Below are 112,103 nucleotides of genomic sequence, written 5' to 3' on the forward strand. Positions count from 1 at the left end.
GCCCCTGCACCCATGTGGGAGACCTGGAAGAAGCTCCTGGCTCCTGGCTTTGAATTGGCTCAGCTCCAGCCGTTTCAGCCAACTGGGGAGTGAACCAGCTGATAAAAGATCTCTCTCTCTCTCTCTCTCTCTCTCTCTGTCTGCCTCTCCTTCTCTCTCTGTGTAACCCTGACTTTCAAGTAAAATAAGAAATAAATCTTAAAAAAAAAAAAAAAGCGAAGTTTGTAGGGAAGGGAGGCAGCCCTGGTGTGGTGACATGGACGATGTGTCCACCAGGCGACCTCCTGGGCTCCATTCCCAAATGCCCGAACCTGTGCCTCTGCGGCCGCAGCAGTAACATGGAGACATAACCAAGTGTTTGTGCAACTCTAAAGTGAAATTTGGGGTACAATGAGAGAACCTCAGCTGCACCCGATAACGCAGGTGACCTCACAGCTCTCCCGGGAGCAAAGACAGCAAGGCACGAGAAATGCAGTCCTCTGCGGTAAGGTCAGAGAGCAAGCAAGGTCAAGGTCAGCACAGAACCGGGGGGGGGGGGGGCGGCCTTAGGTGGAGGGCCAGGGGCTGTGACTGTGGGGCCTTCGGGGTGCTGGAGTCTTTGCTTCCTGTCCTGAGTGGTGGCCACACAGATTTTCACTGCACGGGAATTCTTGTTTAACACATACATTCCTCACGCCCCAGTAAGCGTTATGTCCAATGATTTCAAAACAAATACCCCTGTACTTCGTTTGGCAACACGCAGCACACACTGCCCCCTTCTTGGGGCTGGGGGCACAGGAGTGTGGCTGCCCCTCAACTTGGGCTGTCCTCACTGGGACCAGCGGTAGAGGGCCCGTGCCTGCTGCCTGGTGACTCAGTGCCCTGCTGGGTAGGGGGTGGGCCCCAGAGACCCGATCGCCAGCCTTGGCCTCTGAGTCTGCAGCTATAAGCAAATGTGACTAACCCTGGAGGCCCCTGAGTCAGCCCTGCAGAGCCCGGCCTGGGATGGGGGAAGGGTGGCCCCAGGGGACAAGGGCTGGCTGCCCAGGAGGGCTCAAAGCCCAGGCCGTTTAAAGACCCTCGTGTGGGGGGGTGGGCAGTGGGCAGGGGTTGGGCAATGCTTGGTGCCACTGGCCAGTGGTGAAATACTGTGTACCCCCCAATCCCACCCCCACCCAGAGTGCTGGCCAGGTCCCTGCCTTCCCTGCCTGTAGTGGGGCGATGACCTTGGGGTCAGCTGCATCTGCCCGGCTCCAGCTGGTTCAGATTTCAAGGCCACCAGTAGGCATTTCCTTCCCAGCACCTCACACCACAGTCACAAACCACCAGGCCACCTCAAGATCTCTCCAAGTCACAGACCTCGCGAGCATCAGGGAACGCACAGACAAGTTCTCTTCGGTTCCGGAGTGCGTGTCTGTCCCCTTTTTGGATCAACGTCTCCCTGGGAGCCTGGGAATTCAGACACCCGGGGACAGCACCTCTCCCTATAAAGGCTGGGGAAGCAGCCGTCCGCAGAGCTCAGCCCAGCCCTCCCTGCCTTCCCCCACCTGAGCCCCAGGCCAGCTGGAGTGGAGGGGCTTTGACCACTCATGGGTGAAAGGAGCAGAGGGAGTGGGGTGGGGCAGGAGGAGCCCAAGGACTTGGCACAGAGCACAGCCCTGGGGACAGCCCACGGACTCCACCCAGCAGGGCAACGGGACGTGTCACCTGCAAGGTAGTGAGCTGCCTGTCTCGGGGAGGCTCCAAGGCCTTTGCCCAACTGCCCTGCAGAGCAGCCCCGGGAGGGAGGAGGGGGCATGGGACGACATCCGGGGCCCAGGGCTGTGCCTGGTGCTGTGGTGGGCTCCCCCACCTCCCCAGGGTGGGAAGAGATAAAGCGCTGGGGCTGAAGGGCCTGCAGGAAACCCCAAGTTTCTTTCAACAAGGAGCTTGACTGGGAGGTCCGGATGGCGGTGACGCAATGCTGGAAGGCTCGGGGAAGGCCAGGGCTGGTGAAGCGGGGGCTGCTGGCATCCCCTTGGGGCTCCCCTGGCCCGGCGGAGGACATGGCAGCCTCAGCTCAGCAAGTGCTGGCCTCCCAAGCTCAGAAAGAGGGATCCAGAAGAGGGGCTGAGCTGGGCCCGTCCCACAAAACAGACCAAGGCGGGGCCATGCGACAAGCCGCTGTGCTTTATTGAACAGCTGTGGGATTAGGAAAGGGAAGAAGGGTAGGAGACGCGATTATGTTCCTAAGAGAAGGTTTCAAGTCTGGCTTTGCAGAGGGTATAATTAGCAGGGTCACTGGGTCTTGTAGGATTTGGGGCTACATGGTGGTGGCACTCGCCCAAATGGTGTCCTTTGGTAGGGAGGGCCGTGGGTGGGGAGTCGAAGACGCAGCCTGGGCCAGGCTTGGGGTCTGTGAGCATTTCCACTCATCGGCAGGTGTGTGCTAACCTGGGGTCTTTCACCATGCTGGCCCTCACAGCCCCTGCCACAGCCCTGACCACCTCCCTGTCCACCAGGGCTCAGCGCCCTGTCTTAGGCTACACGGTCTCCTGCACAGGTTCCCAGGGAGGGAGCCAGAGGCTCAGCCGAGGACCCAGCAGTGCAGGCAATGGGGCTCCTGGCCGGCTGGCGCCCGAGGCCGACGGGACCTCCTTGGCCCCCACTGTGCACAGAACACAGGGCTAAGGCGCGTCGAGGGCGTCCTTGATGGCGTTGGTCAGAGGGAAGCGTAGGTTCTGGCCGCAGAATGAGCCCTGGAAGTCATCCAAGTCCAGCGCCCACACCATGGCGCCGGCCAGCTGCCTGTTTTTCAGGTACCGCACCTGGCAAAGGAGGCCCACAGAGGGCAGGGCTGGGTCCCCTGGGCCAGGGGCGTATAGGGGGAAATGTCCTCTGCGGGCCCCTCCCCCAGGGAGGGAACAGTAGGTACCCGAGACCCACACACCAGCCCCCAGCCCTGTCCTCTGTGCAGGAGACTGGATTCCGGCTGTTCCGGGCAGGGCCCCCTCCCTTGAGGAAGCTTACCTTGGCTTTGACGCTCTCCAGGTCATCGTACCCCACCCACTGGTTGCCCTTGGTGGCATAAGGGACCTGCTGGCCCAGGAGTCTATGGACTGTGGCACCGTGGAGAAAGTCACAGATCTGAGAAGAGAGCAGAGCAGGGCTCATGTCAGGAGTGGCACTGACTCAGCAGGGGACAGGGAGAAGTCACCCCACCCCCCACCCGATCTCTCCCAGCCCCTTGTCCCATCCTGCAGCCTCAGCTTCTGCCGCTTTGTATAAAACAGATGCAAACCTCCCAGCGTTCCTCTGTCATGTGGGTTCAGGACTGGTCCAAGGCCACACAGAGCAGCAGAGGCTGAACTGAAACAGAATCTGCCTCCCGGCCATGTGTGTTTCCTGGGCTGGGAGGAAGACCCTGCTTGCTGGCCAGGAAGGTGTCCTGGGAGCTCGGGGTGGGGAGGGGCAGGCCCGCGTGTCCACACCTGCTGGCCAGTGAGTGGCAGAGGTCTCGGCTCTCCATCTCTCCCTCTGGGGCGTGAGGTCAGCTGAACATCTTTTTATTCCCAGACAAGAAAAAGCCTCGTCCCCAGGGCTGCTGGTGGTGTTGGGGGCTCTCACCATCTCTTCTGACTCCCTTACCTCGTAGTAGGCGAGGGTCCCTTCCTCCTTGGTGAATCGGCCTGGAAGTCCTGGCCCCGAGATGGGGGCGCCGACACCCGTCTCGGAAGAGGCCAGAGTGAAGCTCTTCCCGAAGGCAGGGATGCCCAGGACCAGCTTATTGGCAGGGGCCCCCAGCTTCAAGATGTAGCCCACAGCGTAGTCCTGGATGGGGACAGAGCCGGGAGGGATGCAGGGGTCAGGGAGGGTGGGCAACGAGCCCTCTGCCACGACACGGGGCTGCAGGTGTCTGGTGCATCTGGGATTTCCCTGTCCATCCGGGAAGCAGTGGCGTCAGTTTCAAGTGCATTTCCTCCTTCCATTCTCAGGAGAAACCCTTTTAAACTTAGGCAGGCATAATCGCTACTGGACAGATGCAGAACTCAGGTGATTGGCTCAGGTTTCCCAGCAAGGGAACGGCAGGCGGAGGCTCCTGCTCTCTCCCAGCCAGGCCCTGCCTTCACACAGCCCACCCTGCAAGCCACACCTCCAGAACCATGGAGAATGCAGACTTGGGAGCTCCGCTGGCGCATCTGTGAAATGGGCCTGTTAACCTCTCTCTTGCAGGACTGCACTGAGGAGAGGGTTGGTCTGTGGGCCCTGGCAGGTGGCAGGGCCTTGGGTACTCACAGTGTTGCTGAATCTGTCAGGACTGGCATCTTCCTGGCCCCGGAACAGGGGGCTGTGGTGTCCGGTGGTCCTGCGCCAGGCTCCGTGGAAATCGTAGGTCATGATGCTGATAAAATCCAGGTATCTGGAAATGAGAAAAGCCCTTGGCTTCACATCCAAGGCCTCAGCAGGATGTGAGCAGAGGCAGGAGGCAGCTGATGGGCTGGCTGCTAAGTCAAGTCCCAGGCGGTCCCCGGAGCGCTGTCCTGGCTGCCGGCCCACCTGCCCTGGCACCGGCCCTGGCCCACAAGGGCACTTGAGGCAAGTGTGGGTCCCTGGGTCATGGCCCCGCACATGTCTAGGGGCCGGCCTCCATCTCACCTGCCGCTCCAGGGCAAGCAGACTAAAAGCAGCGTGGGAAGCAGCTTAGGAGGACAGCGCAGGACCAAAGTGGTCTGAGCCGAAGACGCGAGATGGTGGGAGGAGGCGTCCATGGCTCCGGGGGGAGGAGGTGTCCATGGCTCCGGGAGCACTGGAGCCAGACTGTGCCCCGTGATCTCCTGCCACCGGGCACAGGTGCATAGCCACCTCCTCCCTCCTGCCAAGGTTCGTGCCAGCGGCAAGTCTGCACCCCTCCAGGATCCTAAAGAAGGTCCCAAGGCCACTGCTCCGTTCCTGGGTCTCCTGGGTCCCTCTGGAGCCACAAGGCCGCTGGGCTGCCGGTTGCCACTCTCAGACACAGCAGGGGCCAGGGGATGAGAGGGACTAGGCCCCAGGAGAGGGGGCGGCTGAGGGGGTGAGGCCGCCTTGAGCACACCTCACACTCTGGAAACCAAAGGTCTCCTTGCTGCTGTGTGGGCACTGCAGGGTCCAGCGCTCGGCCCAGCCTGGCGTGGGGGAAGCAGCCTGTGACGGCCAGCAGGAGTGTAGCTGCACCTGCTCCCTTCCAGAGTGCACCCATAGCAACTCTCAACAGGCCAGCGACACCCCATGCAGAAAGGGAACAGCGGGCTTGATTATGCCCCATTCAGCAGACGGGGAAACTGAGGCACACGGCGGGGAAGCGACTTGTTCCAGCTCACAGGACGAGGTTCTGGAAGAACCGGGACTAGAAGCCCCGTCTCCTGCAGGGGGAGGGGGTCGGCAGAGGCGTGCAGGGCGCTGTCTGCCCACCGGGAAATCTGGGCGATGTCATAGCCACTGTCGAGGGCGACCTTCCCAGCAGACACGGCGGCACTCAGCAGGAGCTGCTCTGCTCCTCCCCGAGCCTCCTTCGCGAATTCGGCCTTCATTTCCTGGGGGGGGGGGAGGCAGGTGAGCGCAGACGGCCTGGGAGGCACAAGGGAGACTTCCGAGAGAGGCCCTGAGCTCCTCACCGCCCTCCCCCGACGGCTGTGATCAGCAACTCTGATGGCTCGGTGGAGGTGACAAGGTAACCCATCGGGGGCCTCATCGTCAGGGCCACCTCCTTGTCCTAAAACACGTCTGGACCGCACAGCCCCAGTCCCATGCACACCACCAGCTCCTGGACGCTCCCTATCCGGAGGGACCCGCGGGACAGCGCGGCATCCCGGCGGGCTCCAGACGCTGCTGGAGCCCGTTCGGCTTTCAGTCCGAGCTTTGCTCTAGCCAGCTTGTGAGATCTCAAAATCCCGGGATGATGTAGATGATTGCTCTGCCCCCAGGGGCACCAGCGACCCTTGGGCTTCCCCCGGTGAGCTGGGGGAGGACCCTGCATGCGGTGCAGGCTGGGTAGCAGGTGGCATCAGTTTGGGACAGAACAGTGGATACCCCACTTGGGGGCAGTGATGAGCCCCTTTGGTCAGTGCCGACCCTCTGCCTCTCCCACCGGGACCCCCCAACCTCCCAACGTGGTCACCGTGTGTACGATCTGCAGGGCAGGGCACCCCAGGGCTCTGCAGCCAGGATGCTGTGGCCCCTCTTTGCCTGTCCTCAGGAGACCATTGCAGGAGGCAGCATCTAGCCCACCCCCATCCCTGATGCCTGCCCGCCTCCCCCTGCCCCTCTGACCGGCACCTTGACGAGCTTGGTGAAATGCCACCGGTCTCTCCGCGTCGGGTAGAGCCAGGCCAGGTCCAGCCCGTCGAAGCCATGGGCGCGCAGAAACGGCGGCACCGACTTGATGAACTGCCTGCGGCTCTGGGTGTTGGAGGCTATTTTGGAAAATCTAGGGCCAAAAGCACCACGTAATGTGACCAGCACAGGGGTTCTAGGTGCCTGGCCCTCTGGCGGGCTTTCCAGGGCCTGGGGAGCAGCGAGCCTGAGCCCATGCAGCTGAGGAGGGACTGGGACAGGCTCTGCCCGAGGAGGTCTGAGAGACAGCGGGAACAAAATAGGCAGGGGAGCAGGAGACGCTGCGTGACCCCTGGCAAGGCCCTCTCCCTCTCTGGGCTCTGGTTTCTTGGCTGTACGTGGGGCAGGCCCCTGACGGCCATTTAGGCCTCTGTGCCTAACCTTCCTGGAGCCCCTGGGACCTCTCTACAGCGAGTGGGGAGACCCAGGCCTCACCCCTGTTGCAGCCCCCTCTGTGCCCTCTTACCTCTGAGAGCCAAAGTTCCACCCTCCCACAGACAGGAGGGTCTTCAGGTTGGGGTTCCTGTGGGACAGGGAGGGGGGAAGGCAGGGGTGAAGTGAGGTGACACCAAGTGGCCCCATGGTGGAAGGCCACAGTAGGTAGAGATCTAGCTTTGGGCCAGGGGCTGGCTTAGGCCTCTGTGGTCCTCGCAGCCCTGGGATTCAGGGTCCTAAGTGGTCCCACACTTGGTGGCAGTCGCTGTCCAGTTTTGTTCTTCACAGTGGGGAAGCCAGGGCAGGGCTCCCTGGAGAGGCTCCCGTAGTGGGAAGGAGAGGCCCTGCCATTCCCAGGGGCCTCTGCCTCCAAGCGCACCCCAAATGCTGCCCTACACCCACCGTCATTGCCCCCTCCCATTTAAGCCAAGGCCTCCAGCTCTGGGCCCAGAGGTGGGTTCTGTGCGCCCTTGGGCAAGGCCGTCCTCCCACCCTGGCCGGCCCCGGGCCCCACCTGGTCTTGAGCGCGTTCAGCATGCCATAGAGCGTGGCGTCGTTCCACTCCCACGTGTCAAGTTCATTGTCGCTTATGTTGGCAAAGCTGTAGATGATGTGGGTGCAGAGGAAGCGGCTGATGGCATCGGGCAAACATCGCCCTTCCCCTTCCCGGTACTGCGACCAGTTGGTGTAGTAGCAGACCAGTTTGTAGGCAGAGCCTGAGGAGAAGGCAGGGGTGGGGCCTGGGATGGAGGCCTCTGGGCTGAGCGCCCGTGGAGTAGCTGGGGTGTGGGGGTGAGCCGAGAGGGGCTCAGGTCATCGGCGCATGCAGAAAGTGCATGGCACAGAGGGAGACCGTGCCTGGCACTGTGTGGGAGCAGATCGCAGGGTGTGGATGCCAGCGAAGTGAGGGCTCAGTGCAAGGCCAGGAAGCCTCCTGGAGGAGGTGGCCTTGAGGGAGAGTAGGGACCCAGCCCACGACAGCCCAAGACACTTGACCCTCGCGTTACAGCCTTCCTCCATCAGAAGTGTCCCTAACTCAGCCCGCAGCTGGCCCACGGGAGCCTCAGAACACAATCTCCAGCTCCCCCGAGCCGGGGTGCAGGATCACGACAGACCGGGAAGTGCCCCATCTCCTCCACCCCTAACCCCTGCTATGGCACAGGCCGTCTCCCCTGGCCGGGCTCCCTTAGCGCTCCCTCCGCTGCTGGGCAAAGCTCTCACCGACCCGAGCCTTTTACAGTCGCTATTTTGGACAGCCCCAACCCAAATATTCAGAGCAGCGGAGACACGGATAACGTACACCCACTCGTGGCATGGAGGCCTGGAAGAGCCTGGACAAGGGCTCCCACCTCGCCAGACCCCCCCCCCCCACCTTCCCTGTGCCCTCGACACGCCTCCCAGGACTGCAGGTGTGTGGTGGGTGGGGGTGGGGGGAGGGGCATTACTCACAGCACTGCAGCAGCACCAGGACCGCCAGGCCTGGAGGGGAAGCAAGACTGGGCAAGGGCTTCCTGCCTGTGTACCTGCCACCCCCTCCCCGCAGGATTCTAATGCCGGTCCCCCTTCTCCCCTGGCCCGGCCTCCCCGCCCCTCCCCCCACCCAGCAGGCAGGGGGCCTGGTCCTAGGGTGCAGAACCCCTAACCCCACCGGCCTTGGCCAGATCAGAGACCTGTCTGAGCCACCGTCAGGCCCATCCCAGCAGTGGCAGAGTGGGGAGTGGCCGGCCTCTGCCCGGGGCCCCTGCACTGTCCTTTTAAACCCGTCTCGTCCCACCTCCGCACGCCCAGCCCAGCCCCGTTACAGGAACTGCGCTGTGTGTCAAGGGGAGGTGTGAGTGAGACGAGGTCGGGGCTGATGTGCAGGCCGGCAGGGAGGATTGAGAAAGTCTGGGGTTTTGAAAGCCCTGGGCCAGCTCTCCCTGCCGCATCCGAAGTGGCAGCCGGCCGCGGGGTGGGCTGGGAGCCACTTCCTCCTGCACCCGGCCCCCGCTCCTCCTCGCCAGCACTTTCCCAGCCTCCCTGGCAGCCTCTACCTTCACATCTACAGCCCTCGGAGCCCTCTGCCAGGTTGCAGGCCAGGCCCAATCAGCTTACATAAGCCTGGGAACAAGGCTGTTATTATCCGGCCCTGCTGGACTTCCCCTCCCCCGACTTTCTCCCTGCTTCCTGCTGGTTGCGTCTAGGGAAGAGCCAGAGAGCCCCCGGTGGGGGGACCGAGAACCCCGAGCTGAGGGCTCCCCTTGGGGTCCACAACCCTTCCCTTCCGCAGTTTATGCTCTGATTATTTAAAGGCGAAGCCGGCGGGGAGGGGGCCGTTCCCGAGAGCGTTCTGAGCCCAGAGCTGCTTTGAATCCTTTGTGAAACAGCAGCATGAATGGCAGGGGTCCCTTGCAGCCCGGGAACTCCGTCAGGTGCAGAGAAAGTACCGGAGCGGGGCCCACAGGACGTCCCCAGGGCAGGGTGCAGACCGGCAGAGGACGCGTAATCTGCGCTCCTCTGCCATGATGCTTTGCAAACTCAAGCCCAGTGGCCCGGCTGCTCTTTCAATCCTCCGGGACTCCCCGCCGTCCTCAGGATGGGAGCAAAACTTGGTAAGGAGGCTCTGCCTGGCGCCCCTGCCTGTGAATCCTGAGCCCGGAGATGCAGAACGGCCCCCTTCGCAGGCTGTGACAGCGAGTGGGCAGAGAGAGGAAAGTTCAGGACTCCAAGAGCCATACAGGCCCCGGGCTTCTGGACAAGGTCGCTTTGTTATTTGACAGTAACGGCCGGCAATAGTGGGGGTCAGCCATGCTGGCCGGCGGCCCTCTCGGCATGAGGCCTCTCTCTTGCTTTCTCTTCCTCTGAAGCGCTGATAATCCATCTCCGTCACTGCAAGACGAGTGGTCGGGGTGGCCTTTTGACCCAGTGATGAAAATGCACGCATGTCCCCTGGGAGTGCCTGGGTCCCGTGCCCCGCTGGCCCCGGATGGCAGCTCCCTGCTCACGCCGGCCCTGGGAAGGCAGCCGACGATGGCTCAAGCGCTTGGGCCCCTGGTAGATGGAGTTTCCGGCTCCCAGCTTTGGCCTAGGCACTTGCGGAGTGAACCTGTGGGTGGGAGCTCCGCCTGCCTCTCTGTCTCTCTGCTTCTCTAATTAATTAATTAAGCAATTTAGGGGCGGGGTTTTGGCCCAGTGGTGAAGTCGTGGCTTGGCGCTCACGTGCCAAGGGCCTGGTTCAAGTTCCGACCCGGCTTCCTGCTATTGTGACTCCTGGGAGGCAGCAGACGACGGCTCCAGTACCTGGGTCCCTGCCACACACGGGGAGACCCAAGGTGGGGGCCAGTTTCCTGCCTCAGCCTGGCCCAGCCCCGACTGTTGCAGACATTTGTGGAGTGAACCAGTGGATGGAAGATCTCTCTCTCTCTCTCTCTCTGTCTTTCAAATTAAATGTAAACAGATGAATAAACTTTTAAAGTATCGTTTCTTTTTTAAAGATTTATTTATTTATTTGAGAGGTAGAGTCTCAGACAGGGAAAGGAGAGACAGAGAGAGAGGTCTTCCATCTGATGGTTCACTCCCCAAATAGTTGAAATGGCCAGAGCCGGGCCAATCCGCAGTCAGGAGCCAGGAGCTGCCTCTGGATCCCCTACGTGGGTGCAGGGGCCCAAGCACCTGGGCCATCTTCCACTGCCTTCCCAGGCCATAGCAGAGAGCTGGATCGGAAGAGGAGCAGCCAGGACACAAACCAGCGTGTCCACACAAGACGCCGATGCTGCAGCACCAGCCCCTTAAGTATCCCTTATAGAAAAAAAAAAAAAAAAAAAAGCACAGTGGTTTCCGGAGTCATACTCTGAGCGCTAGAGGGTGACAGCTTCTTCCTTTTAAGGTGACTGCCTCCTTTTGCACCTGAGATGATTGACAGCAATGACGCAATGACAGCCCTGGTGCATTTGGGGCACAGAGGGAGACTCATTTCTGCTGGCGCCGTTACAAACTAGTTTGCATGCAAAAATTTTCACACAGTACAGGGCGTTCAGAAAACACCCCCTATCTTCCCTGTCTTCCTTTGCTAAAAGTCACCTCCTAAGCTAGGACTGACTGGTCCACGCCTCCTTGTCCCGTGCCAGCCCACACTCAGTTTATTAATTCCACAGTCATCAAAATGACATCATCACAGCACATGGACTGGCGAGGGTCCCAGGCTCAGTCCCTCCAGCCGCCTCTCACACCTGCACCCCACCCACGTGTGCCTTTTTTCAGGCCCTTGGATTCGCTGCCGTGGCCTGAACGTGTGTCCCTCACACCCCTTCCCAACTCAGGATTTAGTCCCCAAGGACTGATGTCAGTGTGGTAGGAACTCCGTCCAATCATAGCAGAGAGGCGGGGCCTTGGGGAGTGATTAAACTGGACCAGGTCGTCAGGGTGGGGCCCCGTGTCTGCGCCTTGCAGCTTTACAGGAGACCTTAGCCGGCCCAGCCCAGCCCAGCCCAGCCCTTCTCTTGTCCGGCGACACCCTTGCCTCCTGGGGAACAGCCAGCGAGAGGTGCCTCTGTGGGGTAACTGACATGGCAGGTGCCGTCAAACCTCAAGACTGGCGCCTGGAGCTCGCCTCCCTGGACGGATCAGTGCCTCCCACACTCAGCGCCTGTGGAGCAGGGAGGTTGGTGACAGAACTCAAAGGGGAGTGGGAAGGGAGTCGGTCCCTGACCTCATGGAGCCCACGGTGTGCAGGGAGGAGGTATGTGGAACAAGAGGGCAAGGCCTGGGTCACGGCTGCGAGAAGCTCAAGAGGCGCTCTCGAGGGTCAGGAACCTTAGTGGGTGGCAGGGGTCACCTCCTGAAGACATGGGGTCTCGGCGGGGAGGCGGGGTAGGAGGGGAGGTGTTAGTCTGGCAAAAAAGTGTGTGAGCGGGGCCAGCCCTGTGGCATAGCAGATAAAGCTGCCACATGTGGCACTGGCATCCCATACGGACAACGGTTCAGGTCCTAGTTGCTCCACTTCCGACCCAGCTCCCTGCTAATGCACCTGGGAAAGCAGCAGGAGATGGCCCGAGTGCTTGGACCCCTGCACCCACGTGGGAGACCTGGATGCAGTTCCAGGCTTCTTGTTTCCACCGGGCTCAGCCCTGCTGTTGCAGCCACTGGGGAGTAAACAAGTGGATGGGTGATCAGTCTCTGTCCCTCTCTTTGTCACTCTGCCTTTCAAATAAAGCAATCTTTAAACATGGGAGAGGGAGAGGGAAAGGGAAGGGAAAGGGGAGGGGATGAGGGGGAGGGGGAGAGAGAGAGAGAGAGATTGGCTCATTAAACAGCAAACACAGGAAGTATTCAAAGGGGACAAAGATAGCCAAGGTCACTGTATTCATGATGGCAATCAGCAGTGTCCCCAGCAGTGTCCCCACGTCCCTCAGGGCCAGCACAGCACTGATCAGGGATGGAGTTGTTGTTGTCAGGGAGTCCATGTTTCTGGGAAAGCACCCAGGTGTATTAACTTGGAATCAGGGTGACCTGTTATTTTGGGGTTTTCTGCAGATGCAAAGTGTCACGGCCTCACAGTGGTCTTTGGCTCTGACTGAAGCAGGGCGAACTGTCAGGTGCGGCTTCCACAGCTGTCCCTTTCTTTTGGCCTGGTTCTTGCCACTGAGTCATGGATTTTACTGTACAGTTGCTTAAGAATTTCTGATCCAGCGCCATTCAATTGGTGTCTTGTTTTATTTCCATTGGCATAACAAGAGGTATTGGCAAATACAAGGACAATCTCTTTCGGTGTAGTTAGCAAAACTAGAGCCACAAGATATTAAAGCTTTGCCGTGAACTCTGGTCTGTAGGCTTTGCAAAGCCCACAGGCCAAGAGTTGCTTTGATGTGAGAAGCAGTGATGTGAAGTCTTTATTAGTCTTATTTTCTCTAAGATTCCCACATTTGCTAACATATCCCAGCTGCCGGGAAATGAATTCCAGAAGCCGTGAGCCACGCCAGGTTTTCTCCGGGATTTCACTGGTGTCCCTGCTATGAGTATGGTCTTTTTTGAAAAAGATTTATTTATTTATTTGGAAGGCAGAGTTACAGAGAAAGAGGGAGGGAGAGAGAGAGAGAGAGAGAGAGAGAGAGAGAGAGAGAGAATCTTCCATCCACTGGTTTACTCTCCAAATGGCTGCAACGGCCAGAGCTGGGCTGATCCAAAGCCAGGAGCCAGGAGCTTCTTCCAGGTCTCCCACATGGGTGCAGGGGCCCCAGCACTTGGGCCATCTTCTACTGCTTTCCCAGGCCATAGCAGAGAGCGGGATCGGAAGTGGAGCAGCCGGGACTAGAACCGGTGCCCATATGGGATGCCGGTGCTGCAGGCAGCAGCTTACCCTGTTACACCACCACACCAGCCCACGTCTTTTTTCTGAATGGGAAGCTATTGTTTGACCAGGATTCTCCGGCCACACTTAAGCAGCTTCTGGGTGTGCTCCTACGCTCCTCTGTATACTGCCTTGTAAAATCCAGGAGCCGGCTAAGTCCCCTTAGCAAAGACCCCAGACCTGGAAATCTGCTCACCCTCAGTATCTGGTCACGGTCCTCGTCTTCCCTGTCCCCAGGGCATGGGTCGCCCTGGGCTGCCTTCAGCAGGGGTCCTTTCTGGTCGGTTCTGTCAGAAGCCCCCACTCCCACTATCTCCTCTTGGTGATCCCCATGCACTGATCCTGAGCCTGCTGCTGGGCTGTGAGTCACGCTTGCCGGTGCTGGATTTGGGGTTCAGCCCAAAGCTCTTTGCCTCACTGCAAGATGCCGGTGCCATGATGCCTCTGCGTGCCCAGATGGCCTGAGGAAGTCTAAGTCACCGCCCTTCAACCAGTGTCATGGTGCGTGTTCTTCTTCGGCACACACCTAATTAGAAGAAATGTTTGGGGGCCGGCACTGTGGTGCAGCGGGTTAACACCCTGGCCTGAAGCACCGGCATCCCATATGGGCGCCGGTTCGAGTCCCAGCTGTCCCACTTCTGGTCCAGCTCTCTGCTATGGCCTGGGATAGCAGTGGAAGATGGCCCAAGTCCTTGGGCCCCTGCACCCGCATGGGAGACCCAGAGAAGCTCCTGGCTCCTGGCTTCAGATCGGTGCAGTTCCAGCTGATGCGGCCAATTGGGGAGTGAACCAGCAGATGGAAGACCTCTCTCTCTTTCTGCCTCTCCTCTATCTGTGTAACTCTGGCTTTCAAATAAAAATAAATAACTCTTTTTTTTTAAAAAAAAGAGAAATGTTTGGCATGGCTAATACCCAGTGCTATTCTTGTAAGAAAAGGGACAACGTCTCACCGAATCTCTGGAACTAACCTACATGACCCTAAGCATTGATCCCATCTGGAGATAGATAAGCTGTATCGATTGATCAGTTATTGTATCCCCCCCCCTTAAAATTTCTTCAAAGATTTATTTATTTAAAGGCAGAGTTACAGAGAGAGAGGGAGAGAAAAAGATATCTTCCATCCACCGATTCACTGGAGCCCGGAGCCAGGAGCTCTGTCCACTGCAGCCTTCCCAGGCACATTAGCTGGGAAGTGAATCAGAAGTGGAGCAGCCGGGACTCGAGCTGGAGCCCATACTGGATGCCGGCATTGCAGGCAGCAGCTTAACATGCGGCACCACATGGCTACCCACATCCCATCACCTGGTTCAAGTCCCCGCTCCTCGGCCTGCCATCCATCTCCCTGCTGGAAGGCAGCCGTGTGGACGTCAGGGGAGTGAACCAGCGGATGGAAGATCTCTGCCTCTCTGCCTTCCAAATAAACACTTTCGATTTAAAAAGAAGAGAAAAATGCTTCAGCGTGCTGTGTCTACACGTGTGCAAATACACACTGGGTGTGAGAACAAAAACAGGAAATCACAGCTCTCATTAAGTGTTTAAAATAAGTTTTATTTATTTGAAAGGCAGAGAGAGAGAGAGAGAGAGAGAGAGAGAGAGATTGATTTACTCCCCAAAGTCCCAATAACTGGGACTGAACCAGGCTGAAGCCAGCAGCCAGGAACTCAGTCTAAGTCTCCCACATGGCTGGCAGGGACCCGACTTGAGCCAGCACCTGCTGCCCCCTAGGGTGCACATGAGCAGGAAGCTGGACTCAGGAGTGGAGCCAGGACTTGAACCCAGGTGCTGTGAGAGGGGTGTGGGTGTCCCAAGTGGTGTTTCAACCACTATACCAAATACCCTCCTGTTATTAATTTTTTTAAATTGATTACATGTTCAAGTGGATATATTGGGTTCTATTAAATATCTCATTAAAATTTTTAAAAAGTTTATCCCAGTTTGTATAGGTATAATCTGTTAAACTGAGGATGAGAAATAAAAAGAAAAGCCATCTCTTGTGTTAATGAGAACAAAGGCATGAACCACAATGTGTTCCTCTTTGTGCTCCCTGATCGTGGGGTCGCAGTCTCTTCTTCACAGGTGTATGCTTTTGATCAGCCTCTGGCTGAACTTGGCCCTTACAGCAGGAAAGCAGCCATGCACAGTAGTCACCCGGCGAGCCCCACCGAGCCCCAGTAACACTCCACCCGACAAGCACGACAGCGAGCTGCAGTTGCCCGACAGCCAGTTTACTGAGCGTTGTTCTAGAACCTGGACCAAAGCCACTCCTGAGGCCGTGTCTGCGTCGCTCGGTCCAGTCTGCCAGGTCAAGCCATGAGCTCCGGCCTTTCCTGTCGTCCCTCTGCCGCCTCCTCCAGCGGGTGAGCGCCAAATCTTGAGTTGGAGCAGGGCCTTTGTAGCTGTAAGGAAAGAGACCTAGCCTCTGTGTCTGCTAAGGTGAAGAGGTCAGGTTCACGGCTGGGACGGGGAGAGGGGGGCTTTCACCGCGGTGCAGGGGCAGTGCGCTGGGAGAGTGAGGCACCAGCAGACCCCTGGGCCCGCGTTCTGGCACAAGCAGAAGATTGTAACCAGCGGAGACGCACCACAAACACGGAGACAAGTCTAAAATAAACAAACGCGCTGTCGATCTCCACATCAACTCTATACACGCGTACGAGAAGGTATCTTTCAGAAGTGACCTGGAATTCTTGGAATGTTCCAGTTAATGTGCCTTACTTCTAAGTGCTTAACCTAGCAAAGCTGAAGATTTCTTCATTGTAAATAAGAATAAATAGGATGGCTCTTACAATTGAGCTAGTCAATTATTTGGATATGGTCAAATTGAAATTTTTTTTATTATTTCCCCTTTATAAAGTAGAGGAATAAATCTTTGTATTACCCATGGTCATAACATTTTAAAAAAATCCATACTTTTTCGGGCCGGTGCTATGGCGTAGTGGGTAAAGCCACCTCCTGCAGTGCCAGCATCCCATACGGCCACTGGTTGGAGTCCCGGCTGCTCCACTTCCAATCCAGCTCTCTGCTATGGCCTGGGAAAGCAGTGGAGGATGGCCCAAGTGATTGGGCCCCTGCACCTGTGTGGGAGACTCAGAAGAAGCTTCTGTCTCCTGGCTTCAGATCAGCCCAGCTCTGGCCATTGCAGCCATCTGGGGAGTGAACCAGTGGCTGGAAGACCTCTCTCTCTTTGCCTCTCTTTCTTTGTATAACTCTGACTTTCAAATAAATAAATAAATATTTTTTAAAAAAATCCATATGTTTCTATGAAAGACATCTTTTTATTTTATTTTATTTTTGACTGGCAGAGTGGACAGTAAGAGAGAGAGACAGAGAGAAAGGTCTTCCTTTTTCGTTGGTTCACTCCCCAATGGCCGCTGCAGCTGGCGCACTGCGCTGATCTGAAGGCAGGAGCCAGGTGCTTCTCCTGGTCTCCCGTGGGGTGCAGGGCCCAAGCACTTGGGCCATCCTCCACTGCACTCCCTGGCCACAGCAGAGAGCTGGACTGGAAGAGGAGCAACCAGGACAGAACCCAGCGCCCCGACCAGGACTAGAACCTGGTGTGCCGGTGCCACAGGCAGAGGATTAGCCTAGTGAGCTGTGGCGCCGGCCCTGAAAGGCATCTTAAAGTCCTACCTTTCTGAATACGGAGTGTGATTTTGAAGAAGGTAAAATTTGAGGTGCGAGAGGATACAGCTATCTGAAGGCAAGAAACAGTTGTAAACATTATTTTAAAAAGCTCACAGCAGTAAGTAATGATAATTATTCCCAACATGGACATTCTTGGCAAGGTGTAAAAATATTCCAAAAGCCTAGAAAATTAACAGGATGTGCTGATGATGCAAAGGGACTCCTGTCTGGGAAGAGTTAACCCGGTTCTGTAAGCAGAATCCTAGTTTGACTCTGCATAGATCACCAGCGCAGCGATTCACAGTAGACATTACAGTCCTAATGAAAAATTCGTTTATATCGAGCCGACTTTATTAAAACAATTTAACACATGTCATTCTCCTTTCAGACTCATTATTTGCAGCTATTTTAAACCCACGAAAATAGCCTTTATTTCTTCTCAGACCATCTAAACTTACAGCACACACTTCAAGTTTGTCTTCTTTTTAAAACGATTTATTTTTATTTATTTGAAAGGCAGAAATAGAGAGAGAAGGAGAGAGAGAGAAAGATCGATCCTCATCTGCTGAGTTACTCCCCTAATGGCCACAGTGGCCAGGGCTGAGCCCAGCTGAAGCCAGGAGCTTCTTCCAGGTCTCCTACATGGGTGCAGGGACACAAGTCCTTGGTCCATCCTCCGCCACTCTCCCAGGCTCGTTAGCAGGGAGCTGGATTGGAAGTGGAGCAGCCAGGACTCAAACCAATGCCTACGTGGGGTGCAAGCATTGCAGGTGGTAGCTTAACCCGCTGTATACAAAGCTGGCTCCAAGTTTGTCTTTTGCTTGCAATACCTTCTTTTAGGTTTTGGCATACCAAGAAATGTTTTTAATTTAAGGTAAATTTACTCTTTCCTTCCCTACAACAAAACATCACTTATCTAGCGTATGTGTTTCTCCATTGTCATGGACACTTTGCGTCATTCTTTAAAACCTTCAGCCATGCTTGAACAAAACCCACAGGAGACTACAAGCTCTTCAACCTGCGCCCAGCGGCTATGCTGTCCTGCGTTAAACAGCAACGGGGCATTATAAATGTTCATGTAAGTTATCTTACTTATTTATTTTTCATTTTATTCGACAGAGAGAGAGCTACACAGACAGGCAACTCTCAACCTGTGGTTTACCCCCCAGTCGCCTACAACAGCCAGTGCCGGGCCAGGCCAAAGCCAGGAGCCAGGAACTCAATCCTGGTCTCCCACGTGGGTGGCAGGGGCCCAGGCTGGGGCCATCACCGCTGCCTCCCAGGGCGCGCGTTAGTAGGAAGCTGGACTGGAAGCCTGAACATGGAGCTGGCAGCCCAGCACGGGATGTGGGCACCCCGGGGCGGCCGTGTAATCAACACTCCAAACACCAGCCCGCAGCAGGGGCACTTTAAAATCATGTAGTTCAAGTATTCAAAGATTATTTATTATTCACTCAAATTAATGTTAGCTTAAGGTCTTAAAGTTGACTAAAGATTTGGCAATTACACTTCAAGTTGGCACATTAAGTCTGTGTGATTTTTAGCATCATAAAAATAATTTTTATGAAAACATCAGTTATTATCATTCCTATATCTTACGATTTCACACTCTCAAACAAATTAGTGTTTGTTTATCTGACAAGCAAAAACAGTAGAGGAAATTAGGCAATTCAAAATAATTGAGCTTTTCATAGAAGATAAAGCCGCCTTGCATAAATTAGAACGTCGCGCTCACATTATTTTTAAAATGGTCGTAAAATCAAGGAAAAAGCATAATGCTGTTTTTAAAACAAAATTATGAAATCAGTTTAATTTTTCCAAATAATCATCTTGATTAGAACGTTATGTAATTTTTTTCTCATAGAATTATGTATTAGTTATGAAAACCTTAAACGTGTTCAACAGTCACGTATTGCCTCTTCTTTTGTAACCTGGTAACCAAATCATTAATTAAACTCTCAATCAGAGGCTTTTCTTTTTTTATCCAAATTACAGTTTTAGCAAAAAAATTCCATGTCAACAGATTTGAATCATGAAAGTGGACAAATGGGCCGGCGTTGTGGCCTAGTGGGTAAAGCCGCCACCTGCAGTGCCGGCAGCCCATATGGGCGCCGGTTCGGGTCCTGGCTGCTCCACTTCCCAACCAGCTCCCTCCTGATGTGCCTGGGAAAGCAGTGGAAAATGGCCCAAGTGCTGGGCCCCTGCACCCACGTGGGAGACCCGGAAGAAGCTCCTGGCTCCTGGCTTCAGCGTGGCCCAGTCCTGGCCCTGTGGCCATCTAGGGAGTGAACCAGAGGCTGGACGATTTCGCTCTATCTCTCTACTTCTGTTTCTCCCTCTCTGTCTGTAACTCTGACTTTCAAATAAATAAAACAGCTTTTTTTTTTTTTTTTGAAGCAGAACGTGGACAAATGTTTCAGTACTCTGAATTTTCCACATGTTTGCAATGACTTACAGGACAATACTGCATTCAGAAGGAAGACATTTGGAGCAGGAGCTCATTCTATTGGATTTGAAAACATTTGATAATCTGGGATACAAATTTCTTCCAGAAGTTGGTAAACTATATCAATTTGTTTGCTCAAAAAATTTTTTTTTGTATTGATTAGGCAATGTCCTCACCTCCTGAGTTAAGGAGCAACTGGGAAGAAGCTGAGTCTGAGGTTGAAACAAGCTCTGTGGCATCCGGCAGGCCAGGCAGGGACCCGCGTCATTGCGCAGGGAGCCAAGCTGCCCTTGTGACGCTGGCGTCCATCACCGAAGCATCCGGGTCCTGGGCACTCTGCTCCCTGATAATGCAGCTGGGAACGCCGCAGAAGGTGGCCCAAGGACTTGGGCCCTGCCACCCAGGTGGGAGACCCGGATGGAGCTCCTGGCTCCTGGCTTCAGGCTGACCCAGCCCTGGCTGCTCTGGCCATTTGGGGAGTGAACCAGCGGATGGAAGAGCTCTCTCCCTCTCCCGCTGTCGCTGTCACTCTGCCTTTCAAACAAATAAGTAAATTAGAAAAGAAACATAAAGGCCATCAGTTAAGACCTAATTAAGCACCACTGGGTCTGGGGGGAAGCATTTTTGTTTGAAAATCCAAGCATCTGGAGATTTTCCCTCTGAGTTGGGCGGAGCAATCTCCTTTTAAACATCCCTGTCCCTTACGATAGCGACATGCTGCCTCTTTGCAACCTGAGGTTAACATTTCCGAAGATGTCACTTTTGAGTCATTTAATTATCTAGAGAAGTTAGAGAGAAGCCGATCTGTTTCCTTTCATCTTTGGTGTGTTACCAGGGTTTGGGGTGGAGCCTTTGGGAGGCCAGGGTGGGGGGCACTGCCCCCGATGGCCTTAGAGGCTTTATAAGAACAGCCTCAAGTCAGTGAGCGTGCGCTCTCGCACCACGTGACCCCGTGCCACACCAGGGGTGTCACCAGCCGTAAGGGTCTCGCCAGATGCACCTGACTCTGCACCTCTCAGGTTCCAGAACCGTGAGCTGAATAGACTGTTACTCTTCATAAATTATCCAGGCGTGGGCCTTTGGCGTAGCTGTCAAGAAAGCGGTTAAGGCACCAACATGTGGTGTAGCAGGCTGAGCCTCCGCCTGGGGCGCTTGTTTGAGTCCCAGCTGCTCCACTTCTTTTTATTTATTTTATTTTATTTTTTATTTTTTTGACAGGTGGAGTGGACAGTAAGAGAGACAGAGAGAAAGGTCTTCCTTTGCCGTTGGTTCACTCCCCCAAATGGCTGCTGCAGCCGGCGCACCACGCTGATCCGAAGCCAGGAGCCAGGTGCTTCTCCTGGTCTCCCATGGGGTGCAGGGCCCAAGCACTTGGGCCATCCTCCACTGCACTCCCTGGCCACAGCAGAGAGCTGGCCTGGAAGAGGAGCAACCGGGACAGAATCTGGTGCCCCGACCGGGACTAGATCCCGGGGTGCCGGCACTGCAGGTGGAGGATTAGCCTAGTGAGCCGCGGCACTGGCTGCTCCACTTCTGATCTAGCCCTCTGCTATGGCCTGGAAAAACAGTAGAAGATGGCCCATCTTCTGCTGTACCCATGTGGGAGACCCGGAAGAAGCTCCAGGCTCCTGGCTTGAGATTGGCGCAGCTCTGGCCATTGCAGCCATCTGGGAAATGAGCAGAGACTGTCTTCTCCATGGCCATCAGGGAAGCAGAGAGCAGGTGGCTGACAGCAGAGCGTGGCCTTGAGCCTGCCCTCCCTCCCCACCCCCTCGCATGGCCCAGGAAAGAGCTGGGGGCACAGACCGTGAGCACTCACCCCACAGCCACTTTCCTCCTGCTAAGCGGTGCCAGCTCCCCTAACGAGAGCAAACCCCAGGGCGGGACTGCCCAGGCCGGCCCTGGAAGAATTCCCACGTGGAGCTCCTGATCCCCACTCTGACCTCCGGATTCACCAAGACACACCTTCCCCCGAGAGACGGTCACGAGGCAGCCTTGGGGACACACTCGTCCCTTGAGCGTCAAGTCCTGGAGGTGGCCCAGCCCTCCCTCTGCAAAGCACAGCCTGAGCCAAGGTATTGGAATAGGACCAGAGTGGGTGCTCAGGCCGACGTGGGACAAGCGCACACGGCCAAGATGCCCTCTGCTTCCGCATCAGAGCCCAAGAGGCAAAGGCCGGCTCCCAGCTGCCTGCGGCCAGGCCCCTGCGCTCTGGTTATTCATCAAGCTCTGACCTTTTCCCAGTGACTGGAGCTGGGCACCTCTTCCTCGCAGTGCTGGTGCGGGAGCGCCCCACCCTGCAGGCGTGCCCTGGCTCACCTTGCGGGCCCCTGCGGAGCGAGAGCAGCGCAGTCACACTACAGCCCTATCGATTGCATGCGCTCACTGCTCGGTGACAGCATTGCGTTACCACCGGAGCCCAGGAGTCTTCTGGCTGAAGAAGTGCTTCACCCCACGGACCCACCCGCGGGCTGCCAAGTGCTCCTCACGCATCACGCCCGTCCCGGCGCACAGCTGTTGGCCTCGTTCCCACCTGACGGAGGGGGAGCGGGGTGCCCAGGGTCGCCCCACCAGACCCAGCTCCTTCAACAGGGAGCGCGGGGGCTGAGACAGATGGCCTCCTGGGGAGAAGGGGGAGCGAGAAGAAGGGGACGGAGCCAGCAGGGTGGGTGGAAATGCAGAGACGCTGTTGGACAATAGACCCGAGTTGAGATCAGCACTGTCCCAGATAACGGGAGCAGGCCAGCCAAGGAGGGAAGTCAGGAGCTAACTATAGACCGAGGCCCACGCCGGTGAGGACCCAGGCGTCCCCTCCTGGGGGGTGGATTTTCCATCCTGCCCATTGTCCCCTGCACTGACTCCAGTCTAAACCGAGATGCGGGACAGGACAGCGAGGGCCCCATAGCCGGAGAGTGTGTCCAGCTCTGTGGCCGGTTTTACAGGAGAGAGGAACTCCGCCAGGTGGTGCTGGTGTGGGCAGTTCTGAGAAGCCGAAGGAGCGAGGCGGGTGCTGGGTGAATCCCTGGACACTTAGGTGCGGGAAGAGCAGAGTTCCCGGGAGCCGGCCGGCGGGGAGGCCTCCCCCACCCATCCTCTCCGATGTGGAGCCCGTGGCGGGTGGCCCATCCTGGCTCTGCTGAGTGGTGGGGGAGTGGGACAGAAGGCCCTACTGCAGCTGGGGTAGCCGGGGGGCCTCTCTGAGAGCTGACCTTGGGGCCCCCCGGATCAGCCCCAGGAAGGGGAGAGATGGCCTAGCAGGGAACCCCACGTGCAGATCCCAGAGGTGAGAAGGAGCTTGAGGTCCTTTTAAAAGAGAGAAGCAAGCAGGCACACAGGCCAGAGTGGCCAGAGAGAACTGAGCTGGGGGGAGAGGCAGGGTCTGGGCGTGTGCGGGGGTCTTGTTCTACACGCAGCTAGAAACCCGTGTGTGCTTCTGCAGGGGCTCGGAGGGGCGCACGTCCTGAGAAGTCCCCCTCACCACTCTGCAGAGAGCAGACCCAGAGCAGGGCAAGTGGGGACAGGCATTGTGGTCCAACTGCTTGGGTACCCACAGCCGTCTGCAGTGCCTGGGATGGGATCCCACCCCCTTCTCCCATCCAGCTTCCTGCCAATGGCCTGGGAGGCAGCGGATGATGGCCCGAGTACTCAGGTCCCTGCTGTCCATATGGAGACCTGGCTGGAGTTCCTGGCTCCTAGCTTCTGCCTGGTCCAGCCCTGGCTCTTGCAGAGTGAATCAGCAGATGGAAGATGTCTCTCTCTGTCTCCATCGCTCTGTCCTTGAAATAAATCGGGCCAGCACACCTGTGTATCTGGAACGCACAGCTGCTCTCTGGGCTGGAGATAGGAAAATGCAGGGGTCATTAGCAGGAAGATGCTACCTAAAGCCGGGGGAATAGATGAAGTCCCACAGGAGACACGGGCAGGGGGCTGTGCGCAACACTGCAGCACCCACCGACCAGGTGCGGATGGGGAGCCTGCAGCTGCTCCAGTCAGCCTAACACTGCAGAGCCCGCGGGCCCAGCTGCACCTGCCCAGGCACTGGAATCCGCAGGGCAGTGCGGCCTTTGTCCTTGAGGACCACAGCAGATGCAGGAGACAGCGGTAGGAGCCAATCATTGTAGCAGGTGTGACAAAGTAGTTACAGGGATGGCCCCAGGACAAGGAACTAGAATTGTCTGCAGGCCCACGTCCTGGAAGCTGGGGGCGTCCGAGGGAAAGAGAGAAACAGAGCAGACGCCGGGGGCTGTTCTGGACCTGATGTCCTGGCTCCAGATCTCCGATGACCCCGTGATCCTCTCCCCCGCCCCCGCACTCCCGAGTCAGCCTGCAGGTTTCCCATACAGCCCCATCTCCCCCCCAGAACCCCTGCCCCCCACACCATTTCCCGCAGGCCCCAGGCCTCCGGCCCTTCCCCCCAGGCCGGCTCCATAGCAGGAGAACTGATTTCTAAAGCCAGGATTGAGAGACCGCGGCCTGGAGCCCTGCCCTCCATGGAGGCGAGGCGGGGTGTTGTCTCAGACAGTTGCTTCATTTCCTGCCGTTGAGAAATCACGCATGTTGATCAGCTTATATTTCACAGGACTTGAAGCACATGGAGGCCTCTGACCCCATGAGCTCCTCAGAGAACAGCAAGGTTAACCCCCTCTAGCCCACAGCCGAGCCCCACTCCCACACCACGGGCAGCGCGGGGCTCCCCGGCTTTGCAGCCCTGGCCATGGTGCCCACGTGGCTGTCTCCTGTGCCTGTGCTCAAAGAACCTGCACAACCTGGCCCCAGCCTCCCTCCTCCCCTGGGCCTGGTCCAGCCTGGACAGCCTGGCCCTAAGCTGAGGTCGAGGCCCTGTGTCTCATTCACAGGGCACTGCCCAAGGCGGTGGCCAGGTCCGAACTCTCGATCAACACCCTGTGTCTGGGCTGACGCCCTGAACATCCAGCATTCTCTCGACACCCAGCCAGGGAGGGTGTCTCCGTCCTCTGAACACGTTTCGCCTGTCGCTGTTCACTGTTTATTGCTATTTCATCCTGCACTGCATCATTCTGGGGGCATGCAACCCCCCACCCCCAGACCCTAGAACTCCAGGAGATGAAGCTTCAAGTCTGAAGCCAAATTTTGGTCGCCTCCTCCCACTGGCACAGCCGAGCGTTGTGCAATGGACCAGTGTGGGTGACGGGTGCATCGGGGGAACGTGAGCTGGTGTGGGAAGTGCAGCCTAGTGCTTGATTCTTAAACGATGATTTATTTGTCTAATTTCCTTGAAAGGCAGAGAGAGAGACAGAGACAGACAGACAGAGACACAGGAAGACATTTCCCATCCTCCGGTTCACTCTTCAAAGGCCCACCAAGGCCAAGACGCAGAGTCTCCCATGTGGGTGGCAGGGAGCCAGGTCCTTGGGCCATTGCCTGTGGCTTCCCAGGGTGTGCATCAGTTGGTAGCTGGGACTGGGAGCAGAGCCAGGCCTGCGGCGTGGGTGCTCCGATATGAGATGCCGGAGCCGTAAGTGGCATCTTAGCTGCTGAGCCAGTGCCATCTCCCCCGGCTGGGTTTATTGGTTCTGCATGAAAATGCGCTTCCGACTAAAAGGGGTAGAGAGCCATTCATTCACTTGTTCACTTACAAGCCTCTTTTTTTTTTTTTTAAGATTTATTTTATTTATTTGAAATAGCTATAGAGAGAGGTAGAGTCAGAGAGAGAGGTCTTCCATCCACTGGTTCACTCCCCAGTTGACTGAAACGGCTGGAGCGGAGCTGATCCCAAGCCAGGAGCCAGGAGCTTCTTCTGGGGCTCCCACATGGGTGCAGGGGCCCAAGGACTTGGGCCATCCTCTACTGCTTTCCCAGGCCATAGCAGAGAGCTGGATTGGAAGAGGAGCAGCCAGGACTCGAACCAGCGCCCATTACAGGATGCTGGCACTGCAGGCCAGGGCTGTAACCCACTGCACCACAGCACCGGCCCCTCAAAAGCCTCTTTTTAACAGCTACTACGTGCAGAAGTGGCGTTGGTGCTGCAGACGTAGCAATAAACAAGACCGGTGAATCCTGCTCCCATGGGGACTCTCCCGGCCTGGGGGATAGAGAATCAACACGGAAAACATCACGTCCTGGCAAGCACCGTGATAAAAATAAGTCAGAGTGTGGGGGGGAGTGACTGGGGAGGGCTGGGAGCCACGCTCCAGGGCAGACCTGAAGGAGGAGCCACGGGGCCCGGTCGTCCACACAGGAACCTGCCGCAGAGCGAGCCCCCGGCCGTCGCGTGGAGACCTGGGGAGGCTGGGAGAAGACAGGGCGAGCTGGGAAGGGAAGGAAGGAAGGAGGCTAAGGTGAACCGGGCAATGGACGCAGACGATCCCCAGCCGGACAGGGAGCCAACGAGGGGGGCAGTGCGAGGAGACGCTCCCCGAAGATGGGACTTCGGGCAGCTTTCTTTTCTTTTCTTTTCTTTCCTTTCCTTTTCTTTTCTTTTCTTTTCTTTTTTCTTTTTTTTTTTTAAGATTTTATTTATTTGAAAGAGTTACAGAGAGAGGTAGAGACAGAAAGAGAGGTCTTCCATCTGCTGGTTCACTCCCTAAATGACTCTAACTACTCGGGGAGGAGCCAGGCTGAAGCCAGGATCTTCTTCTGAGTCTCCCATGTGAGTGGCAGGGCCCAAGCACTTGGGCCATCTTCCACTGCTTTCCCAGGCCATCAGCAGGGAGCTGGATCAGAAGTGGAGCAGCTGGGACTTGAACCAGCGCCCATATGGGATGCCGGTGCTGCAGGCAGAGACTTAACGGACTACGCCACAGCATCGACCCCCTTGGACAACTTTCCAAGTCTGACTTTCCTTGTCTGCAAAACACCTAACTTTGAGAGTTCTTGGGAAGATTGAAGGCTGTAACGGGAAGAGGCAGCTCTGTGACCAGCGCAGGCACCCGAAATCTGCGCTCTCCGCTTCCCCCTCTTCCTCCCACTGCCCCCCCTTTCCTCTCTCTCTCTCTCTCTCTCTCTCTCTCTCCACCATTCCTCGCCCTGTCTTTCCTTCACCATCTTTCAAGCCACAGCTCCCCAGCTGCCCCAGACTTGTTAGACGGTCTCTAAAGACTGAATCGATCACGCTTATTTTGGGCCGCTGAGCCTTGCGTTCACGGTCAGGCATCGGAATGGTTTCTGCCGCTCTCTTGATTAAAGAGCCCGCAGCAGCGTCCGCACGTAAATGAAGCGATTTTGCACAATGATGTGACTCGCATGATTTGGTTTTTCCACTGAAGTCACCGTCCCTTAATAGAAGATGGCTCCCACCACTGGATTAAGGGATTAGGAAGAGGCTGTCTCCAGGCGTTTGGGGCCCCGCTGTGCTGGGGGTGAGCAGGGGAGGCCCGGCCTCTTGCCAAGGCCATGACCTCCGAGCCACGCCAGGGAGGCTGTGGGGCACAGCCCGGCGTCAGGTTGTGCCGCCGGCAGGCTTTGGCTTTGTGGTGTCACTGCCAAGGTGGCGCAAGGTGTTCAGGAGGACAAGAAAGGGCTCTGGGGTCAGCCGGTGCAGCGACCGGCCTGAGCGATCTGTAGAGATGACCGTGCTGAGAAGGGCGACGTCAGGCACCTCGCTGCCCCACACTGTCGCAGGCTCCTGTGTTGGGCCAAGAAAGGTCAAGGCCCCTGTGTATGTGTGTGTCCGTGTGTATGTGTGTGTGTGTGCATCTGAATGTGTGTGTGCACATGTGCATATACATAAGTGTGCACGTGTGTGCATGTGTGTACTGTGAGTGCATGCCTGTACACGTGTGTACTGTAAATGCATGTGCATGTGTGTATGTACGCATCTGTGTGCACACACATATGTGTGTACATGTGTGTCCATGTGTGCACATGTGTGCGTGTGCACATGCTTGCATCCCTGGGTGGGGTCTACTGGAGGAGAGAGCCTTAGAGCAGCCCCACAATCAATCAAAAGGGGCCTCTGGCTGGCAGCGTGGGGACACGTGACAGCAAGCTCAGGATTTGGCCTTCCCTGGTTCCTTCTCTGCAAAGGGGCTCCCAGAGGTTGGCGGTGGCTGGCCAGGCCAGGGTCCCCTGCACAGGGGACCCTGAGGTCTTGGGATGAGAGTAGCTGGCCCATGGCCACCAGGCAGGCAGGGGTAAAGGCCTAGTGACCTCTCCTGTACCCTGGGTCGCCTTTGGGTCTGGGGGATGGGGCGGGGGAGGAAGGTGGCAGGTGACGTGCTTTCTGTACCCTTGACCTTCAGGATCCCAGATGGTGAGTGCGGAGCCTTGTGTCACTCATGTTACAGGGCCGGGTCCCCACCACGTGAGGTGCGGGAGTGAGGGTGCCGTGGGTGCAGCAGGTGTACCGAGAGCCACTTTAAACATGGATGGGTGGAGACTCCCCCACAGACGCCAAAAAAGGCCACAGGAGCTCTGTGTGAGACACAGGAAGAGCTCAGGGGAAACAAGGCCCCCCTGGGCTGGGGTCCGGCTCCTCAGCTCCCAGCGGCTCTGCTGCAGGGAGGCCACGGCAAGCCGCGTGGCAGGCATCTCCCTGGTCCCAGATGCTCCCTCTCTGGCGGCCCCCTTTAGTGTCCATTCTTGGAGTGTGGCCTCCAAGGAATGAGGGGCTGAGCAGGGAGAACTGGGAGGGGTCCTGCAAAGCCTTTGATTGGATTTGATTTATTATTGGCCTGGGAGACAGCTGGGAATGGCGCGAGCGCCCTGGACGTGGGAATGGGTGGGGCTAGGGCCATCCTAAGCTCCCACGATGTCCTCTGCCATGTGTGTGTGGGGGGCACAGAGGAGTGACAGGAGCGTTTGTGTGCCCCTTCCTCGCCCCCACCCTGAGCAAAACAAGGTGAGGCCCAGTGGGCCGTCGGCAGCGTATCTGGTCAAAGGGGGCTGGCCATTCTCTCTTGGCTCGGGTTCCGGCTGCCAGGAAATGGGCATCACTGCCAGGAAAGGGGAGTGGACTGAGCACAAAGAGCACTTGTCAATCAGGAATGCCCCTCAACCCCACACCAGGTGGGGGCAGGGCCAGGAGGAGGGGGCCCCGGGCACCTGTAGCCGCATCCTCTGCTGGTGGGGTAGGTGCCTCGGGCGTGCATTGCCTCCTTGCCGTCGCCGTTCCGGACGGCCCCTGCTGCTGCAGCCCGGGCCCCTCCTGTTCCCTCCAGACCCAGCAACCTGGGGCCCTGGAGCCAAGGGCCCTGTTGCTGTCCCACGTGACAGCCAGGGGACAGTCACTCTGAGGCCGTCATCGCCTGCAGTGCAGGTGCGGGGCAGGGCAGAGGAAGAGGGAGGGAGGAGTGGAGGGAGCTGGTTTCCTGGGCCCGGGTCCCCCAGGGACCCCTTTGGGCGTCTGTGGATTCCTCTGGGAGGAGGTGAGGGTGGTGGCTCTGTAGGGTCAGGGTTTCCCGGCGTCTATTCATGGGCCCTGCACCTACAGCAGTGTGGGTCCGCCCCAGCCGGCTCTATGGGGTCTGACCCCACCCTCTCAGACTGCTTGGGAAGCGACAGATGGAAGGAGGAGATGGCAGCCACCTCCCTGGTTTCCTCTCAAACAGGGACTCTTAATGTGGGACACAGAGATGCTGAGTTCTGCACAGACCCAGAGCTCGCTGTACCGCTGCCTCCTGGCACGCTCAGAGCCAGCAGGGGAGGAGGGCGGGGATGACGCAGAGTTTTGGCTCGGCCTACTTAAGGAGAAAGAAGACTCCGTGGTCCTGTGGCTACCAGACCCTGCATCAGCAGCTACAAATCACCCTCAAACACAGCCCGGGGCCAAACCGGCCTTCCTGGTGGCTGCGACCAAATGTTCAAGGAACAGAGACATCCTCTGGACACAACTCTTTCAGGAATGGGAAGAGGGAGCCTCCCAGCCCATGTATGGACGAGCAGACGCTGGTGCCCCAGATCCACGGAGCACTGGCTGGGTAAGCATCTCCACCGGTACGTGGGCTCCCGTGCTGTGCACAACACCCACATACGGAGAGCAGGACCACCCACACACCAGCCACAGTCAGGAAGAGAATGCGACTTTTACAAAGGGTGCAACTTACAAGAGCAATCAAAACTAAAATATCTAGAAATATGTTTAATAAAAGAAATGTTAGATCTTTAAGAAGAAAATTATAAAATTGTATTAAAATACATTTAAGCCCCCGGTGCTGTGGTGCAGTGGGTTAAAGCCCTGGCCTGCAGTGCTGGCATCCCACATGGGCGCTGGTTTGAGTCCAGGCTGCTTCACTTCTGATCCAGCTCCCTGCCAATGTGCCTGGGAGAGCAGCAGAGGATGGGCCAAGTACTTGGGCCCCTGCATCCTCATGGAAGACCCGGGAGAGGCTCCTGGCTCCTGGCTTCTGGCTTCGGATCAGCCTAGCTCCAACTGCTGCGGCCATTTGGAGAGTGACCCAGTGGATGAAAGATCTCTCTCTTCCTCTCTCTCTCTCTCTCTCTGCAACTCTGTCTCTCAAATAAATAAAATAAATCTTTTTAAAAAATACATGTAAGAAGACAACTAAGCAGAGCTATCCCATGTTTTAGAGAGGGAGACTCAGTATTATAAAGATGCCAATTCTACCCCAAACTGACCTGCAGATTTAATGGAACTCTAATCAAAATCTGAAAGGAATTTGGCAATAAAATTCCAACCTGTCCATGGAAAAGCAAGGGTTCAGAAGGACTTGCCCTACGAGGTATCAAGACTTCTTACACAGCTTTGGTCATGAAGGCAGTGGATTCCTGGAGTAGAAGAAGGGAAAACAGAGCACAGGAATAGAAAGATACTCACGGTCTGCAGAAATCTGGTTTTTTCAGACGGCCTCAGAGGTTCACATGAAAAGCGTAGATTCTTCAATAAATAGCACTAGCTCGCCACAGTGAGAAGTAAAATGGAATTGGATCCTAACTCCCAGCACACTCAGGTGTCAATGTCAGAAGGGTTAAAGATGAAAAGGAAAAAAAAAGCAAAACCTGCCAGGCTTTCAGAGAATGATATAGAAAAATATCTTTTGATCTCACATGAGAGGGAGAATAGGAACCATAAAGCGTAGGACTGCTACATTTGGCTGCATTGAAAGACAGCTGCATTTGAACCAGAAAGAGGCAAATGACCCGACAGAAAAATGGCAAGAGACACAGCGGACTAGTCACGCGGCTTACAGGCGTGGAGAAGACGCTGAAGCCAAGGGGGAGCTAGGGAGGTGTGAGTTTAGATAGTGAACCAGCATCTTCTACGCCTCAGGAGTGAAGCAGGATGAGAGTGGTGAGGCGGGGGGGGGGGGGTGGGGGGGGTGGGGAATTCTGCAGCGGGGAGGGGCCTTTCACAGCCTCTTTGGGAAGACACGTTGCCTTCCCTTGGTCAGCTTCAACACACACGCACCCTGCCGGCATCGTGGTGCAGCGGGTGAAGCCACCGCTCCCCATGCCGCATCCCATGTGGGTGCAGGTTTGTGTCCCGGATGCTCCACTTCTGATCCAGGTCCCTGCTAATGTGCATGGGAAGTCAAGGTAAACGACACAAACGCCTATGCGGTGGTAAAACTGCAAGAAAGCACCAGGGACCCAGTCAGAGGGCTGTGGGCCGCAGAAGCTCCCAGCAGGTTTCTGAAGATGCCGGGACCTCGTTTCTCTACGACTGGGGCGATGGTAGAGACAAGGAGTGCCTTGTACACAGAGAATTTAAAAACCCGGTAGTAGCAAAGCCAGACTCGTCCTCTTGTGGTGATCCCCGGAGACCGCAGCTCCCAGCAGCACCAGTGGTAAACCTCCTGCCAGCTCCGCTCCAGCCTGCTGCCCCCACCCTGGGCGCTCCCGCCCACAGGGGTGCTGGGGGGCCCCAGTCACCTCTGCACCCCGCCCGGGCCCCGGCATAGCTCCTGGCACGTGGTAAACGCTCAGGAAAGGCTTCTTGTTTTTTTATTTTATTTTATTTTTTGACAGACAGAGTGGACAGTGAGAGAGACAGAGAGAAAGGTCTTCCTTTGCAGTTGGTTCACCCTCCAAAGGCCGGCGCGGCCGGCGCGCTGTGGCCGGCATGCTGCGGCTGGCACACCACGCTGATCCGATGGCAGGAGCCAGGTGCTTCTCCTGGTCTCCCATGGGGTGCAGGGCCCAAGCACTTGGGCCATCCTCCACTGCACTCCCGGGCCACAGCAGAGAGCTGGCCTGGAAGAGGGGCAACTGGGAGAGAATCCGGCGCCCCGACCGGGACTAGAACCCGGTGTGCCGGCGCCGCTAGGTGGAGGATTAGCCTAGTGAGCCGCGGCACCAGCCGGCTTCTTGTGTTAACGTTAGTAACCGTGCATGCTCAGGTAAACCGGGAATCCGGCATTACAGGGGGCGAGAGCTGTGGCAGGAAGGGAGCTGCGGGAGAGGGGGACAGAGGTGCAGGTGGACCCCAAGCCCCGCCCTGACCCCAGTGGTGAGTGTCTGTGCCCTTCAGGGCTGGCCTGGCACAGGGCAAGCCTAACCCACACGCCTCTGCAGTCTGCAAGAACGGTGGTGGAGAGGAGAGAAACCAAATGTGTGTGATTTGAACTCAGTGGAAGAGGCCAGCCAGCTTCGAGGCTTCAGCCTGGAAAACCTCCAACCCGGTGCAGAACCGACTTCTGCTCCTGAGAATAAAGCAAGAAAAACATCAGAGCTGCTAAGCTCCAGAATTTATTGCATTTCAGACGTGGTCAGGGAAGGAAAGAGCCCATTACGGCAAGGCCCGGGGGCAGGCGCTGTGGCACAGCCGGGTAAGCCGCTGCCTGTGACGCCGACATCCCGTATGGGTGCAGGTTCAAGTCTCGGATGCTCTGCTTCCAATCCAGCTCCCTGCTAATGCACCTAGGAAAGCAGTGGAAGTTAACCCAAGTGCTTGAGGCCCTGCACCCATGTGGGAGGCCCGGAAGAAGCTCATGTGGCTTTAGTTTTCGAATAAATAAATAAATCCTAAAAAGAAAAAGGCAAGATCCCTGCCCTTAGGAGCTGGAGGCCTTGGAGGGCAGTCCCCCCTCCACACAGATGGCCACAGCAGAGCGGAGTGGACAGCACGTAGGGTAACAGGGGAGTGGCCAAGGGTGCTGGGGGCCCCTAGGGGATGCTTCCTACAGGGGGTGACCTGGGAGTCTGGTGGGAAGAGGGGGAAGACACAGCGCAGAGAGGTGGTCAAGCAAAGCCTGGCCTGCTTGGGGTCCCCCGGTGACCCGCTGGGACATGTGTCACGACACAGGACGTGGGTACCCACGTGGTGGCTTGTCCAGCACATCATCGTATGAGATGAGCGTCTCTGTACATCTGTCCCTTGTCAGACTCCCCCCAAGAGACTGCCCACCCCCAGAAGACCCCACCAAGCATCCTGCCAGACATTCCGTGTGTGCTGAGTGACCCCGAGGTCCCCTGGGGTCCAGTGGCCACAGCTGAGCACAAATGACTAGGGTGGGCCTGAGCTTTCTGGGTGAGGGTGGGTGTCTGGGGTCCCGCCTGAGGAGCGGGCATGGCTGAGGTTATCGGTGGCAGCTGGAGGTGATAGGAGACCGGGTACTGACAAGGGCTCTCAGTGCTGTGACAAGTGGGGACCTCACTCTTTGAGCTGGGGGGCACATGAGAAGCGACAGAAAGGGGTTCCCAGGGGAGACAGGTGAAGCCCACTGCAGTGCTGGGACAGAAGCAGAGGGAGGAGCAGGAGGGAGACAGGTGACAGGGCTGGGAGGGGGCAGGACAAGAGGCGGCCTGGATGATGAAAGGGGGCAGAGGGCTGTTGGTGGGAGGGCCCCTCTTGCCAAAAGGAGGCGATTGGCTCATTCTGAAGTCACTCAGACCACACAAGGCAAAGCAAGGCCAGAGAGGGAGGGGGACAGGGAGTGCTGGCCGCCTGTCCCCTTGGTTCCCCTCTAACAGAGGAGGAGGCCGGGGGTTTGTTTCGTTGCTTCAAGTCATATGGCCAAGGAGCCAGTGGGCCAGAAGCCACCGGCACCTGTGTGGGCTCGGCCACTGCCCTGTGGAGAAACTGCCCCCAGACTCCACTCTGAGAAGTGAGGGAGCTGTCGCTGGACGTGGACGTGGATGTGAACATGGACGTGGTACCCCCTCCCCGGGACCGCAGGGGACGGGTGCCTGTGTGAAAGCAGAACAGGGACCAGCGGGGCAGGGCAGGGCGGTGTGGTACATGGAGCCGGCGTGGCTGGGACCTTGTCGCTCACCTCCCTCGTGCCCACCTGTCCCCATCCCAGTGCCGCACAAAAACCAGCTGGGGGTGACACAGGGCAGGCTGGAGGTGGTGTGCAGATTCTCTTCACCTATGTTGGCCAAGGTGCCACCCACGGCGGCCAGGAATATCCAGACTGATCCTGGCTTTTCCAAGCAGCCGTGTGCAAATCCTCTGGCCCAGCTGGGCCCCTTTTGCCTTCATTCTGGACTCAGAACAGGTTAGGATCTGTCTTCAGTTTAAGCATCTGTAAAACGGGTATGATAACTGCTCCCGCATCATCTGGCTAACGGGAGCTGGAAGTGAGCCAAGGCAGGCGTTAGCTGAAAGTGAATGCCGACAACCTGAGTCCCAGTTCTTCCAGTAACGCTCTCAGGGGCAAGCAGGGCACTGAAGCTGGGAAAAGCTCTTCTCTGCTGCCATCTAGTGTGCACTTGGGGAATGACATTCAGCGGGAAACTCCAAGGTATTCTTGGATGCTGACACCTGTGCCCTGGAAGCTGCCCACTGGGAGGTGGGCCCATTGAGGCGAGACCTGGCACACAGAACCACCTTCCCACCACCTCCTTCTGGCTGCCTAGGGCTGTTTCTGAGCCAAGAGGGCACTTAGGGAGCCTATGTAGGACACCACACATGGGGGAATAAACCAAAGATTTATTTTGCAAGTGAAAGAGACAGCCCAGGAGGCTGAGGCCAAGGCTGAGAGCAGAGAGGCCTGCAGGAGGCAGATGGCAGCCAGGGGAAGCCAGAGGCAGGCATGGAGCCATCGCAGGCCCAGCTCGGGGCTCAGCTCCAGTTGCAGCATTTGCAGGACGGGTTGAACACCAGGCCCGGCGGGCAGCTCTGCTGGAACAGCCGGCCCCCTGCACAGGTGTAGAAGCTGGCCCGGTCCTGAGGGTTGGGGTACAGCCCGTCGGCTCTGCCCTGGCAGAAGGCACCTGGTCCAGGGCTGGGGTCCCGCTCAGGTTGAGAGGGCTGCCCTGGGGCAGGGACTCCAGGCTCGGGACGACCGGAAGGCCCATCGGGAAGACCTGGGAAGACAGAGGGAGTCAACCAAGTCCCCGCAGGGTAACCCAAACCCACAGGCCACACACGGAGGCGGCGCCCCCCACGCCCACAGAGCACGGCCACACTCCCCGATAAAGGCGGAGCCCGCACGCAGCGAGGGCCTTGGGGTCTGCACTGCAGGCGGGGTGGGGGCTGCTCCTGGGCCGAGGACCTGGCGTGGAGGGGCCCCGGTTTCCACACCCAGGCAAGTGTTGCCACAACCCAAGCAGAAGGAAAATCGTTTCAACAGCTTCCTCTGCTCCCGGGTGCAGCTTGCGAAGCTGCAGTCATTGCCTCAGAAAGACTGGGGACTTGCGCTGTGCCCCCCACCCCGAGGGCCACCTCTGGCCCCTGGTCCTTGCCCCCTGACTCACTCAGCTCCCGGTGCAGCGTCTGGATGAGGGGGTACGGGCCCTGGTTGCAGAAGGAGCCCCGGAAGTCGTCCAAGTCCAGTGTCCAGACCATGGCCCCGCCAAGCCCCATCTGCTTGAGATAGCTGGCCTGTGGGGGGAGGGGCGGAGGGGGTCAGCCGGGCCCTGGGCTAGGCCCCAGCCTCCTCACCTTGGCAGGCCCTGTGGGTTCCAGCACCCCCAGGCTCAGGAGTGGCTGGAGCTTTGGGGGCAGCCCTGGGCTGGAGGCCAGCATGGCTGACTCCGGCCCCTGCCTGGCAGGGTCGGGGTGGGGTGACCATGTGGTCACTCCTGGTCAGGCTGCCATGTCTTTGCCTGTTGGGCTTTCCCCCAGGAGGCCCAGCTCTCAGACTCACCTCAAGTGCTCCCCACAGTGGCCCTGCACCACGTGCCCCCGTCCCCAGCCCACATCTACCCTCCTAGCAGAACCTGCCGCCATCAGTCCTGCGGGTGACTGATAGGGGTCGCACGGCACTGCTCCCCCCTCAAGGGGGAGGCAAGGGTGCATGCACCAGTCACAGTGACCCCATGAGGTTAAACTGGAGGAGCCGCCACCTGCGAGTGCTCGTTCCAGTCCCAGCAGCTCCACTTCCCATCCAGCTCCCTGCTACTATGCCTGGGAAAGCAGCAGAAGATGGCCCAAGTGCCTGGGCCCCTGCACCCATGTAGGAGACCTGGATGGAGTTCCTGACTCCTGTTTTTGGCCCAGTGCAGCCCTGGCTGTTGTAGCCATTTGGGAAATGAACTGGCAGATGGACGATCTCTCTCTCTCTCTTCTCTCTGTCTCTCTGCCCTTTAAAAAAAGATTTATTTTATTTATTTGAGTTACAGAGAGAGAGAGAGAGAGGTCTTCCATCCACTGGTTCACTCCCCAAATGGTTGAAATAGCCAGAGCTCAGCTGATCCAATGCTAGGAGCCAGGAGCCAGGAGCCAGGAGCCAGGAGCTTCCTCCGGTCTCCCACGTGGGTGGCAGGGACCTGAGCACTTGGGCCATCTTCTGTTGCTTTCCCAGTCCACAGCAGAGAGCTGGATTGGAAGTAGAGCAGCCGGGGCTCAAAGGGGCACCCATGTCAACTGGCAGCCCTGCGGGCAGGGACTTTAACCTGCTGTGCTACAGCGCCACTCTGCCTTTTGAACCAATCAATCAACCTAAAATACCATTAAACCAGAGCTGGAAACTGTGCACCGCCTCCTGCACTGGTGGTGTTGCTGGGAGCGAGCCTGGTGCCACAGCGGAGCTGGCACACCTGCCCTCGGGCCACGGCTGCCGCTGGCTTAGGTCACTGCTGTGCCACGTTGCTAGGGTTACTTTACAGTGCCCTCCTCCTTACTTGTGTAAATAGGCATTTGCTGTGCCACAGAAGGCTGGGGTGTGGCAGAGGCTGTGTCCTCTGGCTGATCCACGCTGCCTAAGCTTGCGCCAGAGCCCTCTCTAGGATCCGTGCACAGCGAGGGAACCTGATGTGCCGTGTGCAGATCAGTAAGTGATATGTGATCGCAAATGAGCTACAGCCTCGGGCCGCCAGAACCGGTGGTCTGTCATTTGAAAATGCACCTAGTATTGCCAGCGGACTGAACAAAATCATGTCCCTTGCCCTCGTATTTCTCCCCGCATCCGTGGGATTAGCTTATATTTAACAAATGCAGATCCTTTAGAGAGAGCTACTCGGTACGTGTTGGTTGCTGTGTCTTTTCTTGATGCGAAGGTGTTAGAGGCACAGAGTGCTGTCACGGGGACATTTAGCAGGAGACTCAGCCTTGAAGGGTTCTGACTGCTGTCATTCAGTGTGATTGACAGACCCCAGGCCTGCCCGGACCACCCTCCGCCCTGCAGGCTGGCACTCACCTTGGCCTTGAAGCTTTCCACATCATCGAAACCCACCCACTGGTTATCCCGGAAGACGTAAGGCACCTTTTGTTCGTTGATTCTGTGCGCCGCCTTCCAGGAGCAGACCTGCAGGGACAGAGGGCAGTCCGGGGGAGGAGGGAGGCACCGGCCTCCCTTCCAGGAAAACCCCAGCCCGAGGAAGCCTGGGGGCGTGGGGAGTTCCCCATGGAGGGACCCAGGACCCTGAACCAGCTTAAGGTCCCCACCTTAACGATGTATCCATGATGGCGGGGACCTGGAGGAATTCACCTCCCAGGAGTCTCTGCACCTGACATCCTCACTCAGAAACTGGGAGAGGGAGTCCCTCCCCTCGCGGGCAGCCCCTGCCCCCCACGGCACCCAGGGTGGCCATGGGTCTTCCTACCTCGTAGTAAGCCAGCACCCCTCCATCCTTGGTGAAGGGGCCGGGGGCGCCAGGCCCTACAGCTGGGGCTCCCACTCTGGTGTCCGACGAGGAGGCCAGGGTGAAGGATCGCCCGTAGGCGGGCATGCCAAGCACCAGCTTGCTGGCGGGGGCCCCCTTCTGCAGCCACAGTCTCACGGCAGCGTCCTGGTGGTGGGGAAGGGGGCTGGGTCAGCATGTCCTGCCTGCAGCCTGTGTCCGGTTGTCTGAGGCTGGGGGTTCCGGAGACAGAGCTGCACTCCTCAGGCGCAGCCTCTGGGCCTTTACCCCTCTCTCCTTTCCAACCTGCCTTGAACCCTACCCCCCAGTGAGAGAAGCTGCTGGTGCTGTGGCCAAGGGGCACGGATTCTGGCCCTGTTGCCAGGCAACACCCTGGATGTGGGGAGCAGCCCGGACTGGACTGAGTTACTGGAATTAAGACTTATTCTATGCATCTGCTCTCCCACAATATGGCGCTGGGAGAGAAGTAAACAGCTTCCGCACAGCTGCCTCCAGTTCAACCAATAAACTGTAGGACTTGCTCCTGATTGGAGAGCAGCGTACTCGGCGTGTGGGCAGCCGAGTTAGGATTGGCGGAGGAGGACTATAAAGGAGGAGAGAGACGGCATGCACCAGGAACATCTAAGGGGAACATCTAAGGGAACACCTGTGCAGCCCCCAGAGAGCCGGCCGGCGGTGTGCCGCTCCCCTGCGGAAGTGGGGAATGTGGCCAGGGGGAACTGCCCTTCCACGGAGGTGGAAGGGATAGTAGCCAACCCGGGAAGAACCAGCAGCAAACCCGGGGAGGGCCGAGCAGACAGGGGAACAGCGCAGGGTCCTGTGTCGTTCCTCCACGAAGACGGGGAGCGACACCTGGACACATCAGTGAACACAGCAGACGGAGATCCCTGCCTCACCCACCCTGCTGGGCCTCGGCTCTCCTGCCAGGGAAATGGACATAGTGGAAATGTCCATCTCTGCGGGTTTTGTAACAGTAATCGGCTAGACCGCATGTCTGGCACGACGCAGTACCCGGCTGCCTCCCCCACCCCCGAGCGAGTCCCTCCTGCGAACGTGTGTGACCCCACGTAACCCTGGGCTGTGACATGTGTTGAGGGAATGACAGTGAGGAGCCTCCCCCAAGCCCGGACGCCGGCTCGCTTTCCTGAGGGCCTGGTGACTCTGCGCCCCCGTAGCACTTCGGCCCAGTGTGAAACACAGCGTCCACTCTGATTACTCCCCAGCAGGCTAGAGCCTCCCGGGGGCGGGGCGCAGGGCCCACGGCTAAGCTGTGTGACACTTCTGGGCGAATAGAAGAGAGCAGGTGCCTGTGGGACTGAAACCCACCTGCTCTCAGCTCGGGGCCTTTGTGCCTCCCCACTGGGGGGGGATCAGGCGTGGTGTGGAGTACGGGTGCCTGGTTCAGCAGCCCAGCGAGGGGCACTCGGTCCCCCCTCCAGCTGAGGGCCAAGGCTCCCTGGCCAAGCTGGGTCTGCTGTGTGTGCCGCTGGCCGTCACCCCCGCCGCTCACCACGTTGTACTCAGCGGCTGCGCCGCTTTCCCCCTGCCTCCTGTAGAGGGGGCTGTTGTGCCCTGTGACCTTCTCCCAGGAGCCATGGAAGTCGTAGGCCATCAGGTTGATGAAATCCAGGTTCCTGTGGGAGGCGTGGAGCAGGGTGAGGGGCTCGCAATGGGGGCTCTCTTTCCATTCCCCCCGCCCCCACACAGTGTGAGGCCTGGGCAGGGACCCTGGCGTCAGAGGTGGGGGTGAGCCCGGGCAGAGCGCTCCCAGCTTGAGTCATTGGCACTGTTCCCGCTCTGTGTCCTCGGCACCTGGGGCCCTCCCTGCCCACCCTGGACCCCTGTGCTGCATGGGAGGGACTGCCAGCCTTGCGTTAACCTGGTGTTCACCCAGTCCAGGCTGCTGCGGGCATGTGGGGAGTGAACCAGCAGGTGGGAGACTCTCCCTCTCCGTGTGTTATTAGTAGTAGTAGTAATAACCAAAAAACCAAAAGTGATTTCCCAAGGGAGAGGGTAAAGACCCACAGAGAAGGTTCTAGAACTGTGGGGTGGCAGACATGGCGAGCAATGTCTTCCTAGATGTGCTGGTCGAGGGGCGGGGCTTTCCCAAAGCGACACTTCAGGGGGACTCCATCTCTACCCCTGTGGAGGGCAGGGTGGGGGGCCCACTGCCTGGGGCCCCTCCCACCTCAAGGGTCCAAGTCATTCCCCTCCGACTCACGCAGCCAGCTTGTCCACCTCGTATCCAGTGTCCACCTGGCTTCTCGCGTTCGGGACGGCTGCACTCAGAAGGAGTCGCTCCTCCCCGGGGGCCCGGGCCTCCTTCTGGAAGGCATTGGCCAAGTCCTGCAGAGGTGGGGGGCAGCTCAGGGTAAGCACGGGGCAGGTGACCGCGGCCCCACGGAGCTGTTCATGCTCAGGAGGCTGAGAGCTGAGCACAGGGCTGGTCTGTGCTACACGCAAAGCACGGGATCCTGGGGGCCAGCAGCTCCCCTCGTGTGTGGGGGGTGGGCGCCACTCTGGGTCCCAGGGCAGATGCCCGGCCGTACCTGCACCAGGGCTGTGAAGCGCTGCTTGTCAGCTGCTGGGCTCCCCCTGCTTCCCGGGAACTCCCAGTCAAGGTCAAGGCCATCGAAGCCATACTTGCGCAGAAACTTAATGGCGGAGTTGACAAAGATCTGACGGGTGCCGGCTGTGGCCACCATTTCTGTGAACCTGAGAGAGGGGGAGACTCAGCCTGCCATGGCCAGGCAGGAGGCTGCCGTCTCCGTGGACAGACACCACTGGGACACTGGGACGCTGGGACACTGGGAGGGACACTGGGACACTGGGTGGAGGCCAGGTGGGCTGGAGAGGTGCAGGGTTCTTCGCGGCTGGTTTACGGCCCTGGGGTCAGCTGAGAAGTGCTTCCACCCAAACACGGACACCACCAGGACCCGCTGACTTAACAGGGGTCCTGCTTCCTCAAACCCCCGCCCCCGGGCCCCCTTAGCTTACCACCTGGCCTGGAGCGTGCTGCTCCCCACCGCCGCCCGCACGGGGGCTTACAGAAGAACAGGGGTCTGTTTCCGAGTTGAAGATGAGGAGAGAGCAGCACAGCAGGCTTGGCAAGACCCCGGGGCAGCCTGGGAGCCTGCTGTGTCCCCTCCTGGCGGGTCAGGTCAGCCCAGTGGGCTTCCTGCCAGTGCTTAGCTCAGAGGGCCTCGTGCTTCTCCTGTTACCACCACCGCTCTTCCAAACCCCGCGCTGCCCCTGGAACCACCGCCCGCACCTTGCTCGCTCGGGCCCTGTCAGAAGTCCCTGCAGCAGTGGGTGTTCAGCCCGGAGCCTGAGATGCCTACAAACCAGGGCAGAGGGCCTGGGGCTCCCGCCTGGCTGGCGGCCCTCTCAGCGGCTTGCTCATGTGGACTCTAGGTGGCAGTAGTGAGTTCCTCGCGCCTGGCTTCAGCCCTGCCTGTCTTTGGGGAATGAACCGGAGATGGGAGCGCTCTCTGCCTCCCTCTGGGTCTCTCTGCCTCTCAAATAGACATACAAATTTGAGGAGGGGGAACAATTAAAGACGTCCCCTGGAGCTTTTGCAGGTGTTAAGGTCTTTGTAGACGGGTTCTATTGTTTATTTTTATTATTTTCTAATTAAATTTAATTTTATTAACAGCAGCAGTCCTTAGTAAAAGGTGTGTGCTTGGGAACCCCTACATTTCAATGAAAAATCTGTGCGGAAGCCTTATTTTGAGAAAATGAGTCACAATTCTCGACAGATTCTTTCAAAAAGCTCAAGATCCAAAAAAGTTGGGAACCAGAATTTCTGGATTTTCTAGGAAAAGTCTAATTCCAGATATTCTATTCTGCTGTCTCCACAAGTCATCATAAATGTCCCGGAAATGCCAATATTTTGGCATCCAAGCTCAGTGTCACAGATCGCATTTTATAGCCAGGAGTGGAACAAAAATTCCTTCTCACCCCAGATGTCCCCTTTCACAGCCCAGACACGGTCGCTGTGCTGGGTGGGGTTCGCGGGTCGGCCCCCCTCCCCACTCCGTGGAGGAAACAGCGAGATCTGCGGTCAGGAGCCTCTGTGCTGTGTCTAGATCTTGTGTTTCTGCCTGGACTGAGACAGCCTGGTGACAGCTCCTCCCCCCCCCCCCCCCGTCTCCCGCCACCGCACCAGGTCCCCAAACAGGGACCCGGCCACCCAGGTGCCCACAACCAACTCACTTCTGAGTGCCAAAGCTCCAGCCCCCGACGGCTAACAGGGTCTTCAGCTTGGGGTTCCTGGCAAAGACAAGAAACAAGCAAAACTCAGCTTGCCGACTCCCGGGGCGCCCTGGAGGACAGTGGGGTGGGGTGGGCCTGGGGTGAGGATGCTTCAGTCTCTGTGCACCCCGTCCTGAGCCCTGGGGGCGGGGCAGAGGGGGAGCCCTTTACTGGGAAGGAAGGGGTGAGTCCCTGACTTCAGGGTCTGCGTGTGTAGACACAGAGCTTATCCACAGGTGGGAAACGGGTTCGCCATCCTGATCCTTGGACCCGGGTGCCCCTTAGGATGCCGAACCCATCCCTGCTGCTTCCAAACAAGCCCAGGAAGGTCCAGGGAGGCCGTGCAGCTTGCCCAGAGCCACCGAGTGGGTCCCAGGCAGGCTTCCGGCTCTGAGATGACACTGGGGGTCCCTGCCCCCACCCAGTCCCCTCCTCCCCTGCAATGCACCTGCGCTTCAGGCCGTTGAACTCCTGGTAGAGCGCAGCGTCGTTCCACTCGATGGTGCTGAGCTCGTGGTTGTTCATGCCGGCGAAGGCGTAGATGAGGTGGGTGCACAGGCCGGGGTCCACGTCCCTGGGCAAGAAGCGACTCGCCCCCTCTCGGTACTGGGCCCAGTTGGCGAAGTAGCAGACCAGCCTTGCAGCAGCGCCTGGCCCGTCGGGACGAAGGAAAGAAGTGGCCATCAGACGGGCCTTCTGGGGACCGGCAGACTCTGCCCCAGGGAGCAGGGGCCTCATACAACTGGAGGAAGCCAAGGACCCGGGCAGGGATGGTGTTGGCTGGGAGGGTGTTTGGTGCAGTGGGTAAAGTGCTGCTCGGGGCAACTGCACCCCACATCATACTGCCCCGGTTCTGCTCCAGCTCTATTTCCAGCTCCCTGCTAATGTGCACCCTGGGAGGCAGCAGCTGGTGGCTCAGATTCTTGGGTCCCCAACACGCATGTGGGAGGTCTGGATGGGGTTCCAGGCTCCTGGATTTGGCCTGGCCCAACCCTAGCTGTTGTGGGCATCTGGGGAGTGAACCAGCGGATGGGAGCCCTGTCTAGCTCTCTGCCTTTCAAGTCAATGAAAAGAAAGAAATGTTTGCTTTTGTTTGGGCAGCACCTCCCAGACAGGAGAGCATTTTGAGAGGCCAGGATCCTCAGAACCCCTGGGGGTGGGGAGGACCCTGCCACCACCCCCACTTCCTGGGCTCACCAGCTGGGCACCTGCCCCACTCAGCACCGCTGTTACAGTGGGTGCAGCAGGAGCTGGGCCCCAAGTCTCCTGGTCTCTTGTGTCCTTGAAAGTTGCTAGGCTCAGAGCCCAAGTGTCCCCAGGGCTGGGACCTTGTGGGCTGGGATTCCCCCTGCCCCAGCTAGAGGCCTCTCTCCAGGCCCTGAAACCTCCCAGGGAAGGCAGCCCCCGTGCGAGGCCTGGGAGAAACAGGACATGGCCCGTCCTTCTGTTGGAGTACTTCTCCCACATTCATTTCAATGCAAACACACACTCAGGGCAGGCACTGTGGCACAGCGGGTAAAGCTGCCGCCTGCAGTGCCGGCATCCCAAATGGGAACTGGTTCAAGTCCTGGCTGCTCCATTTCCGATCCAGCTCTCTGCTATGGCCTGGGAAAGCAGTAGAAGATGGCCCAAGTGCTTGGGCCCCTGCACCTGCATGGGGGACCTGGGAAAAGTTCCTGACTCCTGGCTTCTGCCTGGCCCAGCTCCCACCTGTTGTGACCATTTGGGGAGTGAACCAACAAATGGAAGATCTTTCTCTCTCTCCCTCCCTCCCTCTCTAACTCTGCCTTTCAAATAAATAATTTTTTTTTAAAAAAAGCATTTGCTGCCTTGCGTTCACTCGCTGTCGCCGCCCATCTTTCGAGTCTGCTATCATGTGTGGGAAGACTGCTGGGGGCGTGGCCATTTCCAAGGCTGTTCACTCCTGGGAGGCCAGAGGGGGCATGTCCACCCCACATCATAGCCAAGCATGAAGCAGGGGGCACTCAAGGGACAAGGGTCTGAGGGCTCAGCCTCCCGAGGCCAGTGACACCTGGCCAGACGGCAGCGTGGGAAGGGGGCCGGGGTCCACATGGCTGACGGTGCCCTGGCGATCTCTTCTGTTTCCCACAGGAGGGCACCCCGTCCTCTGTCTCCCATGCTCCGCCTCCCAATGGTTCAACAGAAGCAGCAGTGCTGTCCTTGCTAAGCCACGGGCCGGAGAAGACGTGGGGGCCTCCCCTCCAGCCACTAGAGTCTGCTGCAGGGGGACGTCGGCACTGACAACTTGGGGCGCTGTCACACACTCAGGGGCCGTGAGGGCACAGGGTGACCTGGAAGAGGGTCACGTGGCCGCTGGCCCTGGGGTGGGCAGGGCTTCGGCTGCTGGGGAAGGAGGCAGGGGCCTTTTCGGGACATGGACACCCGTGGGGCTCGGCTGCTGAAACAGGAGGGCCGGGGACGGGGCTGAGGGGAGCAAGTCCGGCCTGGAGGACCAGGGCACTTACCCCACTGGGCCATCAGCAGAACCATGAGGCCTGGGTGACACAAGAGAGAATCAGAGGTTACCGCGACGTCATTGTCACTGCCCCGGGCCTGTGAGCTTTGGGGGAGGTCTGGCTCTGGACAAATCAAACTTCCTCTTTCCTGAAGTGAAGGCAACACGGGGAGGAGACATCTCACTGCCACGTTCATTCACAACAGCCAAGGAATCAGCTGGGGCTGATGGATGAACGCATACAGATAAGGCATCTTGTCCAGCCATGTAAAATAGGAAATCCTGAGGTCTGAGCCAAGCGAATGGAACTGAAATCATTGTTAGGTGAATGGAGGGAGCCACACACGGAGAGACGAAGACGGCACCTTCTCTCTCCCACGTGGAAGTTACGTCATGGCCCCCAGGCTGCCCTCTTGTGGAAACCGATGCGAAACAGAAAGAAGCCCTGGGCGGTGGCGCTTCTTGGGTAAGGCCCAAAGCAGGAGCCCATGCAATGGGCCAGACCAGAGCTCCCTGTGCTGGGGGCTCTGACTGCGAGCTCTCCTGAGCGGAGGAGGAGGGCTGCCCCCAGCCGGTTTGAGATAAGCCTTCCCTTGCAATGCTCGTGGGCTCAAGGAGCTCAAGGGGAGCCCACAGGAGGGGGATGAGGGACCCGGAGCCAGGAGGAGGGGGTGAGATGGACGACCACCCAAGCCCCTCTGAGCACCATCCCCCACTTCCTTGCAGATGTAGCAAGGAGCCATGGCCATGACCTCCTCCCACCCCACGGCTCCCGAGATCCAGCCCAGTCTCCCTGACTGCTCACTCACCTGCCCAGACCAAGAAGCGCGCCATGACGGAGGCTGTGTGGCAGAGGTCAGCCCCAGATCCTACCCTACTCTTATCTGGCTGCCTGGTCCCAACCCAGCCATGAGTGTTGAAATGAGGGCACCAAGGGTGGTGTGTGGGGAGGCAGGCAGCAAGCAGCACAGATTGGGCAAACCTGACACAACGACCTTTAGCAATTCTGTCTTTTCTAGAACAATCACAGGATGTAAAGTGGGTTCTCAGTGTTGCCAAACTGAGAGTGGAAAGTGGGAAGTGTTCGCCCCCTCCTGCTGGAAGGGCAGGCTCTGCCTTCCTCTCTGGGGCTGGCAAGTGCCACAAGCAGCCCCAGACTTAGGGGACCGGACTCACGGGGCGGGGCAGGGCAGCTCACTCGCCTCACCACTGCCCACACTGGACTGGCTTCCACATCTGTAAGCTAATGAGGTTGCAAACCCAAGTTGTTTTTCCTGATTGTAATATCTGTCACTATCCAGAGGTTAGCAATATTTTAACCCATTGAGAGAAACACAGAATGACAAATGCCAGCTATGATAGATTGATTTTATTTGAGAGGCAGAGGGACAGCGAGACAGGGAGTCGCCATCTACTGATGCACTCCCCAAGTGCTCACAATGGCCGGGGCTGAGCCGGACCAAGTCGAAGCCAGAATTGGGGGTTGCAGCCGTCGCTGCTGCCTCCCAGTGTGCGCGTCAGCTGGAGGCTGCAGTTCGGAGCTGGAGCCGGGGCTGGAACCCAGGGAATCTGATGGGGCACCCAGGGGGCGTGATGCCTTCCGGGCGTCTGAAGTGCTGCGCCACACACCGCCCACAGTTTTAAATGCCTGAATTTCTCCTGCGGAATAAGAACACCTGTTTTAGCTTCCCGGTGCTGCCTTCCCAAGTGATCACAAACTGGGAGGGGTTTGAAACAGCAGAGGGCATTCTCTCAAGCTTCCAAGAATCTGAAATCCTGGTGCTGGCAGAGCCTCGCACCCAGAGCCCCGGGGAGAACCCCTCCTTGCGGGTTCCAGCTGCTGGGGCTCGAGGCCTTCCTTGCCCGTGGCCTCCTGCCTTGAGTCTCTGCCTGTTTCCACGCAGCCCTTTCTGTGTCTCTGTATGGCTTCTCCTTTCTGTCTCTTCCAGGGACCCCGGTCCAGGTGATCTGCAAAGACCCTTATGCCAAACAAGGTCGCAGCCTGGCACTCTGGGGAGCCGCCAATCAACTCAGCCTGGGACCGAAGCCGTGCAAGTGTCACATGTGTGTCTGTGGTCGTCTGGTGCACGTGTGAGTCCGGGGTCCCTGGAAAACTCCGCAGCCTTTAGGGGACCTGGTGTTTGGTCTGCAGGTGCAGCGCGAGTGCCTGGGAAGGTGTGTGCGACACCCAGGCTCCGGGTCAGTCTCCTGGGTCTGACTCCCAGCTCTGCACTCGCTGTTGGTGTCATCAAAGCCAGTTCCTCATTTCCCTGAACTTAGTCTGTAGAGGGGTCGGCTGTGCGGGCACCACGTGGTGCTGTACTCCTGTGCGAGTCAGAAACCAGGGCTCCTGGGAACCCCGAGTCCCCGCGAGAGGTGGCGCTCAGGGCCCAGGTGTCCCATGTCCTCCTGTCCCCACTGGAGCTATAGTGTCTGTTGCAGTCATTTCCACCCCCTTCTCCTGGGGAGTCCGTGAAGGAGCCTGCTCGGGTCGCCCGCCACGGGCAGCAGAGGCTCAGCTCCCGGCCGCGGGCAGGACGGGGCAGGCAGGAGGTGGGCAGCGAGGCCTGTGAGCCCCTGCACACCAGCGGGGAGAGGCTTCTCCGGGGCCCCGGGGCCTCTGCCCACCCACTCCTCATACGGGTCTGCCCTTCAACTCCACACACTCTGACTCAGCTTCCTGCCACCAAGAAGACCTGCAGGTGGCCCCAAGATGCAGGGCACTGTGTTCCCAGGAGCCCCAGGGTCAGCACTGCCACCTTGCTTAGCTGTCCGTTCCTACGAGAATGTCAGCCTTTTGTCTTTGTCCCCGATCATTTCATCAAAGGCAGATAGACAGCAAAGGAGGATCTGCACCAAGTGAGCTCCCCTGCGTTATTCTGGTAAAATCTGCTGTGGTTCCGGGACTCTGAACCGTGTCCCCTTCATGCTCACATGGGCACCGCCTCCACCATGCTCACCGCACTTGACCAAGGCCTTGAGTCCATGGCATGACCTTGGGAAATGCAAATATATCCCCCAGTTCTTCAGAACCAACATTAAACATAAACTCTGGGAGGTTGAAAACATTTCCATTGAAACAAGGAATAAAACAGGGTTGAAGGCTGTCACCACGCTCCTGCTGGGCCAGTGTTTTGAGAATGCCGTCTGCTACATCGCGAGAGTAAACACCCACGAGTGGCACAACTGCCCGCAGGCACGGAAGCCCTTATGTGTTCTAGAGAAACAAACCAGAAATAATAACTGGTAAGACATGTGGATTTAAGGCAAATATACAGATTTCATAGCTTTTCTCTACATCAGCAGTCACCAATAAAAATAGAAATCAGAGAGCTGTCTGATTCATAGAAGTGTCAAAAAAACTGTGGCATGTTTAGGAATAATTTTAATGATATGTGTAATAATAAAGTCTGTGAAGCCTGCCCGAGGGCCCAAGCCTGAATTTCTAGTCCCAGCCCTGCGCAGGGACAGAACTGAGAGATTCCCGAACGCCTTAGCTCTGAGTAACAGCCCACTGCGCCCCGCCCCCCACCCACCCCCAGCGCCACCCTCCTGCCTCTCGGATCCTGGGGAAAGGAGCCGGGTGAGCGGCAGGGCCCAGGCAGCTCCCCCTGAGCCCGCAGTCCTGCTGGGCACGGCCATGCCTGCTTCCCGCCTTCCCGCCCGGGCGTACTTGTTTATTGTGTGGGTCCCACGCCCAGCTCTGGACTCCAGCTTCCTGCTACTGCAGACCCTGGGAGGCGGCAGTCAGGGCTCCGGTAGGTGGGTCTCTAACATGCAGGTGGGAGACCTGCGAAGTTCCTTCCCTCACGGAAGTTCCTTTCCCTTGAAAGATTAATGAGATAGACAAAGCTTCAGCAATACTAATTTTAAGAGGGAAAAACCTGAATGCCCGGGCTCTGGGGTTAGGAGCATAAACAAGTACGCCAGGGCGGGAAGCAGGTGTGGCCGCGCCCAAGAGTTCCTGACTCTTGGCTCTGGCCCTGGAGCAGCCCTGGTTGTTCCACTGTGGCAGGCATTTGGGGAATGAACCAGTGGGTGGGAGAGCCCTTTCGCCCTCTCCCCCTCCCTCTCCCCCTCCCCCACTTCTCCCCTCCCCCCCCCCCCCCCCAGAGCACTCTCCATCTCAGATAAACAAAGTTGCTAACAGATAATGTGGAAGGTGAGGGGACCTGGCCATGACATCTGTCATCCCACTGGTCCCAGGGTTTTCCCAGCTGATCTGGCCGGGGTCCCCTCCCTCCCCCATCACCCCGTGTGCTTCCCACCTGCAGCCGCGTGCTTGGTCCAGGAGGAGGACCGTTCTCCAGGAGGGTGTGTGAGCAGCTGTGCTCCCCCACCAAAGCCCCCTTGCTGAGGACAGCAGGGGAGCAGAGCTGCCCCGGCTGACTGTTCATCTCCTGGGACGTGCGGTCAGCCCACTGCTGGTCGCTATACACACACCCAGGAGGAGCTGCCGAGGGAGAAAGGCATTGCCTGTGGCTCACAGTCCAAGTTCAGGCAGCCCTCGGGTCTGGCCGTCTGTCTGGGAGCCTGGAGGGTGACAGCCGTGCAGGAAGGAGTACATGGAGAGCAGGAGGAAAATGAGATGGAAAGCACACAAATGGGGGAGGAAAGACCAACACTGTCTTTGTTCGCAGTGAGATCACTGTGTGTAGAAAATCCTGCAGAATCGCCATAGACAACAGAAATCCTGGAACTATAAGCAGTTACAGTAAAGCTGGACACAAGATAAATACACAAACGTCCATTGTTTTCCTTCATGAATCAGCAGTGAGCAGGTGGAATTTGAAATTCAAATGACAAGAGGAAGGTGCGGCAGAATCGGCGTCTGGCCAGGCTGCTCTCTGTAGCCAAGGTGGCGCCTTCTTGTGCCTCCATCCTTGCATGGCAGAAGAGCCCGAAGCGCGAGGAGATGGGCCCTTCAACTCTGCCCCCTCGGCCCAGGGATGACCCCACTCATGAGGCACAGCCCTGGTGTCGTCACTGTCCACCAAAGCCCACGCCCCTCAACACCGCTGCACTGGGCATTCAGTGGCATCGTGAGTTTTGGAGGGCACATCGTTATCCAAACTAAAACGAGAGTCCACCAAGTGAATAGGACTGTGCTCCTTGTGAGAAAGTGGAAATTTGGCTGCAGAGACACAGATCGGCAGGGTGGGGGTGGGTTTGAGCTGCGGCTCTGTTCCTGAGTCCAGCTTTCTGCCAGTGTGCACCCTGGCAGGCTGTGGGAGAGGATGGCTCACGCGCCTGGGCCCCTGGTACACACACGGGAGACCTGAGTGAGCTTTAGATTGTTGGTTGTTGTGGGCATTGGGGGAGTGAACCAGTGGGTGGGAACTCTCTGTATGTCCCTCTGCCTTTCAAATAAAATGAATAAATAAATAAAAATTTAAAGTTTAGATCGCCAGTCTCGGAACACATAACCCATGGCAATTGTAACTGCAGCTGTATCAGGGTGAGCACTGACGTTTGACAACGTGGTCGCCGCCCTCCCCACGTGTTTGGTGTTCCTCTTCCTCCCCTGCCTTCTCTTGTACTGGGCATTACCTAATTTCCTCTTTCCCCTGTTGTCAGCTTTTAAGTGGCACGCTCTTTTACAATTCTTAAAAATTACAACATTTACCTTAAAGCTAATTGGTACGTCTACTCCTCAACCATGTTTGTGCAAAAATTTAACTCCATTGAATGCTCTCCAAACTTAGGAATTTTAATCCTATCTCTATTTTAAACTCTAAAAATTATTTGTCATTAATTTGCATTTTCCTACGAATTTATACTTTTATTGCTTTAAAATCATTGTTAGGTTTCAGCTGTCCGACTGGAATTATTGTCCTCTGCCTGCCGAATGCCCTTGGTGTCCTGGCGCACGTGTGCGTGCTGGTGAACCATCTGCCCTTTTCTCTTCGTCTGAAGATGTCTTTGCTTCATCTTCGTTCCTGACGCCAGTTCCTGCTGAGAACAGAATTCTCCGTAGAAGTTGTTGTCCTTGAGAAGACAGATATAATCCCACTGTTCTTCCTGCTCCATGCTGCTGTCGGGACGCTGACCGTGACTTTCTCTCCCCTTTGGATGACCTCAGAGCTTTGTCTTTGATTGCGTGCCATTTTCTTCTACTGGTTTTCACTCCCAGTTCTGTCTCCTGGAGTGCAAGATCCACTTTATAACTTTGTTATTTGTCCTTTTCATGGAGGTACATTTCCATATAGTATAATAGCTTCGTATTAAGGGTGTAGTCAAATGGGTTTTGATACGTTGTCCACCCATGTAACCCTCACTCCTATCAAGTTATGGAACAATGTTATCAGTTGTCGGGCTCTGTCAGGCTGTTGGGTGCAGATAGTTAACCCCGAGCCTGCTGGAAATCTACTCCCGCCTGCCTCTGGGATGATACATGGTAAGTGAAGAGCTTGGGTCAGGGTTACTCAGGAGGCTTCTCCACTTGCTATACCTCCTGCCCCCAGTATCCAGGTCCACAGTCACCGAGGCAACTTAGAAGGGCCCCTGCCCACTGCCTGAGCCAGCGGGAGTCTGACCCCATACCCTGCCAGGCAGACTTTCTATAAATAAAAGGCTTTCCTGCCTTGACCTCTTCCGCCTGCCGTGCCAAACCTGCCAGTTACCCCTGCATAAAGTTCCCCTTCTTCGAGCCCAGTCAGTCTGCCGCTTCCCAAGCCGAGACCACAGACTGTCTTCCATCACCATAGCTGGGTTTGTCCATTTTAGAGCAGAATGTAAGTGGCACCCTCAAGTCTAGTCCCTTCTGCGCCTGGCTTGTTTCCGTCGGCTGAACGCTATGTGCATCAGTAGTTTGTTTCTTCTGGTAGCAGCAGGGTTTCGTCTTCTGAAGACGTCGGCGTGTTTATCCACTCTCCTGATCCCAGACGTGGGGCCGTTTCCAGTTTGGGACTACCGTGAGGCAGACTTTCTGCCGACACCACGCAGAAGTCTATTCCTGGGGCCTATGTTTTCATTTTCTTTGCAGAGATGCACAGGTGTGAAATTACAGAGCCATCGGCTAGCTGCATATTTCATTTCATTAAAAAAACAACTGTCACCCAAGTTTCCGAAGGAGGCGCACCATTCCGCACGGCCAGGGGAGAGTGCGGGACTTCCCGTTGTGTCAGATGCTAGACAGCGTGGGGCGGTGGAAGGGCTTTTAATTTTAGACATTCTCGTGGGCGTGTGGTGACAGCTCTTTGTGGCTTTAATTTGTCTCTCCCTGCCAACTCATAATGTTAAGCATTTTCTCCTATGTTTACTGCCCATTCATGTGTCTGTTTGTAAAACGCCTATCAAGGCTGTAGTCCACATTCTTACTGGGCTATAGAAGTTGTATATTCTGATAAAGTCCACTTGCAGATACTGCACTGTGTCTCCTACCAGTCTGCGGCTTTGCCTATTTGCTTTATTTTTTGTAAGATTTATTTAGTTAGTTAGTTGATAGGCAGAGTTATAGAGAGAGAGAGAGGGAGAGGCAGAGAGAGAGAGTGAGAGAGAGTGAGAGAGAGAGAGAGAGATCTTCCATCCGCTGGGTCTCTGCCGAATGACTGGAACAGCCAGGGCTGGGCCAGGCTGCAGCCGGGGGCCTGGGTCTTGGAGTGGGCGTGGGGATCCAGCACTTGGGCCTTCTGTTGCTGCTTTACCCGGGAGCGGGACCAGAAGTGGAGCAACTGAGGACTGAGCCAGCGCTGATACAGGATGCCACATCACAGCTCTGATACAGGACGCCGTGTCACAGCTCTGATACAGGATGCCGTGTCACAGCTGATACAGGATGCCGCGTCACAGCTCTGATACAGGATGCCCGCCACGGCTCTGATACAGGATGCCACATCACAGCTCTGATACAGGATGCCCGCCACGGCTCTGATACAGGACGCCGTGTCACAGCTCTGATACAGGATGCCCGCCACGGCTCTGATGCAGGATGCCACATCACAGCTCTGATACAGGATGCCACATCACAGCTCTGATACAGGATGCCACATCACAGCTCTGATACAGGATGCCGTGTCACAGCTCTGATACAGGATGCCACATCACAGCTCTGATGCAGGATGCCACATCACAGCTCTGATACAGGACGCCGTGTCACAGCTCTGATGCAGGATGCCCGCCACGGCTCTGATGCAGGATGCCACATCACAGCTCTGATGCAGGATGCCCGCCACGGCTCTGATGCAGGATGCCACATCACAGCTCTGATGCAGGATGCCACATCACAGCTCTGATACAGGATGCCCGCCACGGCTCTGATGCAGGATGCCACATCACAGCTCTGATGCAGGATGCCACATCACAGCTCTGATACAGGATGCCACATCACAGCTCTGATACAGGATGCCGTGTCACAGCTCTGATACAGGATGCCACATCACAGCTCTGATGCAGGATGCCACATCACAGCTCTGATACAGGACGCCGTGTCACAGCTCTGATGCAGGATGCCCGCCACGGCTCTGATGCAGGATGCCACATCACAGCTCTGATGCAGGATGCCCGCCACGGCTCTGATGCAGGATGCCGCGTCACGGCTCTGATGCAGGATGCCCGCCACGGCTCTGATGCAGGATGCCCGCCACGGCTCTGATGCAGGATGCCGCGTCACGGCTCTGATGCAGGATGCCCGCCACGGCTCTGATGCAGGATGCCGCGTCACAGCAGAACTCTTCACTGGCTATGAAGCACACAGCTGCCTGCTGCCCATCGCGCTGTCGTACCACATCAACCGTCTAAGTATATTCAGACTGTGCAACGGATATTTATAACTTTCTTCTTGCAGCACTGAAACTCTGTGCTCACTAAACACAAATTTCCCCTCCCAACACCCCCTCAGCTTTATACTTCCTGTTTCTATGACTGTGACTAATTTAGATTCGTCATACAAGTGGGGTAACACAGTGTTTGTTCTTTTTTGAGCAGTTTATCTTCACATAATGTCCACGTTGGAGCAGACTTCCTTCTTTTTTCAGGAGTGTGTAAAATTCCACTCTGTGTGTCTACCGCATTTTCTCCATCTGCTCAGCCACGGTTTTTCCTCTTGGCTCTGAGGAACAATGCTGCAAATAACACGGTGTGCAAGCATCTCTTCGGGCTCTGCTTCAAACCCTCTGGAGAGCTGAGCAGACCCAGAGGTGAGATTGCTGGACCATCTAGTTCATTTTCAATTTTTGAGTAATGTACGTAAACATGGCTGCACCATCTCACCTTCTCACCAACCACGCACAGAGGTCCCGCCTTCTCTGCAGCCTTGTGAATGCTATTTTCTGTTTTTCAGGCAGTGGCCGTCCTGACAGACGTCGTGTAGATTGGATTTGCATTTGCCTAACAGTTAGTGATATTGAGCATCTTCCCATGTGCTGATTGCACATCTGTCTGTCTTCTTTGGAGAAGTGCCTATTCAAGGTCTTCGCCCATTTTTAAATTGGGTTATTTTGCTGTCCCTGCAGAGTGGTAGAATTCCTTACGAATCACGTTGCCTTTTCATTCTGTTGCCTGTTCCTTTGATGTGTGGACATTCCAAGTAGTCTCATTTGTCTTCCTGAATTTATACAACTGTTTCTCTTCTCAGATCTGAGATGTTTCAAGCCATTAAATTCTTTCTTCAAATCATCTCTCTCTGCTCCTTTCTGTTTCTCGTCTCCTTCTGGGGCTTCCATATAAATATGTTGTTCATTTGATGACATCCTATAAAGTCCTTTAGCCTCTCAAAGTCCCTTAGTCTCTCCAAGTTTTTCATTAGTTTTTCTCTTTGTTCCTTTATACCAGGAATGTTAGAATCTGGCCCTGAACTTACTGATTTTTCTGCTCCTCCTGGCCCAGTCTTCTATTGAATCTTCTTTTGAGGGTTTCTACTAAGTTACTGTCTTCTTCAGTTCCAGAATTTCTGTCTGGTTCTTCTTCACAGTTTCCAACCCTTTGTTGATAGTCTCATTTTCATCGCACATTACTTTCCTAATTTTACATAGTTGACTCTTTGTTCTCTCTCTCAGAATTTCCATCATTTTTTTTTTTTTTTTTTTGGACAGGCAGAGTGGACAGTGAGAGAGACAGAGAGAAAGGTCTTCCTTTGCCGTTGGTTCACCCTCCAATGGCCACCGCGGCCGGTGCACCACGCTGATCCGATGGCAGGAGCCAGGTGCTTCTCCTGGTCTCCCATGGGGTGCAGGGCCCAAGCACTTGGGCCATCCTCCACTGCACTCCCTGGCCACAGCAGAGAACTGGCCTGGAAGAGGGGCAACCAGGACAGAATCTGGCGCCCCGACTGGGACTAGAACCCGGTGTGCCGGCGCTGCAAGGTGGAGGATTAGCTTAGTGAGCCACAGCGCCGGCCTATCAAATTTAATTGATAAGATGAAGTATAAGAAGAAGAGAGAGCCATATCCACCTATGTGGAATCTGACCAGCATTGTTGGACGTTTGAAATGTCTTCTAGTAGACTCACAAATTATTCTTAATTTTAAAATATTTTAATGTATTGAGCATCCTTATGACGGTTATTTTGAATTCTTCATCTGGGAATTCATATACCTCTGTTTCTTTGGGGTTGGTTTCAGAGGGTTAATTTATTTCTTTACATGTACCATGTTTCTATGTCTCTGTATGCCCAGTTATTTCCGCTGGGATTTGGGCATTGAAACATCAGCCACCTTTCCCAGACTTTGGTCTGGGTTTATACCAGGACGACGTTCCCCACGCAGCTCAGCGGGAGGCTCCGGACGCCTTTTCTGGGACGCGCACTCCGGTCTTGGCGAGCTTTGCCTCCTGGTGGAGGAGGCCTGCGGTTCTGCCTCCCCGTTCGCGCAGGTCTGGGGTGCCGTGAGCGGCGGTGGTGGAGCGCCACCTAGTGCCCACCTGTGGAAGTCCGATTCCTGCCGGCTCGGGTTCTAAGGGTCGGAACCCTGCAGCAAAGGAGCCGAGGGTGGTCTCCTCCTGTCCCTGTAACAGCGGAGGTGGGAGGTGGGGCTCTGGGAGGGTGCGCTGTGCCAGCACCCGCTCCAGGCCGGCAGGAAGCTCTGCCTTAGCCTGGGCCGCGTCTCCCAGGGACGCTTGGTCCCCTCGCGGGACTGGGGGCAGGAGCAGGAGGCAAGGCTTCCTACTCCACCACCTGCTTTCTTTTGATACACTTGATCTTAGCCAAAAGGCCGAGAAGCGATGGCCTGCTTTCTTTTGATATAACTATTTTGTAGTATTCCGTTTTATCTCGACTCTTGGGTTTTCATTAATACCTCACGTTCCTTTCTTGGCAGCTGTGCGGATTGTGACAGGCGTGTGACGTTACAACAGGTCATCGTGGAAAGGTCCCTACTTCATGAGCGGTGTGATGGGCTCAGGGACTCCACCCCAGCCTCCCTCTCCCGTCCTCTACTTACATCCACGGCTGTTGTTGACAACAAAGCCAGCGTGGCTGTCTGCACCATAGGCAGTCAGTAACCCCACAGTGATGTTTCAGACATGACAATGTCGTCCCTTAAATTCACTAGCGTATTTACCCCTTTCTCCTTTTTAAAAATCATTGATTGACTGATTGATTGACTGATTGGAGAGGCAGCGAGACAGAGAACACCCTTCCTCTTGCTTACTCCCCAGGTGCCTGCGGTGACGGGGGCTGGCCAGGCTGAGAGCCAGGAGCTCAGCGCGGGTCTCCCTCGTGGGTGGCAGGGACCCAGCTTCTGGGCCATCACCTGATGTTTCCCAGAGTGCACCATAGGAAGCTGGCACAGGAGCAGAGACAGAAACTGAACCTAGGCGTTCCAATGTGGGTATGGGCATCTATTGTTAAGGATTTATTTACTTATTAGGAAGCAGTGTTACAGAGAGAGGGAGGCAAGGAGGGAGAGAGAGAGAGAGAGAGGTCTTCCACCGCTGGTTCACTCCCCAGATGACCACAACGGCTGGAGCTGCACCAATCCAGAGCCAGGAGCCAGGAGCTTCTTCCGGGTCTCCCACGTGGGTGCAGGGGCCCAAGGACTTGGGCCATCTTCTGCTGCTTTCCCAGGCCACAGCAGAGAGATGGATTGGAAGTGGAGCAGCCAGGACTTGAACCAGCGCCCATATGGGATGCCGGCACTGCAGGCCAGGGCGTTAACCCGCTGCACCACAGCACCGGCTCTAGGCACATGTTTCTTACATACAGAAAAGGGCAGGCTGCTTCCCGCTAGCAGGTGGTTCCCAGGCAGGAGGCTCCTTCCCTCTCCCCCTCCCCCCCCCCAAGTCTGCGACCCTGAGGGCAGCTTCAGTTCAGCAGCAGAGATGTAGTACCAGAATCAAAGCATCCAGCCGGAGAAAATGGGTCACGCTGAACCCCTGGGCCGCGGGGATCCCGACTGCATCGCCCCGCCCCACAGCCACCTGGTGCTCCCCGGTAGGTGAAGCCTATGCACACCCTTGACCCAGCGACCCACTCCTGTATGCGATCCTCAAAGAAACGCTTGCACAGGCCCGAAAAGGAGCAGGGGCAAGGATGCTCACTGTGTACTCTTTGGGGTGACAGGAAGTCGGAAGCCCCCGGGGATGCACTTTCCCCGAGCTGGACAGGTAAAACACGGAGCTAGATAGCACGCGATATCATGCAACAGTTAGAAACAAGAGTCGACGCACACGTGATAGTACTGTGATCTCAAGAACACAGTGCCTAGTGGCGGAAAACTGGCTAGTATTTATATCAATTAAAGACACACGCATCAGGCCGGCGCCGTGGCTCACTTGGCTAATCCTCCGCCTGGGGCGCTGGCACCCCGGGTTCTAGTCCGGGTTGGGGCACCAGGTACTACTCCCGGTTGCTCCTCTTCCAGTCCAGCTCTCTGCTGTGGCCCGGGAAGGCAGTGGAGGATGGCCCAAGTGCTTGGGTCCCTGCACCCACATGGGAGACTGGGAGGAAGTACCCGGCTCCTGGCTTTGGATCGGCGCAGCTCCGGCCGTGGCGGCCATTTGGGGAGTGAACCAACGGAAGGAAGACCTTTCTCTCTGTCTCTCTCTCTCACTGTCTATAACTCTACCTGTCAAAAAAAAGCACGCATCTACCTGTCCAAAAAAAAAAAACAAAAACAAAAAAAAACAACAAAAAAACACACATGCATTTAAAGCAGTGCCGTGGATTTTAAAGGACGCATTGCAATCAGTAGCACACTAGCCTGCTGTCCACGGGCAGAGAAGGGAACAGAAACAGGAGGCAAAGGAAGGGCCTCACACAATGGGACTCGCTCTGCACCTGAGGATCAAGAAAGCAAAAAGGAAACGTGACACGAGGCTGACAGCTCCACAGTGTCGATGACACGCTGTGACAGCAGCTGCAGGGCTCATCAGCTGTGACCAGACACCTGCAGGAGGCAGGGAGAAGGGCAAGCCCTCAGAGGGCACACGCAAGCCTGCCAGCCAGCCCCTGCCCATACGGCCTGGCAAGATCCAGCCTGCGGAGGCCAGCGCCGCAGGTTAAGCCGCAGCCCACAGCAGTGGACTGGGCAAACAGTCTGGGCAAACACATGGGAGAAGCGGTCACGGAACAGACAGCGGCAGAAGCCCGAGTGCTTCAGGAAGTTAAAGCCGGCTGCCTCGCGAGGATCGCAGGGACACCCAGGCCCCGTTCAGGTTCAGGGAGCTCAGAAGGAGGAGAGGCAGCACACAAGTGAGGGAGCATAGAAACCCGACACTCACAGCTCACTCACAGCTCCCCAGATATTACTGCCCGGCCCCTGCAAGTCTGCCATCCCCACCCCCAGCAGAGGGCCAGCCCCGCCCATTCATCCCCCACCCCCTCACCATTCCAGGGAGCGCCCACCCACTGCCCCCAGGCCAGGGCCAAGGCCAGGGCAGCTGCCCGAGAAGGGTTGCAGACCGCGGCAGCTGCTGTTTTCCAGCCGGTCGACAGGCTGTTATAAACACTCGTCCTAGGTTGCTATGGCAAAGTGAGTGTGCGGCCTGGCTACGGGGGAAGCTATTTATGTGCCTGTCATGGCACAGTGGGCTGTTTTTTATTATTTTACTTTTAGAGTTTTCCTTTCCCAACCTCCTAAAACAGCTTAAAAAAAAAAAAAGACCCCAGCTCCCCCGCTGAGTGCTGATCGAGTCTGAGCACTTGAACAGCTCCTGGTGCCTAGAAATGCTTAGCAATGCTCTCCTTGTTGTACAGGGGCAGCTGGCACACAGGCCCCTGAGGGGTGCTGGTCTGATGTTTCCAGAATGTCTGGGTTTTTAGGAAAAGCTCAGGGTCTGGACTTCCTGTGTGAAACGCCTTCCATTTTTAAGGATTGGCCACTGGTTCCCAATGCGCTTCACGCGGCGGGGGCCTGCGTGCTGTCAATGCCACCGTCCCTCACGGCCCAGCCAAGCCCTGGGACGAGCGCTGGCAGTGGGTCTCCTGCTTGCTGCCCTGTCTCCGTCACACGTCTTGCTCCCTGGGGACATCGTGGGGCAGGAGCTACGTGAGGAGAGGGAGGAGGGGGAAGCAGAGGCTTCTGTGTAGTCCCTGAGCCTCAACCTCTGGGTACGAGAAGCTGAGAGACCACAGACCCCTCCTCAGGGTGACCATGAAGCCAAAGGGACCAATTTTTCAACAAAGACCTTATCTGTGAAAATCAGCCTGGGGTGGGCGGGCATTGCGATGTAGCGGGTAAAGCCGCTGCCTGCGACGCTGGCATCCTGTATGGGCCCACTTCTGATCCAGCTCCCTGTTAAGGTGCCTGGGAAAGCAGCAGAAGACTGGCCCTGCACCCATGCGGGACGCCCAGATGAAGCTCCTGGCTCCTGGCTTAGGCCTGGCTCAGCCCTGGCCGTGGCAGCCATTTGGGGAGTGGGCCAGTGGGTGAGTGAGCCCTCCGCCATGCCCTCTCTCTCTGTAACTCTGCCTTTCCAATAAATAAATACATCTTAAAGAAAGGAAAGCAGCATAACCTTGATCTTCAAAGCAGTCCCTTCACTGTCCCTGGTGCCTCGGCACCCGGCTGCCCTCGGGCTCCTGCCTGGCAGGTGCCTTTAGCGCCGGATGACCAGACCCTCGGGATGATCGGTGTGAGTTGTCACACAGCCCTTGCGACCTCAATGCTATCCCCATCCAGGGGCTTGACTGTGTTCACATGTTGGAAAGCGAAACAGCGCTGGGAGGTGGAGCCTCGGGGGAGGGGCCGTGGAGAGTCCCCCCGCGGCTCCGTGCGATGCTGCAGGAGTGGGTTCTGATGAGAGGCTGGCCCGCTCCTCTCTCGGGCCTTCTGGCTCTGGCTCTCTCTCTCACCTGCCCATGTGCTGCCTTCCTCCGAGTGATGGTGCGGCCCTGGATCTGGGACTGCCCGGCCTCCACGACCGGGAGCCAACTACAATACTGCCCGGTACCTGTGACCCGGTCTGCGGTGTCCCCATCTGAGCCAGCGCTTTCTACTCCAGCCACGGAGATGAATGGGCGTCTCTGCTGCTGAGAGTAACTGAAATCAATGCACACGGCCCCTTGGGGGGTTCCCAAGGTGGGGCTCTCAGGGTGCGTGAGGCCCCAGCAGCAGGCTGGACCACGTAGGAACCTTCCCGAGTCGGCGGCTGGGGAGGAAACAGCACCAGCGTGGACACACGAATCGCCATGTCTGCTAAAACCCGTCCGCGCAGGTTCTAGCATCGTGCGCTCGCCAAGCGTGCCTCGCTGGTTTTCTAACATCCCAGCGCTGGCTCCTGTCTCCTCAGGCTTTCCCGCTGGGCAGGAAGGAGGCCGAGACTCGTCTTCCCAACTTAAGAGGGCTGCAGGGCGAGTGCCAAAGGCCACACTGCCCGTCTGCCCCAGAAGGCTCTGGTACCCAGAAGTCCTTCCCCTCGGCTCTCCTGCCAGCGCCCTGCCATCCCCCAAGGGGCTCGTCTTGTCACTCAGCACTCACCACGTGCCCGGGGGGGTCAGGGTTTCTGGAGAGGAGGCTCTCGGTACTGAAGACACGGATGCTCCTGGACTGACATCTTCCTGGAAGAACAGAGAATGGCTCCTGAAGACAGCGGGCCTGTCCTCGGAGCACCTGGGCCCGAGCAAGGCCCACTTCCTGTGGGCCCCGATGTCCTGTGGGGAGGGGGTCAGAGGCCCAGGAAGCTTGCACTGGGAGACCCGGCGGTGCTGGGAGATGCTGGCACCGGGCATGGAGGCAGGCTGGGAAGAGAGCTCCTGCCGAGGGGCCCCCAGCCCTGCCTGGGACGCTGGTGCCAGGCTCTCCTGCTGCAGCTGTCCCCCAGCGGCTTTCCTCAAGAAGAAACAAAGCCCCCAGCCCAGACCACCCGCTGCACCCTTTCTAGAGCCCTGCCGGCCTGTCTCCGGAGTCGCAGCTGATGGTCTTTCCAGCCTGTTCTCCACCAAGTGCTCAGGGGAGCCAGAAGACCGGAAGCTTAGAGAAGGTCACCTCTGGGAGGTGCCAGGTGCATTCTGGGTGCAGAATGTGGGGCAGTCTGGCCTCAGGGATCAGAAAGAAAAACCTACCCAGGTCTTCTTGCCTTGGAGGCAAGAGGTCGTAAATATTTTTGGCTCGCTGTCCAGGCCGAGGCAGTCAGTGAGGGCATGCCAGTGACCCGTAGGTAGGGGACACGACCTGCAAGATGAGAGGGGTGCAGGTTACGGGAGGGCCACGGGAGGTCCACGGGAGGCCCATGGGAGGCCCACGGAAGGGCCAGCCGAGCAGAGCGGGGCACCTTCCCCACCCTCCGCAGACCTGGGCTGGAATCATTTCCTGGAGGAACAGGGGACTCGCTGGATAGAAGCTGAGAGCGGAAACTGGGCCCAGGGGTTCCAGAGCAAAGTCTTTTTCACAGGCCTTCGGTGAGCTGGGCCTTTGGAGCAAGGCCATGGCTAGTGTGTCAGGTAAGTGCCAAGGGCTCCCCAGCCCAGAAGTGTGCACCCCTGGAAAACGAGCTGGGCTCTAGAGGACTGCCAGGCGAGGTCATGAATCCCACGGTGTGGGGCTGGCACCATGGCGCAGTGGGTTAAGGCCCCTGCAGTGCTGGCATCCCATTTGGGGGCCGGCTTGGGTCCTGACCTCTCCGCTTCTAATCTAGCTCCCTGCTGATGCGTCTGGGAAAGCAGCAGAGGACGGCCCAAGTCCTTGGGCCTTTGCACCCACGTGGGAGATCTGGAAGAAGCTCCTGGCTCTTGGCTTCAGATCGGCTCAGCTCTGGCCATTGCAGCCACTGGGGAGCGAACCAGCAGATAGATGAAAGACCTCTCTCTCTGTCTCAACCCAGGACCGGCAAGGGACTCACGCTTCTTCCGTTTGTTCCAGGTGCACAGGATGCAGGAAGCCGTGATGACCAGCAGGAGAGCGAGGAGCGTCGCGAACCCAAAAATGATGCCGCTGCTCTGGTCCTGACCTCTACAAGGAAAACCGCAGCGCGCTCCAGCCACGGTGGGCCGGGGCGGGGTGGAAGGGAAGCCGAGGTGTGTGCTGGGAGAGGCCCTCTCTGAGCAGCAACTCACAGAGGAGAGATGCCCAAAGGACAAGGGAGCTGTCCCTCTTGGACGCCTGCCTGGGGGGTGGGGATTTTGTATTCAACATTACGACAACCTTATCTCTCTGTCTCTTTCTGTGGCCTGAGCAACCTGAGATTTTGAGTCAGAAAGGAAAAGTAGGGGCGGGTGTGTGTCACAGCGTGTTGAGCCACAGCTTGGGACGACTGCATCCTGTACCCGGGTGCGGGTTCAAGTCCCAGCTCCTCTGCTTCCGATCCAGCTCCCTGCTAACGTGCACCCTGAGAGGCAGCAGGGGATGGCCCAAGTACTTGGGCCCCTGCCACCCACATGGAGTTCCAGGCTCCTGGCTTCAGTCCTGGCATTTGAGGGATCACACAGCAGATGGAAGATCTGTTTCTCTCTGTCTCTCACGATAAAACAAGAGGAGAAGGACCTGTCCCGGATGACACAGGTAGGACTGAGCAGGGGCGGAGGTGGCTCTAGGTCTGTTGGATCCACAGATCACGCTCTCTCCATTCTAGCACACCCCTCTCCAAGCTCACAGAGTGGAATCGGCCCGCCCCCTGCTCCTGGGCTTCCTGGCTTGCTCAGAGGAGAGGCTCACTTAGCTCACAGCAGGGAGTGGCGCTGGGACAGAGGCCAGCTTGCAGGAACTCCAGTAACCCCCACAGCACTAACTGGTGGAGCTGGTCTCCAAGCAACACTCAACTGCTGCGTGGAATTTGACCAAGGCAACCTGTCTACCCTGTGACTCCTGCGGCAGGGCGGGAGACACTGCTGGGCTTTGCAAGGGTGCGGAAGCGCGTCCAGCCGATCATAGCCCCAGGTGGCTGCACATATGGTACCCAGAAGCAGCCCGGGGAAGTGGCAGCAGGAATCAGCAGCTGACCTGCTGGCCCCAGACCCTCGAAGCCCGCCGTCTGCCAGGGAAGCTTTGTGTTCTAGGCTTGTATTCCTGCTTTCTGCTGGATGGTTCCTCCAAGCTGCCTAACAGAACTCCGGCTGTCCCACAAGGCGGCTCCGCGCTGGTGCGCACCGTCATCCAGCGGCCGGCTTGAAAAGCTTGGCCTCTGTTTTGCTTCCATGTGCCACTTCCAGTCCACCAGCAGGTTCTGTCTGCCCCAGCCTGGGCGTCTGTCCTAAGCCCAACCCTCTCTTCCTCTTCCGCTGCTGACCCCGCTGACCTATGCGCCCACCTCCCCAGTGGGTCTCTGCTTCCACACCCGGCTCCAGGGTGTGATGCTATACACATGGGCTGGGATGATGGTTCTAAAGAGCCAATCAGACTGTGTCCCTCTCCGCTTGGAGCCCTCCGTGGCTTCTCGTCACACTCAGACTCAAGCTGGGGGTCCACCCAGGGAGGGCTCCCCCAGAGCTGGACTTGGCCCACCAGCACTGCTTGCTGTCCCCGCCCATGCCTCAGCCTGCCTCGCCCTCCCCGCTGTCCCTCACCTCCTTCAGGTTTCTTCTGCAGTGCCACCTCCGCAGACAGGGCTTCCCTGGCCACACCCTGTCACCCCCAGTCCCTTTGTCCTGCTCTGCTGTGTTCACAGAGCTTCCGGCTGACTGCCATCCTAGTGAGCGGTCTCTACTGGTCTGGGCATCAGCCTCCATTCCTACCTGTCTGTAAGCTTCCTGTTCACCTAGTGCCTTCCAGGCTGCCTGGTAGGGATCCCTGGCAGGGATCTGGATCAGAAGTGGAGCAGCTGGGACTCCAACCAAGCCCTTATTGGGTGCTAGCATCGCAGGCGGTGGTTGTACCCACTGTGCCACAGTGCCGGCCCCTGCAGTAAATCTTAACCACGAGAACAACCATATGCTGAGTCCTAATGAGTACATGAATACAAGAGTGGTCTTTGGGACGCTCGACACAGGATTCCACAGGATTGGTGGTTTTCAACTTTTGAGTGCATCAGAATCAACGAGAGGGCTTTTATAGACACATATTTCTGGGGCCAGGGTTGTGGCACAGCACACTAAGCCACTGCCTGCAATGCTGGTGGTTCGAGTCCCGGCTGCTCCACTTCCAATCCAGCTCCCTGCTAATGCGCCTGGGAAGGCAGCAGGAAATGGCCCAAACACTTGGATCCCTGCCACACACGTGGGAGAAAAGGATGGAGATCCTGGCTCCCGGCTTCAGCCCGGCCCGGACCTGGCTGTTGCGGCCACTGCGGGGGAGAACCAGCAGATGGAAGCTGTGGACTGAGACGCGAGTGATGTACCCACCGCTGCAGTGCATGGATCTTTACTGGATTGTGATTTGGACAAATAAACTACAAAACAACACTTAGGAGCCAGCTGGGGCAACGCGAGCAGACTGGCCACGTGACAGAAAGGGTCAGTCTTGCTAGGCAATAATGGCGTTATCTTTCCTTTAGACACATTTTACGGACACACACTTATCATGAAGGGACATGGTCTGGAATTTTTATGGATCAAATGACACTGATGTCTTGGCTTGGCTTCAAAATAGTAAGTAAGCTGGGAGCAGGCTGCTGGCCTCGGAGCTGCGCCGGCCGGTCCCCCAGCAGAGCACCTCTGGCTCCCGAGTCCAGCTTCCTGCAAAGCAGACCCTGGAAGGCTCGACCGCCTGGCTGCTGCCACCTGTGTGGGAGACCTAAACGGGGCTCCTAGGGCCCAGCTGTGGCCTCGTCCAGCCCTTGTTGGTGCAGGCATCTGAGAGTGAACCAGAGGACAGGTTTTCTCACTCTCAAAGTAAATACACAACAACAACAACAATAATAATAAAAACCTCAGGTGTGGACAGTGGAAGTGGGTGGGACTGGCCACGTGTGGATCGTTGAAGCTGCCAGACAGACATGGAGGTACGCTAGCCAACTCTGCTTTTCGGCGCACGCTCACACAGAACACGGCTGTAGCCTGGGCACGCGGCTCACGCTCACACGGAACACAGCGGCAGCCCGGGCACACGGCGCATGCTCACACGGAACATGGCCTTTCTATAGTCTGCCCAGGCGGACATCACCATGTTTCAGTTGCTCTTGCTGTCCCGGGTCACGATCCTCCGTGACTTCCCTGCCTGTGCCTGATCCGTCAAGCCCGGCGGGTCTCCCGTCACACGTGTTAGCAGGGGCCAGGTAGGTGGGTGGGAGAGACGTAGTCAGGGGAAGGAGCACACAGAGGAACAGGAAGCAGCTGGCCACCGGAAGCGTGTCCCGGCCTCCCGACGGGGACGGCGGCTTCCCATGGGACAGGGACACCGTGCTGACCTTACCATGGCAAAACCAACGTCTGCCTTCTTGAGGGCCGGCCCATCATTTGTGCCATCACCGGTGACAGCCACCACCTGCCGCTGGTCCCCAACGGTGCTGTCAATGATGCCTGAAAAGCACAGACACGCGCCCCGGTGAGCTCGAGGCTGCCTGGCGGCTTCCGCCCGGCACTGCCTCCCCGCCCCCGCCCCCGCACGCCCCTCTCCATCCTCTCTCCCTTCCCCCTGCTGCAAGGAACCTCCCAGGGCCCTCAGCTGCGGCTGGCTGGCGCCGCCGGCTGGGAAAGGCTGTCCTGTGCCGAGGAGAACAACACGGGGAGGATTTGAAGGCAGACAGCTGGGAGTCGCCTGCACCACTCTCCCCCACGAGTGGGCAGGCCGGGAGGGGTCCTGTCTCCTCGGCCTCACACGTCCCTTGTTGTATCCCAGAAGCGTGGCCCTGCCCTGACCCGTTCCCAGGACTACCGGCAAACAAGACGTGAGAAGGCTTCAAAAACCCAACACAGCCGCAGGATCTGGCCACCCAGGGCTCGGCTGCTTGCTCTCCCCATCCGCCTGGTGCTCTCGGGACAGGAGACAGCCCCCTCCTGCCTGTGGCCGCCGGCACCAGCTCACCTTTCACCAGCGTGTGCTTGTCTGTGGGCGAGGACCGGGCCAGGACCCGAAGCTTGGGCCAGATCTTGTCCAGCTTCTCTTGTTCTACCTGCCAACGCCAGACACACCGTGGCTCAGCCAAACACGCAAAGCCACCTGGGAAGATCTGTCTGTGCCACACACGCCGAGCTCTGAGAGATCTGGGGCAGACAGGGAGCGCTTCTCCCGGCCCTGGAGGAGGTGACGCCAACTTAGTCTCCAAGGACAGAGCTATGGATGGCGGCCGCCGGGGTCAGCTGCTGGCTCCGGTGGCTACAGTGGTGCTTCGTGGTCTTAGGTTTGATTTCTACGTAGACCAGGAAGCTTTGTTCTGCTCCACACCTGGGCCACGGCCTCTCACAGCCTGAGCCACTGGGGACCACACGGCAGGGGCGACGGAAGAAGCCAAAAGACACAAAAAGTTGGCTTGTGAGCGATGCCAACAAGAAGGAAGACAATGGCCTGTTTTGCCAAGTGAGTGGCTCTGGGAGAGAGGGACGCTGGACGTGAGTTTAGAATCTGGCCGCCTTCTCCCAGTGCCCCTGATGCCTCAGGCTGGTGCCTCCCACCCAGGACCCACCTCGAGTCCAGCCTTCGCCCCCAGGGAGGCCTAGGTGCCTCCCACCCAGGACCCACCTCCAGCCCAGCCTTTGCCCCCAGGGAGGCCCAGGTGCCTCCCACCCAGGACCCACCTCTCCCTTTTCGTTGCGAATGAATCGGTTTAATTCTTTGCCTTCTAAGCACAGGAAGTCATCGCCAGGTGTCAGGATGCCACATTTGGTGGCGATGGCTCGGGCTGTGTTGACATTGTCCCTGGTCACCATTCTGACAGTGATGCCAGCTCGCTTGCATTTGGCGATAGCTTCTGGGACCTGTGGGGGAGTGAGGAAAGGAGAGGTGGAGGTGGCAGCAGTGGCCTCTGGTGCCTCCAGTGTGGACAGCAGAGAGGCCACTGACAAGCACTGCCCCGGGCATGGGCTAGGTGTGGGCACTGCTACATCTGGGGTTTCCTCACTTCCGTCCACCCGCGACGGTCACATTGGGATGGGCCCTGTTGTGCCAGGAGATGAAGGGCTCCCTAGGAGCCTGGAGAATGCTCAGCGCCCAGGGGATGTGCACCACAGGGGTGTTGGCTGAAAGGCGGTGGCAGAAGTCAAGGCTGGTGTTCCAGTTGATCGCACCAATGGTGTGTCCACTGATAGCTCCACTTCTCCCTGACTTGCACGCCATAAACCCCACGAGTGCTGCCTCCCACCACCCACCACCCCAGAGCAGCTCTGGGGAACTGGAAGCCCCGAAACACCTCCTGTTGTGGGCGAGAGGCAGGTGATCACCCGCATCTTGCTTCCCACTAGGTCACGGCTGGGCCGTGGTGGTCCCCACCACCCTGCCCCAGGCCAGGCCAGCGCCTCACCTCTGGGCGCACGGGGTCCTCGATGCCCACGACGGCAATGCAGGTGAGCTCGGTGAGGACCTCGCTCTCGTTGTCCCAGGAGGGCTCGGCGTCGTCGAAGTCCCGGTAGGCTATGCAGATGGTGCGCAGCCCCTCGCAGGCCATGGGTTCGATGACGCTGCGCACCATGTCGTCGCGGTCCTTGTTCTTGAACGGGACCGCCTCCCCCTTCTTGTCCAGGATCCGATTGCACCTGGGGAGGTGCAGGGTCAGGAGGCGGGGTCCCCCCTCCCACTTCAGGCTGCTGCCATCCCCGCCAGGCGCTCTGGCCGCTCGGCTTTATTCCTAATGACACCGCTTCATGGCCAAAGAGCTCCTCTAGCCGCCACCCTCTTTTGAAGGCGTCCAGGATGCGTGTGCGTGGGGCAGTGCCCGGGGAGCAGGAGCTGTGACTCTCCCACGTCATCTGTGCTCTTGTTTTTTTGTTCAAAGATTTATTTATTTATTTGAAAGGCAGAGTTACAGAGAGGCAGTGGTGGGGTGGGGGCAGTTTGTGGGGGTGGAGAGGAAGCCTTCCATCTGCTGGTTCACTCCCTAAATGGCCACAATGGCCGGTGCTGTGGTGTAGCGGGTAAAGCTGCTGCCTTCAGTGCCAGCATCCCATACAGGCACTGGTTTGAGTCCCAGCTGTTCCTCTTCCGGTCCAGCTCTCTGCTGTGTGAAAAGCAGTGGAAGATGGGCCCAGGTGCTTGGGCCCCTACACCTGCGTGGGAGACCCAGAAGAAGCTCCTGGTTCCTGGCTTCAGATTGGCCCAGCTCTGGCTGTTGAGGCTATTTAGGGAGTGAACCAGCGGATGGAAGACCTCTCTGTCTCTCTGCCTCTGTAACTTTGCCTTCCAAATAAATAAATAAATCCTAAAAACAAAACAAAACAAAAGCACGCAACTTTCCTTCATCAGAATCGCGGACGGGTGTGACGGGGAATGATTTCCACCACGGGCCGTGTGCACGGCACCTCACCGGCACGGCTGGCGTCATTTCGGGAGAGCGTTCCTCTCCCTGGGTTCGGATGGCGAGCTGGAGGCTTCGCTGTCTAGGGTGCATCCTGGCCGTGCCACTGTTGGCTGTCATCACCCTGAGCAAGCTGAACTCCCCTGGGCCTGGCTTCTCCCCTGCACAGAACAGGTCAGAACTGGCCCTGACCTCACTGGGGTGAGGACTGAAGGCAACAGGCCACGCAGAGTGTGGGAAAGCAACGGCTGGCCGAGTAAATGCCAGCAGGCTCGCGGGGCCGTGCGGGGCCCGTGCGGGGCCGGGGGAGGGGAGGCAGGGGGCGGCGCTCACCTGCGCAGCATGATCTCCGAGGCGCCTTTGCTGTACATGCGGAAGCCGCCGGCGGGCTTCCGGACGACCGTGCTCATGGACTTGCGCACCGAGTTGAAGGTGTACACCTTGTAGAGCTGCTCCTCGGGCACCTCGTTGCGCACCGCCTGGTAGTCCTGCTTCAGATCTGCGACAAAGCCCAGCAGAGCACACTCGGTCTTGTTGCCCACCTGCCGCGGCAGGCCTCCCTCCTTCTCCGGAGGCTGAGGGAGAGAGAACACACAGGGCACCGTTGAAGACGCCGCCGGCCGGGGCTGGAGCACCAGGCAGGGGAAGACCTCCCCTGCAAATCTTGCCCGATCACACCCGGAGTGTGGGGGCGAGGAGTGTGGGGGCGAGGAGTGGGGCGGCTGCGGCAGCGAGGCGGGGGGTCCTTGTCCTCGTTGTCGGCCCCCTCCTGGCTGTTGAGTGGCTGGATCTCCAGGGCCACGCCGTCCTGGGTCTTTGCTAGGGCTCACAAACAGGACATGTGAGCGGGCAGGGGAGCAGCACGGAGCAAGGGGCAGGCAGGCAGGAAGGGAACAGCCCCCAGTGTCCTGATGTCTGCTCTGACCACGCCCGGCCTGTGCTGGACACGGAACCTGCCGTCAACCCCCTGTTAGGGCCCGGGGCTGAGCGTCTAAGCACTGGAGCGGGGGTGCTTGAGGGTCCTGGATTTCCTTTCCGGAAGCAGCTTCCTGGCAGCCCCTCGGAGCCCCAGGCCAGGTTGAGTGCAGCAAGGCCATGCATCGCGGCCCTGAGTGCCGATGCCAGTAGCCATCCTGCCTGGAACCCAGGGCTTAACATCTCAGACCCTGGATTATCTTCCAGCTCCTCGTATGAGCAGATGGAGGGGGGAAGGAGGACCCCTCCCTGCCCTGCCTGACCAAGGCCCCCCCGGGCGGTCCGTGTTTTGGGGAAGAGGGAAGTCGCTGGTGTGAGGGGTGTCCCTGGAGTAAGAGAAAGCCGGGACTAAGACGGACGCAGAAATAAACGCACTTTGCTTTTAAAAGAAGAGTAAAGGAAAACCAGCAATGACGGACGGCCGTGTCTGGCCCTGGTTCTCCAATGCAATGCTTTTTATTTCTAAAGACGACGGTGACGTGGGGCACAGAGGAAAGCAACCCCGCCCCTGGCGCTGTGGTCCCTGCGTGGCTCAGCCCGCACTGAGGCCAACCCGCCCGACACGTTGTCAAGCCCACACACACCACGGAGACACGGTGCAAACACGGCGATCGCAATAGAGACACACAGCGGACCAGGAGGAAGACAGCCTGGAGAGAATGCAGAGCGAGGTGGGGGGAGGCTGTAGCCCAGCGCCCCTCAGAGACCAGCAGAGAAGACCCCAGTGAGGAAGCCAGCAAGAGGAGGGTGCAGGGACTGCCCACCCCGACTCCCTCCGCCGGGAGGACCCTGGAAGTCTCCTGACTCCAAAAGGATGGCCCTTGGTGTTTTAAAAAAAAATCCAGCCGAGGGCGATGAAGCAGAGTTAGGCACCCCGGAAAGAGCAGATCCTCCCGGTGCCGGGTGAGACCTCGACGTAAGGCTCCAGGAGCCAACAGCAGAGGGCGCTCTTGCCCCATCTTAGATTGAGCCTGGGCGCCTCCCCACCCCATCTCTGCACCTTCCTCTGGGTGAGGCGTCCAGGCCGCAGCAGCAGGTAACAGGAAGAGGGGAAGGGAGAAGGCGGATGGCCTGAGAGGTCTGGTTTGAGCGTGGACAGGTAGAAATGGCAGATGAGTGTATGGAGAGGTTACCTTTATTGCGATTTTCAGGGACTCCTTGTTTTTTACCTGTTTGAACAAGAAAGAACAAAGTGGGGTGGAGACCCAAAGTGGCCAGGAAGAGATCTGCTGTCCAGCCGGCTGGCCTTGCTCCGAGCCCAGAAAGGCGCCAGCCATGGGGCTGGGGGGAGGGCAGGTCGCAGCCGGGCCTTCGTTTGATCCCCATGGACGCAGAGGCTGTCCTGGAGCCTCGGGACACTGACCAGCAAGGTCACAGCCCAGCCACCTGCTCCGGGAGTGTGCCCGGGCTGAATCGCACCGCCTGGGAAAATGGGGGCGGCACGGTGTTGGGGAGAGGGGTGTGAGTGAGCGGTCTGCGTGGATGGTGGCGGCCCGGGGGGTGGGAGTGGGGGTGCAGGAAGCTTCCTCCTTATCCGTGTGGTGGGTGCAGGAAGACATAGTCTCTCCGGAAAGCAGTGGGCTGCCCTGAGCGGCTCCAGCCAGGGGGCAGAAGTCCCCTCTGCCCGAGAGAACTCTTCCTCCTCCTGCGATTCCTTCCAAGACCGGCCTAACCTCGCGGGGCCTCTGCGTCTGCTCTCCTACTGACAGCCACTGGATCGCCCGGCCCCGCCCCGAGGGAGACAGCGTGGGCAGGAGGACGATGCGGGGGAGTGCTGGGCCCACAGCGCCTGGCCGGCTCACCTGGGCAGGCTCAGGAACCCGTCCCTTCCAGACCCAGCAAAGGCGCCGGGCTCGAGGCCCGACTGCAGCCTGCCCTGGGCGCCCAGCGCCAGGAGCTGGCGTCCATCAGAGCGGGGCTCTTCCTGCCAGGCATCCGTCGAGATGAGCCCCCTCACTCTGAGCCCCCCTCCCCCAGGAGGCCCCTTACCTTTCTTCTTCTCCTCCTCGTCATCCTCACTGGCCCCCAACAGAGTGAAGATGATCCCGGCCTGCGAGTTGACACCCACAGCGGTCACCACCATCCGGCCAGAGCCTTCCATGACGTGGGTCCCTACACGGGAAGGGAGTTGGGCTTCCGGATCCAGCCACGACGTGGCACGAGACACCAACGCCCCCCACGTTAGTAACGCCCACGAGACACTCAGCAGTGTCCAGGGCAGCCCTGACTTAAGGAACAGAGCACGCGCAGGAGGCGGACGGAGGCGACCCTGAGGGCGGGGCACGGGACGGAGCCCGAGGAGGGGGCAGGGTCTGGATCCCGGCCCAAGGCAGGGGCCCTACCTGAGAGCAGCATGGGGTCTTTGTCCAGGGACTTCGGGACATGGTAGGACTCCCCCGTGAGAGAGCTCTCGTCAATCTTCAGGTCATTCCCCTGGATCAAGACTCCGTCGGCCGGCAGCAGGTCACCTGGCGCGCACAGAGGAGCAGTGACGGATCCGGAGGCGAGGGCGGGGGCCGCCCCCAGCACCTCCACGCCCGCTCAGCCCTCCGATCACCAGGGAGCACCCGGGGAGCCCCTCAGAGCCAGCTTCAGCTCTGTGCAGAGCAGGACAAGACCCCCTGCCTGCAGTCGGTGACCCCAGCTCCCGTCGCTCTCCCTATACCTTCCCAGGCCTGAATCTCACAGAGCCGCTCACAACCCCACGACATGGCGCGGGCCTGCCAGTCACCTGCAGAGAATCCATTCCCAGGGAAGCGAGCACATGTGTGTGTGTGTGTGTGTGTGTATGGGGGGGGGGTCTCACCTTTCAGCCACTCCCAAGCCCCCTTGGGCGCGAGTGGGCTCTTACCGTACTTGATCTGGGCGATGTCGCCCACCACGATGTCAGCCACCGGCAGCTGGATGAGCTGGCTGTTGCGGATCACGGAGGACTTCTGCTCCTGCTCGATGCGGCTCTGGAGGCCCCGGAACTGCTTCTCCTTGCTCCAGTCGTTGAAGGCGGTCACCAGCACCACGATGATCACCGAGAACAGGATGGCCGCCCCCTCGATCCAGCCGGCTTCCGCCTCCCCTTCATCCTCCGCGCTTTGTGCAATCTGACCACACACTGCACAGGGGGAGAGAGACAGAGGGTCACCAAGGGGCTGGGGGGGGACTGTGGCACCATCCCCCCACGATGGAATGGCAGGGAGGGGGAGGAAGAAAGCGGAACCCTTAGGCTATCACAGGGCAGTGGGATCGTGGGGTGTCTCATCACCAGGGTAACAATGTTTATCCGGGAGAAGCACAGGACCCAACGGCCAAAAAAAAAAAAAAAATCCCATGCAAATTACAGGCAAGTCACATAGACAGACCTGGTGACTCCCAACACGCTGGGGGCCCCAGGGCTGCTGCCCGGCGTGCCACCAGCTGCCGGGGGCCCTCGGAGAGGCAGGGCCGGGAAGCTGGTGGATGGGGGGACCCTGGACATTCTGGGGGAGGGGGAAAGACCTCCGAGCGGGAGGATGGGTCGGAGAAAGAGCTTCCTGTCTCTGGGCAGCGGGGGTTAAGCTTTAAGCTGCAGCCCCTTAACCACCAACCCCGGGGGGCTCCCTGGTGGTGGGGACGAGAACCCCGGGACCCCGGCAAGGCCACGGGTGGCACTCACGCTCATTTTCTCCGCCGGGCGGGCGATAGAAGGACAGGACCAGGGAGATGATGGCCGCGATCTCCAGGATGATGAGGGTGACGTCTTGAAGGGCTTCCCACACCAACTCTAAGAAGGTCTTGGGCTTTTTGGGGGGATCAGGTTCTGCCCAAACACCTGCCTGTGTTTCTCCAGGTCGGCAGGGTTCCCAGAGAGACCTGCAGAGGAGGAAGGGGAGGGGGGGGACACAGGAGGGGGCAGCTAAAGAATTCTTTTTGACAAAGCGCCTCTTGCTTCCTGGTCTTCCCACCCGGGAGGCCCAGTGAGTGTGGCCAACTTTCCCAATCTGCCCAGGACCGCAGGGTCTAGAACCTTCCAGCTCAGGATGGGCGGAGTGGGGCTGGCTGGCCGCAGGCGCCACTCACACCTCCCGTATCTCAGAGAAGCCAACCCAGGCGTAGGGCTTCTCCGGCTTCTCATCGGGTGCCCTCTGGGCGCCGACCCCAGGAACAGCAACATCGAAACGGTTCTCAGGCTAACATGAGGACGCTGCCCAGGATTTGAACAGGGCCGGCCTCCGTCCACGGGCTTCACGCCGAGGCCATCTGCCCATGGCCGTGGGCAGTGCAGGCGCCGCCGGCCCTCGAGACCCGAGGCGCTCACTCACTGGGGCAGAGGCTCCGAGACCGTCAGCCCTGCAGCTCGGCCACACACAGCCGGGGAGAGGTCCAATGTCCCAGCAAGTCCCAAGCCCTCAGAATGTGCTCAACAGCTACAGAGAAGCACCGCTAAGAGAGGGGAGGCCGCGACCTGTTCAGATACCCCCCAGGCCAGCACTGCGCACACCCTCCCCAGTGACACACACCCCACATCACACACACCACACCACACCAACACACAGCACTTGGGATCTCACTGTATACAATCCCCACCCTGCACACCACGCAGCACACACACGTGGTCCACAACACCCCCACCCCGGCACACATGTCCTAAGAGTTCTCGAGCCCCTCTCCCGGCCCCCCGGGGGGGGGCCTCCTCTCTAAGGGAAGCCCTCACGCAGTGACTAACGCCCACCGGCTCCAGCACGCTGTTTACACAGAGCAGCGAATGAGTCCTGGTTTGGCACTGGGAGCTCTTGGCTGCCCGGCTGATGGGTTCCCCACAGGCAGGGTGGGGCCGCGTGTTTGAGTACAGGTCAGCAGCTGAGCAGGCTTGGTCGGCGGAGGGGATTCGCACACCCTGCTGGGCTTCTCCCAGGCGGCGTGCACCAGGCAACACCAGCAGAGGGCTGGCAGCCCAGGGTGACACAGAGGACCTCACGGCCGGCCCGCTGCGGGGGCGCGAGCACAGAACCAAGGGTGCAACTCGAAGGACAAGGATGTGGGTGAGATCTAAGGCCAGACGAGATTTTGAAAATGGGAAAACAGGAACTCACAGGAATACTGTTGCAGGGCCTACGACGGCCCCCAGGCCCCACCCTAAAAGCAAAAGCCACGGGCAGGGGTCCTGTCTGGGAAGGCAGTCGCGGGGGAGGCCGCCTGGACGCCTTGCTGGGAGAACTCTCACTAGCCAGTGCTGGGGGGGGGGGGGGGACGACACAGGGGCTGGGCAGGGTGAGGGGGCGGAGTCCATGTTCCTCTCCAGGGTGGCCCCCCCTCCCTGGTGCCCGAGTCCTTCACCCTGGCCTGAGTCCCGCAGGGAGGCGCCCCTGCCTCCGCCGCCCTGAGAAGCCAGGTTCCCAGTCGGGAGGGAAAGCAAGGGCCTGGGAAAGGAGAATGGGGCAGGGCCTCAGGGTCCCCAGGCAGGCAGGGGCAGGCCGAGTGGCCCGAGGCCAGGGCCTGGCCACCTCATGCCCCCCAGGGACTGGGCTGGCAAGGCTGTGACGAGTGGCGACTTCTTCCTGAAGCGGACCCCCGTGTGGAGGGAGGGACGCCCTTCCTTCCCTCACACGGCCAGTGGATGATGGTGGGGCAAACCAGGACGGCAGATACTAAAAGACATGCAGTGTCCTCCTCCTCTCTCCCAGCGCTGTGTGCTGTAGGCGGAAGTCCCACCAGCTCTACCTTCAAAGTACAACAAAAGTCCAGCCACCTCCCCTGCCCACTGCTGTCGCTCTGGCCAAATTATGGCAGGCGACTTCTCCTCGCCTCCACTCCACCCTTGTACCCCTGTTATCAACTCGGTGGCCAGAGGAGCTTTGCTAAGATCCAAGGCAGGGGGCCGGTGCTGTGGCGCAGCGGGTTAAAGCCCTGGCCTGAAGCGCCGGCATCCCATATGGGCGCCAGTTCGAGACCTGACTGTTCCATTTTCCATCCAGCTCTCTGCTTTGGCCTGGGAAAGCATGAGAAGATGGCCCAAGTCCTTGGGGCCCTGGCACCTGCGTGGGAGACCCGGAAGAAGCTCCTGGTGTCCGATCGGCATAGTTCTGGCCATTGCAGCCATCTGGGGAGTGAACCAGCGGATAGAAGACCTCTCTCTGTCTCTTTCTCTGTAACTCTGTCTTTCAAATAAATAAAATAAATCTTAAAAAAAAAAAAAAGACCCAAGGCAGGACATGTGACGTGTCCGCTCAGAGCCATGTGGTGGCTTTTACTGGGGGGTGAAACTGGGCACCAGGGACCTTGTGATGCCCTCCCAGCCCCCCGAGAGCCGCCGGGCCCTCAGCCCTGGCCCCCTCCTACTCACCCCTGGCTCACTGCCACGCGGCCAGCTGGCCTTCCTGCTGTTGTGGGAATGCACTGCACAAGCCATCCCTGCGCCGTCCCACGGGCTGGCCTTCCTGCTGTTGTGGGAACGCACCGCACAAGCCATCCCTGTGCCGTCCCACGGGTCTCTGAGCTGCTCCACCCGGCACCCCCAGTCACCCCCATCTTGGCGGTTGCTTCCCCCGACAAGGGCTGTCACCTCGCAGGTGACATGATGTGGTCTCTGGGGGTCTGTCTGAGCCCTCCACGGGGGCAGGCAGCCTGGGTTCCCCGGGCCTACAGCAGTGCCTCCTCCGCCACGCACACGCAGATCGCTGAATGAACGGAGCGAATGAGTAACAAAGTGGAGACTGGGTGCCAGACGCTTCCGGCACACCCGTGCCTCTCGTTCAAGCACCACGAGGGCAGCTGCTCTCAAACCCACTTTACATGGAAGCAAGCCGAGGCCTGGCGAGGCAGTGCCACTCCGCGGGCTAGGGAGCGGCAGTGTCTGTACCCCGGGGAGGTGGCTCGATGCCCACTGGGGGCAGCTGCGCTCAGCTGAGGCTTCGGTCTTATGTGAGCAGCCTGTCCCAGCCGGCTCCAGACCTGCCAGGCTTTGCACTGAGGCTGCTGCCTGCTGGGAGCCGCCCTCCCTCGCCCCACTCCTCACTCCACGGGGCAGGCCCCACACCGCCCCCACTGGACGCATTTGGGGGCAGTCGGTCCTGTCTTCCTGTCTCAGGGGTGGGGGACATCAAGGCGGTCAGATCCAACCTGTAGGCCTGTTTTGGGCTTAAGAGAGAGAACGAAGCGAGACCTTAGGGTCAGCCTCGCCCTTGCCTTGATGCCCCCAGTCACACCCCTGCTTCCTCTCTGCCATGTCTTCTCATCTCTGCTCCACCTTAAGCCGCCCTGCGCTCAGACCGCAGCTGCCTAATTCTTCTGTCAAGTGTCCGCCCAGTTCCCAGCCTGCCCTGCAGCAGGGCAGGGCAGGTGGAGCCCTGGGAATCCTCTCTGCCATGTGGCCTGCACGGGGAAGCCATGTGGGCCTGGGAGCCCGGCCAATCCCCAATTTTGGGCTTTTCCATTCCAATTCTTTCTGCCCCAGGAGGCTCTCCGGCCCGGTCTCAGCAGCTGTCATTTCACACACATGCTTGTCCCGCCCCGGGAATCCCGGAGAGGGGAGAGGGTTTCCCCTCTTAGAAATCCACCAGGAAGACAGGAAGCCTGGCCCCCAGCATGGGAGGGCGCCAGCCCCACCCAGCCCCGGAGGACTCCTGGCTCTGAGAACCCCACGGAACCCCTGCCCGGGAGAGGCAGAGTGTTGGGCGGTGAAGTCACTGCCCCCACCCGAGCCTGGGGGGCCGGGGAGTCACTGCCGGCACAGGGGGCACGAGAGGACATTTGTGTGTGCTGAGAGCCTGCGCAGGACCCAGGGCCTGGGAAGAGGAGTGGGGCCCAGCCCTCGGGGATGGGCCCAGGGCAGGGGGCAGGGGTACCCCTTATCAGCACCGGCTCAGCTCCAGAAAGGGTGGGGCTCGGGCGGGACTTCCCAGCTGTCCCTGCAAGGCAGCAGTTTCTCGGGCTGGGAAGGCGGTCCCCTCTTGGCACACAAGAACGGGCAGGAGAACGCCTTTCCTGTCCTGCCTGAACAACCCCTGAAGCGGGGACGAGGGGAAGGAATTCCTTCAAATCCCTGCGGCATGCAGACAGCTGCTGTTGCTAACCAAGTACTTTCCTCCCAGGCGGTGCAAAGCAGTCTCCCCATTTCAGCGGCTCCAGCTTAACACGCCCACAGCCTGGAGAAGTGCTCCTCTACCCGCCAGACTCCCAGTCCCGAGGGATGGAGCTGCCCGCTCAAGGTCACAGCAGGAGGAGGGGGACTTGGGAGACCAGCCTCCTTTCCTCCTCTGGTCCACAGGGCCCTGTGGGTAGTTCCCTCGGGGTACACCTCCCTGCATCCAGCCCCCTGCTCTCTGCCTTTTCTGAAAACCTCAACTCTGGCACAGGGCAGAGAAAGCTCCCAGCATGCCCTCCTCTCGCCTTCTGCTCTGCCACCTTCTCCCGCAATGCAAGCCTGTGCTACCAGCCAGTGTCACACCACCGGCGCTCACACCTTGGAGCTAAATAAAGAGAGCCAAAGCCCCACTTGCAAGGGTGGATGCACTGTCTGCCCCAGCCATCTTTCTGCCCACCCCCAGCCGCTGGCTCCATGCAAGGCAGCACAGGAAGGCTGAAAACCGAGCCCAGCAAGCGTGGCTGCTGAGCCCCGGGGGACGCAGCAATGGGGGTCCAGGCCCAGTGCGAGGGGAGAACGCAGGGACGCTCTCCCCGTCACGCTGGTTACCCAGAGGCCCGGCTCTCAGAAAGGCCTCTGTGGAGCCTCTGGGGCGGCTGGGCTGGAAAGAGAAGGCCCACAGCTGTCCCTCACGCAGCCCTGGGCCTGTCACTCAAACCAGACAGGGAGGTCCCGGGTGCCGCCTGGAGTTCCCTGCGCAGGGAGGCGAGCCAGGACCAGCGCCCTTCTCAGCCGGGCCGCCTCCCCCACGGCTTCCCCCACCCGACCCCCGCCTAGGCATTCCCTTGATAAGGGCGGGTCCTGCCTTGACCATCCGCACTGCAGTGTGGCTGGGCCCCTTCCAGGCTGTCTGGGCTCAGCTGTCCACCACCACCCCTCCCCACCCCCCAGGACCTCCTTCTGACTGGAACCTCCTTCCCTCCTAACCTGGTGCCCGAGCTGCGGCAGCCAGAGTGACCGCAGAAAGCTCAGCGAGGCGCACGCCCAGGGTGCTGTGAGGATCATTTCTGGTGGAGCGGGGGCGAGAGTTCAAGGTGAGAGGAGGAAAGGTGGATGGGAGCTACGCTGCCACCTGCTGATCCGAAAGCTCCTAAAAACAGATGTTCCAGTGGAGGACAGGGCAGGAAACCTCCAGGAAGGCAGAGGCCCGGCTCCCTGTGCCTCCTGTTCACTCGCCTGCCGGCCCCATCTCCCCTCCTGGTCACTCCATTTCCCCTCATGGTCACCCCATCTCCCCCCACCCCGGCCATCCCATCTCCCCTCCTGGTCACCCCATCTCCCCTCCTGGTCACCCCATCCCCCCTCCTGGTATCCCCATCCCCCCTCCTGGTCGCCCCATCTCCCCCTACTGGTCACCCCATCCTGGCCGTCCCATCTCCCCTCCTGGTCACCCCATCCCCCCTCCTTGTATCCCCATCCCCCCTCCTGGTCGCCCCATCTCCCCCTCCTGGTCGCCCCATCTCCCCCTCCTGGTCACCCCATCTCCCTTCCTGCCCTCCCCATCCCCCCTCCTGGTCATCCCATCTCCCTTCCTGCCCTCCCCATCCCCCCTCCTGGTCACCCCATCTCCCCTCCTGGTCGCCCCATCCCCCCTCCTGGTATCTCCATCCCCCCTCCTGGTCGCCCCATCTCCCCCTACTGGTCACCCCATCCTGGCCGTCCCATCTCCCCTCCTGGTCACCCCATCCCCCCTCCTTGTATCCCCATCCCCCCTCCTGGTCGCCCCATCTCCCCCTCCTGGTCGCCCCATCTCCCCCTCCTGGTCACCCCATCTCCCTTCCTGCCCTCCCCATCCCCCCTCCTGGTCACCCCATCTCCCTTCCTGCCCTCCCCATCCCCCCTCCTGGTCACCCCATCTCCCCTCCTGGTCGCCCCATCCCCCCTCCTGGTATCCCCATCCCCCCTCCTGGTCACCCCATCCCCCCTCCTGGTCGCCCCATCTCCCCCTACTGGTCACCCCATCCTGGCCGTCCCATCTCCCCTCCTGGTCACCCCATCCCCCCTCCTGGTATCCCCATCTCCCCTCCTGGTCGCCCCATCCCCCCTCCTGGTCGCCCCATCTCCCCTCCTGGTCGCCCCATCCCCCCTCCTGGTCACCCCATCTCCCCTCCTGGCCGCTTCTGTAGCGAGAGAGGCTCCCATCACCAGAAGGGGTGGCTTCCACATGAGGGACTGACACCGGGACCAGGAAGGAAAGCATTAGCTATGCCTGCCACACTGTGTGCCCAGTGCTAAGAGGAAGCAGCCCTGCCTGCTGGCCTTCGGGATCGGAAGTTCCCTGGCAGGCAGGAAGCGACCCGAGGCGGCTACAGGAAAGGAGCTGGAAAACTGGAAACGCGGAGGGCAGGCCGGCTCCCGCCGTTAGGAGCTCCCCAGCCTGCAGCTGAGTTCTGCTCGGGGCGAGAACCGCGAGACCGGGTACGGAGAGGGGAAGGCTCTGCTGAGATCCTGACGGGCGTTTGTCAAGTGCTGGGGCTCGGTCTCCGGGAAAACAGATTCCCTCCGAGGCCGCTTACACTACACAAGTGACCAAACAGAACAATCAGGCTGATGAGAAGCGGGCCATGCCTGAAAGACGGGCATCAGAGAGAGAGAAGGCGGGGACCGAGCCACACTACAGCAAGCCACCATTTGCCGTCTTCACCAAGTCTGTTTGTCCCCGAGAAGGACAGTGGGAGACAGACGGGGATGAGGTCCACACGCAGCCGCTTTGCAGACGTTAACGGCAGACTGTACCCCATAGGCGCGCGAGTTCTGGGGAATGTCTGCAGACACACACGCCCTGCTTTCCTGAGACATCTAATGAACGGGACACTTCTTCTAAGCGCAGGCACCGGACGCACTCCGGGTGACTTGGTTCCGGTAACTCCGCGAGCTTGGCATCACCAACACTATTTTAGAGGGAGAAGCTACCCGGTAAATTCTGGAGTTGGCATTTGAGTGCAAAGCCTAGGAGACAGAAAACTGAATTCTAGAAGTAGACTACACAGGGATGCTCCCTTAGGTAGGGAAGAAAGACAAAGACACGGGCATTGTACAGACAGGGAGGGAACAGTAATTCTTTTTCATCCTGAAGAGGCTAGGCTCCAAGGAAGGCTCAGAAGCAGGAGCCGGCGAGAGGCTGCAGGTCTCGAAGGGCAGGGTCTCCGCTGCCTCTCGCTTGCCAAGCAAGACTGCACGCAGGTGCCGGAATCAGCGGAAGTGAGAGAGGAGAACTTTCCTCTCATTCTCCCTACGTGTGCATAAGGCGAAATTTGGTAATGCCGTGGTGTACCTGGCAGCTGGGCTGAGCCAGGCAGGCATGGGGCTGGACGTCTCATCCTCTGCTGTGATTAGATTAAGGAGAGCTGTAGTAAGAGTGCCTCAGGCGTGGCTGGAAAAAACCCTTCCGTGGCCAGTTATTTCTGCCCCGCCCCAGGCCGCGGCTCCTTCCGAGCGCGGGTGCGCGGGCAGGCGGTTGCTCGCGTGGCGCGTGGCTCGGGTGGCGGCGGCGGCTGGTTCAAGCGCGGGTGCTGCAGCGGGAAGGCGAGGAAGCAGCAGCCCGCAGTGCCTGTATCGCCCCGCGCGCGGCGGGCAGCGGCCCAGGGGACGCGTGGCAGCGCTTGGTCTCGCGGCGGCCCAGCCGTTGGCGGCGAGCGCGTCTGCGCCTGCGCGGAATAAAAAACAAACAAACAAACAAACCACCCATAATTCCCTGAAAGCAAACACCGAGTGTCCGGAGATGCGGCGGGCACCACTACGCGCCCACCCTGGGCGTCAAGGGACTTACTCGTGCCCTCCCCCTCCCCCCCCCGCCCCCATCACCCTCCAAGACCGTGAGGGTAAGAATTCCACCTAAAACTGCTGTACCCAGCGACTGGCGCAGAACAGGAACCTGATGCCTTACTAATGAACCACAACCATCGGTAAGGTAAACCCGCCTCCTTCCTGCACACGGACACGGAACGGCGAGACGAGAGACCTTCGGAGAGCGCCACAGCGCCTCAGCTCCGCGCGTGGGAGCACAGGGGCCCCTCCAGGCCGCACAGCCTTCCAGCACTTCAGACACCATGCTTTGCCCACCAGACCGGCCGGGCCTGCAGACGTGCGTCCCCTCTGGGAGCCGGGAACACGTCCCACGGACGCCGCCCTCCCCGCCCTCCTCCAGCCCAGCCTGCCCGGCCTCTACCTTCCACGGGGGAGGTTCTCAGGCGACTGCAGAGGTTCTGCACGCCTCCGTACTGCACGTTGACCTGCGTCACCGCATCGCTCGAACGCTGCTCCATGAGCTTCCTCAGGTCCATGAGTGTGCAGCCAAAGTCCCCTTCGTGACTCTCGGCCACCGAGTTGGCCGGCAAGGCGTGTTCTGATGGGTTCGTCATTTTGCCGGCTGTTACCACGCCCCTCTACCAGACCGGAAGCGGGGTTCCCTTTAACTGTTGGGCGTCTCCTGTCCCCCTGTTCCCGCTTCTTCCTCCTTCTTGCTTCTCTGGGGGCCCCGTCGGGAAACAGACCAACTCTATCTTGTGCAACACGCTTCAGAGGAGCCACGCCAAGTCCAGATCTTCTCTTCTGTGTGAGGCTGGCAGTTGAGAGGAGGAAGAAGGTGGGGGAACGGAGTAGAAGCCGGACGTCGTGTCACAATGATTGGGGTCCCCAGGTGGAGATGGAGTGGTTGACCAGGGTAGGTAGGTTCCTAGCTTAGACTGACTTGCCCAGATGGAGGTACAAACAGGATGTGCACGTTACCATGGAGGCCACCTTAGCAACACCCAGCAACTGCGGTGGTAGAGTGGCAGCAGGAGGAGGAGGACGATGAGGAGGGCTCCCTGGATACCGAGGACGACTGGGTCTCTGGAATCAAGATTCAAAGGGGGACAAAAAGAAACGATCAGAGCGGCCACAGGGACCCAGCAACTGCACAGGCAGAAGGCAGCCACGCCGGGACGAGGGCTGCGGTGACAGTTGGTGTCTGAGCTGGACTGATAGCTGGGGCCCAGCTGAGTCACCTGACTCACGGGAGGCCCTCTCCTCCCTGGGAGACCCCAGCAGCCGGGAAATTCCAAGGCCTGTAAGTTATTTCAGACACCCAGCCTCCACGGCTCCCAAACCAAGCAACGCAAATTCCACAAGGCCACAGCTCTGTGCTCTCCCTGTGGACTGGAGAGACCTGTCCCAGGAAGCTTTAGTCTGATCTTACCTGTAAATGGAGATCAGAGAAAGGAGTCCAGGCCCCAGCGGGCTGGCCAGTGGCCTGCGGCCTGCCGCCCTCCCCGACGCCCCACGTCCCTCCCCATTCCCCACGCACACATCCACACACCAGCAAGATGGCCCGAGAGATGCCTGAACCCTCCAGGGCCCCCGGGAAGCCGCGCCGGCTGCACGGATGTTCTGCAGCCTGTTCCGGCTGCCAGCGGGGCAGGCACCGAGCTTTGGTCCCGAGGCTCTGGAGGGAAGGGCGGAGTAAAGCTCTTTAGCAGTTGGCAGCGCAGGGCGGGCCCCTCTTCTTTTAATTGGAAGGGACCGAAGGCCCTGTGAGCAGGAGAGAGAGTGCGTCAGAAGCCCATGCGTGTGGACGTTTCTCCGGGTGGAAGGGATAAGATAGCAACCGATTCAGATAGGGCAGAGGGGCCCCGGCACTGCCCGCGGCAGGACCAGGCAGTCTGCCTGCCTGTGAGTGAGCCCCAGAGGTCTCGGTTCAGACACCTGGGAGAGAGGCGATGGCTGGAGGTGCCTGGGTTCCCCCTCCCGCAGCAGGGTGTGGGGCCGGGGCTACGTGCAGGTATCGAGGGCTGAAGGGGGAGTTCTGCTCCTGAGTCCTGTTCTCAGCTTCCCAGAGTGGCCAGCGCGTGTCCTGCAGGAGCCGTCGCCACACACCTGCGTTCAGATGAGGAAGGGCTCCTCCCGGAGCAACGCCAGATTCCAGGGCCCGGCCCCCGACCCGAGTTCAGTCAGCAGGGGTGGCAAGGACCTCAGCTCGGCCGCCCTCTATTCAAGATGCCAGGCGAGCCGGGAGACACCAGGACCATCAGATAAGGACTCGAGTCCTTTATCAACCACAGGTGTCCAAGCCCCTGTGACTCCACTGCATGCAGTGGGATGGCGGGTGTCACAGCCCTTCCTCTCCCAGGTGTCGCCTGCCGCCTCCCCCTACCATGGATGCTTGGCACTACTCTGGCTTACAGATGGGAAGCAAGCAGGATTCACCTGTTTCGAAACATCACACTCTCTTTTCGCAGGCCACGGGGAGTCCTGGGGGACGAGGTCTGAAAAGCAGGCAAGGCAGAGGCCTGACCCCCTGTGCGCAGGCTGGCACGGGACCAGGCAGCAGGCGGTCCCCTTATTTGTGCAGTCCTAGCTATGCAGGGAAGCAGGAGTAGAGTTTAAGGTATTTTGAGAGAGAGAGGCCACAGTCATATGACTTTATTACCACATATCGATATAACTGTTCTTTCTCTAAATTAAGTCACTCCTGGCCGGCGCCACGGCTCACTAGGCTAATCCTCTGCCTTGCGGCGCCAGCACACCGGGTTCTAGTCCCGGTCGGGGCGCCGGATTCTGTCCCGGTTGCCCCTCTTCCAGGCCAGCTCTCTGCTGTGGCCAGAGAGAGTGCAGTGGAGGATGGCCCAAGTCCCTGGGCCCTGCACCTCACGGGAGACCAGGATAAGTACCTGGCTCCTGCCTTCGGATCAGCGCTGTGGGCGGCGGCGGCCATTGGAGGGTGAACCAAGGGCAAAGGAAGACCTTTCTCTCTGTCTCTCTCACTGTCCACTCTGCCTGTCAAAAAAAAAAATTTTTTTAAATTAAGTCACTCCTGTTAACCTCTTGCCTTATTTATAAATTAAACTTTATCATAGATCAGATGGATAGAAAAAAACAGGGCTCTGTCCTCCGTGAGCTCTCAGGCTTTCTCTCTCTGGGGGCCTCGGAACACGTTCCCGTGGACAAGGGCCACAGATGTTCTAGTCTCTCCTTCAAGCCTGTTAGGGTGTGTGCGTGGGGGCGGGGGGAGGGGAGGCTACAGCCCCAGGAAACCCCTCCCAACCCCTAAGTAGAGCTCTTTCACCTTCAGAGAGCATGCTGGGACAAAGCCGGAAGAGTCTAAAACTGGGAGGCCAAACCCTGCGCTTTCTCAGTCCCTGCCCCCTCCAACAGCTGCTCCGGGAGCCCAGGAGGTTTGACCTCTCTCGCTGGCTGCTCTGTGCCCTGTGCCTGGAGGAGAGCCTACACACAGTGGGCACTCATTTAAGCTTCTTTTGTTCATGGTCCAGGAGCACATCAGGGCTGGGTCCACCGCCCAAGTGAACACTCGCCTCCCTGCGGCTCAGGTCCTCCCAGCTAGAATGCAGGGGGAAGAGGAGCCCCAGCCTTCGCTGAATGAGGCAACCGACAGAAATGGGGCTGGGGACTCTCTGACGAAAGGTGCCCAGGGTCCGGCTCAGGACGCTCAAGGGCGGGGACAAAGCTTGGCCTGCTCTCCAGCCGCTGTTACCTACAAGCAGAGGACGGTCCGTGCATGTCTCAGCCGGGGCAGCTCCCACTCCCTCCCCTCCACCCCCCTCCAGGAAGGGGAAAAATCCCAAGGCAGATTCGTTCACAGTCACCACTGGGTCACTAGAGGAAAAGAACTGACAGGGTCTGGGTCCCTCCAGCCACCAGAGGGGAGAGGGTCCTCCACGCACAAAGGCTGGCGACGGGAAAGTCACGTAAGATGAGAACGCGTGGGGCTCCACACGCGGAGACACGAGGAATGTGGCAGCTCCGGGCTGACGCAGGGGCCCACACACAGTAGGCCGGCACACACAGCAGGGTCGGCGCATGGCCGGGCTGGGCGCAGGGTGGGCTCTGCAGGAGTCCCCGTCACTGCCCAGGCTTCCCTGCGCGCTCTGAGCCCAGCTGGATGTGCATCCCCCGCCACTGCCGGCTCGCCTGGCCCCTGACCTTATTAGGCAACTGCCCAAGAGCAATCCGCAGACACTCACGGCGGCGCCGCTGCCCGAGCCAGGCCAGGCTGGATGCCGGGGAACACCAGGCCGGGTCAGTCCCTCGGCCTGGGCGTTCCGGGCGGGCGAGGTATGTGCTCACTCCCCGTTTCTAGCATTTTGCCAGCCCAGGGAGGAGAGGAGGGAGCAGCAAGCTCTCCCACTGCGTCCCCACATGACGCCGTCTGCCCACAAGCCCATTTTAAGGTTTTCCTTCCAAAGTTGAGAGATGTCATCCCAGACGGCGTGGGAAGGCAATGCCGTGTGAATTCTAGGGAGGACTGCGGGGACCCCCACGTTACAGGGGAAAACAGCTCCACGGAGATCAAAAGTGGTCTGGTCTTGGGGCCTGGTCTTGTTGCACAGTGGGTAAAGCCGCAGCCAGCAGCACCCGCATCCCATGCAGGCGCTGTTGAGTGCCGGTTGCTCCACTTCCAATCTCGCTCCGTGTTAATGCTTCTGGAAAAGCAGTGGAAGATGGCCCAAGCATCTGGACCCCTGCACCCGTGTGGGAGACCCGGAAGCAGCTCCCGGCTCCTGGTTTGGCCTGGCGCAGTCCCGGCAGTTGTGGCCATCTGGGGAGTGAACCAGTGAATGGAAGACCCCTCTCTCTCTGTCACTCTTTCAAATAAATATATCTTAAAAAAAAAAAAAAAAAGTGGGCTGGTCTTTGGCAAGTCAGCGGCTGTGACTGCCCCACGCCGTCCATGTGCCGCTTCACTTCTCCCCTGAGTCTGGACCCCTGCGTTCTCTGACAAACACCTAAGAGGCCCTTTCCGATGCTGGCACCTCTAGGGCACGGGAGATTCCCCACCCCCACTGAGAGGAGGAGCCAGCTCTTGCCCCTCCTCTTTCTCTCTCGGAATCAGCTACGCCAGTCCTGGACCCGGGAGAGCAGAACCGCCCCTGTGCCCCTTTCATCCACTCCCGAGATGCCCACGACCCAGACCCTGCCCTTCCCGACAGCCCAACCTGCAGCTGGGCTCCCTAGACTAGAGCGTCACGCCCTGTGCCAGCAAGTCATCGACTGTGTGACCCTGTCCCTGCAGTTCTGTCCAAGGAGTCCCTTGCTCATGGATGCTCCCCAGGGTGCTAAGGAGGACACTGGCCCCCAGCCGGGGAGAAGCAAAGGGCATCTCCCTGTAGCAGATGCAGGCAGAGCTGACGACGGGAGCGGAGCCCACGCCGTGGATCTCCCCCTCCACTGGCACCTACTGACTGTGGTGGGAGGCACAGGAGACGGCAACAGGGGGGGCCAGGCCGAGGGCTGCAGGCTGGTGCAGCGCCGCAGACAGACCTGCCTGGAATACTAAGTGGCTCCGGTCAGCCCTGGCCTCCGGGCTGCAGGCGGGGACCGCTCAGTCCCGCCCTGCCCTGTGCTCCTGGCTCTGAGGGCCTCTGCCCAGGAGCAGACTGGCAGCACTCGGAGGACACGCTGGCCACCGCCGGGGAGGAGGTGAGAGTGGCAGGGAGACCTCGGGGAGGGAGACCCAGCACCCTGCAACGCGGAGCGAGGGTCAGGCCCTCGGCACACTTCTCGCCTCGTTTCTCACCCAGAGCCTCGCTCCTCTCCAGAAGTCCTACCTCTCCCTCCATGCAGAGGGGTGGGATGTGAGGCCTGTCGTGCTGAGCACCCACTATGCACCAGGTGCCACAGTAGGCACTTGATGTAAAAACTAGAAATTGTGTGTGTGTGTTTGTGTGTGTGTGTGTTACTACCCAACATACTGGTTGGTCCAAGTGCAAAACCTGCCATCATTATTGCATAGATGAGGGTATTTCAAAAGGTTCGTGGCAAAATGGAAGTAAAAGCTAAGTTTATTTTAGTTAAGAATTTTTTTTTTTAAATTCACACATAGGTTTTTCATGAACTTTCTGAACACTTGTCCCGTTTCACTGAGTCCTCACCAATGACCAACCCTAGAAGAACGTTCTCACTTTAAAAAAAAAGTTTGGGGCCAGTGTCGTGGTGCAGTGGGGTTAAGCCGCTGCCTGTGACATCAGCACCCATGAGCGTGGATCTGAGCCCCAGCTGCTCTCCTTCTGATCCAGCTCCCTGCTCATGCACCTGGGGAGGCAGTGGAGGATGGCCCAAGTGCTTGGGCCCTGCACCCGCACGGGAGACCAGCAGGAAGCACCTGGCTCCTGGCTTCGGATCGGTGCAGCGCGCCAGCTGTAGTGGCCATTTAGGGGGTGAACCAACGGAAGGAAGACCTTTCTCTCTGTCTCTCTCTCACTAACTCTGCCTGTCAAAAAAAATTGTTTACTTATTTTCTTCTACTTGAAAGGCAGAGGACAGAGAGAAAGAGAAAAGGTGAGAGTTCTTCCATTCAGTGGTTCACTCCCCAAATGCCCACCAGAGCCAGGGCTGGACCAGGCCAAAATCAGGCGCCTGGAACCCCACCCAGGCCTCCCACATGGGTGGTAGGGACCCAAGCACCTGAGCCCAAGTCTGCTGCCTTCCAGGGTGCGTCAGCAGGGAGCAAGTGGGAAGCAGGGGAACTGGGACTCAAGCTGCCCCTCTGACATGGGACGAGGGTGTCCCGAGCAGAGGTTTAACCCACTGCACCACAACGCCCACCCCACATTCCTGGTATAGCAGGGACAGACAGGTTCAGAGAGAGGATTTGTGTCCTCGCCCAAATCCCAAGCTGGCCTGCCTCCAGTACAAGAAACAGTGTTGCAGGAAGATGGAAACCAAGCCGTGCATTTGCTTCCTACACCTTGATGGGAGGGTCCACATAACCCCACGGGCCCTTCGCACTTGACTCCTAAAAGGCTCTGCAATAGGTCAGGGAACCACCCAGGTGGGAGCAGAGCTAGACCCGGGTGATAGGGCACACACCCTCCCCTCTCTCGTCCCCCACCCCCAGCCAGAGGTACTAAGCTCTGCACTGACCCCAGCAGGAGAGCCTGGGAGAGGGGGTGAGCGTTTCTCCACTCTCACCTCGCAGCCCTGGCCTTGCAACCCTGTGTGCCCCAGGTGCTCGCCCCTACTCCAGCAGGGCTACTTCCTGTGCATCACCTGGGGTGGTTTACACTCTGCTCCTCTCTCAAGCACTCCCATGCTTCTACAACAGCCACGCCCTGGCCACGGCAGGCTGCCCGGCCTGAGCCTTCCCTGGCCGGCCCCTCTCACGGGAGGCAGGAGCCCCACACAGGGGTCGCTCCACTCCCCTCATTACAGACCCCTTGTTTCCAGAGCCACCCCGGCCGATTCCCGTCACTCGGGCAGAGCAGCCACCCTCACTGCGGCCCCGGCTCTTGCCCGCCCCCGCCGTGCCTGCCTCGCCCTGACTGCTCCTCCCAGCCTGCTGGCTGGCAGCAGAGCAGAGCACACGCCCTTCTCCAGGCCACGGGGCCCTGTGCAGGCATGGGAAGAAGGTCAGAGGCTCAGTGCGTTGGCGAAAGTTCAGGAGGTGGGTGGCATCGTTTGTCATCATCGTTCAGCAGCCACACCCTTGCCAGGAAGCCAAGCGAGGGCTGCGGCACCCAAGCCAGGCCCGTGCCCTGACCACAGGATGGCGCGCTGGGGCCTGGCCCGGGAACGGGGTGCTGATGCTCAGCTGGTTCCTACACGCGAGTCTCTGGGTGGGCACTTGCTTTTTTGTTTTTAAAGATTCATTTTATTTATTTGAAAGACAGAGTTACAGAGAGAGGCAGAGAGAGAGAGGTCTTCCATCTGCTGGTTCACTCCCCAGATGGCTGCAACGGCTAGAGCTGAGCCAATCCGAAGCCAGGTGCCAGGAGCTTCTTCCAGGTCTCCCACATGGGTGCAGGGGCCCAAGGACTTGGGCCATCTTCTACTGCTTTCCCAGGCCACAGCAGAGAGCTGGATTGCAAGCGGAGCAGCCTGGACTGGAACCGACGCCCATAAGGGATGCCGGCACTGCATGTGGCAGCTCTACCCCCTACGCCACAGCGCTGGCCCCATCTAGAGATCTTAAATCCACGTGAGTCTTTCCTCTGCTGTTTCCAGTCTGCTGACAAACCCATAAAATGAACTCGCTATCTCCGGTGCAGTGTTTGTCATGTTAGCACTTTCCTTGGTCTCTGTAGGCTATCTACTGAGATTTCTCATGTGATCCCACCAGACCCTTTAGCAAACGCACAACACTACTTCAGCTACTGTAAACATTAGCAGGATGTTCCAACGGCTGGCTCATCCCTGGGGTCTGTTCCCATTGACTCTTCTCTCCTGGTGATGGGTCCTTTTTCTTTCTTCTTTGGCCTGCAGTTTTCCATTAAACACCAGGCATTGTGTGCAAAAGAACAATAGCGACTTCCGCAGAGGCGCACTTGGAAAGGGGCACGCTGAGTCCCACCGAGGCGGCGCTGGGCAGGAGCCGGGCTTGTGGCGGCCTTGGTCTGGGCCAGCTCCCTGCTGGCCCCAGAGGAGGTCCTGCCCAGCCACCGGCCCTCAGCTGCTTGCTGTTTGAATGCGGGGCTGCAGTGCCGGCGCTGGCCATTGGCCGCTCACCGTGGGTCCTTGGGGAGGTTTCTCTGCCTCCAGACTACAGGAACTCTCCCTGCACCCCGATTCCTGCCCCCTCGCTGCACAGGGCCCAGGCAGTGTAGACGGTGAGTGACCAGGGTGCCTGGAGCGCCTCACTCAGCTCTCCTTCCTGCTTCCGGCTGCGTCTGTCCTTGGGACGTCTCTCCCAGCTCCCCGTCCCATCCCAGTCTCTCCCAGCTCCCCTGTCCGTCCCAGTTTCACCCGGCTCCCCTGTCCCGTCCTGGTCTCAGGCAGCCTCTGCGCACTCAGCAAGGCCGGAACGCTCTCAGGTAAGCGCCCGCCCTCCCCAGGGCGTCCACCAGCTCTTCCTCCACTCTCCACCCCCACCCCCACCCCGGGCAAGAGCCCCGGAGAGGAGAGACGAGATCAGCTGCCCCCACCCCCAGCCCAGACAGTGGCCTCTTTTCCCTCTCCTGAAGACAGCTGTGGCACTCATTGCTTTCCGGAACTTTAATGCATTTGCTGTTTGCTTCGTTCTGTTCCACTGGCTGCCTCCCTTCCGCTCTGGTGGGCTTTTCTGCAGGGGTTCTGGGTGGTGCAGGAGTGAAGGCGGAGCGGTGGCCCCCTGGGGCTGCTGTGCCTCCAGCGTGGGACAGATACCCCGGCTGGCTTTTCTGTGATGTTCACGACCCTGTACTTGCAAACTGCAGGCGTAACTGAGGCCTGCGATGATGTCGTTTTCCTCCCGTTTCCAAGCCTAGCTAGCAGTCTGCAATCGGCCATCCAGTCTCCGGACTGGGAGTTTTCCAGGCTCACCCGCATTTCTGGAGGCTGGGCTGCAGGGCACAGGGGACAGAAGCCTTGCTCCTGGGATGTCGCCCTCTGACTGCGGCGCTGAGCTGGTGGCGAGGGGGTGGCAGGCGGGGGTGTCACGAAGGCCCCCACCTCGGTGGGTTCTGGACGCTGCTGGCTGCCCTCAGCCGCTGACCCAGCCTCTGAGCTGCCTTCCGGATGGCACTGCTGGCCGTTTCCGTCCATCGAGCCTTCTGCCATGGAGCAGGGCTTTCTGTCCGTCTGTCCTTCCTCGTCCAGCCGTCCTCAGCTGTCGACCCCACCATGCCGTGCATTTTGATGCAATGGTTTTTTAAATGATTTATTTATTTTTATTTGAAAGGCAGAGTGACATGGAGAGGGAAGAGAAACAGAGAGCCCTCTTGCATCTGCTGGTTCACTCCCCCAATGCCTGCAACATCCAGGCCTGAGCCAGGCTGAACCCAGGAGCCAGGAACTCCATCCGGGTCTCCCATGCGGGTGGCAGGGCCCATCTTCCACTACCATCCCAGGTGCAGTAGCAAGGAGCTGGATCAGAAGCAGAGCAGCCAGGACTGGAACCAGCACTCTAATATAGGATGCCGGCGTCCAAGCAGCTGCTTAACCCCCTGCAGCACGCTGCCGGTTCCACACTGTATTCTTTGATGCGACCTGATTTGATGCATCTGTTGTCTGTAGTGGGAGTGTTACAGTGTTAGTGTCAGAGTCGCTTCTTTGTCTCACGCTGATGAAGAATTACAACTTCGACACTAAAGGGAGTGAGCAAAGCAAATAAGATTTTATCGAGATACAGGGACTCCTGCTTGCCAGGAGGGAGCCCCGGGGAAGGGCCCACCCCGGTCTGGGTATTGGGAGCTTACACAGGGAGTGCCCGACGATTGATCAAGTCTTCCACTCAGTTTTGACGGTCAGGGGTCTGGTTTATTTGTTCTGCCTCTTGCATAGCAGCCATGGCTCCTGGGCAGCTAACAAATGTTACCATGTGGACCCCCTGGGAGATGTGCCAGCCGCCTGAGGATTCAGCTGATGCCTACCTGGTCAGTTTCTGGGCACCTGAGACAGCAGCCCTGTGATGTGTTCTGGTTTCATGCCAGAGCCTTATTCTCACAGGGCTGCCTCCGGTGCAGGATCCGTTGTGTCCCAACCGTCAGTCTTTACACCTTCTTGGGGCACAGTCTTTCCTCTGATCAGCGGCTGGCAGGTTTCACCACCAAGGGATGCCTTGCTCCTGGCTTCAGTCTGGCCCAGCCCGAGTGTTGCGGCCATTTGGAGAGTGAACCAGCAGATGGAAGACTTCTCTCTCTCTCACTCCCACCCTCCCTCCCTCCGCCTTCCAAATAAATAAATCTTTAAAAATTATAAATTAAAAAAAAAAAAAGGGGGGCCGGCGCCGCAGCTCACTAGGTTAATCCTCCGCCTGCAGTGCTGGCACCCCGGGTTCTAGTCCCGGTTGGGGCGCTGGATTCTGTCCCGGTTGCTCTTCTTCCAGTCCAGTTCTCTGCTGTGGCCCCGGGAAGGCAGTGGAGGATGGCCCAGGTCCTTGGGCCCTGCACCCGCATGGGAGACCAGGAGGAGCACCTGGCTCCTGGCTTTGGATCGGTGCGGCACGTCGGCCACAATGCGCCGCCGTAGCAGCCACTTGGGGGATGAACCAACGGAAAAAAGGAAGACCTTTCTCTCTGTCTCTCTCTCTCACTAACTCTGCCTGTTTTTTTTTTTTTTTTTTTTTTTTTTTTTAAAAAGGATGCTTGGAACCTTTCTCCCTTTGCAGCTGGCATAATACTAAACTTCGTCAGCAGAGGGCGCCGGAGCGAGGCTTCCCATAGCGTTGGCAGGTGTTTTCCTTCCTGGTTTCCCAGCGTGAATCCAGCTGTGCCCTGTTGGGTGGGTTCCTGGGGGAAGGGAAAGGTGACCTGGAAAACCCAGCAGGCAGCACCCCCTGAGGCAGCTCCCTCGCCATGAGCTCAGCGGCGCCCCCCACAGCCCCACTTGTCTGACTGGTGCCGGCTGTGTCCAGGGACAGCCCAGAGAGTGTGTTTGTCGTCTGTGGGCCGCCGCTGCCAGGCTCCAACACGAACAACGCCCAGTCCCGGGGAGCCCCCTGGCTCCTCTGTCCTCCGCTCTCCCTGAGAGACGCTCAGCGTTCCGCCCATTCCCCCTGCGCCAGCCCGACGGGCGCACACGGCCCGGGCGGGCCGGGGGTCTTCTCGCGGCTCTCGGCAGGGTGAACCGCGGGTGGTGGTGTGGCACCGGAGGAAGGCACGGCTTCCCAGTCCACGCGGGGCCGGGTCCTGGAGGGGCTGTGGGAGAGGAGGGGATGATGGCGAATCCAAGCCCCCGCGGCCGCCCTGCGCTCGCCTCCCCGGAGAGCCGCCCTGGCCAGCTCCCTTCGGGGCTTCTCCTGGTCAGCCCTGACCCATCCCCGCGCTGGGCCTGCTGTGTGTCCCTGGCGGCCCCAGCCAGCTCGCCGGGGAGGCTTCGCTGCCGCCTGGGCCGGGTGATGCGTGAGTGCGCCGCGCGCTAGCTGCTGAGTGCCTGTCATGGGGGAAGCGCTGTCACGGGAGCTGTGTGAGGGCCCCCGCCTTGGCCGAGGCAGAGCCCTGGATACCAAGGACAATCAGCTAAGCACGGGACGCAGGCCCCTGGCCGACCACCCCAGCCGGCTGTGTGCTTGCAGCCGAGATCCGCTGGGCCCCGCTGGCCCGGCCGTCAGGGGAAGCGGCAGAGCGCCCATGGAGAGATGCCCACCCCGGGAGCAGAAAGAAGGGGCCCGCGCTCCGCCCAGGTCTACCTGTTGTCCTCAGAATACCGCAGGGGTTTTTGATCATGGGCTCCCGGAACAACCCCCGATGGCCCCGCCCTCCGGCCAACTCGAAGTTCCCACCATTAACATTACACTTTGGAGACCACGCCTTCCCCGCCCCCCCTTTTTTTTTTTTGTATTTGTTTTCACTTTAATTGAAAACAGAGAAACATACACAGGGGGGAGACAGGTCTTCCACCCACTGATTCACTCCCCACGGGCATAGCTGGAGCTGCGGGCAGGCAGAAGCCAGGAGCCTGGAACTCATTTGCTAAGTGGCAGGGACCTAAGTACTTGGGCCTCCACCTGCTGCCTCCCAGGATGTGTGTTAGCAGGAAGCTGGGTCTGGAAGCACAGCTGGGACTTGAACCAGGCACTCTGATACGGGCTGTGGGTGTCCCAAGCCGCACCTTACCAGCAGAGCCAGACACCAGCCCCAGGGAGCAAACCTTCACCCTGAGAGCCCGTGGAAGGTGACCAAAGCAACACGGCACCAGCCCACCCGGTCCCCACTCCCGTAAGCCTGAGCGGCCCCTGTGCTCCGTCACGTGGATGGCGGCATCGCCATCTTTCACTCACTGTACACCGGGCACCAGGAGAGCCCCTTGAGCTCTGGCGTTCCATCCTCGCAGCAGTGCTGTGGGGGGATGCTTGGCTCAGGCTCCCCAAGAGCAGAGCTTGGGACAGAGCTGCGCACACAGTAGGGCAGCCCCACGGGGCGGGGACAGGTGCGAGGGCGGGCCAGGCTGAGCTCTGAGCTCAGCCCCACCCTGCCACTGTCCAGGGGCAAGCGTGGTGCTGTCCTGTGGTCTGAGCTGTCCTTTAGCCATTCTGTGTTAGGGAATCACCCACGCCGACCAGGACATTCAGCCAGGACGGTCTCCGGAGAGGGGGCAGCTGAGCCACTGGCAGCCAGCGCGGGGGCGAGGGGTGCACTGCCTGGGAACTGACGTCGGCGACAGTACTGTCAGCGCGGCTGGGCACACACACAGTCATCCGCTCCCGGGTCTACAGAAACGCTTGTCCCTGGGGGCCCCCATGGATACCAGGCTGCGGGAGAACAAGCCCCCAACATAAATGGCTTCGTATCTGCATATAACCTGTGCGCAGCCTCCTGCACTCTCCCGCACCATCGCTGCCCCTGGTGCCCCGGATCTGCTGTGTACCCCGGTGCTGCACTGTTGAGGGGCTCAGGACAAGGCGGGAAGCCTGGACATGCCCACCACAGACGTACACCTGTGGATGTTTTCTGTCCACAGTGAGTTGAATCTAGGACACGGAGCAGCCATGCTTGATAAACTCTGGATGTTTTCGTCTTCACGTCCCACGCAGAGCGTGATAGCTTAGGAGCTGGTGATCGCGGTCCCTGTGCTATGAGCATCCTTGTTATGAGCGGAGAGGGAAGAGGCCAGGGTCACACCCAGCAAATACATCGGGACCTTGAAAACCTCATGGAAAATGGAATGAGAACATAAGTTTGGAGGCAAAACATGTTTAAATCCAATGCACACTTTTGCAAACTATTCATTTTCCACACGGCTTTATTTTTTAAAGTATATGAAAATATTTGGAATTTTTGGTTATTTATTTCTCTTTGAACAGCAGAGAGGTCTTCCATTTGCTGATTCATTCCCCAAATGCCTCTACCAGCCAGGGTGAGGCCAGGCTGAAGTTAGGACCTAGAACTCAGTCTGGGTTTTCCCCATGGGTGGCAGGGACCGAAGTACCTGACTCATTACCGCTGCCTTCCAGGGTGTGCGTTAGAAGGAAGCTGGTCTAAGACTCGAACCCAGGGCCTCTGATACGGGACGTGGGCGCCCTAGGCAGCATCTTAACTGCTACACTAAAGGCCCGCCCCCCGCGAACCTTGTGAAGACCCCATGTCTGTGTTCTGTGTCTACAAAAGGCATCGCCTAGGGCCAGCGCTGTGGCGCAGCAGGTAAAGCCTCCACCCTCCATGCCGGTACCCATATAGGCACGGATTCGAATCCCGGCTGTTCCGACTCCAATCCAGCTCCCTGCTAATGCACCTGGGAAAGCAGTGGAAGATGGCCCAAGTCCTTGGGCCCCTGCACCCAGTGGGAGACCCGGAAGAAGCTCCTGGCTCTGGACCAGCCCAGCTCCGTCGTGGCCATTTGAGAGAGTGAACCCAGAAGACGGAAGATCTCTCCCCCCACCAACTCTGCCTTTCAAATAAAGGAATGAATCCGTGAAAAGCCTCTCCCGCCGCTGTGGCCCCAGTGCAGCCTGTGCCGAGAGAACGCGGGCTCTCGGGTTTACAGCAGGATCTCACAGTCCTGTAGGCTCGGACTGAGAGCCACGCAGCCCTAAGGCGGAGTCCCGTGGCAGATGCCGGAGCCCCCTGAATCCTGGGGGGTGTCACCTCCAGCCTCGCAGGCCTCGGGCTGCCGCCCGCACGCTGCCCCAGCGCCCTCCTAGGAAGGAATGGGTTTGCAGAGCAGCCCTAGGCAAGCTCCCGCTCCGCCACCAGCCCCGTCAGGGCTCTAAGCATGGCCTCCCCGCAGGAGCACAGAGACCGGCCCGGAAACCCAGCACTACGCGGCCTACAGCGCGCCTCTCAGGAGGGGGCAAAAACGACAAGTGCCGGAAAACCCACAGAGGTGCCAGTCCCACCGTTAGTGGGCGGCCCTGGTCCTCAGGGTTCAAGGCAGCACCCGCCTACCAGGCCGCAAAGCAGCCACCTAACACCCGCTTACTGTTCATTGGCCAGAACCCGGTCACATGACCGCACCTGGCCGCACAGGAGTGTGGGTAATGTAGTTTTCCTTCTGGGCAGCCAGGTTTCCGGTTTAAACTCTAGAAAGAAGTTAGTGGGAAACCACTAGCAGCCTCCAGCACGCTCAGTGTGAGAGATCGGGTTCCAGCTCCTGGCTCTGGCCCTGGCCCAGCCCCAGCTCCAACTGGTTGAACTGGGATTGCGTTTCCAGCTCCCTGGGCTGTAACAGCCATGTGTGAGTGCTCTGGGAACTCACCACCCAGGGAAGCACTCGGCCCGCAAGGGCCCTACCCTGGCCCAGGGCGCCGCGGGCCTCTGAGTCCGGAAGTTACCACCAAGTCAGCTGGGAAGACTGGAGAGGCTGGAGAGGTGACAGTGAGTCAGTGCAGGATGCGACCAGGCCTTGGGGGCATAGCCCGGCCCAGGGAGGAGCCGGGGAACGGGGCCCTGGCCGACTGCTCTGACCAGACGTCCTTTGTCAGCTGCAGGAAGTCGTGCAGGTTGCAGAGACCTCGCTTCCCGAGTCCCAGTGTTGCCCAGGAGAAGGGCAGGCCAGGGTGGCCTGGCCCAGGAAAAACCAGGCATGGCTGCTAGAAGACAGCAGACCCCTGCTGGCAGGACCAGCAAGTGGCCCAGGACCCCTGGAGGTGCTGGGCGCGGAGGGAGGGAGGCCCAGGACACTCCTGTGCAGGAGCAGCCATCTGGGGCCGCCCAGCTTGGCCAAGGCTTTGGTCCACCTGGATGCTCAGCGCCGCCCCCTGCTGGTCGAAGAGGGGATGACTTGGCGGTGACCTCCTCTCCCACCAAGGGCTGTTGAAAATCCTCCTCCCAGACCCTGATTCCCAAATCTGAACCCCAGCCCGCTGGGCACTCGTCCCCCAGGGTGGCTGCCCGTCTTGCCCCGCGTCTCTGAGTTTGTGTCGTAGGCCAGCGGCTGTTCCTTTAGCTGAGTGCTCACCACGCCAGCCCAGTGTTAGCACTAACCAGGGGATGTGATGAGGAGTTAGGAGGGAGACAAAAGACCCAGGCAGGGTCTCCCTGCGGGTCCAGCGGGCCTAGGGGTGTCCGAGGGCATCTCTGCCTCCTCACTGATTCTTCAGTGGTGGAGGCCGGCTCTACCGTGCTGCCAGCTTGCTGTGTAACCGGGAGATGTGCTTAAGCTCTCTGAGCCTCATGTGCCCTCTATGCAACGGTGAGATGAATCCTGCCTTTGGGAGAATGAACAAAGTAAATCGCTGTGTCCCCTGGAGGAAACGGAGGTGAGAGATGCGAACTATCACCGTCTGTCCTGTGACCCATCAGGACCGAGCTCAGAGGCATCCGTTCCCAAGACCACCAGCAGGGGGAGCCAGGCCTCCATCTCCGTGCTTGCGCTGGTGCTGGGAGCTGGGAGCTGGGCAGGTGTGTGGCCAGCAGGTATTGCTCCAGGCCAGGTGTGTCTCACGCCCAGATCCTGGGTCCCCAGAAGTCTGACAAGCTGACTGTGTTTATTTAAGGCCAGTCACCATTTCTCACCCGTCTGACTTCTTGGGTGTGTTTGACTGCCACTGGCTGTGGACAGGGGAAGGCCCGGGTGTGCTTCTGGGTTTTGTGCCCAGCACGGGGTGGGGTGTCTCCTGTGGGCTCCATGCAGTGTCAGGCAGAGTGGCCCTGTGTCTGGAGCGAGCACTGCAGGAGTCGGGACCCCTGCCCTGGGCTCAGCCCCTTGGGAGTCGCCATGGGGAGGACCCACTTCCTTTGGTGGCTTCCACACTTGACGACCCCTGGAGCTGCTCCAGCCTGGAGACCTCTCCCCGCTTCCCCGCGGGTGCCCCTCCCCAGGCTCCTGCTCCCCAGATCAGGGAGGGGCTCAGGGTAGAAGATAAAGGCCTGGAGGTTGTAAAACAGCCCTCAGTCTGTTGGGGAAGAGGCAAAACAAAACAAAAGCTGCTGGAGGTGAGGGTTGCTCAATCCCATTAAGCAGCCCGGCTCCTTCACCTGCCCCCACCCCCCGCCAGGTGGGGGCAGGAGGCAGCCTGGCCTCTGCCTGCAGCTCCGCGCCCAAGGGACCGTGCCTGCCGCACCCTAAGGAAACTGCGGAGTTCCTCCAGGACCCCTCAGGCTGGCCCAGGGGAGGACAAGGGGCCGGCAGAGGCCCCTCCCCCTGCCCAGCTCCTCCGCTTTCCCCGCCCCATCCCCGTTTCCATAGTGACGATGGCCCCAGAGTGACAAGGTCTGAGGAGGCCCCCCCACTCTGCTCCAGGGGAGACGGATCTGCAAGCGAGGTGAGGCTCACCCTGAGTCTGAGGACCACAGCCCACCCCCCCCCCGGAACCCCCGCCCTCCCCGGGCCAGCGGGCCAGGCAGGTGACACGGAGCTGTGATGACTCAACGGTGGGCCTCAATGCTCTATACACCCTGCCACGATTTCACAAGCCTTTATTCTGTGAGCTTGGTCAGAAAATGAAGCCCAAGGGGTTGGCGTGGTGATGCAGCAGGCTAAGCCATGGCCTGTGACACCAGTATCCCTTAGGAGAGTACTGGGTTTGAATCCCGGCTGTTCCACTTCCCATCCAGCTCCCTGCTAATGCACCTGGGCGGCAGTAGAAGATGGCCCGAGTCCTTGGGTCCCTGCCACCCACATGGGAGACCCGGATGGAGTCCTGGGCTCTTGGCTTCAGCCTGGCCCAGTCCCGGCCGTTCTCTCCCTCTCTCTTTGTCACTCTGCCTTTGAAATAAATAAATAAATCTTTTTCTAAAATAAAAAAAAGAAAGTGAGGTTCAGAGAAGTTCAGTAATTGAACCCAGGACACACAGCCAGGACTTGTGACAGCACATTGCAAGTTCTGACCTTCACCGGCTCCTTTCCCTCCCCCTACAACTTCCCCATGAGCCTTGGAGAAGGCCTCAGGGGCTCTCTGGGTCTCACAGGTCTTGCTTCTGATTTATTTTTCCACCTGAGTTGATGGCCACCTGGAGGCGTGGCTCACACCAACCCTGCACACAGCAGGTGGGTGGGCAGAGGACATGCCCGTGACGATCCACAGTGAGGGCAGGGGATGGGCCGGGGCCAGCTATGACCTCCTGGGAAGGCCCCAGGTGGAGGAATCAGCCTGAAGGGAGCCAGCCGTGCTCCGAGGACTCCTCCACGCTCTGGGCTCCGGACTCGTCCTGGGGAGTTTCAGCTCCTCTGGTTCCCAGCAGGTTACCCCGACCTCAGCGGCTTCATCTGCAGGGTGGGGATGACCACAGAAAGAGCGTGGTTGGGAGAAGCTGCCACGCTGATGCGGGTGCCCCGACCAGGTCACGGCAGAGCCAAGTGAACAGTGCTGTCCAGGGTTGTGCGGGTGACTCCCCTGCCTCTGCAGAAGGCACACGAGTGGCCTTCTAAACACTCAAGGAGCGGCTGGCGTTGTGGCTCAGTGGGCTAATCTGTAGCCCGCAGAGCCAGTATCCCGTAAGAGCACCCGTTCGAGTCCTGGCTGCTCCACTTCCAATCCAGCTCTCTGCTAATGTGCCCAGGAAAGCAGTGGATGATGGCTGGGGCTAGGCGAGGCCAAAACCAGGAGCCTAGAACTCCATCTGGGCGGCAGGGGCCCAAGCACTTGGGCCATCTTCCACTGCTTTCCCAGGTGCAGAAGCAAGGAGCTGGATAGGAGGAGGAGCAGCCAGGACTTGAGCTGACGCTCACATGAGACGCTGGCGTCACAGGCAGCCCAAGCCGCTGGGCCGCAACGCCGACCTCTACTGAGCGACATTCTTTTTTTTTTTTTTTTTTTTGACAGGCAGAGTGGACAGTGAGAGAGAGAGAAAGGTCTTTCTTTTGCCGTTGGTTCACCCTCCAATGGCTGCCGCGGCCAGTGCGCTGCGGCCAGCGCACCGTGCTGATCCAATGGCAGGAGCCAGGTGCTTCTCCTGGTCTCCCATGGGGTGCAGGGCCCAAGCACTTGGGCCATCCTCCACTGCACCCCCGGGCCACAGCAGAGAGCTGGCCTGGAAGAGGGGCAACCGGGACAGAATCCGGCACCCCGACCGGGACTAGAACCTGGTGTGCTGGCGCCGCAAGGCGGAGGATTAGCCTAGTGAGCTGCGGCGCCGGCCTGAGCGACATTCTTAACTTGAGACTGTGCTCTGCGGGACTTGCAGGAGGCCTGCTCGGGTTCTGCACGTAGGTTTGGAGCTTGCTGCACCGCCCTGCCCTCGACCACATGTTTTCCACCAAGACCGCCTGCCCAGACCCTGACCAGGGGGCCACCCTGACCTGCCTCTCCCCACTGTGTGTGGCCTCAGCTGCATTGCTTGGCCTCGGGGAACCCCAGGTTCCTCGCCTGTCAGCTGGTGCAGCCCCGTCATACGGCCGTGGAGAGATTCGCAGCTGAGAGGTGAGTGCGATCTGACACCGGGGCGGCCTCCATCAGAGACACCTGTGCCGCGATCACCCGTGTGAGCCTCCAGGTCAGAGGCCTGACCTGCATGGCCATGGTGTGACCAGGAGGGGCTGGGGACAAGGCTTTATCAATCAAGTGCTGGAGAGAAAGGGCACCACCACAGCCAAGGCCATGGCGAGGCTCCGGCAGGTGGCTGCGCCCTCAGATCGGTGTCCCTGATCCCCAGCCAAGCCGGGGTCTGGGCAGAACGTAGCTGGCTTCTTGCCGGGGATCTGAAGGCTGAGGCCTGAGCTGCCCCAGAGGAGCCTGGAGACGTGGGTGGGGGCAGTGGCGGCAGCGTCGGCCGAGAGCAGGTGGGCAGCTGGGGCTTCCTCGCGCCGTGCTGCCGTTTGCAAAGTCCCTGCACGGCTTCAGCTGCGTCCCTGCACTCAGCAGCCCCAGGGGGCGAGCGGAGCAATGCCCACTTTACAGATGGGGAAAGTGAGGTCACACGGCAGCACAGCCCATCACACAGAGTCACACGGAGAACGGAGAACGGGACTCAGCTGTCCCCAGGGTGGTGAGGTCCCGGCTGGCCCCAGCTACCTGGGTAGCTAAGGAGGGCAGCCAGACTAACACAGGTGCCTGGCTGAGGGCCTGGTCAGTGGTGCAAGTCCTAGTACGTGCAGAGGGGGAGGGCGGCAGCGCCGAAGCCACAGCACCACAGCCGGCGGCCTGTGCCCTGACTCACTGGGGTGGGGGCGGGTCGGGGGCAAGGGCTGGCGGGAAGGCGGGGCATCGGTGAGCCCTTGGGGAAGGCCCAGCCCCCTGCTTGCCCTTGTCGGCCTGGGTTTGCCCTGTTTTCTGTCTGGTGCTTCTCTTTTGCTTTATTTTTGGTTTTGGTTTTGTCTGTATCTGGGCTAACGAGAAAGGGGAGACGATGGTACAGACGTCCCTGAGCTGGGGGCCTGCAGGGGGAGCTGGGGGGGACTGTGCTGTGCATCCCGGGAATCCTGTGTGGTCACACGGGGCTGCCTTGCGGGAGGGTCTTGAAAACGTTCCTGGTTGGAGCCCACCGTCTCTCACTGTCTGCCTGCGTCTGCCTCCCTCTGTCTGTTTCCTGTGTCCATCTTTGTGTGTGTGTGTGTGTGTGCGCGTGTGTGTATCTTAGACCTGTAGACATTTGAGGGAAATGAAATTTAAGCTTATTTGCTGCAAACATGGAAATCATGCATATTTTCATAATACAAATTTTCTGTGAACTTTATCAAGACCCCACAGGTTGGATTTTAATATTATTTGCATCAAAACAAACATCTTTTGATTCTGTTTTGCCACAAAGTTTCTGAAGTACCCTCATATATACATATATATGTATACACTCACCAATACACTCACATATATGCACACATATATACATGTGTATACATACACACACATGTATACACACATACACACATACATATGGACATGTACACGCGTGCAGCATATAAATGTACACGCATGCACACATACGTGTACATCACACATATGCACATACAGGCACGCACGCACACATGTTATGTGTTCTGTTGGTCTCCGTCTCTTTCCCTGCATTCATCTGACCCAAGGATCTCAGGGTCATCACCCTCTCCCCACTCCCAGTGACCCCCTCCACGCCCCCCAGCTTGGATCCCTGGGTCTCTGTGTGTTCTCCCTGCCTTGCTGCCGCCTAAGGGGAGTCAGGAGGCGGTGGGGGTTGCACGTGGCCCCAGCCCAGCCATGCTGCTGGCAGTGAAGGGGGGGCCTTGCTGGGACCGAGCCTGGTGGCTGGGCAAGGCTGGCCAGGGTGGGTGGGCAGGGGGGTGCCTTCGGGCCCTGCGGGGGGATGCTTACAGACGGGCACACGGGGTGCCAGCACGCGCGGGCACAGCACTGACTCCTGGAGACGTGACTAGCCTGTCCCGGTGTTGGCCGACCCCCCCACCGGCCTTGTACTGCAAGGCATTGGGGAGCCACACAGGCGATCCCCCGCCCCTGGTGGCAGTGCCCTGGCCCTGGGGAGCCTTTCCAGGCATTCCTGAAGCCCTGTTCACTTCCGCCCCGGCCCATGAGTCGCTTCCCCGGCCTCCTCCCTCGCCCGCATCTCGTTCCTCCTGGCTTGGGCCGGGCCAGTGCCTCTGAGGACTAGGACCCTGCGTGCCCGGCTCACCTGCTGCGTCAGCAAAGCGTGGGTCCTTCCGGCACAGGCCCCCTCTCCCCGCCCCACCCCTACTCCCCACCCGGTCCAGCGCTGAAGTGCAAGGCAGCTGGGTCTCGAATGAGTGAGAAGTGAATGAATGAAGGTTTTACCGTGTCTGGCTTTCGGTGGAAGATTGGCCTCCCGTGCCAGCTCTGTGACCCTCATGTGTCAGTGGCCTGACCTGTGACACGGGACGTCACAGAGTCACTCACAAGATTACTGTGAGACGTTGGTGGTCCCACGCGTGCAGGGCTCCCCGGGTGCCTTGCATGCCTTGTTCCCCTCACCATTCACCTTGTGTCTTGGGCAGGTCCAGCAGTCCGCTGGCCCCTTGGGTTCCGGCTGCTGTGAGCCCACACCCCCACCTCCCACTAATGAATTTCCACAGCTCCCACCAGTCTGCTCCTCCTCCTCCTCCTCTTCCTCACTGGGAGTCAAAGCCACGTCCTCATCACAGCCTGCCCGGACCCTGCTTCCTCCCACTGGCCCCTGGCTCTGCAGCCCAGCCACGCACGGCACCGTGCCCAGAATCCCACCTCCTCAGAATCCTCAGCCAACCTTACCTTCACCACGAGACCCCACCCCCACCCCACCCAAGGAAACTTCCAGCATTGAGCTTGCTCTGAGCCCCGCCAGCTCCCTCCCCTGTTCTGGCTGTTCACCTCGTCTTCCATCACTCATAGACACCTGTCCCCGATGTCTTTTTTAAAGATTTATTTATTTATTTGGAAGTCAGAGTTACAAAGAGAGAGAAGGAGAAGCAGAAAGAGAGAGAGAGAGAGAGAGAGGTATTCCATCTGCTGGTTCACTCCCTAATTGGCCACAGTAGCTGGAGCTGTGCTGATCTGAAGCCAGGAGCCAGGAGCTTCTTGTGGGTCTTGCACGTGGGTGCAGGGGCCTAAGGACTTGGGCCATCTTCCATTGCTTTCCCAGGTCACAGCAGAGAGCTGGATCGGAAGAGGAGCAGCCAGGACCCAAACTAGCACCCGTATGGGATGCTGGCACTGCAGGTAGCAGCTTTACCCGCTACACCACAGCACTGGCCCCTCTGTGTCCCCCTGTGCACCGTCTGTCTCCCCCAGAGGAACGGCAGCCCGGGAAGAGCAGGGCCTTTTGCCTGCCCCACTCACTGCTGTGTGGCACCTGGAGAACAGCACGAGGCTCGAGTGAGTACTCAGCAAAGACTGCAGAACAAACAGATCAGACCTCGGGGCCTGCCCACTCGGTGCCTGAGACCATGAACTTGAGGGCTTAGACGGCAGGGAAACCCTGGAGCGGGAAGCAGCGTCCCAGATGGCTGAGCTGGGCTGGGCTGGGCTGGGCTGGCCTCTCTCCACTCCCCCTGGCCGGTCAGAACTGACTCAAGACAGAGCCCCAAAACGTGCTCCTGCCTCAGACTGGATTTCCCTCTCCTCCCAGCCCAACCCAGCTGCTGCCTGTCCGGGCCGAGTTTGGCTGGGAACTGGAACCCGCCCTATTCCCTGGCAAGGGAGCGGCAGGTAAAGGCCCCACACCTGCAGCTGTAGACGCTGCCCGTAGGGAGTGCCCTTTGTCCGGGCCTTCCTCGGGGAGATCAGCGCCGCTCTCCTTGGACCTGCGTTGCCGCAAAGTGACATTCTTCAGATTGTATCTGAGACCTCGCATCTCTGGCCTGACCCCAGGCCTGCCCCCCACTGGCCCCCGACTCTCTGAGGCCACCTGGGCGTCTGCATTCTGCACCTCCCCCCGGGGACTCTTAGATATCCTAAAATGAGAGCCATCCGGAGATGGTGACCCGCCCAGGGCAGGGATCCTGGCCGTCACAGCCTCCCCCCTCCCCCAGCACATGGTGTGTGTACATTCCACCTGTTCCTGTCGCCTAGGGCAGGGCACACGCATGCATGCTCACACACTCACACACACACTGGAAGGCCCGCCCCCGTTCTGCTCACTGCTGTATCCCCAGAGCCTGGGACGAAGCCTGGTGCACAGTCAGTGCAGGGAGGTGAGGGAAGGGCCGCACAGGGGGAGAGAAAGTCACCACCTTCGAAGGGACATTGCCCCTGCTCTCAGGCAGCTGCCAGAGGCCCCAGGCGGAGCCAGATCTAAGAATTCCACCTGCACGGTGATGGCGTCTCCTGTCTGCTGTGTAGGAGGCTGGCGTCTTCCTGTGCCCCCCTGCCTGCTGGCCTGCCAGGTGGAGCGCTCCACACAGAGCAGGGCTGCACTGCCGCAGGGAAGAGCAGCAGCACTGTCCCCCACCCCAGACTCCTTCCCTTGCCCCCACCCTGCAGGCCCCTTCTACCCACCCTCCTCCTCCCTCTCCCCCCACCCTGCCCCGTCCTCCATACCCAGGGAGCTCCTTGCAGCCCCAGCCCCACGGACGGACTGCCTTTCCCAACAGTCCAGCCTGGTGCGCAGGTGCCGTAGGTGCACGTGGGACATGGGTGTGCTCAGGGCTGGGCCCCTGGGTGTGCTAGGGCCTCTCACTCAGGGTGAACTGTGGCTCGAGGACTGTGTGGCCACGCACCCCGACGGGGAGCTCAGCTGCCCACGTCCTCCGGCTGTCTCCAGCAAGAACGGCGGATGGAGCTGACCGCACCGGGCGGTCTGCGCCACCCTGAGCACCAGCACCACGCCTGGACCATCAGCGCTGCTGTTACACAGGTCACCCACACGTCAGGGCCGCTACACATGTCACTCACACATCAGGGCCGCTACACATGTCACTCACATGTCAGGGCCGTTACACAGGTCACTCACACATCAGGGCCGCTACACACGTCACTCACACACACGTCGTCCACACACATGTCATCCACATGTCAGAGCCATTACACAGTCACACGTCAGGGCTGTTACACATGTCACTCACACGTCAAAGGCTGCTGTTACACACGTCACTCACACATCAGGGCTGTTATACACATCACTAACATGCCACTAACACAACAGAGGCTATCACATCACTCACACGCCAGGGGCTGTTACTCACATCACTAACACGCCAGGGGCTGTTACACACATCACTAACATGACAGGCTGCTGTTACACATGTTCCTAACATGTCAGGTTGCTGTCACACATGTTACTAACACCTCAAGGACAGTTACACATGTCACTAATATGTCGAGGCCTCTGTTACACACGTCACTGACATATCAGGGGCTGTTACATTTGTCACTCACACATCAGACTGCTGTTACACATGTTGCTAACATGTCAGCTTGCTGTTATTCACGTCACTAACACGACAGGGGCTGTGCTACTTTAGGGGTGAAGGCTATGATGGGAGACCAAGCATGTATGTTAAGGAGGAAAGGAAGAGATCAGGAGGCGGACCTTCGTTGCTATGGACACCCCAATGAGTGACAGGTGAGGGCTTTTGTAGCAGAGAGACCAGGTGTGTCTCCAGGCTCTCGGAGTCCCAGGAACAGCCTCCAGAATCTCCCAGTCTCTGGAATCTCAGCCTTCCAAACCCCAGCCCAGGAGCTGACCATCTGTGCAACGCGCTGGCCGTTTGGGGTCAGCCCAGCCAGCCCTCTCCCCGCTGAGCTGGGGAATCACCTGCACCTGCGGCGGCACTGCCCCCACTGCAGAGTCTCCCCAGGAAAGAATCCTGCCCTTCACGCTCACTCCCACCAGGCAGGGAGCCCCCTGGGGCAGGTGACCCACTCCCACCCACTGGGCCTCCCTGCCCTCTCCCACCCCCAGGCCCAGGACCGCTCTGGGCCCTCTGGTTCTGGTGGGGGCCCTGGCTATCTGTCCTAAGCCCCCCACCCTCCGACACCTGGGCCTGGGTGCTCCTGGACAGGGGGAAGGCAGGAGGGCAAGGACATGGGGTGGGGGGGAGACTCGGGGAGACTGGAGAAGGCAGCATGTCCACTGTGCGCCGTCTCCTGGGAGGCCAGGTCACCACGCAGGTCTCTCAGATCACACACAAGTGGCTTCTGCGCCTGCTGCTGGACTGTGACGTTTGGCTCCCCAAATAGAAGTTGACTCTGTGCTCCAGGCATCCCCTGGGCCCTGCGGGAGCCCCAGGAACCCGTCCCTCCCCCTGGGGTACTCAAGAGCCAGGCCCCAGGGCCGGGGCCCCCCAGCTCACAGAGCCGTAGTGGGCTTGTGCCAAGGCTAGGGTAAGTGTGACCCCTGCGCCGCACCCCTGCCCCCTCCAGGCCACCGGGACAGATAAGCCTGTGTTTCCTCCTGAAATAGGAGCCGAGCTGCTGACGCGTAGGGGACACCAGAGTGGACTCAGAAGCCCCACAGAAACCCCTCCCCCACTCCCCTGTCCTCCTGGGGTCCTCCTGGGGGGGCCAGGGAGTGTGTGCCGGGGGCAGCTCGGGAGTGCCTATGAGGGGCGGGGGAGCAGAGCGCGGCCACTCCGCTTCTCCCCACGCTCTCGCCTCTCCATGCCCATGACCCCTCCTCTCTCCGCAACTCTGCTGGGTCTGCCATCTGCCGCCTTCCCCAGGCCCCAGGTCCCCGAGCGAGCCGGGGTAATTGAGCCGCCTTGGGTAACCAAGATAAGGCCCCTGCTGCCATTAAACATTGACGGCCACAAGAAGGGTGAGCACAGCATCTGGGCCATGAAAGCTGGATGGAATCAGCCCCCCAAGGCCTCTCTTGGGCAGCTCTCAGGAGGTCCAGGAGGGTCCAGATAGACCAGCAGGGCCGGACCCTAAGCAAGATTCGATGCCTCAGCCCTTCGTGTATCAGTTGGTTAAAAGAGCATAGGCCCTGGGGTCAGACACACTTGTGGCTGAGACAGCTCTACCCCATGGCATGGCTCTGAGCATGGCCCTGAACCTTAGTTTGTTCATCTGTAAAATGGGCTACTTATCCAAATGGCTGTTTCAAGAATGAAATGCGATGGTATGCATAACTTATCTTGCACAGGGTTGGTGTATGAGAAATGACTACTTGGAGGCTGCTCCCCTATGCAATGCTCCATGCTTCCTGGAACAGAGTGACCTTTTTTGTCTGTTCAGGGAGACTTGCTCTGCCCACTGGAATCTTTCCTCTGTCCCTTCCCCAGGGGGCTTCCCCCGTCTCGCTGCCTGTCATCGCATCCTAGGCAGGAAGCAGGCTGAGATCAGCTCTCTTGGACACCACTGATTTTTTTTAAAGTCTATTTGAAAGAGAGAGAGAGAGAGAGAGAGAGAGAGAGAGAGAGAGAGGTCTTCCATCCACTGGTTCATGCCACCAAACAGCCTCAATGGCCAGGGCTAGGTTAGGCCAAAGCCAGACACCAGGAGCTTCTTCCAGGTCTCCTATATAGATGGCAGGGGTTCAAGCACTTGGGCTGCTTTCCCAGGTGCATTAGCAGGGAGCTGGATTGGAAGTGGAGCAGCTGGGTCTCGAACCGGTGCCCATATGGGGTGCCGGCATTGCAGGTGGCAGCTTAACCCTCTACGTCACAATGCAGGCCTCACTACTGATTTTTTTTTAAAGATTTATTTTATCTAGTTGAAAGACAGAGTTACAGAGAGAGGCAGAGACCAGAGAGGTTTTCCATCCGCTGGTTCACTCCCCAATTGGCCGCAATGGCAGGAGCTGCACCAATCCAAAGCCAAGAGCCAGGACCTTCTTCTGGGTCTCCCACGCGGGTGCAGGGGCCCAAGGACTTGGGGCATCTTCCACTGCTATCCAAGGCCACAGCAGAGAGCTGGATCGGAAGAGGAGCAGCCGAGACTCGAACCTGCGCCCATATGGGATGCCGGTGGCGCTTCAGGCCAGGGCTTTAACCCACTGTGCCACAGCGCCGACCCACCACTGATTTTCTTACACCAACTCAGCGTCCTGCCTGTACTAACCAGTTGCTCCGAGAAGGTTGAATGAAATTGAATAAAAAGGCTTGAAAAGGATGCATATGAGGTTAATACATTGAAAGCAAATGACAAAAGGAGGGAGGAGTTGGAGTTGCTTGGTACAGAGAACGTCACAGGCAATCCAACCTTGCAGCTTTCATTACGGAAGGGACCGAGCCAGGGCATCCGTGGGGCTCCTGCCTCCCGGCGCCAGGCCCTGTGCCCCTGCCCTGTGAGCACAGGATCATGAACCCCGGCCAGGAGCCCAGTCGGCTACTTCACGTCCCCCCAGGCCCACAGCCAGCGCAGGTGCCCCGGGACTTCCAGGCCAGAGCTGCCCCCTCGGGGGGGAATTTCTTGTTTTAGGCTGAGAGTGCACCTGACCCTGCGCATTTTCGCTCTAGCAAGCGTGTCATCCACTCCCCCCTGCTCGGGGAGGTCAGAGATCACGGGGAATTGTCTGCAGAGCTGAGGATGAGCCAGGTCTGACATGGCCAGCACTGTCCCCGTGGTGGCTGCTCCAAATAACCCGTTGACTCAGCCTGTGATGAGGTCATCTGCTCTTACACGGCCCTGAGCCCCTCCCCCATGGAGCCACCTTGCCGCTGCCTCCCTGGAGTGGCCCAGGGCAAGGACGGCCGGGACACCCACCCCGTCTAGGGCCCGCTGGGCAGGGAGGCAGGCCACTGCTTTGATGAAGTCTCCGTAGGGCAGTAGGCACGGTTGTGAAGGTGAATGAACACAGTGAACGTGAAGTTCTGGGAGTAACCAGTGTTGTATCCTAACTGCTGGGCAGGGGAGGGGATGAATGGACCAAGTCAGGAGCACCTGGCCAGGCAGGCTTCTGACAGTGCAAAGGCTATTGGGCCCTCTAACTCCCGGGAATGACTCTCCGCGCCCCCCCCCCCCCCCGCTTCAGTTAGCACGCAGTCTTCATGGCACGAAGCTGGGACAGCCTTTTCCGCTGGCTGAGTCTGGGTTCACAGGCTGGAGACCCAGCCGTGCCCTGCACTGTGCTATCCACACATCACGTGGTATGTAGGAATGAATGCCATCTGCATCCACGTTGTGTGTACGCGGGCGAGGGCCATGTGCACGTGTGCTGGTCTGAATCAAAGGTTTCAGAATCAGGGAGGGGGCCGGCGCTGTGGTGTAGTGGGCTAAGCTTCCACCTGCGACGCCAGCATCTCATGTGGGCACTGGTTCGAGACCCGGCTGCTTCACTGCCAATCCAGCTCTCTGCTATGGCCTGGGAAAGCAGTGGAGAATGACCCAAGTCCTTGGGTCCCTGCACACACATGGGAGACCCAGAAGAAGCTCCTGGTTGCTGGCTTCGGATTGGCCCAGCTCTGGCCGTTGCAGCCCTTTGGGGAGTGAACCAGTGTAATGGAAGACCTCTCTTTCTCTCTGCCTCTCTGTAACTCTGACTTTCAAATAAATAAATACATCTTTAAAATAAAAACAATGCCATGTGACACCACTCTAATGTCCATGTTAAGGAAGAGGACAGTCACAGACAGCAGGCGGTGACTGCTTCAAGCTAAGATTTGAACCCAAGCAGCAGGGACGTCCAGTGGACCCCCTGCTGAGCGCTCAGCTCACGGGAAGGAGCCCTGTGTGGCAGGAGGGGCCCTGGCCATAGTGAGCAGCCCCACAGTAATGTCTTCCGACTGGAAGCTGCAGGGTGAGCTTGTCCCAGGCCACACCTGCAGGTCACCTGGGCTGGAGGACAAGGCTGTTAAGAACCCTTCCGCCTGCTGCTTGCGCCAAATGTTCTCTAAGAGGCTCCTGGGGGCTTGGCCCTGCCCAGTTCTCCCGGCTCCTCCCACAGGCAGCTGCCTTCCCAAGTTCATTACTGGATCCCAGTGAATCCAAAATTAGCTTGATTCATGAAAGGGGAACAACAGAAAAGCTGCTTCAGAGCCAGAGAGCCATCTGTCCCCCAAGTCCCGCGTGGTACAAAGGTTTTGTCCCATGAAAGCGTCTGCGCGAGCCCTGCCCCAAACTCACGCGTCCATTCAGTGCACGAGAGGACACAGAGGTGCACGGGGGCTGTGGATCAGTGTCAGAGGAGAAAGCTTCTCTCTCACACCCCTAGGAGAGGCAGAGCAGATGGGACAAGGACACAAACCCTGGACAGCACCGTGGGTGTTTCCCACACCCCCAAGTGATAGGTGCCCGCTCCTATGTAAGTTGAGTAAGGCTGGGGCTGGCTCAGTGGCCCAAGGAGGCCAGTCTTTCTGTGGGCTTCCAGGAACACAGGGTCACTCACAGGGAGGGTGGCTGGTGGGGACCTGGGGCTGAGGGGTGGCCGGAGAAATCACAACACCCATATCTGGGTGCTGATTCGAGTCCCGGATGCTCTGCCTCTGATCCAGCTCCCTGCTAAGGCACTGGTGGATAATAACCCAAGCGCCTGGGTCCCTGCCACCCACCTGAGAGAGCTGGACAGAGTTCAAGGCCCCTGGCCTTGGCCTGGCCCAGCTCCAGCCTTGGGGCTATTTGGGGACTGAAACCAGTAGGTGCAAGATCTCCTTCTCTTCTGTCTCTCTGTCACTCTGCTTTTCAAACAAATCTTTAATGTAAAGAAACTGTCCTCCCTTTGCACTTAAAACAAATCACACTAGGAGCACCACGGAGGCCCCATTTATAACCTGTTCGATGTGACAGCTGCTCTGGGAGCAGAGTTGGCTGTCATTCATTTACAAATAAAAAAAAAAAAAAGCAGGCTCAGAGGGGTTCCTGAGTGGCCATGAACTTGGGCTACAGTTGGCCGCCCGTGAGGCCTTGTTTTCTCCCAGGCTGTCTCCTCAGGGCTGTACGAGGCCACACAGGGACAGTCCTGGTGGCGAGCAGTGTGTGTACAGGGGCCAGGGGCCGAGCACCGGGACAGAGGTGCGTGAGCCGGTGTGGCCCAGTGGATGGTGGAGCCCACGCCCACAGGGGGCAGGTGTGGGCCTGTGGGCTGCCACGGGAGCGGTGTAGGTGAGGGGCTCACTGCGGACAGAGGTGGGGCGTGAGGCCGAGCCTCTGGTGTTTGGGCCAATCCCGGCCAGGACAGCTGTTCTTTGTTTCCGTGAGCAGCAGAGGAGGAAGTGGGTTGCCTGGGGGGGGGGGGTGGGGGTGGGCAGGGCTAGCGTAGGCTCCACTAGCGGAAGTGGGACTTCACTCTCAGGCAGTGTTTGCTTCTCCCCCCTCCCCGGGCACCCAGGAAGAGGCCGGTGGGGGGGCTGGAGCTCCCCAGGGGAGGCCTCAGAGGCAGGAGCCCCCCTCCCCACACACTCACCAACTCAGATCTCTGGACCCTCAGGGTGAGGGACACCATAGGGAAGTGTTGTCCTCTGACAAGGATTTCCACAGCTCAGAGGGCTAAGTGACACGGGGGAGGGGGTGGGGGGCAGGTATGCACACCTGTGTTTCCATAGCACTGCTCCTTCTCCCGGGCCAGGCTGGCCACCGAGGAGAGGTGGTGGCAGGGGGGCAGAGGGAAGTTCAGAGAGGATAAGGACTTGCGCAAGACCTCACAGCGAGTGGCCGCGCCTTGGTCCCAAAGTCCACACGCATAAGCTCAGGCAGCACTGGCAGGACAGGACACTGCGCCCTCCAGCCCCAGGCCCCAGCTCCTGCGGAGAGAGGCCCCACCCCACTCCTGCAGCCTTTTCCGTTCCCAGGCTGGAAGCCATCTTCACCAACCAGGCTGGGCTCAGGGACCGGACCCTGCAGACTTGCCCCATCCTCTGCCAATCCCGCTCCCCCAGCTCGCTCCCCCCACTCCCGCTCCATCACTGGACCCCAAGTTTGGGGGTGGGGAGGTCTCCACCCCGCCCACTCTCTCCCAGCTAGAGACAGGGCTCAGGGGAAGTACAGGGGGGAAGTGGGTCTGGGACAGGGGAGGGGGGAGGGGAGGACACTGTGCGTGTAAAGGGGTGGCCTAGGAGGCCTTGGGACTTGCCCGGCAGCCTGAGCAGCTCTCTCAAACAAGGCAGCCCAGCTCCCCAGGCCCCCAGCCCATCACCGCTGAACCCTGGGTAGGGGTCTGACCCTCCCATTGCATCCTGTTTATCTCACACCCTCTGCACTGCATCCCTGTCTCGGGGGTCTCAGGGGTCTTACAATCCTTCACTACTCAGGTGCTCATCTCCTCCCCCCCCACCACACAGTGCCACACCCACATTTACACATGCGCAACAGGCATACACACTATCCACACATACACGATACATACATACATGTGTGCACATACGTACACATAAACACACATGTGTGCAACAGACTACTACATATATGCATACAAAAGAGCTACATACATGCACACTAGTTATGGGTACACATACATGCACGTACATACACGCACACATATGCCACGGGCACATGCTGCACATACAAACA

The 112,103-nt window shown here is 58.9% G+C and overlaps 3 protein-coding genes and 2 long non-coding RNA genes across 14 annotated transcripts; 2 read left to right on the forward strand and 3 right to left on the reverse strand.

The window, feature by feature from the left end:
* Positions 1–2,128: 2,128 nt before the first annotated feature.
* On the reverse strand, positions 2,129–8,732 carry CHI3L1 (chitinase 3 like 1). 2 transcript variants are annotated; one of them, XR_011381347.1, is made up of 10 exons: positions 8,433–8,732; positions 8,212–8,241; positions 7,277–7,478; positions 6,794–6,850; positions 6,271–6,421; positions 5,407–5,528; positions 4,255–4,378; positions 3,260–3,789; positions 2,989–3,105; positions 2,129–2,786 (listed from the first exon to the last, which is right to left on the reverse strand). XR_011381347.1 is itself a non-coding variant. In XM_008268558.4 (10 exons), exons 1-10 carry the CDS (start codon positions 8,455–8,457, stop codon positions 2,646–2,648), a joined length of 1,152 nt encoding a protein of 383 aa, XP_008266780.2. In that variant the 5' UTR covers positions 8,458–8,703; the 3' UTR covers positions 2,129–2,645. The 2 variants fall into 2 exon arrangements, 1 of the variants encoding a protein (XP_008266780.2); XM_008268558.4 differs by having other exon boundaries at positions 3,607–3,789; positions 8,433–8,703.
* A 1,517-nt stretch (positions 8,733–10,249) lies between these two features.
* LOC127483515 (uncharacterized) lies at positions 10,250–26,344 on the forward strand. Of its 2 annotated transcripts, XR_007909855.2 has the most exons (5): positions 10,250–11,401; positions 15,150–15,444; positions 17,629–17,786; positions 19,166–19,266; positions 20,373–26,344. It is a non-coding gene; the product is annotated as an uncharacterized lncRNA (long non-coding RNA). The 2 variants fall into 2 exon arrangements; XR_011381348.1 differs by having other exon boundaries at positions 10,250–15,444.
* A 7,599-nt stretch (positions 26,345–33,943) lies between these two features.
* Positions 33,944–44,806, reverse strand: CHIT1 (chitinase 1). Of its 2 annotated transcripts, none has more exons than XM_070055116.1 (11): positions 44,598–44,806; positions 43,799–43,937; positions 41,761–41,962; positions 41,274–41,330; positions 39,608–39,773; positions 39,280–39,404; positions 38,569–38,692; positions 37,020–37,205; positions 36,614–36,721; positions 34,731–34,857; positions 33,944–34,340 (listed from the first exon to the last, which is right to left on the reverse strand). In XM_070055116.1, the coding sequence occupies exons 2-11, from the start codon at positions 43,821–43,823 to the stop codon at positions 34,096–34,098; spliced, it is 1,365 nt and encodes a 454-aa protein (XP_069911217.1). In that variant the 5' UTR covers positions 43,824–43,937; positions 44,598–44,806; the 3' UTR covers positions 33,944–34,095. The 2 variants fall into 2 exon arrangements, with proteins under 2 accessions (XP_069911217.1, XP_002717503.3); XM_002717457.5 differs by having other exon boundaries at positions 43,799–43,828; positions 44,598–44,805.
* Positions 44,807–45,142: 336 nt separating this feature from the next.
* On the reverse strand, positions 45,143–80,939 carry LOC108178222 (plasma membrane calcium-transporting ATPase 4). 7 transcript variants are annotated; one of them, XR_007909856.2, is made up of 16 exons: positions 80,739–80,939; positions 72,104–72,300; positions 71,306–71,563; positions 70,797–70,922; positions 70,444–70,566; positions 69,588–69,623; positions 67,813–68,054; positions 66,490–66,721; positions 65,768–65,947; positions 65,058–65,145; positions 64,446–64,552; positions 61,003–61,112; positions 60,227–60,335; positions 59,643–59,722; positions 47,462–47,613; positions 45,143–47,005 (listed from the first exon to the last, which is right to left on the reverse strand). XR_007909856.2 is itself a non-coding variant. In XM_051821136.2 (15 exons), coding segments are annotated over exons 5-15 (1,209 nt in total). In that variant the 5' UTR covers positions 70,468–70,566; positions 70,797–70,922; positions 71,306–71,563; positions 72,104–72,300; positions 80,739–80,939; the 3' UTR covers positions 45,143–47,004. The 7 variants fall into 7 exon arrangements, 4 of the variants coding, with proteins under 4 accessions (XP_051677096.2, XP_069911216.1, XP_051677095.2 ...); XM_051821136.2 differs by lacking the exon at positions 47,462–47,613; XM_070055115.1 differs by lacking the exons at positions 45,143–47,005; positions 47,462–47,613 and adding an exon at positions 49,478–57,001.
* On the forward strand, positions 72,244–74,624 carry LOC138844922 (uncharacterized). The gene is made up of 2 exons (XR_011381351.1): positions 72,244–73,469; positions 74,403–74,624. It is a non-coding gene; the product is annotated as an uncharacterized lncRNA (long non-coding RNA).
* Positions 80,940–112,103: the final 31,164 nt, after the last annotated feature.

This window comes from Oryctolagus cuniculus, chromosome 13 (assembly GCF_964237555.1).
Source record: "Oryctolagus cuniculus chromosome 13, mOryCun1.1, whole genome shotgun sequence".
In the NCBI taxonomy this organism is placed as follows: Eukaryota; Metazoa; Chordata; class Mammalia; order Lagomorpha; family Leporidae; genus Oryctolagus; species Oryctolagus cuniculus.

What these genes read in the sequence shown, in the direction of transcription:
- CHI3L1 (XM_008268558.4), bottom strand. Translation starts at nt 8,457, where the DNA reads ATGGGCCTGACGGTGGCTCAGACAG. An exon ending in CCTGGTGCTGCTGCAGTGCT is followed by an intron (nt 7,479 to 8,211) that starts GTGAGTAATGCC and finishes CCTTCTCCTCAG; the next exon opens with GCTCTGCCTACAAACTGGTC. An exon ending in TGGAACTTTGGCTCTCAGAG is followed by an intron (nt 6,422 to 6,793) that starts GTAAGAGGGCAC and finishes TTTTGGCCCTAG; the next exon opens with ATTTTCCAAAATAGCCTCCA.
- CHIT1 (XM_002717457.5), bottom strand. Translation starts at nt 44,622, where the DNA reads ATGGCGCGCTTCTTGGTCTGGGCAG. An exon ending in GCTTCACAGCCCTGGTGCAG is followed by an intron (nt 39,405 to 39,607) that starts GTACGGCCGGGC and finishes CCACCTCTGCAG; the next exon opens with GACTTGGCCAATGCCTTCCA. An exon ending in TGGAAAGCTTCAAGGCCAAG is followed by an intron (nt 34,858 to 36,613) that starts GTGAGTGCCAGC and finishes CTCCCCCCACAG; the next exon opens with GCCAGCTATCTCAAGCAGAT.
- LOC108178222 (XM_051821134.2), bottom strand. Translation starts at nt 70,467, where the DNA reads ATGACGAGGAGGAGAAGAAGAAAG. An exon ending in AGGACCCCGTGCGCCCAGAG is followed by an intron (nt 65,948 to 66,489) that starts GTGAGGCGCTGG and finishes ACTCCCCCACAG; the next exon opens with GTCCCAGAAGCTATCGCCAA. An exon ending in TTCGCAACGAAAAGGGAGAG is followed by an intron (nt 65,146 to 65,767) that starts GTGGGTCCTGGG and finishes TGGCGTTGGCAG; the next exon opens with GTAGAACAAGAGAAGCTGGA.